Source organism: Oncorhynchus tshawytscha, linkage group LG31 (genome assembly GCF_018296145.1).
Source record: "Oncorhynchus tshawytscha isolate Ot180627B linkage group LG31, Otsh_v2.0, whole genome shotgun sequence".
Taxonomy (NCBI): domain Eukaryota; kingdom Metazoa; phylum Chordata; class Actinopteri; order Salmoniformes; family Salmonidae; genus Oncorhynchus; species Oncorhynchus tshawytscha.
In genome coordinates, this window is record NC_056459.1 from 7,236,573 (window position 1) to 7,380,232 (window position 143,660).

At 42.4% G+C, this 143,660-nt stretch overlaps 6 protein-coding genes across 13 annotated transcripts in view; 4 read left to right on the plus strand and 2 right to left on the minus strand.

Moving 5' to 3' along the window:
* The window catches only part of LOC112233263 (solute carrier family 2, facilitated glucose transporter member 1-like), a 13,598-nt gene extending 377 nt beyond the window's left edge, over positions 1-13,221 (plus strand). Inside the window, exons 1-11 of one of the 2 annotated variants that reach the window (XM_024400772.2) lie at positions 1-217; positions 683-823; positions 7,669-7,770; positions 8,040-8,200; positions 8,978-9,218; positions 9,912-10,074; positions 10,898-11,085; positions 11,541-11,645; positions 11,749-11,847; positions 12,011-12,214; positions 12,358-13,221. The exon at positions 1-217 is cut by the window's left edge and continues 377 nt beyond it. In XM_024400772.2, coding sequence (XP_024256540.1) covers positions 809-823; positions 7,669-7,770; positions 8,040-8,200; positions 8,978-9,218; positions 9,912-10,074; positions 10,898-11,085; positions 11,541-11,645; positions 11,749-11,847; positions 12,011-12,214; positions 12,358-12,636 — 1,557 coding nt within the window. In that variant the 5' untranslated portion in view covers positions 1-217; positions 683-808 and the 3' untranslated portion in view covers positions 12,637-13,221. The remainder of the gene's footprint in view (positions 218-682; positions 824-7,668; positions 7,771-8,039; positions 8,201-8,977; positions 9,219-9,911; positions 10,075-10,897; positions 11,086-11,540; positions 11,646-11,748; positions 11,848-12,010; positions 12,215-12,357) is intronic. The other variant, XM_024400773.2, reaches the window with a different exon arrangement.
* Positions 13,222-15,254: 2,033 nt separating this feature from the next.
* LOC112229848 (polyhomeotic-like protein 1) lies at positions 15,255-29,078 on the plus strand. 2 transcript variants are annotated; one of them, XM_024395938.2, is made up of 16 exons: positions 15,295-15,362; positions 15,711-15,912; positions 16,436-16,554; positions 16,805-16,915; positions 19,143-19,220; positions 19,979-20,116; positions 20,361-20,525; positions 20,821-20,902; positions 20,991-22,015; positions 22,123-22,246; positions 22,524-22,699; positions 24,935-25,025; positions 25,138-25,225; positions 26,598-26,751; positions 28,065-28,275; positions 28,638-29,078. In XM_024395938.2, exons 3-16 carry the CDS (start codon positions 16,438-16,440, stop codon positions 28,787-28,789), a joined length of 2,712 nt encoding a protein of 903 aa, XP_024251706.1. In that variant the 5' UTR covers positions 15,295-15,362; positions 15,711-15,912; positions 16,436-16,437; the 3' UTR covers positions 28,790-29,078. The 2 variants fall into 2 exon arrangements, with proteins under 2 accessions (XP_024251705.1, XP_024251706.1); XM_024395937.2 differs by lacking the exon at positions 15,711-15,912 and having other exon boundaries at positions 15,255-15,362.
* Positions 29,079-32,629: 3,551 nt separating this feature from the next.
* On the minus strand, positions 32,630-49,621 carry styk1a (serine/threonine/tyrosine kinase 1a). Its single transcript, XM_024400774.2, has 10 exons — positions 49,311-49,621; positions 47,233-47,288; positions 38,867-39,079; positions 35,508-35,741; positions 34,909-35,090; positions 34,251-34,328; positions 33,696-33,910; positions 33,548-33,588; positions 33,305-33,401; positions 32,630-33,132 (listed from the first exon to the last, which is right to left on the minus strand). Exons 2-10 carry the CDS (start codon positions 47,285-47,287, stop codon positions 32,937-32,939), a joined length of 1,311 nt encoding a protein of 436 aa, XP_024256542.1. The 5' UTR covers position 47,288; positions 49,311-49,621; the 3' UTR covers positions 32,630-32,936.
* A 1,973-nt stretch (positions 49,622-51,594) lies between these two features.
* Positions 51,595-88,109, plus strand: LOC112229846 (chloride channel protein 1-like). Its single transcript, XM_042310530.1, has 23 exons — positions 51,595-51,806; positions 65,360-65,669; positions 65,943-66,074; positions 69,344-69,472; positions 70,119-70,252; positions 70,358-70,435; positions 70,664-70,742; positions 71,012-71,137; positions 71,362-71,446; positions 71,811-71,912; positions 74,789-74,873; positions 78,059-78,214; positions 78,698-78,767; positions 79,138-79,248; positions 79,853-80,066; positions 80,266-80,399; positions 80,491-80,675; positions 81,373-81,454; positions 81,763-81,845; positions 85,617-85,664; positions 86,169-86,273; positions 86,435-86,521; positions 86,742-88,109. The coding sequence occupies exons 1-23, from the start codon at positions 51,756-51,758 to the stop codon at positions 87,219-87,221; spliced, it is 3,066 nt and encodes a 1,021-aa protein (XP_042166464.1). The 5' UTR covers positions 51,595-51,755; the 3' UTR covers positions 87,222-88,109.
* Positions 88,110-94,426: 6,317 nt separating this feature from the next.
* Positions 94,427-115,740, minus strand: LOC112233267 (protein FAM131B). 4 transcript variants are annotated; one of them, XM_024400778.2, is made up of 9 exons: positions 115,575-115,740; positions 107,157-107,204; positions 106,686-106,723; positions 103,218-103,311; positions 101,795-102,019; positions 99,610-99,750; positions 98,020-98,336; positions 97,400-97,648; positions 94,427-95,131 (listed from the first exon to the last, which is right to left on the minus strand). In XM_024400778.2, the coding sequence occupies exons 1-9, from the start codon at positions 115,600-115,602 to the stop codon at positions 94,916-94,918; spliced, it is 1,356 nt and encodes a 451-aa protein (XP_024256546.1). In that variant the 5' UTR covers positions 115,603-115,740; the 3' UTR covers positions 94,427-94,915. The 4 variants fall into 4 exon arrangements, with proteins under 4 accessions (XP_024256546.1, XP_024256544.1, XP_024256547.1 ...); XM_024400776.2 differs by having other exon boundaries at positions 103,209-103,311; XM_024400779.2 differs by lacking the exon at positions 107,157-107,204 and having other exon boundaries at positions 103,209-103,311.
* A 15,981-nt stretch (positions 115,741-131,721) lies between these two features.
* LOC112229844 (inhibitor of growth protein 4) lies at positions 131,722-137,680 on the plus strand. Of its 3 annotated transcripts, none has more exons than XR_002950223.2 (8): positions 131,722-131,860; positions 132,408-132,479; positions 132,650-132,816; positions 133,118-133,232; positions 133,540-133,651; positions 135,580-135,724; positions 135,847-136,269; positions 136,423-137,680. XR_002950223.2 is itself a non-coding variant. In XM_024395928.2 (8 exons), the coding sequence occupies exons 1-8, from the start codon at positions 131,824-131,826 to the stop codon at positions 136,460-136,462; spliced, it is 750 nt and encodes a 249-aa protein (XP_024251696.1). In that variant the 5' UTR covers positions 131,722-131,823; the 3' UTR covers positions 136,463-137,680. The 3 variants fall into 3 exon arrangements, 2 of the variants coding, with proteins under 2 accessions (XP_024251696.1, XP_024251697.1); XM_024395928.2 differs by having other exon boundaries at positions 136,208-136,269; XM_024395929.2 differs by lacking the exon at positions 131,722-131,860 and having other exon boundaries at positions 132,408-132,531; positions 136,208-136,269.
* Positions 137,681-143,660: the final 5,980 nt, after the last annotated feature.

The following is a 143,660-nucleotide window of genomic DNA, read 5'->3' on the forward strand; positions in this document are numbered from 1 at the left end:
ATCTCGTTTTTCATAGGTTGTTAGGAGCTGGACTAACTCCTCAAAGGGAAACGTGCGGATTGTCGCGCATCCACTCCACAAACCTGAGCTATATGAAACGAATAACGAAGACATTTGCAAGGGACTTTGTTTTAATAGTATTCTACCGCATTGGTGCCAGTTGAATCGTGGAGGGCGGGAGAGGAATAGCACGACTGGTCACGACAGGTGAATTGCGGTAAATTGCTTGTTTTATACTATTATATGACATATCTAGGGCATTGCTGACAAACCGTTTGTTTAAAATATTGATTAGTAGGACAAGAATTAGTGCCTCTATAGTAGCTTTTGGCCGTTTAAGAAGTGTGGGAATCACTCTATTTGACCGCAAAGTCTACGTTTTGCATTTCATAGAACAGTGATTTTTATAGCGAAGTATAAATATATTGTTTTTGCTGCCATCGGATTCCTCTATTAGCTCAATACGCATAAAACAAATCAATTGAATAGAATCGTAAACAAATGAAGACAATTGTAATCTATTAAGACGTTAGAAAGTAGGCTATCAGGATATAAAATTATTCAACTTGTTATTTTAGGGCTACTTCAGTTCAATTCATAAAAGCAACAGGGCAACGTTTGTTTACAACTGTGATCAGATTCAGCACCAAGGACAACGTCTTATCAGTTCCTTATTTTGCAGGCTGCAGCTTTCAAGACTGTGCGTGCTTTTCCACCTGAAGATCTTTTCTCTTGTCCTCCTGTCCTGTTTGTCATCTTCTCATCAAGAGCTGCTATTTGTTAGTGAATATCTATCTATTCACTGAAGATGGTGGAGGAGGAGGTACGTTCTGCCCCCTAATTCAACCCTGTAGAGACAGAGTAGCAATCTATGCTGCTGTTATTATATGCTGACCATGCACTACTCACAAGTACTATACTTTTGACCATACAATGTGTGGCCCCTCAAAAGGTCCCTAAACCTTTGCATTCCTACAATCCATTAAAAAAAATCAAATTCTGTTGCATGCGGTCAGAATGTCATATGACTGTTCAAAACCTACTTCATGGTGGTGGGCGTTGTGCTGTATGATGCTGTATATCAGTGAGTCATGTTCTACGCTGAGCTTACCCCTTGACTTTTTCCACATGTTGTTGTGTTAACAGCCTGAATTTAAAATTGATTCAATTGAGATTTTGTGTCACTGGCCTACACAAAATACCCTATCATTTACAAATGAATAAAACATGAAAAGCTGAAATGTCTTGAGTGAATAAGTATTCAACCCCTTTATTATGGCAAGCCTAATTAAGTTCAATGTGCTTAACTAGACACATAATACGTGGCATGGACTCGCTCTGTGTGCAATAATAGTGTTTAGCATGATTTTTGAATGACCACCTCGATCTCTGTACACCACACATACAATTATCTGCAAGGTCCCTCAGTCAAGCAGTGCATTTCAAACACTGATTCGACCACAAAGACCAGGGAGGTTTTCCAATGCCTCGCAAAGAAGGGCACCTATTGGTAGATGGGTAAAAATAAAAAGCAGACATTGAATATCCCAGAATATTCTAAACGTGCATCCTGTTTGCAACAAAGCACTAGTGAAACAACAACCAACTTGACAAAGCTTGAACAATTGGTAAATATTGTACAATCCAGGTGTGCAAGGCTCTTAGAGACGTATGCAGAAAGACTCCAAGCTGTAATCGCTGCCAAAGGGGATTCTAAAATGTATTGTGTCAGGGGTGTGAACACTTATGTCAGTTAGATATTTGTGTGTTTAAATGTTCAAAACATTTGCAATAGACTATGGCATACACTTCTAATCATTCATCTCTGCTATTGACATAATGAACTAACCCAAGGCCTTTTGGAGCTCAACCTATGTTGTGGTATTAGATATACAGCCAAAGCTAATCAACTCATCAATACAATTTGGACCCAGCATCTTTCAGTACATGAGTGGGTTTGATTGGTTCTCTTACAGTAGGTTAATGAGATAAGAGTGAACGGTTCAGTGAATGGCTCAAAAATAATTAGGCCAGAATCGTTGTTGTATATGTGTATATATATATATATATATAGAGAGAGAGAGAGAGAGAGAGAGAGATAGATAGTCTTTTTCCTCCCACAATGCATTGGTGCAAGGAGCAGCAATGCCATGTTTTATCGCTGTGTGTTTTGGTCTATTTTAGCGAGTGTCAATTTAACGGTCACCTTCAGGCAGTTGTTATGAAAATGAGGAAGAGACAGAAATAGTCTTGGAGCGAGAGGGCTATGGAAGAAGTCGTTTGTCTGTCATGAGAAACAGGGAGGGGGGAGGGGAGAGGAGGAAATAGATGCGGTCTGGGATGGGGTTATGAAATAAGTCGTGTGTTGCATCATTAGAAAAGAGAGCGATGGGAACACAAAGAGGAAAAGAGAGATGGAGCCCTGAGACAGAATCGGAGTGTACAGTTCACTAAGGTCAGATGAATAAGTTCCACTTCTGTGACTCTGAAAAGGACTACTACCCTGTTGAATTCTTATTTTTATCTGAGTGTTGCTCACTTTGCAAACAACCCCATTACTAGGCTACTAGCACAAAGTGATATTGTACACATACCTGAGGTATGACCGTGTGTAATCGTGATAAAAAATTTAAAAATCAAGTTCAGCATTTGGCTGGGCTGAAAAGGAAGACCTCTTTTAACACAGTCCTATTTTACGACTTATCTCTTATCCCGACTCTTTCAATATTGATACAATTATTGTACAAATCATGAGAATTTTACACATTTTGAATGCATCTCAAGGCTGCTTATTTCTACTGAGTCATTGTGACTTTACAGGCGGCGAAGGGTGGTAGAGAGGAGAGAGAGGGGGAGTGGTGGAAGGTGAACTTCAGGATATAAACAGAGTGAGAGGAGGGAGGGAAGAGAGAGAGAGAGGGATAGAGGGAGGGACTGGGTTTGGCGGAGGCCATAGTGTTTAGCTCGTTTGTTTACAGTGTGTTAAAATAGCACAGACTGTCACATTGTACGTTTTTGCAGACACATGCTTTGTCTTGTGACACATCCCTGCCTACTTCAGTTTCTATTTTTCGTTGGGATTTCCGGATAGTTCCTCTATTGAATTGCCACCATCACTTTGGGAGACCTTCCCGTCCAAACACACACATACAAAACACAGAGAATAAATGCCATCTAAATATGTTTGGAAATCTGTCATATGGTGGAAGAGAAAAAGTAATTCAGTAGGAGAAGAGGTGAAAGGACAATGTTTATAATGGACCAGAATTGCATCATTCAACTATAGTTAGATGTAAGGTGATGTAAAGATCAAATAAATGACACTGATGCCAAGAACATTTTTGATCTTATATTTCATTGCATTCAAAATTTGGGGGTGTCATTAGCGTTTCCTACACAAGTCCCTCACGTTTCTGTCATCTCTTCTCGCACAAACTGAGGCTCACATACGGACTCAACACCGCCTCAACCGCGAGCTCTAGAGGTGGACCAAAGGGCACCTAAGCCGCGAGGAAAGGTCGACCCAGTATCATATAACCTCTAACAATATGCCTTCTCAGCAGTGTCTCTGCATAGTGTTCCATATTACTGGATTCAGCAGAAAAGACCCAGAGCTTGATTTATGTGGCCTTCAACGAGTTTCATTTGAGATCTGGCTACAGGGTCAATTAAGGATACAGTCAAATGTAAATAGCCTACATTTTGGTACCCAGCATATTAGCCATATTTATATGCATACGACTATAAAGTGGTCTGCTAATGTTATAATGTATCTAGCAGATCTCAGCATGTCTTTAAAGACTGGGGAAATACCTTTTGTATGGAAATGTGCCCCACCCCTCTCCATGAAGGTGGGAACTCCTTAGACCCAAATAACTATAGACCTATATCAGTAACCTGTTCAATAGCAAAATTCTATGAGAAATGAATATATTCCCAAATGTATTAGTACCCTGATGACTTTAATTTGACACTTTTTTTAAATCTGTCTTTAGACCCACCCAATTCCACTACTACAGCATTAGTGAATCATACAAATGATATACCTTCTTAATCTGACCAAGGCAAACTAACTGGTGCCATCTTTCTGGTTTATCCAAAGCATTGGATTTAGTCGATCATCTTACAAGGAAAACTTCAAAACCTTGGTTTCACCAACAGATCACTAAACTGGTTCCATGCGTATCTCAGCCATGGAAAACAATGTGTTTTCATGGACGGACACAAAACGCAACTTTTTGTACTCAGTATAGGTGTACTTCAAGGCTCCTTCTTTTCTCTGTTTTCATAAATGAATGGCATCTAATTGTTTTGAAGAGACATGTTCACTTACACGGGGACGATGAAGTGCTCTATATAACCAGGTTCAAATATTTTGCGGATACAAGCAACTCTCCCAAGATGATTTTAACACTTTCCAAAAATGATTTCTAGCAAATCATTTAGTGGTTGCATTGAAGACAAGTCCCATATCATACTTTTTGGTACACGGGCAAAGAATAAACTCCACAGCTAGCCATTTCAAAACTCATGCAAGTGATGGAACAATGCTTGAAAATGTGGATGGTTTAAAATATCTAGGTTTGAGGATAGATTCTGAATGATCTTTTGGAAAGCGTATTGATGATTTTTGAAAAAGAATGAACTCTTAATAAGCTTCGGGTTACTCTACAGATCGAATAATTGTTTTACTGTATCTGTTAGAAAGACCTTAGTAACCCAATTGCTGCATCCTATCCTAGACTCTGGGGACATTATCCATCGGAAAACACAACCAAAACCTGACTTTGCAAATTAGAATTCATGTATCACAATCTTTGCAGATTCTTTCTTGGATGCTAATTGTAAGACATCATTGCACAATGTATGAATCACTAAATTGGCTCTGACTCCGAAACAGAAGACAATTGCATTGGTACCGATTGTTTTATTAAACGTATCATCTTAAATGTCCGTGTATATATTAAGGAACACCTAACTTTACAAGACTCACACTACGTTTTTTGACAACAGCAGCAATTGCAAATTCCAAGGGTACATCATGGGGTTAGAGTAAGGTCTTTCAGAGACAAAGACCCAACTGACTGACTGGAGTCATTTACCTAGAGAAATCAGGGCATTAAAATAACACAGTGAATTTAAGAAAAGCCCTTTTTCAAATGTTAAGAACAAACTGTTTGGGGTTTTTAACTAATGTGAAGAAATGTGTAAATATGTACAGTACCGTTCATAGGTTTGGACACACCGACTCATTCCAGGGTTTTTCTTTATTTTTTAACCTTTTTATACATTGTTGAATAATAGTGAAGACATCAAACTATGAAATAACACATATGGAATCATGTAGTAACCAAAAAAGTGTTAAACAAATCAAAATATATTTTATATTTGAGATTCTTCAAAGTAGCCACCCTTTGCCTTGATGAAAGCTTTGCACACTCTTGGCATTCTCAACCAGCTTCATGAGGTAGTCACATGGAATGCATTTCAATTCACAGGTGTGCCTGTGGAATTTCTTTCCTTCTTAATGCGTTTGAGCCAATCAGTTGTGTTGTGACGAGGTATGGTTGGTATACAGAAGATAGCCCTATTTGGCAAAAGACCAAGTCCATATTACGGCAAGAACAGCTCAAATAAGAAAAGAGAACGACAGTCCATTGTTACTTTAAGACATGAAGGTCAGTCAATGCGTAAAATGCCAGCGCAGTCGCAAAACCATCAAGCGCTATGATGAAACTGGCTCTCATGAGGAGCACCACAGGAATGGAAGAAGTTCATTAGAGTTACCAGTCTCATAAATTGCAGCCCAAATAAATGCTTCACAGAGTTCAAGTAAAAGACACATCTCAACATCAACTGTTCAGAGGAGACTACGAGAATCAGGCCTTCATGGTCTAATTGCTGCAAAGAAACCACTACTAAAGGACACCAATAATAAGAAGAGACTTGCTTGGGCCAAGAAACACGAGCAATGTTTCAAATTTGCACTGTGTCTTTGTGAGACGCAGAGTAGGTGAATGGGTGATCTCTGCATGTGTGGTTTTCACCGTGAAGCATGGAGGTAGAGGTGTGATGGTGTGGGGGTGCTTTGCTGCTGACACTGTCAGTGATTTATTTCGAATTCAAGGCACACTTAACTAGCATGGCTACCACAGCATTCTGCAGCGATACGCCATCCCATCTGTTTTGCGTTTATTGGGACAATCATTTGTTTTTCAAGAGGACAATGACCCAACACACCTCCAGGCTGTGTAAAATCTATTTGACCAAGAAGGAGGGTGATGGAGTGCTGCATCAGATGACCTGTCCTCCACAATCACCCAACCTCAACCCAATTGAGATGGTTTTGGATGAGTTGGATCGCAGAGTGAAGGAAAAGGAGCCAACATGTGCTCAGCATATGTGGGAACTCCTTCAAGACTGTTGGAAAAGCATTCCAGATGAAGCTGTTTGAGAGAATGCCAAGATTGTGCAAAGCTGTCATCAAGGCAAAGGGTGGCTACTTTGAAGGATCTCAAATATAAAATATGTTTTGATTTGTTTATCACTTTTTTGATTACTACATGTGTTATTTCATAGTTTTGATGTCTTCGTTATTATTCTACAATGTAGAAAATATTAAAAATAAAGAAAAACCCTGGAATGAGTAGGTGTGTCCAAACGTTTCACTGGGACTGTTGAAGAGGTTAATGCTGGCCAACACTGATTATTGTTGCATTAACTCTATACTGGTGCCAGTTTCTTTTGCCAAGTACACATTTTGCACAGGAATGAAAAAGCCCCATTGATGGAGGAGGGTAAAATCCTTGGCATTGGCAACAGTCACACAGTCTCATCCAACCTATAAGATCACAACGAAGCACATTTCATAACCCTGATCTGGGCTCTTTACTATTTGTGGCTCGATGGTGCTAAACATAGGCCTTTCCTTCTAGCCTGACCCTAATTATTGTCGTTATGGTACCACAATAATAGACCTAACAGCTTTGGGATCTTTTTGGAACGCCAGATAAGTGTTGTGCTGCCATCTGAACATTTCTCTGGAGACACCAGTTGAGGGGGAGCGTGGTTCTACCTCTGTCTGTCTGTATGACTCATCCTCCTTCTATCGTATTTGTTTAACAAAATATTTTAGGTTACTACCTGATTCCATATGCGTTATTTCATAGTTTTGATGTCTTCACTATTATTTTACAATGTAGAAAATTGTAAAAATAAAGAAAACCCTTGAATGAGGTGTGTCCAAACTTTTGACTGGGGCTGTATGTATGTGCAGTGTATATTATAGGGACTGAATTGTGTTAGTTGTATTAGTAGTTGTAGCAGTTGTCTTTATTAGTTCTAAGCCTATTAGTAGTTGTATGCTGTTTTTTATGCTGTTAATGCACGTTTTAGTTTTGTATTACTATTTAATTGTTATTGTTATTAGACAGCAGTTGCCATATTATTCTGTCTACTATGTATTGTTAATTTTTTTTGTTTTTTGGGGGGTTGGGGACACTTGAAAACAAGATGGTGCATCTCAAGAGATTTCATCCTGCAAACATTTTTAATGAATAAGTAAATATGCAGTGGTGGTAGAGGTTGAGAGTAGAGTAAAAATGCCATTTCAATTTCCCCTGCATAAATCCATAATAACACACACTCTCCCCATTCTGTCTCTAACAGAAAAAGCAGGTGACAGGATACCTCCTGTTCTCCCTGGCCACTGCAGTCATTGGCTCGCTGCAGTTTGGCTACAACACAGGGGTCATTAATGCACCTGAACAGGTTTGTAGGCTTATTTAGTGTTTTCTTATAACAGTGAAAGCATGTGTGGGATTTGGTTTTGTTAAACTTTACATTGTTTAATAACTTTCCATTATGCTTGTCGATATTGTACTAATGATTTGTTTTTCACAGTGCTTCATCAAGCACTAAATCAATACGTTTTATCTTGGTAATGCTTCATCTCTGATCTTTCTCTCTCTCTCTCCCTCCCTCTCATTTTATTTATTCTCTATCTCTCTGTCTCTCTGTCTCTCTCTCTTTCTGTTCAGAAACTGCGGGCCTTCTTCAATAACACATGGATGGAGAGGTATGCCGAGCCCATCAAACCAGGAACGTGCACCATTGTGTGGAGCTTGTCGGTGGCCATCTTTAGTGTGGGCGGCATGGTGGGCTCCTTCAGCGTCGGAGTGATGGCAGACAGATTTGGGAGGTGAGTGGTGACCCCAGTATTCACCTATTTCAACCCGATACCATTTTTCACTAACTATCGATAGTTTTCTAATGTTCACATTTTGGAACAGGGTAGGAAGTGAAGTTTTCAATGCAAAAACCAAAAGGTTTGACATGTAAATTAAAAACCACTGCACCTTCACACACTGTAACAAAATGATTTGAGCCAGCATACTTAGAATAACATTTCTAGCCCATTGTCAATCATCTTCCCTGATGAGAAAAAAAACACACAAGCCTTTATTAGCTACCCACACGTATTGTCTATGGCAGAACAATCTGCTGTGAATAACGTTTCTTGAGCGGGGCAGCAGGTAGCCAGGGCAGCAGAGCGTTGGACTTGTAACCGAAAGGTTGCAAGATGAATCTCCGAGCTGACAAGGTAAAAATCTGTCATTCTGCCCCTGAACAGGGCAGTTAACCCACTGTTCCTAGGCCGTCATTTATAATAAGAATTTGTTCTTAACTGACTTGCCTAGTTAAACAAAGGTATAAAATAAAACTGACAGTATTGGGATTTTTATTCTAGGAGTGAATTTGGTCACTCTTCAGTTCTGGTTCTCTGCCTTCTGTTTCTGCCTCTGCTACGCTGCAGGAACCAATGAGGCTCCAAGGAATCAGTGGAGAGTGGTTAGAACGGTTGCTCTGTTTCCTCCTCCCTCTACATCTTAACCTCTCTCTGTCTATCTCTTACTCTGTGCAACACTTTGTCTCTGAAGCCTCCAATCTGTGTGTGTCTCTGGGTATTGGGATAAAGGAAATTGTCCATGTTCCTGGTCAACATCCTGGCTGTGTTCGGAGGCCTCCTCATGGGTTTCTCCACCATTTGCTCCTCCTATGAGATGGTCATCGCTGGACGCCTCGTCATTGGCCTCTTCTGCGGCCTCTTTACCGGCCTTACGCCCATGTATGTGGGGGAGCTGTCCCCCACCCCTCTCCGAGGCGCCTTTGGCACCTTGCACCAGCTGGGCGTGGTGATTGGCATCCTGGTGGCTCAGGTCGGTCCTCGATGGCAGCCATCTTGATTTTCTGTCCTTTAACATAGGAATAGTCTTAACACGTACCTTACCATACCATGTCTTTGCTTATGATACTGGGAATAAAGTTCCCATGTAAGAATATTCCGTTTAATGTGTGGAAGTATTATTTTATGCAGTGATGTAGTTAAAAAGAATTGGTGGGTAAACAACCATGATTGCCGTTCGGGGAGAATAAAGTTACGCTCCCTAATGCTTGTGTAAAATAAAAAAAAGGTGCCTAAACGGCGTTTACTCCCGTTTACCCTCCACTACACCACTGCTTATATGATTAAGTCGTAACCGGCAGACATTCTGATTTACTTGTCTCTTAACATTGGAGTAATATCTTTCTCTAATTATTTTCTCATTATTCAAATAATTTAATGAGTATTAAATTAGTTTTTAACGAGCGACTACATCTTGCTCTAGGAATACAATTAGTAATATTCCTCCCCTTCATTTTCTCCCACACGCTGTCATGAAACCTTCTCCATTTGAATCCCTTTATAGAACTGCCATAGTTGAATCCTATCTACCATAGTGTATATCCATCCCATCAGTGCTTCCAATCCCATCAATGTCCAGCATATTCCATTAATGTTTGCATGTAAACTGTGAATGTAACATTACTGGTAGTAAAGTTAATCCTACTTAAACCTCTCTGTGTTGTAGATCTTTGGCTTGGAGTCTCTACTGGGGTCGGACAAGCTGTGGCCTCTGCTGCTGGCACTGACGGTCATCCCGGCCGTGCTGCAGTGTATCCTGCTGCCCTTCTGTCCTGAGAGCCCCCGCTTCCTCCTCATCAACCAGAACAAGGAGGAGCAGGCCCGCAAAGGTGGGTGCTCCAAACCATAGACACCATCAAATTGTTGCTTTGCACATTCTAGTAATTATATTTCTATGCTCGAAATGCAGTCATTTACTCTGGTTCGTCAGGAACTCTGATTTGTCAGGAAGATAAATGGAAAGGCTTCATTTTACACTCCTATTTTAGCTTGTATGTACCTGGTATGGTATCTATTTGCAGAGAAATTATGTAGTGAGCTTTTCATGCATAACAGTGTCTAGGGTATACTGAGAATGGTGCGACAAACAAAACATCCGGTCTGCGGCAGACCTGTGGGCAAAAACATTTCAATAAAAAAGGGGGAAAAAAGAAACAAAAAATAGCTTCTTATCAAAGAGCAATTTCTCAGCAATAATTTTGTTACGACTGTCTGGGTGTGGTCTGCGTGGGGAGGGGAAACTTGTATTGGCATAGAGGTTTGGAGCTCTCTTTCTTATTAGTCTATTAACTAATTGACCGCATGGTGATGTCACCAGGCAGACCAAAACTCAATCCCACCAAAACAGCCTGAAATTCCAGGCGTTTTTTTCTAGCTCTTACACTAAAAGGGCATTATCATCAGCAACCTTTATAGTGTGGAAATATATATAGAACACAGGAAAATCACATATTTGACTGCACTGGGCCTTTATAAATGTCTTACGCACCTAACATATTTAAATATTTTCTTGAACATATTGTCAATGGTTGACTTTCTAGTTACCTAATGATTTCCCAAATACATTCTCTACTTTTACAACTTGTATGTCCTTTACTCTCCATCGTGGTGTCACTTATCTGTCCCTCTCACTCCACCGTTTTCTCCCCCCAGCCCTGGTGCGTCTGCGTGGCACAGAGGATGTGAGTAAAGACATGCAGGAGATGAAGGAGGAGAGTTCCAAGATGGCCATGGAGAAGAAAGTGACCATCCTCGAGCTGTTCCGCACCGCAGCCTATCGGCAGCCGCTCCTCATCGCCGTCATGCTCCACCTCTCCCAGCAGCTCTCCGGAATCAATGCTGTGAGTGAACTATGACTCCCAGGGGGCCACAGTACAAACACATTCTAATTAGTTTAAGTGCCACCAAGGATATGTCAGAGGACAGCCTAACAATACAGGGTCGTATTCACTAGGCACGAAACAGCGGAAAAAAGCAGAGACAGAGACTATCTGCTACGGTGTGCCCTTATGAAGATGACCCGACCTTCATACAGAGAGAAACTGCAGCTGCCTATGCATAGTTGAATGGCAGGTGCATTCAACCTGCCTTATATTCTCAATGATTGCATGTTTGGGAGATTTGTTTGTATTGTTCAATGGATTAAACATGATTTAACGGGCATACGGCAACTCCATAGTGTAACAGTGTGATAAAAAGACCACTTTGATAAGATGTGGCTACCTATTCATAGATCATGGCTTTGCTGCAGATCAAGAACATAATCCTATTGTCTCCCTCCCCCAACCCTGTTCAGGTGTTCTACTATTCAACTGGTATCTTTGAGTCAGCCGGTGTCACCCAACCCATTTACGCCACTATTGGAGCAGGAGCTGTTAACACTGTCTTTACAGTGGTATCTGTAAGTATAACATGCTGCATGTATTACAGTAGTGTTTATTGAGTTTTTATGTGAATGTAATGTATGTTTACTGTAAGGTAACTTCTTTCTCTGTTTTTGTCAGCTCTTCCTGGTCGAGAGGGTGGGACGAAGGACTTTGCATCTCGTCGGATTGGCCGGAATGGCCATCAGTGCCCTGCTCATGACTATTGCCCTCCTGTTGGTGGGTGTCAGTTTCTATTGGTTGTCATTCAACATAACAGATATGTCATTAATTACAGTAATTCAGTTTCATTGCTATTATTGATGACAATCTCCATCTCCTTTCTCCCTCCCTCCCTCCCTTTCTTCCTTCCTTCCTTACCTCCTTCCCTCCCTCTGAGTAGAAGGGCTACTCGTCTCTGAGCTACCTGAGCATCGGGGCAGTGTTTCTGTTCGTGGCCATGTTTGAGATGGGGCCTGGACCTATCCCATGGTTCATAGTGGCAGAGCTCTTCTCCCAGGGTCCGCGGCCGGCCGCCATAGCCGTGGCCGGCTGCTGCAACTGGACCGCCAACTTCCTGGTGGGAGTCAGCTTCCCCAAACTGGAGGTGTGAGAGGTTTCTCTAGGTTCCCCATTAGGGGCGAATCCTAACTTTCACTTAAGTAAACACTTCACATAGTCATACAGTGAATCATTAGAATAATTAGACTTCCACTCTTTTTCTCTCTCTCTTTGTTTGTAATTCTGTAGGAGCTGTGCGGGCCATACGTCTTTATCATCTTCATGATCTTACTCATCTTCTTCTTCATCTTCACCTTCATCAAAGTCCCAGAAACAAAGGGCAAGACCTTTGACGAGATCGCCCGCGAGTTTGGCGGGGCCCCCCCGCCCCCCACCACCTCTGTGGAAGCTCCTCCCACTAGTAGCAGCGTGACACTTCCTGCCTCGCCCATCAAGGAGAAGGTCCCATTGGTGGGAGCGGCAGCAGCAGAGGATAAGTCCATCTCAACTGTACAGGCGAGCTTGTAGAACCCTGTGTCAGGTCGAGGGTTAAATGTCAGGTGTTTGGGTTCAGCAGGTTCAAAAACAGATACAAGCTTAATTCTTTGGGAGTTCAGGTACATGGGGATGAGTGATTGACGTGACGGGAAATATACTTTTCGTGTACATGGAAAACCACAACGCACACTTATTTTGGTGGAATACGGTAGCTAGGATTTCTTTCTTTCATGTGTAATATCTTTTTGGAAGTGTTCTCAATTTATAGGTCAAAACTATTATTTAATTGTTTTGCTTTTTACTGAGTGCATCATAATTTGAAGAGCAAAGTGGGCCTAGTCAAAACAAACAACCTCAATAGTGTTTCTGGTTTGCTTTCTTGGTTTAGAAATAGCTTTTTTAAATAACCCAATAATCCCAGAATGATCATACTTGGCATTTTCTTTCAACAGATACATTCGTGATCAAAATGATATGCTTTTACCCTATATTCAATGTAAGAATCCACTGATAAAGAATCACATTTGGATGGTTGATGAAGTAAGAGAGTACATCTTTCACTTTAACTTAAGCTTCACCGTATTAATCAAATAGAAATCAATTAAAACGCCACAATAGCTAATATACTCTTTAAAAAGCACTTTAAGGCAAATTAATTAACATAAGTAATCATTTGATAAATATTTACCTGAGGGAGTGCTTTTACAGCTAGCCTATTAGAAAAACACTTTAGGATAGCGTAGAATTGCATTTAACTATATTGACTAAGGCGACTGCAATAGAGGTTTCAAATGAAAAGGATGAAACTTTATATAAAGGATGAGTAACATTAATAAAGATAGTTATTTTGGATATTAGATTATAATAGATTATGATATGTGTTGTGATGTTATGAACTTGGATTCGATTAGAATCAACCATAGAGAACAAAGGACTCTATTGTATTGACTGAAATTTTGAATTTTTTCTGCAGTGAGAGCATTCAGTAAAAAATTTTTAAAAAAAGAATATAATTGTGACGGTTGTCTATTCAATGTGGATTTGAAATACCACAATAGTTGTGACCAAATGTGAGGATTTGTGCAAAATTGCTTTATAATTACTCTACTTTGTGACCATTTGTCTGACAATTACCATGTGGAACATTTTTTAAAAATAGTAATTTGTTTAAAGATTTCATTGTATAGATAGAGTCGATAAATGTTTATTTTTTTGTGGTTGTGTAAATGATATGTAGTAAATTTTGCTCCAAGCGCAATCACTATTTATTTTGCCCAGAAAGATGACACAGGGTCATGGCTTTGTTCTGTATTAATATAATATATGGTGGATATATGATATGTGTTGCACTGGGGAAAATACATTCCTTTGATGGTAGTGTTCAGTATTTGACCTCTACTCTTAGGAGAAAACGTTATTCAGTGGCTGCACTCCCTTACTACTGTTAACAAGACTGCAATACTGTATAACTGAACCATACCCAGCTACCATATGCACATTCACTTACTGTACACAGTTAGGAGAGTATTTATTTGTAAATATGTATTTCAGAAATAATATTTATATGTTGAATGTGTGCTTGTTCTGACTCATGGGGTGCCCATTGTCCAATGAGTGAACAACTATTTAGATTGTTTCCTAGTAATACGCTGAAGCATTGAGACACAATCGCTCTATTAACTTTGTGGTTAAAGTATTATTTATGTCAAAATATACACTGGAAATAAAACCAGTTTCCTTACCACTGCTCCACAACAGTGCTTCCCTTACATCCTTCCCCTCTTCCACTTTCCACTTGCCATCCACTTGCTTAGTATACACCTTATGGTGTCCTCAGTGTGTGTCTAAAAAAAAGTGTTTATTTGTATTTTTTAGGATTGTATCCTGTATTGTCACAGAGATCTATTCCAATTGACTTCAGAAAACCATGTTGTTTTGAAATGGGGTTTTACCCATGCTGTTGGTATTGCTATTATGTCGATGTTGTCCATGGCCTTTGTTTCATGGCCTTCCGTTTGCTTTGAGTGATCGTGTTTATGAGGTCCATGTTTCGGCTGTTTATTTGCGCCTCTTCTTCAGCACCTTTCAGCTAATGTGTACCATATGTGTCTGTGAACACATTCTTCCTGCTTCTAAAGTCTTGTACTCTTATTCTACATTAGGCACCAAACAAAGGGCATTTAAGCAATGTCTATAGTCTCTGCCATAAACAATTGAAATGAAAATGTATGAAATAATCCATGTTGGTATTGAATTTAAAAAATATGGTCAAATTAATATTTCAAGATCATGCGAAGTGCAGAAAAGCACACTTTTGAATCCATTTGATAATTGTCCTGTATTGGGAAAATGTATCACACAAACAGTATAAATCTGGCTATGCAATAGCTTTTGAGAAAATGAAGCATTACAACAAACTAACAGCAATCATGCACCCTCATATGTTACATGTATTCGTTTCACTTATGTTTGTATATATGAATACAATGTTAAATAAAATATCCCACATCTAACAAACACACAGCCTTTGATACCTTCTGATACTATCGTTGGCAAGTACAAAGTCAGCGTTTTGCTTTATTAACCTAATTTACATCCACCAGGTGGCATTACAAACAGCAATTCCTGGTTGTTTGTTTGTGTACTTCATCTGGACATAGTCTTTCAACATGATTTGGGATTAGGAGATGTTGACAGAGACCATTTTGAGTGACAGGTTTAGAGCTTGAAGCTTCGAAGGAAAGAAAGTGGCCAAAGTAAGTACATTGTTTAACCTCGTTTTAAAATAAAATAAAAATGTAATGGTAGCTTTACTTATAAACGCATCTAAGTTAACTAGAAGGTAAAACGGTTTCGCTCATTTTACATACGTGAAACAATGATTTCTGGAAAATGTTTGTATGGTCACACAATTGGGGTAATCAAATTCATTGTAGCGGATGCACAAGGCTGCTCGAATTATTATTTCATGATGCAGCTACAATGTAACAGGAAGCACATACATTGTACACATACATTGTCTCAATGAATTACATATTAACCGTGTTCTATGGCAGGTAGATATTACGTTGTAATAACTATGTTGTTGTTACACATTTTGGCAGGCGACCTACGTGCGCCGTCATTCCATTGCGCCGGAAAACGACAAAACATCAGAAGGAGGCGTTGTCCTCCACCCAAATTTATGCAAACTGTCAACAACCCAATTGAATGTACTGTAATATCGTCGTGCAAAAGGAATTGTTGCATACTGCTACGCATTGAAGTCGAGATAGAAACATAGGTGGCAATACACCAACGTCCACGGTGAGCAAGGGATTTGCAGCATACGGTGCTCATGGGTAGCTAGCTAGTTACAGTAGCTAGCTTTTGTGCTAGCACTGTCTGCAACTAGTTACTGTAGCTAGCTAGTTAACTACTGTACTAGCTAGCAGCATTCAACTTGCTTTTAATTATAGTGAAACAAGTGAGCTGCATGACATGTGGACAGCTAGCTATCTTATAATGTTTTACCTTGCAAGCGACTAATAATGCATGTATTACTAGTTTAGGATGTATTGAATGTATGTTGCATGACAATCAAATGTTTGCAAGCAGTCACGTGAAGGAGTGAACGGAGGAATGGCATTCTTGATTGATAGATACAATCTTGTCAACATGTAAATACAGATGTTAGTTATCCAGGCATGACAGATATATTCCACACCTTAAAGCTCCACAAAGCTGTAGTGTGAATAATATTTTACCTTCCACCAGTGACTGATAGCTAGGTCTTTTGACATTGTTTTCTTGGCAGCATTTGATTGAAAGCTTCTCTTCTTTTCCTCAGTGATGGAGACAGATGGGGACCAAAATCAGGGCTCTACCAATGGAACCACTCCATCAGGAGTGAACTCCCGCCCCTCTCCAATGAACTCCATGTCCCTGTACGAGAGACAGGCTGTGCAGGTCAGTACGTGTGGGTGTGCGTGTGCACAGGTGTGTATGCATATGAAGTGAATATTATGTATAGTCTATGCCTTTTTCTGACATGGCAATCACAAATTGTACTCATAGTCACACAGGATCATCTGTAGTACTTGCCTGTAGCGTAGTTGTCTCATTATCACTGTGCATGCCATCGTATATAAACCTGCAGGTTATTGACAGTGCAATGTCATTACTCCCTCTCCCTGTTTTCTATCTTGTGCAACTGAAGGCCCTTCAGGCGCTGCAGAGGCAGCCCAACGCAGCGCAGTACTTCCAGCAGCTAATGCTGCAGCAACAGATCAACAGTGCCCAGCTACAAAACCTGGCTGCAGTACAACAGGTAAAGAACCATCTTTATGAACCACACCTACAGTTGAAGTCGAAAGTTTACATGCACTAGGTTGGAGTCATTAAAACTCTTTTTTCAACCACTCCACAAATTTCTTGTTAATAACAAACTATAGTTTTGGCAAATCGATGACACAAGTAATTTTTCCAACAATTGTTTACAGTTTATTTCACTTATAATTCACTGTATCACAATTCCAATTCCATTTACATACACTAAGTTGATTGTGCCTTTAAACAGCTTGGAAAATTCCAGAAAATTATGTCATGGCTTTAGAAGCTTCTGATAAGCTAATTGACATCATTTGAGTCACTTGGAGGTGTAGCTGTGGATGTATTTCAAGGACTACTGTCACGTTCACTGTCTTCAAACTCCCTGTCATAGATGAGTCAAGGTGCAGCGTGCATGTAATTCCACATTTTTTAAATAAAGTGAAACCTTCACAAAAAAACAGGTAAACAGCAACCGTACGTGACGCAACCGTGGCGCACACAAACACACACAGAAAATAAATAATTACCCACAACATTAGGTGGGAAAAAGGCTGTCTAAGTATGATTCCCAATCAGAGACAACGATAGACAGCTGCCTCTGATTGGGAACCACATGCGGCCAAAAACAAAGAAATAGAAAACATAGAATGACCACTCAAATCACACCCTGACCTAACCAAATAGAGAAATAAAACTGCTCTCTAAGGTCAGGGCGTGACAGCCTACCTTCAAACTCAGTGCCTCTTTGCTTGACATCATGGGAAAATCAAAAGAAATCAGCCAAGACCTCAGAAAAATAATTGTAGACCTCCACAAGTCTGGTTCATCCTTGAGAGCAATTTCCAAACGCCTGAAGGTACCACATTCATCTGTACAAACAATAGTGCGCAAGTATAAACACCATGGGACCACGCAGCCGTCATACCGCTCAGGAAGGAGAAGCGTTCTGTCTCCTAGAGATGAATGTACTTTGGTGCGAAAAGTGCAAATCAATCCCAGAACAACAGCACCTTGTGAACAGGACCTTGTGAAGATGCTGGAGGAAACGGGTACAAAAGTATCTATATCCACAGTGAAACGAGTCCTATATAGACATAACCTGAAAAGCCGCTCAGCAAGGAAGAAGCCACTGCTCCAAAACTGCCATAAAAAAGCTAGACTACAGTTTGCAACTGCACATGGGGACAAAGATCATACTTTTTGGAGAAATGTCCTCTGGTCTGATGAAACAAAAATGTAACTGTTTGGCCATAATGACCATCGTTATGTTTGGAGGAAAAAGGGGGAGGCTTGTAAGCCGAAGAACATCATCCCAACCGTGAAGCATGGGGGTGGCAGCATCAAGTTGTGGGGGGGCTTTGCTGCAGGAGGGACTGGTGCACTTCACAAAATAGATGGCTTCATGAGGAAAGAAAATGATGTGGATATATTGAAGCAACATCTTAAGACATCAGTCAGGAAGTTAATTTAAAGCTTGGTCGCAAATGGGTCTTCCAAATGGACAATGACCCCAAGCATACTTCCAAAGTTGTGGCAAAATGGCTTAAGGACAACAAAGTCAAGGTATTGGAATGGCCATCACAAAGCCCTGACCTCAATCCCATAGAAAATGTGTGGGCAGAATTGAAGAAGCATGTGCGAGCAAGGAGGCCTACAAACCTGACTCAGTTACACCAGCTCTCTCAGGAGGAATGGGCCAAAATTTACCCAACTTATTGTGGGAAGCTTGTGGGAGGCTACCTGAAACGTTTGACCCAAGTTAAACAATTTAAAGGCAATGCTACCAAATACTAATTGAGTGTATGTAAACTTCTGACCCACTGGGAATGTGATGAAAGAAATTAAAGCTGAAATAAATAATTATCTCTACTATTATTCTGACATTTCACATTCTTCAAATAAAGTTTTGATCCTAACTGGCCTAATTTTTCCTAGGATTAAATGTCAGGAATTGTGAAAAACTGAGTTTAAATGTATTTGGCTAAGGTGTATGTAAATTTCCAACTTCAACTGTACCAATAATGCATGCTCAGAATAGGGGACATTGGTGCTGTTTTGACATGGTCAGGTTACATGGTTTGCTATTTTAAAAGGCAGAATGTTCAGGCTAGGGGGGCAGTACAATATGTTGAAACATCGTCATGAGGTTTGGTACATAGTCTGTTTTTTCTGCTCTAAACTATGGCAATGGCTTTTTACATTATTCCCTGTTGTCCCTGTTCTAGGCCACCTTTGCTGCCAGTCGCCAGTCCAGCCCTGCCACCAACAGCACCTCTCAGACCACCAGCACAACAGTCACATCTGTACGTTTACACATACATGCCTCTTTCAGAACTAGCACAGCACACAATCATTTTTCTTAGATTTTATTTAACCTTTATTTAACTAGGCAAGTCAGTTAAGAACAAATGATTATTTACAGTGACGGCCTACCCAAAGGCAGAAGGCCTCCTGCGGGGACGGGTGATTACAAATAAATATATAGGACAACACACATCCCAACAAGAGACAACATTACATAAAGAGAGACCTAAGACAACAACATAGCATGGTAGCAACACCACATGACAACAACATGGTAGAAACACATCACGGCAGCAGCATAACATGGTACAAGCATTATTGGGCACGGTCAACAGCACAAGGGCAAGAAGATAGAGACAACAATACATCACTCGAAGCAGCCGCAACTGTCAGTGAGAGTGTCCATGATGGAGTCTTTGAATGAAGAGATTGGGATAAAACTGTCCAGTTTGAGTGTTTGTTGCAGCTCGTTCCAGCCGCTAGCTGCAGGGAACTGAAAAGAGGAGCGACCCAGGGATGTGTGTGCTTTGTGGACATTTAACAGAATGTAACTGGCAGAATGGGTGTCATTGACACAAATACATCTTCAAATAGGGAACTCCAGCGATATTTGCGTGAAACCATCATTTTCAGTTTGAACATCTGTGACATTTTATATGTTTGAGTTACTGGCACTTCCATTGATTCATTGTCTCCAAACTAGTCAATACAGTTTGCTTTGGTTGTTGTCAAATCCCCTTTATTCTTTCCCCTTCAGGTGAACGTAACCACTTCTGGGGGAGGGGCCATAACCAGCACCCGCGCTATAGGCCCAGGCTCTTCCGGGACATCCACCATAAGCCAATCAGTGCTGCTGGGTGGGAGTGCAGCAGGACAGGGACAGATGTATCTGAGAGTGAGAACACATGCACCATTGCCTGATTCACACTATATGGCCGACCCGAACAAAACTTTGCTGGCTCAGATATTTTCAGCACAGTTCCAATTCCACTACAGTGGATTCATAACCAGGTCAGCACAGTACAGCTTAGCTTGGTGTGGTTCGGGCTTGGCTCAGGAGTGTGAGTATTGTATCTGCTTTTGTCATTTGTCTCCATGAAGGGACTGTTTGATTGACTGTCTCTTTTGTTGTACTGTAGGTGAACCGGTCTCTGAGGGCTCCCCTCTCCTCACAACTCATCTTTATGCCTGGTAGCACGGCAACCGCTGCCATGGCAACGGTCACCCAGCAGCCACAGACTCAGCAGCAGCAACAACAGGAAGTTACACCTACTTCCTCCAGCAACCAATCAGACAATGACCAGGTATGGATCAACTTTGTATTTGTGACAGAGAGCATTGGAGTGAGTCCTGCTTTAGTGATGTAATCTAGAATAGCTTCTTCCCAGATCTGTTGTTGCTGTCTTGCCAGTTCCTGTGGTCATTACAGCACAAACAGATCTGGGACCAGTAAAAATCTAGAATTTTTGTGCAGTAAAACTACAGTGTTATACTCTGAAATTGGTGAAACTCTTGCTTGTACTTCTCTTGCATCCCTCTCTCTGGCCTCTTCTTTCCATCAATCCTCATAAACTCATCTCTCCTTTCTCTCTGGGCCAGGTGCAGAACCTGGCTTTGCGATGTGTCGGCAGTCCCAAGGGGGTCGGGGTCAAGACTGAAACCCCAGAGAGGGGTGAAATAGGTGGGGAGTGAAATCGCAGCATACTTAGCTCTACATACTTACTTACTTACTTACCTCTTAGTTATTCATTTCCCTAATTCTTTTCCAGCAACCTACTCCCTTATACAGTCATCTCACCAGCAGTTCAACCAGTCCACTCAGCAGTCTCCCACTAAACCAACCCAACTGCAACAGTCCCACATCAAGATCCCCACCTACATCCAGAGCTCCAACGCCAACCTCTCCTCTCTCAACCTCAAGACGGGCAACCACCACTCTAACACCCCCTCCTCACCCTCCACCTCTGTCCCACTCTCACAGCTCCTCCTTTCCGGACCCAACTTTGGCCGGGGCGGGGCTATCACCACGGTGAACTCGGCCGCCGCGGCGACGCACATTCTGGTGCCCACCTCCAGTGCACCCACTCAGTCCCACAGTTACCAGATGGGTGCTGCCACCATCAAGCCCAATGTTAGTACTCAAACGCTGGTGGTTCAGCCTCTGCAGAAAAGCACTATTAACGACAAGGGAGGCCATGGGAACGGTCCCATTCCAATCCAGCCCAAAACTCAACAGGGTCTCCGTATGCCACTGCAACTGCCCTCCCGCAACCCACCTCCCATCCTCCCCGCGCCCCCCGCCAACAACCAGACTAGTGCCGCCCAGCCTCCGCCGCACATCCCAGTCCAGATAGTAGGGGCCAGGCCAAGCTCCATAGGAAACCCCCAGGCTTTGGCCTTGGTCCAGGCCCGGAACGCCTGTTCCCAGGATGGAGCTACCCTTCTAAATAGCTCCAGCAGCGCCAGCCTCCTCACCATGGTGGCCTCCATCGCATCCAGAGAGAGAGGGGGTTTAGGCAAAGGGGTGGGTCTAAAGAGCCTTCAATCAGCCCAGGAAGCCCTCTCATTGGCCCACGTTTCTCACGTGCATGCACAAGCCAATCAGAGTCCTAGGCTGAATCAAAATCAAAATTGCACCTTGGCCACCAGCATCTCCTCTCAGTCCCAGGCCACCATCTCTCCTCCCACCCTCTCCCGTTCCTCCCTCACTCTACCCCTGCCGTTGGTTGAGGCGAGCAGTGCATCCACTGTAGTGGCTGCCAATGGAGAGTCTGTGTGTCCTCAGCCTCCCCAGGTGAGTTGTTCCTTAATGATAGCACTGATGACACTATCAATTACTGATGTTTCTAAACTACGTAGTAGTTGTCGATTCCATTTGTGAAATAATGACATTCCTCAAAGGGTAAGTCGATGAAGAGGAAATCCGAGTCAGACGCAGCCAATGAGGAAGATGGTCCCCCCCCTCCCCACCTTGTTCCTATGAGTGAACACTCCCCTGCTCTCTCCTCCTCCGCCATGGAAGCAGGTAAGGAGTCAGCTACGAATGTGCCCACTTGTCTTAAATACTTTGCCTTTCTCATTCCTCTATTTTATGACCACTGGAAGGATAAGAGTGCAGGGAGACCATTTTCCACCATAGCCCAGCCACCAACATGTCAAATTCCCTTTCATCCATACCTATACATGATTCCAAAAACCTCACATTTGCATAGATTTAGACACTGTGGCTAGTCAGCCTTGCTCAAATTGTTCAAAAATAAATGATAAAATCCTTTCTCTCCCCTCAACCGTCTTTTTTTAAGGCACTGGTCCACCTTCTCCCTCTCCCGTTCCCTCTCCTTCCCCTGCCCTCTCAGTGTCCCGTGTGGGGGGTGGCCAGGGGGAGAGAGCCCCCCCCCCACAGGCTGTGGTCAAACCCCACGTCCTCACCCACCTCATAGAGGGCTTCGTCATCCAGGAGGGAGCTGAACCCTTCCCTGTATGTACAGTTCACCTTAGAGTAGTTGTCGTTCTCATATACAATACAACATCCATTCAGACCCTTTGGGGATATACAGTGCATTCGGAAAGTATTCAGACCCCTTGACTTTTTCTAAAAGGTATAACATTTAAAAAATGGCCTCATCAATCTACACAGAATACCCCATAATGACAAAGCGGAAACAGGTTTTTAGATTTTTTTGCAAATGTATAAACAATGAAAAACAGAAATACCTTATTTACATAAGTATTCAGACCCTTTGCTATGAGACTCCAAACTGAGCTCAGCTGCATCCTGTTTCCATTGGTCATCCTTGAGATGTTTCTACAACTTGATTGGAGTCCACCTGTGGTAAATTCAATTGATTGGACATGATTTGGAAAGGCACACACCTGTCTATATAAGGTCCCACAGTTTACAGTGCATGTCAGAGCAAAAAAATAAGCTATGAGGTCGAAGGAATTGTCTGTAGATCTCGGAGACAGGATTGTGTCGAGGCACAGATCTGGGGAAGGGTATCAAAACATTTCTGCAGCATTGAAGGTCCCCAAGAACACAGTGGACTCTTCCTAGAGCTGGCCACCCAGCCAGTCGGGGGAGAAGGGCCTTGGTCAGGAGGTAACCAAGAACCCGATGGTCACTGACAGAGCTCCAGAGTTCCTCTGTGGCGATGGGAGAACCTTCCAGAAGGACAATCATCTAGAGTGGCCAGGCTGAAGCCACTCCTCAGTAAAAGGCACATGACAGCCCGCTTGGAGTTTGTCAAAAGGCACCTGAAGGACTCTGGTCTGATGAAACCAAGATTGAACTCTTTGGCCTGAATGCCAAGCGTCACGTCTAGAGGAAACCTAGCACCATCCCTACGGTAAAGCATGGTGGTGGCAGCATCATGCTTTGGGGATCTTTTTCAGCGGCAGGGACTGGGAAACTAGTCAGGGTCGAGGGAAAGATGAACAAAGCAAAGTACTGAGAGATGGTTGATGAAAACCTTCTCCAGAGCGTGCAGGACCTCAGACTGGGGAAATAGTTCACCTTTGAGAAGAATGGAAGAAACTCCCCAAATACAGGTTTGCCAAGCTTGTAGCGTCATACCCAAGAGGACGAAAGGCTGTAATTGCTGCCAAAGGTGCTTCAACAAAGTACTGAGTAAAGGGTCTGAATACTTATGTAAATGTAATATTTCCGTTTTGTATTTTTTTTTAGAAATTTGCCTTTACTTTACTATTTATATTTTTGACAACTTTTACTTTTACTTCACTACATTCCTAAATGAAATCATGTACTTTTTACTCCATTCATTTCACCTGACACCCAAAAGTACTCGTTACATTTTGAATGCGTAGCGAGACAGGAAAATGGTCCAATTCACCCACTTTGTCACGACTCCCACTGAAGGTGGCTCCCCTGCCTGTTCGGGCGGCACTCGGCGGTCGTCGTCGCCGGTCTACTAGCCGCCATCGATCCCTTTTTCCTTTTCTGTTCGTTTGGTCTTATTGGTTGCACCCGTCTCTTATTTTGTTTCTTGATGTATGTCTATTTAAGCCTGTTAGGCCCGCCTAGGTTTGTGCGGGATTGTTCCTCTGTCGGTTTGTGGGATGTGCATTTGTATTTTATTTACTCCAGACTGTTTGGGTCCTGTGTTTGGGCCGGTCAGTTTTATGCGCCTAGTGTTTTGGCGTGACCGGAATAAAATACGATTGTCCGAACCCTCTGCTCTCTGCGCCTGACTCCAAACCCACTACTCCTAGAAGATGTGACACACTTATCAAGACAACACATGGTCATCCCTTTTGCCTCTGATCTGGCGGGCTCACTTAACACAAATGCATCTTTTGTAAATAATGTCTGAGTGTTGGAGTGTGCCCCTGGCTATCCATACATTTATTAAACAAGAACATGGAGCCACCTGCTTTACTTAATAGAAGGAATAGGAAATGATTTATACATTTACTTTTGATACTTAAGTATATTTATAACCAAATATGACAATTGGGTACTTTTTCCACCACTCGTGTAGATTGACGAGGAAAAAACTTTTGAATCCATTTTAGAATAAGGCTGTAATGTAACAAAATGTCGAAAAATTCAAGGGGTCTGAATACTTTCTGAATGCGCCGTACAACATCGGATGTAAATAATGACATGTACTGTAGATCAAAACAATATTATCAATAATTCCCTAATCAGTAATGTTGTACACAACACATTTTGTTCCTGTATATTGATTGACAGGTGAGTGGGCCAGTGAAAGAGCCAGCTGGAGAAGATTTGGCAATGGACAATCCAGACGCCAGTCAGCCTGAGACTGTGAATACAGCTACAGGTTAGGCTCAGACCATAGTCCAAGTCACGTTTCCATCAAAGAAAGTGGTTTGACTACGAACTATAATTCATATAGTTCTTTAAACCCCTCTTTTCCTGTTCTCTCTTCCCAGTGCTGAAGTGTGAGTACTGCAAAAGCTTCGCCCCAGCCAGACAGTTTAGAGGGACCAAGCGCTTCTGCTCCTTGACCTGTTCCAAGAGGTACAGTCATAATATAGTACAAAGTCACTGCAGTGTTCTGTGTCTACTATACTGAAGAAAAAAAATATACGCAACATGTAATGTGTTGTTCCCATGTTTCATGAGCTGAAATAAAAGATCCCAGAAATGTTCCATACTCACAAAAAGCTTATTTCTCTCAAATGTTGTGCACAAATTTGTTTACATCCCTGTTAGTGAGCATTTCTCCTTTGCCAAGATAAATCCATCTACCTGACAGGGGTGGCATATCAAGATGCTGGTTAAACAGCATGATCATTACACAGGTGCATCTTGTGCTGTGAACAATTAAAAGCCACCCTTTAATGTGGAGTTTTGTCACACACCACAATGCCACAGATGTCAAAATGTTGAGGGAGCTGCGTAATTGGCATGCAGACTGCAGGAATGTCCACCAGAGCTGTTGCCAGAGAATTGAATGTTAATTTCTTTACCATAAGCCGCCTCCAACGTCGTTTTAGAGAATTTGACAATACCTCCAACCGGCCTCACAACCGAAGACCACGTGTAACGAAGCCAGCCCAGGACCTCCACATCCGTCTTCTTCACCCGCGGGATCATCTTGATGATGATGAAACTGAGGAGTATTTCTGTCTGTAATAATGCCCTTTTGTGGGGGGAAACTCGTTCTGATTGGCTGGGCCTGGCTCCAAAGTGGGTGGGCCTATGTGCTCCCAGACCCACCCATGGCTGCTCCCCTGCCCATTCATGTGAAATCCATAGATTAGGGCCTAATGAATGTATTTCAATTGACTGATTTCCTTATATGAATTGTAACTCAGTAAAATTGTTGCATGTTGTGTTTATATTTTTGTTCAGTATATATGGCAGTATACATTGAGTGTACAAAACATTAGGAACACTTTCCTATTATTGAGTTGCACCCCCTTTTGCCCTCAGAACAGTGTCAATTCGCCGGGGCATGGACTCTACAAGGTGTCGGAAGTGTCCCACAGGGACACTGGCCCGTGTTCACTCCAATGCTTCCCACAGTTGTGTCAAGTTGTCTGGATGTCGTTTGGTTGGTGGACCATTCTTGATACACACGGGAAACTGTTGAGCGTGAGAAACCCAGCAGCGTTACAGTTCTTGACACACTCAAACCGGTGCGCCTGGCAGCTACTACCATACCCTGTTCAAAGACACTTAAATCTTTTGTCTTGTCAATTCACCTTCTGAATGGCACACATACACAATTCATGTCTCACTTGTCTCAAGGCTTCAAAAGCATTCGATAAGGGATCATAGCTTTCACCTGGATTCACCTGGTCAGTCTGTGTCATGGAAAGAGCAGGTGTTCCTAATGTTTTGTACACTCAGTGCATGCCTGCTATATGTCTCCCTGTTGCTCCAGGTATAACGTGAGCTGCAGCCAGCACTTCCGCCTGCGACAGGGGCTTCACCTCACCCACTCTGACGAGGACGGAGTCCTGAGGAGGAGGGTTCCCCACAGGACCAGCTCCGAGATCGCCAGTGCCAAAATAGCCGGGAGACCCTTACCAGTCAAGGTAATGGTCCGTTCATCATTGATAGTTGTACACTTGTTTTTGAGCTGGCATGGATGACTGAAGAGCAATATTCCTTCAAAACAAATTCCGGGACTGAGCCAATTTCAGGTCTGCTGAGCGCAGAACGTTGTGACCATTCTGTGCATTTTCCTGCTCGCGTTTACTGTGAGCACTGAGGCTGTACCCGCTTTAAGTTAGTTTTAACAGTGGCCATGTAGTTTACAATGGACAAAATGCATCCCATAACATTTTAACATGGCAATAGCTGTTCTTTCATTCAGCCTATAGTAGCAGCCAATGTGTATTGTTCAATGTAGGCCTTCAATCCATGAGACTTGCAAGGCTTGACATTAACCTGTGTATCCACTTGTCCTTGAGACAAGAAGGTGACTGAAAATGCTGTTGTGGTGTTTGATGCAAAACCACTTTACAAAATAAAATGCATTATTATTATCATACCATTATTAGAGAGAATCAGACAAATGATACTACCCTCTGCTACTTAGCTTATTCAAGCCTGTCTCAAAATACAACACTGCCCCTTTAATACAAAACTAATGCTCTTTACCTGACTTGTTTTTAAAAGATGTGTAGAAATGTACATGTTTTGTGCCCTTGTAGGAAGCAGTCACTCCCCTATTGCTGACTACAAATGATCTATAACTGGGCTATCAACTCACTAACTAGCAAAGGATATGAACATGCATGGCTACATGCAGCTTCAGCTCTGATCTCAAAACAAGCTCATCTACTCACGACCTTCTCATGCTGTAAACACAGTCCAGTTCAAAGTAAATGGCACAGGTCCATATATGGCAATGGTCTATTTGCATATAGGCCTACTGCAGCTCTGATTGTTTATGCCTCACCTCTCTGTGTACAGTACGGCCTGAGTAGTGCGTGTCAATGCGGCGGGACTCGTACTCCTACTTTTTTTTTTTACGGACGACTCCGTTCTAGTTCTATTTCCGCTCGTCGATGCGTTATGTTCGTCAGATGCGTTATGCCCACAACAAAATATATAGCGTAATTGGTGTTGTTTTTCTGTATGTTTTATTGAAAGTGACTAATATTGCATTGATTTGATCACAGTTGTCACAGTAACGGGAAACGTTGATAGTTTTAACAGAGAAAACTCTAGAAACGGTGGTCACCAACCTTTTCTGAGTCAAGATCACTTTCTGAGTCAAAGTGCAAGCCAAGATCTACCACTCAGAATTTTAGTTTAGGGACAGTGCTGAAGAGACATGGCCATTCAGTGACTACCTTGTTGCACAAACACCTCTCATACAGTCCTGGTTCATTGTCTACAGTGCCGCTCCGAGTCCAGCCGTTCGGACGACATCTCCAGTTGCGAGGAGGAAGAGGACGACCCGATGTCCTTCTCCCCGGCCTCCTCCTCTTCCTGTCATCAGCCTCCCCCCACACTCCGATTGGAGGGCTCACCGGCGCCCCACTTCCTGCCCGGCAGCCCTGCCCAGTGGAGTGTGGAGGAAGTGTCTCAGTTCATATCATCTCTGCAAGGTCGGTACCACAGATGAGCTATATACTGTAGACACCATTGGTTGATACAGTTCAGAAGGACATGTGTTGTCATGCAACAACACACAAATGCTACTCTTTTTGTGACTTTTGAAATCTTTAAAATAGTTATCGTACTTGTTTTTTTTTTGTTTTTTTTAATCCCAGTATTATTCTATGATAATACGATTGCTATTGTATTTTCACCATTGTAAATGCTATTCATGTTATTGTCTTGCTTACCATCTCCCTCCCTCCCCCTCTCTCTCTCTCTCTCTCTCTCTCTCTCTCTCTCTCTCTCTCGCCCTCTCTTACTCCCAACTTCCCTCTTTCTCTCCATCTCTCCTCCTTTTCTCCTCTCGCAGACTGTGAGGAGCTGGCGGCCCATTTCCTGTCCCAGGAGATTGATGGACAGGCCCTGCTGCTGCTCAGAGAGGAGCATCTCATGTCCACCATGAACATCAAGCTCGGTCCCGCCCTCAAGATCTGTGCCCACATCAACAACCTGAAAGACTGAGAGGAAGGATGAAAGGAGCAAAGGAGGGTTTCTGAAATACTACCCCAAAATAAAAGGAGAGAAAGAAGGGCTGGAGAGAGAGAGAGAAGAGGTGACAATATGGCCATTGAAATACTTTTTAGCTGTGTTAAGTGGGGTCCCTGTTGATTTTATTATACACCATATGTACAAAAGTATGTGGACATCACTTCAAATTAGTTGATTTGGCTATTTCAGCCACACCCGTTGCTGACAGGTGTATAAAATCGAGTACACAGCCATGCAATCTCCATAGCCTAACATTGTCAGTAGAATGGCCTTACTGAAGAGCTCAGTGACTTTCAACATGGCACCGTCATAGGATGCCACCTTTCCAACAAGTCAGTTTGTCAAATTTCTGCCCTGCTAGAGCTGCCCATGTTTCAGCATGACAATGCCCCCTTGCACAAAGCAAGGTCCACACAGAAATGGTTTGTCGAGATCGATGTGGAAGAACTTGACTGGCCTGCAAATAGCTCTGACCTCAACCCCATCGAAAACCTTTGGGATGAATTGGGACGCCCACTGCGAGCCAGGCCTAATCGCCCAAACGTCAGTGCCCGACCTCACTAATGCTCTTGTAGCTGAATGGAAGCAAGTCCCTGCAGCAATTTTCCAACATCTAGTGGAAATTCTTCCCTGAAGAGTTGAAGTTGTTATAGCAGCAGAGGGGGGGACCAACTCCATATTAATGCCATTGATTTTGGAATGAGATGTTCGACGAGCAGGTGTCCACATACTTTTGTCTGTGTAGTGTATTTAGTCAAAACAAACATAGAATGAAAGTGGAAAAGATGAGGCTTCTACCCACAAGACCTGGACCTTCAATGTAGAGTATTATGTTACATTATGTGAGTGAGTGAGCAAACCCTATATATGTGTGTAATGTTTGCCTATATATTTAAATATACCTTTGTTGGCTGGACTGCCTTTGTTTACGCTGTAGAGAATCATTGCGTTATCTCTCTGTGGAAATTGTGGCCTTTTTAAGTAGTTTCGACGAGCGAAAATAGAACTAGAACGGAGTCGTCCGTAAAAAAAAAATAATAACATGTTTCATATCATTCCTTATTTTATGTTATGTATGGTAAGGTCATGTAAACCAATGGACCATTGCCTTTACCAACCATTACTGGGGAGTAGCAAATATATTGGCCTAAGGATCCTTGACAAATAGAGGGTGACATTTTCTGTCCGCTGAAATGAGAAAAAAATGTACAATTGGTGCACAGGATTTATATTTTAAAAAACCTTCCTTTTTACAGTGTACGTGAGGTGGCAGCAATAATCTATGAGGATCTGAAGTACTGGTACACCTGATCCAAGTTATACCGTCCCATTGGCTACTGTAGTTTTCCAAACGTGTTTCAGATTATATGCCCTCCTGTCTATTTGAAATGTTTGTGTTTTTTGTCAAATTTTTGCAGTTTTACACACAGCATGAGCTATTTACAGTAGTGGACAGAACATGTCACCAAGGTCGTGATCATTAGGCATCACACGGACGAAAACTGACTGAAACAGGGAGGGACTACCTGGACTTGTCCAATAAGAAACACACATTTTCTCGATGCATGCCCTAATGAACATGACCCTGGATTGTGGTCTTCCTCATAGCTTTCCTCATAACTTCTACCTATCCAAGGCTTTTGTTACAGAAGCAGTGACTGTGGCTATTATGAATAATCAATCATCTTATGATTAGGTGCTCTGCTAATTGTGTGTTTACGTTTTAAGCTTGGAGAAGGCGAGGTCAATTATCATGCAAAAAAATAAACAAACTACTAGGACAAAATGGAGGAGTGGTCGTACTTTTATTTTGAATCCGATTTGATGAGTGTTGTGTAGACTGAACGTTTATTGGGTGTAATAGCTAGTTGTGCTCTTTACTTTACAGTCCTTTGACTGGTTAAGACTTACGAGGGTTTTTTTAAGGCATATTTGTTAGGCAGGGATCCCAGCTCAAATAAAGATCACTTTTCTTTGTTGAACAACAGATCCCTTAAAGGGAAATATCAAATGATGTATGATATACATGTATGGTGCATTTTTCATCATCATGATGATGTGGCCGGGTGACAATTTGCTTCTTAAAAGTCCAATACTGCATCTTGGAAACTGCTGACATGCAGAACATTTCTATTTGATGGCACTGTGGTTGTTTACAGGGTTAAAGTGCGAGTGACCATAGTTTGCATGTACAGTAGAAATATAGAGCTAGCGTAGGATAGAGACCCAGGTAGGACCTTGGAAGTCACTGGCATTAGAACCTGCAGTGAATCAGGGAATCTTCATTTTGTTGTCCTTCGGAGCCACATAGATATTCAGTGGGACAGTGGACAAATATAGAAATATACATATATTATTCTTTAAATACACAATATAAGTATGTACAGTGCCTTCGGAAAGTATTCGGACCCCTTGACTTTTTTCTATATTTTGTTAGGTTACATAGAGCCTTGTTCGAGAAATTTATGAAATAGTTTTTTCCCCCTCATCAATCTACACACGATACCCCTTAATGACAAAGCAATAACAGGTTGTTAGACATTTTTTGCAGATTCATAAAAAATTAAAAAACAGAAATATTACATTTACATAAGTTTTCAGACCCTTTACTCAGTACTTTGTTGAAGCACCTTTGGCATAGTCTACAGCCTCGAGTCTTCTAGTGTATGATGATACAAGCTTGTTGGCACACCTGTATTTGGGAGTTTCTCCCATTCTTCTCTGCAGATCCTCTCAAGCTATTTCAGGTTGGATGGGGAGCGTCGCTGCACAGCTATTTTCAGGTCTCTCCAGAGATGCTCGATCAAGTCTGGGCTCTGGCTGGGCCACTCAAGGACATTCAGAGATTTGTCCCAAAGCCACTCCTGCGTTGGCCTGGCTGTGTGCTTAGGGTCGTGGTCCTGTTGGAAGGTGATCCTTCGCCCCAGTCTGAGGTCCTAAGCGCTCTTGAGCAGGTTTTCAGTACTTTGCTCCGTTCATCTTTGCCTCGATCATGACTAGTCTCTCAGTCCCTGCCGCTGAAAAGCATCCCCACAGCATGATGCTGCCACCACCATGCTTCACCGTAGGGATGGTGACAGGTTTCTTCTAGATGCGACGCTTGGCATTCAGGCCAAAGAGTTCAATCTTGGTTTCATCAGACCAGATAATCTTGTCTCACATGGTACGAGAGTCTTTAAGTGACCTTTGTCACACTCCAAGCGGGCTGTCATATGTGCCTTCTACTGAGGAGTGGCTTCATAAAGGCCTGATTGGTGGAGTGCTGCAAAGACGGTTTTCCATCTGGAAGGTTCTCCCATCTCCACAGAGGAACTCTAGAGCTCTGTCAGAGTGACCATCGGGTTCTTGGTTACCTCCCTGACGAAGACCCTTCTCCCCCGATTGCTCAGTTTGGCTGGGCGGCCAACTCTAGGAAGAGTCTTGGTGGTCCCAAACTTCTTACATTTAAGAATGATGGAAGCCACTGTGTTCTTGGGGACCTTCAATGCTGCAGAAATGTTTTGGTACCCTTCCCCAGATCTGTGCCTCGACCCAATCCTGTCTCGGAGCTCTACGGACAATTCCTTCGAACCTCATGGCTTGGTTTTTGCTCTGACATTCACTGTCAACTGTGGGACCTTATATAAACCGGTGTGTGCCTTTCCAAATCATGTCCAATCAATTGAATTTACCACAGGTGGACTCCAATGAAGTTGTAGAAACAGCTCAAGGATGATCTTTTTGAGTCTCATAGCAAAGGGTTTGAATACTTATGTAAATAATGTATTTCTGTTTTTTGCAAAAATTATTAAAAACCTGTTTTCTCTTTGTCATTATGGGGTATTGTGCGTAGATTGCTGAGGATTTTAAAAAATGTAATGCATTTTAGAATAAGGCTGTAACGTAACAAAATGTGGAAAAAGTCAAGGGGTCTGAATACATTCTGAATGCTGTATGTGTTAATACCTGAGTGTTTCATCAGTCTCTTACGTTGTATTGAGCATAGTAAGGGACCTAAAGATAAACTAGTCGTGCTGTTTTGACAGTAAAAACGCTCTCCCAACAGTCTTCATGATAATGTGAGAAAAGCAACACTGAACGTAATGTAGACCTTGATTTAAACGACCATCGCAGGAGCCAATCAGAGAACAACGTAATTGTAGGCCTCTCCATATCCCGCCTCCCGCAGGTACTTCTCAATGTCCAGTGGCTCAGGCACTCGAAGAACTGTCCTATTGTTGGCACTCTTCTCTCCTGATTGGAGCTTCTGGATCACCTCAGCCAATGTAGGGCGCTCATGTGGAGCGAACTGGCCGCAGGACTTGATTATGGAATACCTGAAAAAAGGTACAGTAGTTTTTGTAACCAATGTAACTTGTTTTGTGGTAATCATTGTGGCCACTTCTACCAACGTCGAAGAGAAGTATTACAGCATTGTTATAATCATATGTGTTTTCTGTCATATATCAGGTCATTATTCATGTATTATTACTTAATGGGGTCTCTTACAGTGAGTTAGAACAATTAGCTGGTCTCTTCTGAGTCTTTCCTCTCTGGAGGTATTGAAGAAGATCACCGGCCATGACTTTAGGGAATGGTGGGTCACCTACAAAGTGGAGGAATAAATTATGAATTAGGGTGTGTATACAAGATAAACATTATCATAATGAGATACATATTTTTCAATTTGTGATGGTTATAGCAGTTCAGCAGACCAGTAATGATGCATTATTTATTTAGGAAAGCATTTACCTAGTGTCACTATTTCATGGAGCAGGATACCAAAAGACCAGCTGGAAAGAAGGATGGTCGGAGAGTTCATTGTTGAAGTAAAAAAAAAAATCACATGTATTTTTGATCATTTGTGTAATGGATGTGTCCGATCAGGTTGGCGACTTACACGTCACTGCTTTGACTGACAGGTCTCCTTGCCAATACTTCTGGAGCCTGCCACTTCCTCATCTCAACGTTCTGCAGCTCTCCTGGAGTTCCTGCTTGTGTTTTCTTACAGTATGCTGGACCCAATCCCCACAGTTTAGCCGTTAGGTCTAGACCAACCAGCACGCTCCGAGCTCCAACGTTGCCATGGATACAGCTCTGACCGTGCAGGTATGCCTGAATACACAATTAGAGAGAATGTTGTGTTTTAATATGGCTATGTGACATTCAAGCGTATGAAAGCCATTCATACAGACGAATCAAGTAGGTATGGCCAGGAGTTTTTCTAAACATAGGTAAAACTCTTGGCCCCTACCAACAGGTTCAAATCAAATGATAATTTACATCAGCAGTTGTCACCGTGCTTATACAGTTCTGAATAAGTATGATGTAATCATCCAATTGACATTTTATAACATACGCACTCAACTTGAACTATAATTTTAAATTGTAGACAAAATGACAGAGATGGATGGATCACTTGATGTGTGGGAAGGTGAGGGAGAGAGAGACCAACCAGAGCAGAAGCCACTTGTCCTCCCATGGTGAAGATGCGCTGCTCTGTGATATCGCACGGGGACTCCACACCCGTGTCCTGCCAAGAAAGAGAGTTGAGTTTCCACTCACACTATCACTAAGGATCATGTCCATATTCACTGTAGTCTACATGAGTTACAGAGTGTTTGCTCAGCGTCTTGAGACCCACATACAACTAGAATTTTCAGGCAAACTGACGACAATTTACGTAAAAGTTGTGCGGGCAGATCTCTAGTTTGGGCCGTTTCCTAACATATCAGGGTAGTGTTCAGTATACTCCAGTCCGTAGCAAAACGTTTTGGTGAAACAATCATCTCTCTTTGGACAATTTCAAGCCGGCTACCTCTCCATTTCACTCTGTTTAAAACAGTGTTCTCCCTACTGAACACCCCCAGCTATTTGGTAACTTACAGTAGGAATACCCACAGAGATAGATAGAGGACTCATTGTGGATTTAAGCCGTTTTAGCATGGACATTGCTATTGAGGGCTTCTATCGTGCTTCGCCCATTTTCAAGTAGTAAATTGGGTGGGGATTCCTATGGGTTGCAGCCTCAATGATGCTGCCCATGTCACAGACGCTATAATGGCACAGATATAATGATGAGTCCTCTATCTAACTCTATGGGAGTACCATACCTGTCGACACCTCCATAGGAACCCCAGCAGGTCCCTGTGCACCAGTTCCTCCATCACGGTGATGAGGGGGGTACGTAGGGAGACCACGCCCATCAGACCAGGCAGAAAGGGGTGAGGCCCCAGCTCAGACAGGAAGGAAGCAAAGCCCAGGAAGGACTGCCGCTCGCTGTCATCGGCTTTTTCTGGGGTGAGAAAAGGTACATGTTGAGATTAACTACATTGCAGTCGGACTGCGTAGAATCACTGATCTGCAAATCACCTTACATCCAAATAACTACTCCTTATACTATCAAGATTAGAGATTCTACACCTTGCCTTGCTTAAACTGATCTTAAACTGTTGTATGTTTTTGTCCTTTATCTGGCAGTAGGCTACTCATGGGAAAGTTAGTCCATTTTGTTATGGGTTGGACTAGGTCTTTCGATTTGAATATTGAGTTAAAGATCACAAGATTTCATAGTAACACAAAGACAAGATAACATCCCCAAGATTTCAGGTTTTATACTCTTATAAGCCTCAAGGTCTTACAATGCACTGAGTGTCAGTCTCTGGAATGGAGCGTCGATTTTACCATTCCAATGAATATCAAAGCGTGTTACCTTTAAGTGTCCGTAGAACCACTTCTCTGTTGTCCATCCTTGCCCTGTAGAGGGTGACAGAGTCGTCTGGTTTGACGGGGAAGGAGAGGGGCAGCGGAGTGACCAGGTTGAAAGAGCCATGCTGTCTCTCTTTGGGTGTCTCCGGTACGGCAGACAACGTGGCAAGGGCGTCACGCCGGGTCGGAGTGCCCATAGGTAACTCCTCATGCTCCAGAGGGTTCAACTCAGGAGGAGCTGCAGGTAATGAGATGGGACGCACATGCACATATATCAAAGCAAGTACTACTTAAGTCGTTTTTTGGGGTATCTGTACTTTACTATTTATATTTTTTCAACTTTTCTTTTACTTCGCTACATTCCTAAAGAAAATAAGGTACTGTTTACTCCATACATTTTCCCCGACACCCAAAAGTAACAAGAAAGTGGTCCAATTCACACACTCAACAGAAAATCCCTACTACCTCTGATCTGGTGGACTCACTAAACACACATGCTTGGTTTGTAAATTATGTCTGAGTGTTGGAGTGTGCCCCCTATGTGCCCCCTATCCGTAAATAAATAAAAAACAAGAAAATGGTGCGGGCTGGTTTGCTTAATATAAGGATTTTTTTTTAAATTATTTATACTTTTACTTTTGATACCTAAGTATATTTAAGCAATTACATGTACTTTCAATACTTAAGTACAGTATATTTAAAACCAAAGACTTTCAGACTTTTACTCAAGCAGTATTTTACTGGGTGACTTTTACTTGAGTCATTTTCTATTAAGGTATCTTTACTTTTACTCAAGTATGACAATTGGGTACTTTTTCCACCACTGCGTAGAAGAGACCTGGAGATGCAACTCATGCATTACAAAACAAACATCAGTTTCTGCCAATGCAGGCTTTTTAAAGTAGATAAATACACCATATGCCAGTAGATGCATATATGGCAGGAGTTTGTCTAGTTTTGGAAAACATTTACAGTAAACGTTTGAAATAAACCATATGGCAATCATTGTGCTTAAGCAATTGACCAAGTATGTGTTTTACACAGTTTGTAAATGCTTACTACTGTACTGTAATTCTAGTACAGAGTTAGTTTTGGATATCTCAGACCTTGGAGCATTGTAACCCACTGGGCACAAACTTGTGCTTCAGTGTTTCAATGTACATTGTCAAAGTACTGTGATGTGGAATCTAACTTGAAAATGAACTGGATTTGAAAAAAGCAACTGTTGTTTTGAGGAAAGACATTTCAACCACAGGATTATGTCATCATTGTAACCAATTTTCAACATAGACAAACCTAAAATATGTTGAATTTGTACCTTTGAAACAATGTCAGATCTTCAACGTTATATCCACTATCAGAATTTAAAAAACAATAGACTGGGCGGCACGTCCTACTGGAGAGTTGATTTACAACTATTAATTTGGTCTCCCGTCCAGGGTTTTAACCAAGCCCAGTTTTTATATTTGTCACAGTCTCCTATCAATGTGCTATTGTGAGAATGATTATTGAGAGACCTCTACGTAACTAAATATATTCACTGTTGCTATTAAAGTCATTCCAAAGGGTAGTTTTAACAGAGCAAATGAAATGTCATCAACAGCTATTGTTTCAATTCAACCCAGGGTTCAACAAAACATAGACAATACATACAGGACTAAGGTTTCAAGCTTCGGTTGAATTCAAATGTAACCTTTTAAGTTCATCATTAATATGTTGGATTCGCGTCTCTATCTCAACCTAAAAATCAATGTTAAAAATAGTGCATTTCAAGTTTGATTAGATTTAATCATATTCTTTAACTTTGGTTGAGATGGAGACCCAACATATCAATCATTCATTGGTCGACAAACTGGATATTGAATTGTGTTTGGTTGTCAACGCAACCAAATATCAATATTTGAAGGAGATCTTCTGCTTGAATAGTTCCATCTGTGCCACTGACTTGATCAGCCTTTAGTCACAGTTTGTCTACAAATTAATAATTGATATGTTGGATTCATGTCTCCGTCTCAACCAAAAATACAAGTTAAAGAATAGAATAGGAAAGTAAATCAAATTAAACTTTAAATACACTTTAAATAAAGTTTGATGTGATTTAGTTATATTCTTCATCTTTGATTCTTGGTTGAGTGGTAGACGTTAATGCAGTATATCAACTATTAATTTGTAGAGAAGCTGGAGTTAAAGTCAGACTAAGTCAGTGGCACAAAAGATACATCTCCTTCAAATGTGGATATTTGGTTGTGTGGACAACCAAACTTTCGCAATACAGTAAACAGCCAATTAACTTGTCGACAAAGTTAACCAATTATATGTTGGATTTAGGTCTTCAACTAAACCAAAAAAGTTAAAGAATAGGATTATGCCAGTGGCTCAGATGAACCTATCCAAGCATTAGATATCCTTTAAACGTTGATATTTGGCTGCACTGTCAACCAAACACAAGTCAATATTACTTTTGTAAAACACTAAATAGCCTAAAGTTAAGGCTATTGTACAAACTAATGAAACAGTATTTATTCAACCCTAAAATGAGTAATGCATCCATGGCCACATTTTGAGGTTAGCCTCTTGTAACTACACGGAGTATACCACACGTTAGGAACTCCTTCCTAATATTGAGTTAGCATGCAAAGGTCGCAGGTCTGTGGAGATCTTTACAATTGCTATAATAATCTGTACAGAATCTCGAACAGCGTGTATCACTTGCACTATGTACTTTTAATGTAAACTCAACCGCACAGTAACGACATATTAAATTGTTGTATAATTACAAAATATCTGACATTGTATTTCCAATGGAATTTGGTTGTGCTTTTAGATAGTTGAAAGCATAGTGAACACATTGGGAATTCAACACACTTCTTGCTTTCTTTTTGAGTGAGTGAATAAAGGCTGAAATCTCATTGATCAACGTCCCAACCAAATATTACCCTCATATCCACATTGAAATGATGTGGTTTGCCCAGTGGGAAGCTAGGCAGCAACAGCACAAGGTCTGGGGAGGATGTCGGCTTCTATATGACAATTTGAAAAGGGGGAGAAAAAAATATTCAGGGGAGGGTCCTCATCAGACAAACAACTCTCCCAACAAATCACTTGTTTAGGTAGGCAGGGATTAAAATGCAGGCGGGTACTGTGCTCATCTTTAGCTAGGGCAGTAACGCGACCGGTGACGCGCTTCCCCTTTCCGACTCGTCCTCTCTGTCCCAACTGACAACACAACTTGTAAAGATGTGTTAAGCTGGAGCATTGACACATTGCCATTTGTCTAGAGAGACTTGCACATAGTGGTAAGATACTTGTGCTGGCTCATCAGTCAAGCTCATTGGCATTACCTCGATGTGCACACCAACTTACCCTCAATGCCCTGTGTGTTCCGTCTGGTACTTTTCCTCTGTGTGTGTCTGCTCGTGCTGGTGCTGTGTGGTCGGGCTAGGGTTACTGTGGGTCGTCTGCGGTTTTCCTTTCCAGTGCAGTACCTCAGCAGGAGAACGATTAGCAGACTGACCAGGAAGCTTGCCAGGAGCAGGACGGGCACGATGATCACTTCCTGTTCATATACTGTGATCTCTGAGAGAGAGAGAGAGACAGAGACAGAGAGAGAGACAGAGAGAGAGAGACTAAACTCTGGTGCCCAAACACTAGGTATGCCCTGGAGCTGTTGTCATAGGACAGACTTGGGTCCCCCAGCCACATTATAATTCACAAAAACAACCTGATGAGCTAGGTAGACATTAGGTAGCAGAGCAACACATCCAAACCCTACCTAATGTCTACCTGGCCCACCACTCCACCCTGGACCTGAACAGCCTTTTACGACCAGGTCCACCTCTACAAGGCAGCAATCCCAACTTTTGCCAGGACACTGAAGGACATCACCCTCAACCGCAAGCCACAGCACCTCACACAGGAGCAACAGAACAACGGACACCTCACCCAGACCAGCGAGAAACCCTCCCAGACCTGCAAGACTCCCTCCCGAAGGACTTGCACACAGAAAACCCACGCCAAGAGGACCTACACCCAAACCACATCCTCACCAGCCACACCTCAACCAGCTGAGACCACCCCAAACAATCTCTGGCCACACCCTATATAGGCCCCGCCCATTTCGGACCTATGCTCACACTGACTGTAATGGTCCGGTCCTAAACCGGAAACAACATTACACACTATGGAACATAAAGCTGAAAACAAAACAAAGAAACAAAGAACAGAGAAAAATGTCCTCATGTGTACTACCTATATACTCCCATTAGAAAACTCATACTTTAACAATGACAGCTTCTCCGTCCTAAAGGGGGACTAGTCTGTGGTGACCTAAATGCCAGAACTGGACAAGAACCTGACACGCTCAGCACACACGGGGACAAACACCTACCTGGAGCTGACAGTAATTCCCTTCCAAATATGCCCCCATAGACATAACTATGACAAAACAATGGGTCACACCTGCAGCCCTGTCGCACACTGGGTTTGTACATAGTCAATGGTAGGCTTCGAGGAGACTTTTATGGTAGGTACACCTACAGCTCATCCCTTGGCAGTAGTACTTTAGATTACTTTATCACTGACCTCAACCCAGAGTCTCTCAGAGCATTCACAGTCAGCCCACTTACACCCCTATCAGATCAGAGCAAAATCACAGTCTACCTGAACGGAGCAATACTCAATCATGAGGCATCAAAGCCAAAGGAACTGCACAATATTAAGAAATGCTATAGATGGAATGAAAGTAGTGCAGAAACCTACCAAAAATCAATTAGGCAACAACACATTCAATCCCTTTTAGACAACTTCCTGGACAAAACAGTTCACTTTAATAGTCAAGGTGTAAACCTGGCAGTAGAAAGCCTAAGCACTATATTTGACCTTTCAGCTTCCCTATCGAATCTAAAAATGTCAGGCAGACAACCTAAGAAAATTAACAACAATGACAAATGATTTGATGAGGAATGCAAAAACCTAAGAAAGAAATTGAAAAACCAATCCAACCAAAAACATAGAGAACCAGAAAACCTGAGTCTATGGTGAATCACTAAAACAATACAGAAATACACTACGGAAAAAGAAGGAACAGCATGTCAGAAATCAGCTCAAGGTGTGTGGATAAACCATTTCTCTAATATTTTTGGCTCTATAACAAAGAACAAACAGCAAAAACATATACATGATCAATTACACATTTTAGAATCAGATATTAATGACTACCAGAACCCACTGGATTCTCCAATTACATTGAATTAACTAAAATACAAACCCTCCAACCCAAAAAACGCCTGTGGTGTTGATGGTATCCTACATGAAATTATAAAATATACAGACCACAAATTCCAATTGGCTATACTAGTAGTCTTTAACATCACCCTCAGCTCTGGCATCTTCCCCAATATTTGGAACCAAGAACTGATCATCTCAATCCACAAAAATTGAGACAAATTTGACCCCAATAACCTCTGTGGGATATGCGTCAACAGCAACCTTGGGAAAATCCTCTGCATTATCATTAACATCAGACTTGTACATTTCCTCTGTGAAAACAATGCACTGAGCAAATGTCAAATTGGCTTTTTACCAAATTACTGTATGACAGACCACATATTCACCCTGCACACCCTAATAGACAAACAAATAAACCAAAACAAAGTCCAAATCTTATCATGCTTCGTTGACTTCAAACAAAGCTTTTGACTCAATTTGGCATGAGGGTCTGCCATACAAATTGATGGAAAGTGGTGCTGGGTGAAAACATACAACAATATAAAATCCATGTACACAAAACAACAAGTGTGCGGTTAAAATTGGCAAAAAACACACATTTCTTTTCACAGGGCTGGGGGGTGAGACAGGGATACAACTTAAGCCCCACCCTCTTCAACATATATATCAACAAATTGGTGAGGGGACTAAAATAGTCTGCAGCACCCAGCCTCACCCTACTCGAATCAGAAGTCAAATGTCTACTGTTTGCTGATGATCTGGTGCTTTAGTCCCCAACCAAGGACGGCCTACAGCAGCACCTAGACCTTCTGCACAGATTCTGTCAGACCTGGGCCCTGACAGTAAATCTCAGTAAGACAAAAATAATGGTTTTCCAAAAAAGGTCCAGTTGCCAGGACCACAAATACAAATTCCATCCAAACACTGCTGCCCTAGAGCACACAAAACACGCCACAGGTAACTTCCACAAAGCTGTGAATGGTCTGAGAGACAAGACAAGAAGGGCCTTCTATGCCATCAAATGGAACATAACATTTGACATACCAATTGGATCTGGCTAAAAAAATACTTGAATCAGTTATCGAAGCCGATGCCCTTTATGGTTGTGAGGTCTGGGGTCCGCTCACCAACCAAGAATTCACAAAATGGGACAAACACCAAATTGAGACACTGCATGCAGAATTCTGCAAAAATATCCTCTGTGTAAAATGTAAAACACCAAATAATGCATGTACAGCAGAATTAGGTTGATACCCGCTAATTATCAAAATCCAGAAAAGAGACTTTGAATTCTACAACCACCTTAAGGCAGTGATTCCCAAAACGTCCACAATAAAGCCATCACCTGCAGAGAGAAGAGAACCCTAATCAAGCTGGTCCTGGGGCTCTGTTCACAAACACAAACAGACCCCACAGAGCCCCAGGACAGCAACACAATTAAACTCACCCAAATCATGAGAAAACAAAATGATAATTACCTGACACATTGGAAAGAAATATTAAAAAACCAGAGCAAACTAGAATGCTATTTGGCCCTAAACAGTGAGTACACAGTGGCAGAACACCTGACCACTGTGACTGACCCAAAATTAAGGACATCTCTGGCTATGTACAGACTCGATGAGCATAGCCTTGCTATTGAGAAAGGCAGACCTGGCTCTCAAGAGAAGACCGGCTATGTGCACACTGCCCACAAAATGAGGTGGAAACTGAGCTGCACTTTCTAACATTTCTAACATCCTGCCAAATGTATAACCATATTAGAGACACATATTTCCCTCATATTGCACAGACACACAAAGAATTCGAAAACAAATACAATTGCCGTGTCTATTTGGTGGAATACCAGAGTGTGCCATCACAGCAGCAAGATTTGTGACCTGTTGCCACAAGAAAAGGGCAACCAGTGAAGAACAAACACCATTGTAAACACAACCTATATTTATGTTTATTTATTTCCCTTTTGCACTTTAACTATTTGCATGTCATTACAACACTGTATATACAGTACATAATATGACATTTGAAATGTCATATTTGGAACATTTGTAAATATAATGTTTACAGTTAATTTTTTATTGTTTATTATCTATTTCACTTGCTTTGGCAATGTAAACATATGTTTCCCATGCCAATAAAGCCCTTAAATTTGATTTAATTGAATTGAGAGAGTAAACTCTGGTGCATCTTTCTCTTAACCTCTAACCTGCGACAGCTGACCCTGGGCTGCAAAAAGACAACATTTCTGAATCACATTGGGCAACAATAAAGTGAAAAAGAACCAAAGAAGTATAGAATGGAAATGGTTAATCTACACAAGCAGTGTAGATGAAGGGGAGGAGACAGGTTAAAGAAGGATTTTTAAGCCTTGAGACAATTGAGACATGGATTGTGTATGTGTACCATTCAGAGGGTGAATGGGCAAGACAAAGTGCCTTTGAACAGGGTATGGTAGTAAGTGCCAGGCGCACCGTTTTGAGTGTGTCAAGAACTGCAACGCTGCTGGGGTTTTCATGATCAACAGTTTCCCATGTGTATCAAGAATGGTCCACCACCCAAAGGACATCTAGCCGACTTGACACAACTGTGGGAAGCATTGGAGCCAGCATCCCTGTGGAACACTTTCGACACTTTGTAGAGTCCATTCCCCCGGCTGTTCTGAGGGCAAAAGGTAGTGTAACTCAATATTAGGAAGGTGTTCCTAATGTTTTGTCCACCCAGTGTGGTAGAAGACACTTAAAAGCAGGTGTGGTCTAGGATTTGTTTTGAGTAGGATAGACTTGAAGTAGCAAGAACACTACATGCCAATAGGAATGTGTTTCAGACTGTTTGTCAGGGGTGATTTAGTGCTCGTCATTCCTATCATATTTCACAAGTTACTTATTTACACTCCTTTCATTTAAAGGTCCAATGCAGCCGTTTTTATCTCAATTTCAAATCATTTCTGGGTAACAATTAAGTACCTTACTGTGATTGTTGTCAATTAAAATGTAAAATAAAATAAAAAATAGCTTCTTAGCAAAGAGACATTTCTCAAGCAAGAATTTTGCTATGACTGTTTGGGAGTGGTCTGAGTGGGGAGGGAAAACATTGAAAACTAGCTATTTTTATTTATGTATCCGTTATTTTACCAGGTAAGTTGACTGAGAACACGTTCTCATTTGCAGCAACGACCTGGGGAATAGTTACAGGGGAGAGGAGGGGGATGAATGAGCCAATTGTAAACTGGGGTTATTAGGTGACCGTGATGGTTTGAGGGCCAGATTAGGAATTTAGCCAGGACACCGGGGTTAACACCCCTACTCTTACAATAAGTGCCATGGGATCTTTAATGACCTCAGAGAGTCAGGACACCCGTTTAATGTCCCATCCAAAAGACGGCACCCTACACAGGGCAGTTTCCCCAATCACTGCCCTGGGGCATTCAGATATATTTTTTTAGACCAGAGGAAAGAGTGCCTCCTACTGGCCCTCCAACACCACTTCCAGCAGCATCTGGTCTCCCATCCAGGAACTGACCAGGACCAACCCTGCTTAGCTTCAGAAGCAGTGGTATGCAGGGTGGTATGCTGTTGGCAGAGAAATGTGGAACACTTATTGGTCTATTAACTCATTTACCGCATGGTGATGTTACCAGGCAGGCCAAAACTCCATCCCAAAAAAAACTGTCTGCCGATCTTTTCAAACAGGTCTTACACTAAAAGGGTATTCTCATAATTTTATTACAACCTCATAGTCTGGAAATATATTCAAATATATTCAAAACACAGGAAAATCACATGACTGCACTGGGCCTTTAAGTGCTCCTTAAATAGCATACTGAAAAAGGTGTGGGTGGTGGTGCAGTATGCTTGCACCACACCTTGATTGTTTGGCTAAGTCAAGCTGCTCTGTGCCGTACAACGTCACTAGAATGTTTAAAGCCAATTGATAAGAATTTAACAATCTGGTTTGGATTCCTTTTCAGGTGATCCATGATGCATCATCAATCAGCTGTTCTTGTTCCTTTTAGAAGCTTCTGGGGAGTCTGAACTCTCTTTCTCCTAGCCTCCCCTGCTCTGCGGCTGGCATTGCGGCTGACAATGCGGGGGACAATGTGGCTGACCCTGTTCTGCTCCCAGCCTGTCTTATGTGCCTGGTGGATCTGAGTACTGTGACAGCAAACACAACACACGTCTCTTATCTTTGTATAACGGACCAGAAAAGGTTGTATTGTATAGTATTGTATTAGGACACGCAGCGGAAACAGTGTTTCTCACTGGACAAGTCTAGGTCTTTTTTCCCCCCTTTCGTTTGGTACCTACTAAAACCAGCCCCCTCCTAACTATATTTCACATGTATCTATATTTATTTCACAGTTTCCATCCTTTCTATGATGTGTATCCAAGGTGTTGTTCTAGACGTTTGAAGTGGCTTTATTGTGTTGGTTGCAACACCTTTGTTACAGCTCTGTTTGGTAAAGGCTGGGCAAGGTAACAACCCTCTCCACCCAGAGAGATAGCCATATTTATCAAATGTATTTACTGTGATGGTGATCATGTGTCAGCACAAATACACGTCGCACTTTTTACACTGATGGGAAGAATCGCAAAAAAACTCACCTCACCAGAAATATATCAGTGGACAGCTAACTGCCACATGGTTAAACGTTTCCTTGCGATTTCCGTAATATTGTCTATCGATTTCGAAAAGACTCCAAATGTATGGAGTGTTTTCAATCAAGGCCTTTGGCTTGGAGTCCCAACAGCTTGCGTACATGCAGTAAGATGTAGAAGGGGAAGGACAAGGGGACACGGGAGAAAACGACAGAGGAGTGGAGAGAGGAGTGGAGAGAGGAGTGGAGAGAGGAGTGTAGAGAGGAGGGAGAGAGGAGGAGAGAGGAGTAGAGAGGAGGAGAGAGGAGTGTAGAGAGGAGTGGAGAGAGGAGTGTAGAGAGGAGTGTAGAGAGGAGTGGAGAGAGGAGAGAGGAGTGAGAGAGGAGGAGAGAGGAGTAGAGAGGAGTGTAGAGAGGAGTAGAGAGGAGAGAGGAGTGTGGAGAGAGGAGTGGAGAGAGGAGGAGAGAGGAGTGAGAGAGAGAGGAGTGTAGAGAGGAGTGGAGAGAGGAGTGTAGAGAGGAGTAGAGAGGAGAGAGAGGAGTAGAGAGGAGAGAGAGGAGTGGAGAGAGGAGTGTAGAGAGGAGTGGAGAGAGGAGTGGAGAGAGGAGTGGAGAGAGGAGTGTAGAGAGGAGTGGAGAGAGGAGTGGAGAGAGGAGTGTAGAGAGGAGTGAGAGAGGAGAGGAGTGGAGAGAGGAGTGTAGAGAGGAGTGGAGAGAGGAGTGTAGAGAGGAGTGGAGAGAGGAGTGGAGAGAGGAGAGAGAGGAGTGTAGAGAGGGTGGAGAGAGGAGGAGAGAGGAGTGTAGAGAGGAGTGTAGAGAGAGGAGTGGAGAGAGGAGTGGAGAGAGGAGTGTAGAGAGGAGTGGAGAGAGGAGTAGAGAGGAGTGGAGAGAGGAGTGGAGAGAGGAGTGTAGAGAGGAGTGGAGAGAGGAGGGAGAGAGGAGTGTAGAGAGGAGTGTAGAGAGGAGTGGAGAGAGGAGTGGAGAGAGGAGTGTAGAGAGGAGTGGAGAGAGGAGTGTAGAGAGGAGAGAGAGGAGTGGAGAGAGAGAGAGAGGAGTGTGGAGAGAGGAGTGTAGAGAGGAGTGGAGAGAGGGAGAGAGGAGTGTAGAGAGGAGTGGAGAGAGGAGTGGAGAGAGGAGTGTAGAGAGGAGTGGAGAGAGGAGTGTGGAGAGAGGAGTGTAGAGAGGAGTGTAGAGAGGAGTGTAGAGAGGAGTGGAGAGAGGAGTGTCGAGAGGAGTGGAGAGAGGAGTGTAGAGAGGAGTGAGAGAGGAGTGGAGAGAGGAGTGTAGAGAGGAGTGTAGAGAGGTGGAGAGAGGAGAGTAGAGGAGAGAGGAGTGGTAGAGAGAGAGGAGTGGAGAGAGGAGTGTAGAGAGGAGAGAGGAGGTAGAGAGAGAGGAGAGAGGAGTGGAGAGAGGAGTAGAGAGAGGAGTGGAGAGAGGAGTGGAGAGAGGAGTGTAGAGAGGAGTGGAGAGAGAGGGAGAGAGGAGGAGTGTAGAGAGGAGTGTAGAGAGGAGTGGAGAGAGGAGGTAGAGAGGAGTGGAGAGAGGGAGAGAGGAGAGGAGAGAGAGAGAGGAGTGGAGAGAGGAGTGGAGAGAGGAGTGTAGAGAGGAATGGAGAGAGGAGGAGGTAGAAAGGGTGGAGAGAGGAGTGTAGAGAGAGGAGTGTAGAGAGGAGTGTAGAGAGGGTGGAGAGAGGAGAGGAGAGAGAGAGAGTGTAGAGAGGAGTGTAGAGAGGAGTGTAGAGAGGAGTGTAGAGAGGAGTGTAGAGAGGAGTGTAGAGAGGAGTGTAGAGAGGAGTGGAGAGAGGAGTGTAGAGAGGAGTGTAGAGAGGAGTGTAGAGAGGAGTAGAGAGAGGAGTGGAGAGAGGAGTGGAGAGAGGAGTGTAGAAAGGAGTGGAGAGAGGAGCGCTCACCACAGATGGTGTTCCCCGGTTGACACTGATTATCGGCATCAGAGTAGGATGACATCCTGAGGAGGAACACACACACAGAGATATCATCATTAGATTACCATCGGTCAGCAGCCTCATAAAGCCTTCGGCTGTAATGACACATGGCATGGAGTGTCCAACACCACTGTCACACAAGACACATGTAAGAACGTCTGGAGTCTGTTAGCTCCATCTAGGCTAATCAATGGCTGCTTCAGAGAACGGAAAAAGACTGTACAGTTTGTATACTTGACAAACAATTTCCATTTCGCTCCATGTTGCATGTCTTGCACCCCCCCCCACTTGATAACAATGACAATGCGAGTATTTTTAACATGTTTTTGTTATGCTGTGTACATACGTTTTTGACTGCTAGTATCTCTTATCATATCATCTCAATTGTTGAGTGCAGAGCTTAGATTAACCCTAGATTAACCCTAGATTAACCCTAGTAACTATGGTATCTGGGTAGTCCTGATAGTGTCTGAATGGTGAGGCAACTTAAGGTGCAGTATCGTGACTATGACTATAGTACAATCACACAACGACTGCATAAGAAGGCAATATAGATAGCTCAGCAAGGGGCGTCCAGTATGACACCAACTTGGCAAGGTTAGAGCGTTGGTATTTGGGATGTGTGTCCTAAAGACGTTAAAACCCTAGATGGGTTGGGCGTGCTGGTGCGTTGGTACCGCAGCATTGTTTGCCCAATAGGCCTGGCCCGTCTGGGCACAGTACAATATGTCACACTCAACTTCACAATTTAGAGGCCTCATTATCAAACACAGTCTGACTTTTATTGTTAAGTCTCGGATGACACCCGCTATTTGAAGTTATTTTGATATGATTTGGGCATGACGTTTGGAAAATGCTAAGACAGATGGGCTGGCTTACTGGCTGACTAGTATTCAGTGAAAGTGGACAGGATATCATTATTGAAATTAAGTTGGCAGGGTCAGGGCAGGTCAATGTGAGAAGTAATTACTAGGGGCTAGACAGTAGGAAGAGACTGTGTTGTGTCTGAAATTGCACCCTACTCCTTATGCAGTGGACCACTTTTGACCAGGGCCCTACGGTTCCCACTACATAGTGGACAGGTTGCCATTTCAGACTCAGCCCCCGTTTTCATTTTATCACCACAGAGATAAAACAACAACGGGTTGTATGGAACAATTAGAGGCCCAGTCACAGCTCTCTGGACGTTTGTTTTTCAAATGGAACTACAATTTGAATCAACTTGAGAGGGCAGAGAGTGGGCCATGGTAAATGTTCAAAATGGCAAATGGGATCAAATACACCTCAAGAACCAGTTCAGTTACGCAGGTTGTGTTGTTTATATATTCATATTGAGGATTTGAATACTATAATCACATCCTTAGAAACAGATTGGCACACATGCTATGTCCATCTTACCTTACTTTAACACATTTCAGTCATTTAACAGATGCTCTTATCCAGAGTGACATACAGGAGCAATTAGGGTTAAGTGCCTTGCTCAAAGGCACATCAGCAGGTTTTTCAGCTAGTCTGCTCAGGGATTCAAACCAGCAACTTTTCGGTTACTGGCCCAAACGCTCGTAACTGCTAGGCTATCTGCATGTCTACATAAACACAACCAAAATCAATCCCAACCTGTCTAAATAAAGGATTCATCAAACTCAACACGTCGAAAGTCACCTGTTCCCCTCTCAACCACAGGATCCTATTTCATAATCGATCGTGAAACTCGTTCGTGAAACTTTGGGTGTGTTTTGTCACCTACTTCCGCCACTGTTCTCAGTTGACAATAATGAGTCACGGTCACAGCACACTCCTCCACTTAGTGTTGTTAGGAAGCACATTCGGACAGCATTTCTGCGTTTTCCCTCCCTCACCTCTTTCCAAGTACGTTTGTGTCACTCAACCAGTCTGGCTGCATTGCTCTTTGACATGCATTTCTCACACACAACACAACACGACACACACATACACACCCCGCACATGCTACTAAACATGTATTCTACCCTTTATTTGAACCAAAACTGTACATTTTATTCACTCATTTTATTGTGTCAACTCACGTGGCATGCTCCCTGTGTAAGGCTGAGTCTCAATGATGTGTAATGGTATTAGGTCCTCAGCATCCAACGCTTCTGTAGTGCCCCTCCTCACGAGAAGCAGTACTAGAATCACACTTTTGATATTAACGATCGTCTACCACCCTCCATTGTATTATAACCCCAGCGTGTGACAATTGGCCTCTCCCACTTTCCCAACTTCTCTATCTGTCAATCTCTCTCTTCTGTTGCGTCTCTTTCCTTGTGTCTGCTTTGTCACTCTCCCAGGTTAGCCCTGCCCTCTCCTGCACCTTTTCCTCCTCACCCTTATCACCTGCTCACAGTGAGTTCTGATTTGGGCTTTTAGTGTGTCCCTTATTGTGTAAAGTGCTACAGCGTGTGGGTTTGCGATGCCCTCACAACTATCTCAAACTCATTTTGTCTCCTCCTTATCACCTGTCTCCATCAAAGGTCAAAGGTGTGGTCGATTCACAGTGCCTCCGCGTGGCTAGTCTTGAATGCCAACACCTCCCATCTCCATTACTTTTCCCAAAGTGAAACTGGTCTCTCCACTCCTATCAACAATCACAGGCACTGAGGGCATTGGGGAAGTACTGTGACGTAGGTAGTATCAGTCTTCTGGTGCACACTCTGGCTCATGAATGAGGGGCAATGGAATTATTCCCCACCTTTGCAGTTGTTTGGTACTGTATACAGCAGTGGAGGCTGCTGTGGGGAGGACGGCTCATTATAATGGCTGGAATGGAGTCAATGGGATGGTATCAAATATGGTTTCCGTGTGGTTGCTACCATTCCATTGACTCCATTCCAGCTGTTACTATGAGCCGTCCTCCCCTCAGCAGCCTCCTACGGGTATACAGGATGTGTGGCATTGCAATGTCATGTTGGGGTTTCCTTTTAAAAAAAATAAATACTCAACAGTTTTCCAACACCATCGGACAAACATTCATGGGAACTTCTTTTTGTCCATCTGTTAACTGTTAAAGTAACCGTCCAGTGTTTCCAGATTTCTACGAAATATGACTTGCAATATGAGTGAAAAAAATCAAATCAAATCAAATCAAATTTTATTTGTCACATACACATGGTTAGCAGATGTTAATGCGAGTGTAGCGAAATGCTTGTGCTTCTAGTTCCGACAATGCAGTAATAACCAACAAGTAATCTAACTAACAATTCCAAAACTACTGTCTTATACACAGTGTAAGGGGATAAAGAATATGTACATAAGGATATATGAATGAGTGATGGTACAGAGCAGCATAGGCAAGAGATAGAAATAGTTATCCTTCCAAAAACTGGTTATTAAGTATGTTAAAAAACAGCTTTTCTGTGTTGGAATTGTGTGGGCGTACTTCAACAACAGAATTGTGTGGGCGTACCCCAACAACAGAATTGTGTGGGCGTACCCCAACAACAGAATTGTGTGGGCGTAAGATGGTAATTAAAAATATTCACGCAAGTAGACCACTGATTGGCCAACTCATCCTCCTGTAGACCACTGATTGGTGAGCTCATTCTCCTCAGGAGTATGACATCATAGGGAGATATTCAGTTAACACTTACTTTAAATGCCTAAAACATAAAGAGTCTGCTTTAAAGGGCTCTGAAAACATCTTGTGATATGAAAACCTCTATGCTTTCCGTACATCTACCATATTATGTAATTGTCTCCTTTCTGTGCATTTTAATTAATTTATCTTTAATGAAGTTCAGTCGTATCTTGAACTCCTTGGATATTTTTCTGAGTTCCAAATGTTTTTTCTTTTTTGACGGGCATTGCATATCAACATCTGTTTTCTCGACTCTCATAGTTGCTGGATCAGACAGTCGCAGTTGCTAGACCCTGAAACTTGCTATATCCTGGCATCTCCAAACCCAACAAGCCAAAAGAACATCCTGTGCCATAGCCATACCCTCAACAAAGTGCAGTGCCAACTCCAACGAGGAACATCCCTCACAGCAGGCCATGCCCAATGAACTATCTCTCTCGCTCTCTCATTCCCTGTCTCCACCCCCCCTCCCCTTCTGTCTCCCCCTTCCCTGCTGTACCTCTATTCAAATTAACAGGTTCTCAAAGTCTTAGGGGGTCGCCCCAGGCAACAGGATGGGTACGCCATTAGCCACTGCTACAGTCTGTGCTGCCTATCTGATAGAGGGAGTGATAGAGGGAGAGATGGGTTAGTGAGGCATGGGGCGTCTGCTCATTGACACGCACTGCTCACCAGGACAGGGGTGGGCAATCCGAGTGGTGGAGGGAAGAAGGGGGGATCTACTGCAAAGGCTCGTTTACACTGTGTCAGAATGTGTGTGTGTGGGAGAGTATCTATCTCTCTGTGTGTGTTTCCTGTGTGCATGTGTGTCTGCGCGTACTCTCCGGCGCGAACGCAGAGCTGGAAATGCTGAGACCGACAGCTGGTTTATTTTTGGGTCAGTGACAGTGTGTCAATGGCCGCAGATGCGTCGGAAAGGAAGGCTCTGAGATACCAACAGACCCTGGTCAGTTCTCTTTCTCCCACGCTCTCTTCCTCTCTCTCTCTCTGTCTCTCTCCTCTCACGTCCTATCCCTCCGTAACTCTGTCAGTAACTTCTCCTCTGATCTCATTCCATTCGCTCTCAGCGTACCACTGTGTAACGCTACCTATCTCTGCCGCTTCATCTCTAACTCGGAAATGAATCTTGCGCAATCTCTTGCATGACATATCGGGTCGTCCCTGCTCTTGCATAGGGAGCATGGGGAGGGACACAGTATTGTCACGGTGGTCACAGAGACCTCTTAGCAGGCCTGTTACTGTGGCAACAGGCTCATGGCAACAGGTGTCTTGTGTGTCTGAGGACCACACACCTTCAGTCTCCGTCTCAACTCTCTCTCACCGTCTTGCTCTTTCTCTCTCTCCCTTTCTCGACCACCTGTTCATTAGCCTCTCCACCTTTCAGTCCTTTCGTTGCTTACCCACAAACATAATGCATTTTTAAGAGGAGATAGATGTTTGTTTGTTCAACTACCTCCTTGGTTTTGTATGGTGGTAAGTGCCTCTACATGCTCTCAGATAGACCTGGGAGAAATGTGTTTGCATGAAAAGTGTGATTTCCTCCGTGGTGATAAATCTAGGTTTAAAGCAGTGTGGTGTGGTGTGGTGTGGGAAGGGGTAAACCCAATTGTGCACGTGGAATATGCTTGCTTGCGCGTCACGTAGTCTAAGACCCCGGGGAACAGATTGTTCCAAAACATCCAGAGGGACATAAACCATTGGACGTTCAGAATGTTTTTTGGATTCTTAAGAAACACGCAGGATGTCAATTGGTGTGGCGTATTGTATTTAACAGGGAAACAGTATACCGTGGGGCTTTGGCTAAGGCCATAGGCTGTTAGACTGTGTCCACATGGTGATGTGTGTGTGTGTGTGTGTGTGTCTACACCTGCGTATCTGTGTGTGGGTGTGGGTGTGGTGTGTGTGTGTGTGTGTGTGTGTGTGTGTGTGTGTGTGTGTGTGTGTGTGTGTGTGTGTGTGTGTGTGTGCACATGTGTGTGTGCACATGTGTGTGTGCACATGTGTGTGTGCACATGTGTGTGTGTTTGTGCAGGCCATGTGGACTGTGATAACCGTATGTTTACACTGTCACCCGGGGAGCCGGGCTATATTGAGAAGTGTCACTTTTTTGGAGCGGGAGTTTGTTTCTGTTCTCCTTGTCATTCTGCTGGGGAGGATCAAGAAATGATATCACCTGGGGGCCTCCCATTTCATTTCAACAAGATGCCATTGCCAGGCACAATAGAGAGTTATGTGGAGAGTTGTTGACAGACATGCGGAGAATGTATGTGGTTAATACTCTGGAAGACTTTGACTTTACATTCCCGTCATGTGGCCCATTGCTATAGATGTCTATAGTTCGATCCGAACAGCAGATGAATGGACCTGCAGACAGACAGACAGACAGACAGACAGACAGACAGACAGACAGACAGACAGACAGACAGACAGACAGACAGACAGACAGACAGACAGACAGACAGACAGACAGACAGACAGACAGACAGACAGACAGACAGACAGACAGACAGACAGACAGACAGACAGACAGACAGACAGACAGACAGACAGACAGACAGACAGACAGACAGACAGACAGACAGACAGACAGACAGACAGACAGACAGACAGACAGACAGACAGACAGACAGACAGACAACCAGAGAGGTTTCAAACTCTTTGGCTTAACAAACTAATTGGGAATTCAGGAATGTGTCAATTATAAAGCCATTAACCATTTTTAAATACTGAATAGGAACCTAGATACATTTGATTGAGGTCAGGGACAGACAGACAGACAGAAGATAGATTCCTATTTGTTACTACTACTACTCTTATTACTGCAATAACTTCTTATATTTTGGTGTCCCTGAATACAGTTAAGGGTGTTGTCAGGCCCAACGTGCAGGCGAAGGCCCTGCAACCGCTAACAGTGATTATTCATTGTCACGTTGGTATAATTTATTGGGAGACAGACGCAGGAATGCATAATAGGATTTTTTATTGTACAAAATTACGGCGTGCTGTGTAAAGGCACGGGGACGAAGACCAAACAAACACGTCTACAACACACAGGGTTGAGACCCAAACAAAAGAGCGAGGAGTACCTCTAATAATAACACAAGCGCACAATAATTAACACACGGGACGAGAACCGTAATCATCTGCGCAATCCACAAGGGCACGATAACCCAAAACACCCCACAGGTACTCACACGCACCTGCAGACTTTGGAACACTAATGGACAGCCCAATGGAAACCAAAGGGCACACTTACTAATCAGTGGGAACAGGAGACAGGTGTGTGTAAAAGTTCCGGAGGTTTCCGTGACATTCATAACATGACCGTTATGTATTTTATCCATCCGAGTTATCAGTAACAGCTTGACGGCGTAATAAATGTAATTCTTCACATTACATTGTCAAGCTGTTACTAAAAAAGAAACGCACGGATAGAATCCGTAACGGTCATAGCAGAGCTCATGAATCATAATCTATTCTCATGTTGTTTTCTCTGATTTGAATCCACCCTGACTATCTCACGGGTGTGTCCAGGTATGTGCCTTCATTGTGAAAACTACAAAAAAAGAGCCGTTATGATGTTCATTGAGATTATATCTATTTTGCAGTGTTGATCAAATCCACACGGAGTGATTTGATGTCTCTCTGTACACTTTATGATAAACGTGCTTGCTTTCCGCTTTCCGAACATGCCCAAATGCCGTGGTCCATTCACACCTACCTCTCCCTTACAGAAATCCTTGAGGGTCAGCGGGACGACAGACAAGCAGACAGATAGTGAGAGATTGGGAGATACACCCAGAGGGCGAGAGATAGCGAGAGTGAGAGGTGTGGAGAAGTGTGTAGCGGTGAACGTTGGGTCACACCGGTGCTAAATATAACTCCCAGAGTAGAGTTACACCCGGTGAGAAAGGGGGGAGAGAGGGAAAGTGTTCGAGGAGCATGAGGTGTAGATGCAGAAGAGAGCGAGGGGCTCAGAGGGGAGGAGAAATATGGAGAAAGAGGGGGATTACATGTACTGACAGAGGTAGGGAAAGGCAGAGGATGACTGAAATAGACTGATGGGAGTTGTGAGCGAGCAGCGACGTGATGGTATGGGATAAAACACGTGTATCAGTCACACAGGTGTCATTTCTCATTTGAAAATGTTTAAATTAACCAGCTTGTTGATAAGGTGTTCATACAGGCACTTTACAAGACTGATCTGAATGTATCAACAAGCAAACTGATGGGGACGTTACTATTACAATGGTCACAAAACCTTTAGCATATGACCTACTGTGACCTACTGTGACCTACTGTGTAGTATATTAGTAGTTGTAGTATATTATAGTGTGTAGAATAGCCAATAGCCATATGATAGTGATGCATTACAGTCATGGACTAGTTAGTTGACTGTCCTAAGTTAGATCCAGTTAGATGCTAGTTAAGTAAATGCCTAATAAATGTTTGTGAAAACATCTGTGTGTTACTAGACATATATATTGGTGAAATCTTTAAGATTCCAACTCGCCCATGGCCTTTGAGGAGTGAGCATCAAAGAGATTTGCCTTCCTGTCACAGGAGTTTGCCAAGATGTTATGTTACCACAGTGTATTCTGAAGGTGAAAGAGTTTGTACAGAAACCACTAGGAAACACAAGGACCCTGATAAAAAAAACAGGGCAAATAAAAATGGAGTGAGGATTAAGTCTTGAGGTAGACCTCTCGCTAATAAGGGAATCTGTAGGGGGAGAATTTCTTTAAGTTCCCCAAACAAGTTAAATCAAACTTAAACAGTATGGAATCATTTAGAATGAAACCAAATGTTTCTATAAAACATGATTAGACATGATATTTTGTCATTATTAAAAACATAATTATCTTTTGAGTATCTTTTGGTGTGTAGAGGATCGTCACTCAATTGCAGGTGGGGTTACGGCTAACCCCACCTTGCACTATTTTCCAGGGGTGAGTCGGTTGAGAGCGGTTTCTGTTTCCTTGGTATAGTATAACAAGTGGCATAACCAAGGCTTTACTGCTGCACTTCAGGGGACTGAAAGTATTTCTGACTCCTTTTCTGGAGGCTAGTATTTCCCAGTAAATCCATGACTACAGCCAAATGGATTTTGTGTACACATAATATCCGTAAGTCTGCTACTGACACCTGTGTTGAATTCAGTCATTCAAATCCAACAACACACTGTTATAAAAGATTCATTGTTACTAAATCCTGTCCACAGATTCCGCAGACGGCAGCTGGGAAAGTTCCCGCATGTAAAATACTACCGTTTACAGTATTTACTATAGAATTATGTATTAAACTGTAGAATACTATACTACACACTGTAGTATCCCTCGATTGTGTAGTGCTTACTGTAGCATTTTGTAGTATACTGTAGAATACTACATTACACACTGTAATATCCTTTGGTCGTGTAATGCTTACTATAGATGTTGTAGAAAACTGTAGAATACTATAGTAAATACTACATTATTATCCGCAAAAACACTGTAAATACTATTTCTGCAAAAATACAACACTTGTTTAACTATAGTAAATACTACAGTATTTAAATTGTAAATACTCTGTCCATTCCCCTCCCCCATATCGCAGTTTGTGCCACCCATGAATGAGAAACCTACATGCCAAGTATAGACCATACTATTGTGTTCCCTACAGGTTATAGAAAAGAGTAGAAGCTCTGAACTATCAGTTCAGACCCCAGTCCTACATACCTACAGGTTATGGAAAATTGACTCTTTTTCTATTTCTCCAGTAGGTTTCCTCAAGGAGAAAGCCTCCACTTCTATGTCAAAGACAATAAAACATAGTAAATACTACAGTAATGTCCACAAAAACACTACAGTAAATACTACAGTGTACTACAATCCGCAAAAACACTACATTAATTACTATAGTATATACTACAGTTTTCTTTCACTACAGCATTTATACTATAGTTAACTATAAATAATACAGTATACTACAGTGAATACTACAGTAGAGTCAGAAAAAACACTACAGTGAATACTATAGTATTAATACCAATGTATACAATAGTATATATTTTTTTAAAGACATCCCCATATATTCTGTCTTGTTTAATTCCTAATTATAACCCCTTAGTGCCTATTTTTGAAATTATACAACTTCCCCAACATATTGTTATAGTAAGAGGTTTGTTGGACAGTTACCCGATACAGGTATAATACAGTCTGATACTTTGCTAAGGCATCCCATGGTAAGCCTGACAGTGATAGGTCTGGTCCAATGGAAGTCATGTCGAGTGTGCAGCTCAGTTTCGTCTCATGTTACGTTGGGGATTTATGTGCTATACATTTCCGTGTGTATGACCATGACTGACGTACAGCACTCTTTCTAGGACCCACAGAGACAGACCTGTACGTGTACACTAAATTAAGAGGTGTTGAAAGGTTATTGAAAGGCCGGCCCAAAGCGTCAACGCTAGGCACCACTTGTGACTACTTGTCGCAATGTTGACCAGCGATCAACTGCACTATGCAGATGTTGTTCGTATCTGAGCGCTCATAGTATACATTACATGCTTTTCAGACTCCACACAACAGATTGTTGGTTTCCCACAAAAGATTTTGTTTCACTAATTCAATGATGTCTGATGTATGATGTCTATGTGCTTGTGGTGTACCATGGTAAATTACGTGAGAAAGATCCGCTTATCAGATCAAAATGTTCACTAAACAAAGGTACAGTATTTGTATGGATGTATGGGTTCTACTCAATATTGCATATTGTCCCAAGCAGCCCAGCACCCCATTGACATTGATCTGTGTCTGATTTCAGGAGGATGTTTTGTGTCAACATGCCCTATCCACTGTGTCATAGGCCTTTTCTAATTTTGGCAAAAGTCCATCCTCCACCCTCTCTCCTCCGTCTTCTCTACTCCGTGGCCTGGAAACCGATGAGTGGTTTGAGGAGACCTTTTTCAAAAGGAAGCGAGGAAGGACGTAGGAGAGAGGACGCAGGAGTTCAGCAAATCCAACTGAGAAAAGGCCATAGCATGGAGTTGCAATTTTTTCACTATTTTTGCAATGTAGGCCTTCACTTTGTGGAACAGATACACTACATGGCCAAAAGTATGGACACCCCTTCAAATGAGTGTATTCGGATATTTCAGACACACCCGTTGCTGACAGGTGTGTTTAATCGATCACACAGCCATGCAATCTCCATAGACAAACATTGTCAGTAGAATGGCCCGTACTGACGAGCTCAGTGACTTTCATCGTGGCAGCGTCATAGGATGTCACCTTTCCAATAAGTCAGTACATCAAATTTATGCCCTGATAGAGCTGCTCCGGTCAACTGTACGTGCTGTTGTTGTGAAGTGGAAAGGTCTAGGAGCAACAACGGCTCAGCAGCGAAGCGGAAGCCGCACAAGCTCACAGAACGGGACCACCAAGTGCTGTAGCGCGTAAAAATCCTCTGTTCTCCGTTGCAACACTGACTACCGATTTCCTACCTGCCTCTGGAAGCAACGTCAGCACAAGAACTGTTCATCGGGATCTTCGCACAAGCTTAAGATCACCATGCGCAATGCCAAGGGTCAGCTGGAGTGGTGTAAAGCTCGCCGCCATTGGAGCAGTGGAAACACATTCTCTGGAGTGATGAATCAGGCTTCACCATCTGACAATCCGACGAACTAATCTGGGATTGGTGGATGCCAGGAGAACGCTACCTGCCCGAATGCATACTGCCAACTGTAAAGTTTGGTGGAGGAGCAATAATGGTCTGGGGCTGTTTTTCATGGTTCGGGCTAGGCCCCTTAGTTCCAGTGAAAGGAAATATTAACGCTACAGCTTACAATGACATTCTAGACGATTCTGTGCTTTCAACTTTGTGGCAACAGTTTGGGGAAGGCCCTTTACTGTTTCAGTATGACAATGCCCCCGTGCACAAAGTGAGGTCCATACAGAAATGGTTTGTCAAGATCGGTGTGGAAGAACTAGACTGGCCTGCACAGAGCCCTGACCTCAACCCTATCGAACACCTTTGGGATTAATTGGAACGCCGAGTGCGAGCCAGGCCTAATCACCCAACATCAGTTCCAGACCTCAATAATGCTCTTGTGGCTGAATTGGAAGCAAGTCCCCGCAGCAATGTTCCAATGTCTAGTGGAAAGCCTTCACAGAAGAGTGGAGCAAAGGGGGGACCAACTCCATATTAATGACCATGATTTTGGAATGAGATGTTTGATGAGCAGATGTCCACATATTTTTGGCAATGTTGTGTATAACAATTTCTTTAAAAGACATAAATGTAGACTACAACAATGGAGGCTGCACATAGTGTCTCGGTAATAAAACATGAATCATTGGATTATTTGTGTTTTACATGGAACCTCACATGAACTGAACTGTATTATGACCAGTGGTGGAAAAAGTAACCAATTGTCATACTTGAGTAAAAGTATAGATACCTTAATAGAAAGTTACTCAAGTAAAAGTGAAAGTCACTCAGTAAAATACTACTTGAGTAAAAGTATAGATACCTTAATAGAAAGTTACTCAAGTAAAAGTGAAAGTCACTCAGTAAAATACTACTTGAGTAAAAGTATAGATACCTTAATAGAAAGTTACTCAAGTAAAAGTGAAAGTCACCCAGTAAAATACTACTTGCGTAAAAGTCTAAAAGTATTTGGTTTTAAATATACTTACGTATCAAAAGTAAATGTAATTGCTAAAATATACTTAAGTATCAAAAGTATAAGTAAAAGTATAAATCATCTCAAATTCCTTATATTAAGCAAAGCAGATGGCTCCATGTTCTTTTTAAAATGCATGGATAGGCAGGGGCACACTCCAACACTCAGACGTTATTTACAAAAGATCCATCTGTGTTTAGTGAGTCTGCCAGACCAGAGGCAGTAGGGATGACCACGTGTTCTCTTGATGAGTGTCACGTGTGCTCCCTCTCTGACCTCTAGGTCACCAGGCTGCTCGGTATGGCGCACCTGCGCGTCATCAGACTCACCTGGACTCCTTCACCTCCCAGATTACCTTCCCTATATATGTCACTCCCTTTGGTTCCTTCCCCAGGTGTTATTGCTTCTGTTCCTGTGTCATGTCTGTTCGTTGTTCATGTCTCTTATTTTGTGTTATGTTGTGTTTGTTTATTAAAACACTCACTCCCTGAACTTGCTTCCCGACTCTCAGTGCACATTGTTACAATAAGTGCGTGAATTTCACAATTTTCCTGTTCTGGTAAGCATACAGAATGTAAATAATGCTTTTGGTCGTCAGGGAAAACGTATGGAGTAAAAAGTATTAATGTTTCTTTAGGAATGTAGTGAAGTAAAAGTTGTCAAAAATATAAATAGTAAAGTAAAGTACATATACCCCAAGAAACTACTTAAGTAGTACTTTAAAGTATTTTTACTTAGGTACTTTACACCACTGATTATGACATTATTCAGGTCTGAAACGTCATTATGTAATTCCATCAGTGTGTACATAGATAAAGGTTCATCTGTTTAAATTGAGGATGAGGGTTGTGTATTGCAATTGTTGCTACCCCCATTACTAGCCTGTTCAACCTCTATTTCATATCGTCTGAGATCCCCAAAGATTGGAAAACTAACATGGTCATCCCCCTCTTCAAAGGGGGAGACGCTCTAGACCCAAACTGTAACAGACATATATCTATCCTACCCTGCCTTTCTAAGGTCTTCGAAAGCCTAGTTAACAAACAGACCACCGACCATTTCGAATCCCACCATACCTTCTCCGCTATGCAATCTGGTTTCCGAGCTGGTCATAGGTGCACCTCAGCCACGCTCAAGGTCCTAAACGATATCATAACCGCCATCGATAAAAGACAATACCGTCCAGCCGTATTCCTCGACCTGGCCAAGGCTTTCGACTTTGTCAAACACCACATTCTTATCGACAGACTCAACAGCCTTGGTTTCTCAAATGACTGCCTCGCCTGGTTCACCAACTACTTCTCAGACAGAGTTCAGTGTGTCAAATCGGAGAGCCTGTTTTCCGGACCTCTGGCAGTCTCTATGGGGGTGCCACAGGGTTCAATTCTCAGGCCGACTCTTTTCTCTGTATACATCAATGATGTCGCTCTTGCTACTGGTGATTCTCTCATCCACCTCTACGTAGATGACACCATTCTGTATACTTCTGGCCCTTCTTTGGACACTGTGTTAACTAACCTCCAGACGAGCTTCAATGCCATACAACCCTCCTTCCGTGGCCTCCAACTGCTCTTACATGCAAGTAAAACTAAATGCATGCTCTTCAACCGATCGCTGCCCGCACCTGCCTGCCCGTCCAGCATCACTACTCTGGACGGTTCTGACTTAGAATATGTGGATAATTACAAATACCTAGGTGTCTAGTTAGACTGTAACATCTCCGTCCAGACTCACATTAGGCATCTCCAATCCAAAATTAAATCTAGAATCGGCTTCTTATTTCACAACAAAGCATCCTTCACTCATGCTGCCAAACATACCCTCGTAAAATTGACTATCCTACCAATCATTGACTTCGGCGATGTTATTTACAAAATAGCCTCCAACACTCTACTCAGCAAATTGGATGCAGTCTATCACATTGCCATCTGTTTTGTCACCAAAGCCCCATATACTACCCACCACTGCGACCTATATGCTCTCGTTGACTGGCCCTCGCCTCATATTCGTCACCAAACCCACTGGCTCCAGGTCATCTATAAGTCTTTGCTAGGTAAAGCCCCGCCTTATCTCAGCTCACTGGTCACCATAGCAGCACCCACCCGTAGCACGCGCTCCAGCAGGTATATTTTTCTGGTCACCCCCAAAGCCTATTCCTCCTTTGGCTGCCTTTCCTTCCAGTTCTCTGTTGCCAATGACTGGAACGAATTGCAAAAATCACTGAAGCTGGAGACTCATATCTCCCTCGCTAACTTTAAGCATCAACTGTCAGAGCAGCTCACAGATCATTGCACCTGTACATAGCCCATCTGTAAATAGCCCATCCAACTACCTCATCCCCATATTGTTATTATTATTTATTTATTTTTGCTCCTTTGCAACTCAGTATCTCTACTTGCACATTCATCTTCTGCACATCTATCACTCCAGTGTTTAATTGCTAAATTGTAATCACTTCGCCACTAAAGCCTATTTATTGCCTTACCTCCCTGATCTTACCTCATTTGCACACACAGTATATATATATTTTTCTATTGTGTTATTGACTGTACGTTTGTTTATCCCATGTGTTGTTGTCTGTGTCAAACTGCTTTGCTTTATCTTGGCCAGTTCGCAGTTGTAAATGAGAACGTGCTCTCAACTGGCCTACCTGGTAAAATAAAGGTGAAATAAAAATATAAATAACTAAATTGAGCCACTAAAACAATATCATGCAAATGAAACAATAACAGTGTAGGTTTGAAGACCATTGAACTGTTAGTTTGGAAAATATTGGCGTTGACATGTTCCTTACAAGATGTTCTGCTGTTTGATAGTTTTTTTATCATAGTAATTAGGAGACTTGATTGACTGTTTATGCAAGTGAATTAGAATATGTCTTCTTCCGTTTAGAATTGGAATGTTATATTTCCAACCTCTCCAGGTTGATTGTGAAAGGTGTCTGTCATGATTACAAAGTGGGTGAAATACTTACCCACAACCCACTGCTGGTCTTGTCTGATACAGGATCAAATACCTTGAATCTTGGCTTGATCTTTGGTTGGTGTAGTAGCTTACCAACCACCTGCTCCCCCCACCCTGGTCAGAAACGAATGTAATAGCTATCACTCAAAAAGATACATTCCATGCATTGTAATTACACTATGATAAAAGCCAAGTAATGTAGTATTAGATGTATTAGACAATAGGACATTATTTTAGTGTGTCATGTATGTGTTTATGAAAGTATGTCCATGTTTCTGTGTGTGAGAGAGTTGCGAGGTGGAGTTATCTCTTTGCCAGATGTCTGGATGCGGTCCAGAGGGAATTCATCCAAATGTAGACCCACGCTTCCTCTCTACGAGATTTAAAGTCAACATGTCGAGGAGTTTTGTCTTTCTGTATGACCCGTCCGCCAGAATGCGGTGAGCTCCAAAAGTATTGGGACAGTGACAATTTTTGATTTGTTTTGGCTCTGTACTCCAGCACTTTGGATTAACGTGGATGCTACTATTACTTTGTGCCCAATAGAAATGAATGGTAAATCATTTATTGTATCATTTTGGAGTCAATTTTACTGTAAATAAGAATAGAATATGTTTCTTAACACTTCTACATTGTGTATTTTTTTATAATTTTTTTATTTCACCTTTATTTAACCAGGTAGGCTAGTTGAGAACAAGTTCTCATTTGCAACTGCGACCAGGCCAAGATAAAGCAAAGCAGTTCGACACAGACAACAACACAGAGTTACACATGGAATAAACAAACATACAATCAATAATACAGTCATACAATATGTCTTGGGGGGGTATGAAATTTGTGGCTACAGAGCCAAAACAACAAAAAATGTGTGACTGTCCCAATACTTTTGGAGCTTACTGTACATTATGACACTTGAACTCTCCCACATTCTGAAACAATCAATATATGTTTATTTATTTGAAGTTCTTCTTTGATACATGACCATTCACATTATATTTATATATTTTCATAACATACAGTACCAAGTCAAAAGTTTGGACACACCTACTAATTCAAGGCTTTTTCTTTATTTTTACTATGTTCCACATTGTAGAATAACAGTGAAGACATCAGAACTATGAATTAACATATGGAATCATGTAGAAAGCAAAAAAAGTGTTTAAAAAAAATCTAAATATATTTTAGATTTTAGATTCTTCAAAGTAGCCACCGTTTGACTTGATGACAGGTTTGCACATGCTTGGCATTCTCTCAACCAAAATAATTATTTTCTCAATGGTCTTGGAGTGCCCACATATTCTGAGCATTTGTTGGCTGCTTTTCCTTCACTCTGCGGACCAACTCATCCCAAACCCTCCCAATTGGGTTGAGGTTGGGTGATTGTGGAGGCCAAGTCATCTGATGCAGCACTTCATCACCCTCCTTCTTGGTCAAATAGCCCTTACACAGCCTGGATGTGTGTTGGGCCATTGTCCTGATGAAGAACAAATGATAGTCCCACTAAGCACAAACCAGATGGGATGACGTATCGCTGCAGAATGCTGTGGTAGCCATGCTGATTAAGTGTGCCTTGAATTCTAAATAGATCACTGACAGTCTCACCAGCAAAGCACCCCCACACCATCCCACCTCCTCCATGCTTCATGGTGCCAACCACACATGCATAGATCACCTGTTCACCTACTCTGTGTCTCATAAAGACACGGCGGTTGGAACCAAAAATCTCAAATTTGGACTCATCAGACCAAAGGACAAATTTTCACCAGTCTAATGTCCATTGCTCGTGGTTCTTGGCTCAAGCAAGTCTCTTCTTATAGGTGTCTTTTAGAAGTGGTTTCTCTGCAGCAATTTGACCATGAAGGTCTGATTCACGTCTCCTCTGAACAGTTGATGTTGAGATGTGTCTGTTACTTGTTCTCTGTGAAGCATTTATTTGGGCTGCAATTTCTGAGGCTGGTAACTCTAATGAACTTATTCTCTGCAGCAGAGGTAACTCTGGGTCTTCCTTTCCTGTGGCGGTCCTCATGAGAGCCAATTTCATCATGGCCCTTGATGGTTTTTGCAACTGCACTTGAAAAAAACTAAAGGTTTTTGAAATTTTTCCAGATTGACTGACCTTCATATCATAGACACGCATAATAGGTTTAGATTTTTTTTAACACTTTTTTGGTTACTGCATAATTCCACATGTGTTATTTCATAATTTTGATGTCTTCACTATTATTCTACTGTTATGAATACTCAGGGAGAAAAAGGTCTAGAGTCACACACAGAGCGCGGCAGGTGTTTATTTCACCCTCACAGAAGGCAGGAATCGTGGTCACAGGCAGGCAATGGTCATACACAGGTAGGAAAACAGGCAGGTGAATCCAAACTGGGACTGAAGTTTATAACTGGTTCTCACAAACAAGCCAGGAAAAGGCTAAGGAGAGTCAAACGAACAATACCTCACAAAGTCACAAACAGAATGAACTGAACTAAATAAGGAGCTGATGAGACCAGGTGCGTAAAATGACAGACAGGGCTACGTTCAAGAACATAACGAAACAGAACACAAGGTTGACTAAGAAAATAAATGCAGAACCTTACATCTACAATGTAGGAAATATGAACTGTTACGTGCACATATACTGTATGTAATAATAGTATAGTATATATATATATATATAATAGTATATATACTGCATGATATATATTTTCTTTAAAATATACACATTCAGAGCAAATTAAAATATCTTAAACTGTTGTTTTTTATTTTCCCAAAATAGAATGTTGTCATCCTAACCTTACCTGAACTACATTTTCAGCGGGTCTTCACTGTAGTCCTTTGTTCATGAACATATGGGTCATGTTCCTCCTGTCACTTTCAGCTGTATGGGGAATACCATGAGCACCCGGGTGGGTCTGGCCGGAGAGAGGCCACCCGACTTCTAACAGAGAGACAATGGAAGAAACACCACCATCATCACCATCACCATGGCCACCATCCACAGCATCACCGTGGCCACCATCACCACGGGCACCACCATGGCCACCACCATGGTCACACACATGGATACGGGCACCACAGCAGGCACAGGGGTCGGCATCACTCAGACGAGGTGGGACATGCACAAATGGCTACAGAGCAAGGCAACCCTTTGTCTATAAAGAAACGTCGCTCCTACTCAAAGTGCAGAGGTGAGAAGTCAGTGCTCATTAAAGTCACTGACGGTAAAAGTGTCTTTATTGCCCCACAATACTCAGAGTTAATACTCAGAGTTAATGTTGCACTTTCAAAATTGTTAGCTTGTGATCAATAGTTGAACATGAACATTGATAAAAACTGGTTATTGTTGTATTAAAATCAAATCTGATTTTAGAATTGATGACCTTTTAACACTGTATAGTTACAAAGTATACATGTAGTTGAAGCTTTATTGTGAATTATCGTCTTTCATGGTGTTTTCTCAGACTGTGTAGCACGGGTACAGAGGTTCCTGGTCGCCAAGCTGGGAGAGGACTGGATCTTTCTGGTGCTGCTGGGCATCTCAATGGCACTGGTCAGCTGGACCATGGACTACACCAGTGCCAAAAGTCTACAATGTACTACAATACCCACAATGCAACACACACGAAACCATCTTGTTTTATGTTGATGAGATATGTTTTTACAATGCTTGCATTCAAGCCACTGAACCGGCAATTCATACAGTTGCATGAATGCTTTTACAGCATAAATAGTTATCTAACGAGACACCTGGTTGCTTATTGTTGAGGGTTAGGCTAAGTGATTATCAAAAAGTGTTGCAAAACAGTTCAGCGGTAACCTGATTTGAAAAATGAATCTTGCAAAACAAACATTGCAAAACGTTATACTTGAAATTATAAATTATGTTTATAGTCATTACCCAAATTAGGGGGTTGAGTGAAGTTTGTGCAGTGGAATCCCTCAAGGCTCTGTTCTTGGACCGCTACTGTGCAAATGTTATATAATACCTTTCAGTGATGTTATTCATAAACACAGAGTAAATTTTCTCTGATACGTGGACGATACACATCTGTACACTGTATAGCTTACAAAAGTTTGTTACCAAGCTGCCTTAAAATTTGATTTCAAGTCCAATCTGGATTTTGTGTGGAGTTTACTTATTCTAATGTTACTTTAACCTAGTAAAGTAAGTGGAACTCACAAATTAGTATTTAATAACTTGTTGTATAAGTTGTTTTAAATTTGCAACCAGGCTGCCTTAAAATGTAAAGTTGTGTCAACTTCCTATACAGTTGAAACAACTACTTTGAAAATGACTGACTAAATCTTTGAAATTATATAATAGAGATTTCAGTAAGGAACATTACCCTCCCATCTGTCTCTTCACCATGTGTGAGTTTTTCAGTGTACTGAGTAATGTCAACAAATCAACAGATCACTTCAACTGCAATGGCATTCTCAGCAACAGTGACAGAAACGTTTACCTTGTTATTTTTTAAAAATCTACCTTCAACTGAAGTCGCTCTGGATAAAAGCGTCTGCTAAATGTAAAAAAATGTAAATATAAAAATTAACGGTTGTAAAGCATGCTGGATGTTATTGTAATGAGCTCGGCCCCCCCAAAATATATTGAAGTCATCTGAACTTGACACTTTCAGTCAGCACTACTGTGTTACAGTGCATTCGGAAAGTATTCAGACCCCTTCACTTTTTTCACATTTTGTTACTTTACAGCCTTATTCTAAAATGGATTAAATCAAATAAAAAATCCCAGCAATCTACACACAGTATCCCATAATGACAAAGTGAAAAAGGGTTTTTAGACATTTTTGCACATTTATACAAAATTTAAAAAACAGATAAAACTTATTTACATATTCAGACCCTTTGCCAGGAGATTCGAAATTGAGCTCAGGTGCATCCTGTTACCATTGATCATCCTTGAGATGTTTCTACAACTTTAATTCAATTGATTAGACATAACTTGGAAAGAGACACACCTGTCTATATATGGTCCCACAGTTGACAGTGCAAATCAGAGCAGAAACCAAGCCATGAGGTCGAAGGAATTGACCGTTGAGTTTCATTGTGTTGAGGCACAGATCCGGAGAAGGGTACCAAAACATTTCTACAGCATTGAAGATCACCAAGAACACAGTGGCTTCCATCATTCTTAAATGGAAGAAGTTTGGAACCACCAAGACTCTTCCTAGAGCTGGCCGCCCAGCCAAACTGAGCAAACGGGGGAGAAGGGCCTTGGTCAGGGAGGTAACCAAGAACCTGATGGTCACTCTGACAGAGCTCCAGAGTTCCTCTGTGGAGATGTGAGAACCTTCCAGAAGGACAACCATCTCTGCAGCACTACACCAATCAGGCCTTTGTGGTACAGTGGCCAGATGGAAGCCACTCCTCAGTAAAATGCACATGACCACACGATTGTCGTTTGCCAAAAGGCACCTAAAGGACTCTCAGACCATGAGAAACAACATACTCTGGTCTGATGAGTCCAAGATTGATGTCTTTGTGCCAAGCATCACATCTAGAGGAATCCTGGCACCATCCCTATGGTGAAGCATGGTGGTGGCAGCATCATGCTGTGGGGATGTTTTTTCAGCGGCACTGACTGGTAGACTAGTCAGCATCAAGGGAAAGATGAATGGAGCAAAGTACAGAGAGATCATTGATGGAAAGCTGCTGCATATGCGCTCAGGACCTCAGACTGGGGCAACAATTCATCTTCCGAAAGGACAACAACAATAAGCGCACAGCCAAGACAACCCAGGAATGGCTTGGGAACAAGTGTCTGAATGTCCTTGAGTGGCACGGCCAGAGCCCGGACTTGAACCTGATCGAACATCTCTGGAGAGACCTGACAATAGCTGTGCAGAGACGCTCTGCATCAGACTTCACAGAGCTTGAGAGCATCTGCAGAGAATAATGGGAGAAACTCCCCAAATACAGGTGTGCCAAGCTTGTAGCGTCATACCCAAGACGACTCAATGCTGTAATTGCTGCCAAAGGTGCATGCTTGAACAAAGTACTGAGTAAAGGGTCTCAATATTTATGTAAATGTAATATTTCATTATTATAATTTTTTATAAATGTGTATACATTTATAAACACCTGTTTTTGCTTTGTTCATTATGGGGTATTGTGTGTAGATTGAGGAGGGGGGGGGGAAACGATTTAATCCATTTTAGAATAAGGCTGTAAAGTAACAAAATGTGGAAAAGGTCAAGGGGTCTGTTGCTTCAGTTGATTTGACTTCATCGTTGTGAATTTCTAAGTTGAGTAAACATTGTCTTTTGCTAACTCGATTTGATAAGCTTTGACATTTTAAAGTGAACTCAACTTAATATTTTGTCAACTCAACAAATGTAACAAATTAAGTTGACTTGGCTAGATAAAACTAGTCATTTTGACTGAATCTCAATATCTTTTTTTACAGTGTACATTTCGATGAAACACGGGTGAAACTAAGCAAGTCAGTGCCTCTCTCACAGAATATTACTAATGGCAAGAGAAACATCTACAAAGGGAAAGGACATCTGTCAGTCCAGATGGATTGACAGTTCATCCAAGAAATAGGGCATCTTAGTGTATTTTCTTTGTAACTGTCTGTGTCAGTGTCTGCCCTGTCATAACCAACTTCCCTTTCTCCTCTCTTCTCACCCCCTTACCTTATCCTCCATCCTCTTCCCTCATCTTCACCCCTTGTTCTGTGTCTTCCCCTCATTTCCTCCTCCCCCTCCTCCCTATTTCCCTTCATCCTTCCTTCCCCTTTCTGTTTTGCCCACCTGCTCCTCTACCTTCCTGCTTTTTCTCACATCCCTTCACATGCCTCACTTTCACCCCTCCCCTCAATCCCACTCCCCCCTGTCAGTGTATAAGTGGATTCACTGGGAGCTGAGGGGTAATGTCCTGCTCCAGTACCTGGCTTGGGTCAGCTATCCCATGGCGCTCATCATGTTCGCCTCCTTCTTCTGCCACCTGGTCGCCCCACAAGCCATCGGTGTGTACTCACTCACTCAATGCTTACTGCTTACTTTCCCCATCACCCGCCACCCCTAATGACCTGTTACCCACAGTCCGTTATCCATTGATCTTCTCCCCTCTCTGCTTGTGTACCTACCTAGCCCTGTCCTCACACACTGATGACCTCACTGTCTATCTAGAGCTATGACCTTTCCTTGTCGTTCTGAGACAAACATATATTTGGTTTTCCTGTAAAACAACAATTTTGTAATTCTACCTCTTCCCTGACCTCTTTTCACCTCCCCACCCTGTCTGTCTGTCTGTCTGTCTGTCTGTCTCGCTATCTCTTGCTCTCTCTCTGTCTCTCTCTCTCTCTCTCTCTCTCTGTCTCTCTCTCTCTCTCTCTCTCTGTCTCTCTCTGTCTCTCTCTCTCTCTCTCTCTCTCTCTCTCTCTCTCTCTCTCTCTCTCTCTCTCTCTCTCTCTCTCTCTCTCTCTCTCTCTCTCTCTCTCTCTCTCTCTCTGTCTCTCTCTCTCTCTCTCTCTGTCTCTCTCTGTATCTCTCTCTCTCTCTATATATATATATATATATATATATCTCTCTCTCTCTGTCTCTCTCTCTCTATCTCTCTCTCTCTCTCTCTCTCTCTCTCTCTCTCTCTCTCTCTCTGTCTTTCTCTCTCAGGCTCTGGTATTCCTGAGCTGAAGACCATTCTCAGAGGGGTCGTGTTGAAGGAGTATCTGACTGTCAGGGCTTTTACTGCCAAGGTCATTGGTCTGACTGCAGGTCTGGGCAGTGGGATGCCAGTAGGGAAAGAGGTGGGTTACACACACTCACATCTGATTCCCTGATTACAGCTATCTAAAAAGCCACTACAAGTTTCCTTGTTTCTGCCCCCTTGTCTTCCACTTTTTCTTCCCAAGGGCCCATTTGTTCATATCGCCAGCATCTGTGCTGCTGTGCTGAGCAAGTGTATGACGTTCTTCTCGGGAGTCCATCAGGTGAGCAGTTACTTGACCAACACTGAGAACACGGACATTACAGTTTTGTCAGATCACTTCGCATTATACTTTTAGATGTTTTTCCAATGAGGTTCTCTTTTCCTCCCTCGGTTCCTTGTCTACTTGTATGGGATCCCCTTGCCCCTTTCCCTCTATCTGTCTGTCTGTCCCTTCCGCTCTACATCTCTGCTGCCCTCTCTCTGTCACCGTCTCTCTGTGTGTCAGTAGAGCCCATACTGCTACACAGACATCCTTACAGTTGGCTGTGCGGTTGGGGTGGGTTGCTGTTTCGGTACCCCTCTTGGAGGTACAACACTGTTTTCCTTTTCGATTCACCTTCCATTTATCTAGTATAAAGCAAGCTACAAAATCAGCTCAAGCAATTGTCATGTGTCTGACAATCAATATAGGCACGGTGTTGAAATGGCCTCGGTTATGTGTATTTGTGACAGGTCGTCATGGCAAGTCTTCAAAATGCAATATGCGATCTGGAGTTGAACTATGTGCCACATCTTCTGATATGACGTCTGACTGATATTTGACCTCTCTCTTGCTTTGATCCTTCCGCTCCACCAGGGGTGCTGTTCAGTATCGAGGTGACGTCCACTTACTTTGCTGTGAGGAACTACTGGAGAGGCTATTTCGCCGCCACCTTCAGTGCCTTCATATTCAGAGTGCTCTCCGTGTTCAACAAAGATGCAGGTGGGTCCATGAACTACATGCACGAGGAGGTATTGCGTGTGGGCCAGTGACAAGAAATCTATATTCAGTCCGTTTAAAAATGCAGGCTGTGACACAACAAAATGTGGAAAATGTGAAGGGATGTGAATTTCTGTGGAACTATACATGATAAATAGTATAATGTTCGTGTATAAGTTCTAAGACTCTCTATTTCCCTGCACCCCCTGTCTTTTCGTCCTCCATAGTCACCATCACTGCTCTCTTCCGCACCAAGTTCCGCATGGACTTCCCCTTTGACCTCCAGGAGCTGCCTGCATTTGCCATCATCGGGTGAGAGAAAGGGTCGAGAGCCCCCAGGAGCGTGGTGAGGGCACGGTGACCACACTGTGTGTAGTTCGTTGTCATAACCCAACATGAATGCCTAACCTCATTCTATGTGCCATAAAGCTCTTACATTGGTAGTTATTTTAAGAATGGAGATGGCGTGTATGGTTTTGCTTGCCAGTGTGCTTGCTTCAGCTTCCTAGATTACAGATCTAGAAAAAAACGATATTACAGGCTAGATCGACACCAACTAAACTTACATCTGAAGCAGACACACATACTGTATATTATTCAGAAAAGGTACCGTCTCGTGTTCTTATTTGAACCTTGAGAGTGAGTGAGGTAAAGGTGCTGGTGGTTGTCACTGCAGGATCTCCTGCGGCTTCCTGGGGGCCTTCTTCGTCTGGCTGAACCGCCAGGTGGTGCTGTTCATGAGGAAACCCAACGCCATGACACGCTTCCTCACCAGACAGTGAGTTAAAGGGACGGGGGTGATGTATTTTGATGAGACACATGAGGAAAATGCAAACCTGAATTGGGGAGGATCAAGCTAGGAAGCTTAGTAGAATGGAATAGAATAGAATAGAATCATCCATTGTCTTTCTCCAAACAAATTAGTGTTGCCGACTGGTGCGTTTTACAAGAACAGACAATCAAACCATCATCCAGACATTGATCGATCCATCTATAAGCAATTAGTGGTCTCTGAAAAATAAACTAGTTACACTCTCGCTCCAATAGAAATGAATGATTTAGCAGCAACCAGTGCAGCTGCTTTTGTCAGAGCTGAACATAGTTACACTGTGGGGAAGATGATGGATGGGAGCACTGGAATTAGACCAACAGAGACCAGGAGGATGTAATTATATTGTCAGCTTTGAGAGTGTTAAATTGGTGCTTGTTCTTAGGCCTGTCCTACTGGGAGAAAGAGGGAAGTTATCTTATAGCAGGAGAAACAGGACATTTGTGAAGAGGGTATTATGGCAAAGTGTGCAGTTATGTTGAGAGGATTATATAGTGCCATCGTAAAGTATTCACACCCCGTGTCTTATTCGCCATTTTGTTGTGTAGCAAAGTGGGATTAAAATTGATTTAATTGTCTTTTTTTGTCAACAATCTACACAAACTACTCAAAGTGGAAGAAAAATGCTTAGAAAGTAAAGCACTAATATATAGTTTGGTTAGATAAGTATTCAACCCCCTCAGTTAATACATGTTAGAATCACAGTTAGCAGCGATTATAGTCTCTCTAAGAGCTTTGCAAAGCTGGATTGTACAATATTGGCCCATTATTTATTTTTTTAAACTCCAAGCTCTGGTCTAGTTGGTTGTTGATCAGTGCTAGACATCCATTTTCAAGTCTTGCCATAGATTTTCAAGCCAATTTATGTCCACACTGTAACTAGGCCACTCAGGAACATTTGATGCCGTCTTGGTAAGTAACTCCAGTGTACATTTAGCCTTGTGTTTTAGATTATTGTCCTGCTGAAAGGAGGATTTGTCTCCCAGTGTCTTTTGGGGAAAAAAGCATACCGAACCAGGTTTTCCTCTAGGACCTTGCCTGTGCTTAGCTCTATTCTTTTTCTTTTTATCCTAAAAAACTCACTAGTGCTTGCTGATGACAAGCATACCCATAACATGATGCAGCCACCACCATGCTTGAACTTATGAAGAGTGGTACTCAGTGATGTGTTGTGTTGGATTTGCCCCCAACATAACTCTTTGTATTCAGGACAGAAAGTGAATTGCTTTGCCACATTTTTTGCAATATTACTTTAGTGCCTTATTGCAAACAGGATGCATGTTTTGCAATATTTTTATTATGTACAGTCTTCCTTCGATTCCTTCAGTCATTTAGGTTAGCATTGTGGAGTAACTATCATGTTGTTGATACATCCTCAGTTTTCTCCTATCACAGTCATTAAACTCTGTAACTGGTTTAAAATCCCCATTTGGCTTCATGGTGAAATCCCGGAGCGGTTTCCTTCCTCTCCATCAATTGAGTTAGGAAGGACGCCTGTATCTTTCAGTGGCCGTCAGTGCCATTTAAGATGAGGGAGGACAAAGAAAAATGTTCTTCTCATGAGCATGGCCTTATTTTCTATTACAGCGTATTGGATGACTGTCATTGATATTCTATTCACCCAGTTCCATGTAACAGTGATAGGTTTAGGCTACTACATGATACTCAAATTTCCCCTGTACCCATCATGAGGTTGCTGCAACCTAGTCTATGAATGAAAGTTTTCAACGTAAGTGCACACAGGTCGAGAGAGACGTTTGAGGTGATAGACAGTGACACATGGACAGACAGTGACACAGTCAATACCACCTACCACTCTTGCCTGCATCTAGCTGGTATAGGGTGTAATCATTAGTCCAACAGTTGCAAATATGAGTTTCTATTGGACAAATTCCGGTATGTTTATACCTGTTTTCTTTTAGCGGCGTGTGATTAAATTTAGCATTAGTTTTATCTAAAAAGGATATAACGTTTTTAAAGGTTTTAAAATGTTTGTTTTTTATGAAATTCACTGAGGAGGAGGGTCCTCCTCTTCCCCCTCTGAGGAGCCTCCACCTGTATCTTTGTAGTGACTGGGTGTATTGATACACCATCCAAAAGTGTAAATAATCATTTCTCCATGCTCAAAGGGATACTCAGTGTCTGTTTTTTTTTGTGTTATCTTCCAATAGGTGTCCTTCTTTGCGAGGCATTGGAAAACCTCCCTGGTCTTTTGTCGTAGAATCTGTGCTTGAAATTCATTGCTCGACTAAGGGACATTACAGATGATTGTATGTGTAGGGTACAGAGATGAGGTAGTCATAAAACAATTTTGTTAAACACCATTATTGCACAGAGAATTAGTCCATGCAACTTATTTTTTGACTTGTTAAGCAAATTTTTACTCCTAACGTTATTTAGGCTTGCCAAAACAAAGGGGTTGAATATTTACTGTCTTAAGACATTTCAGCTTTTCATGTTTTATTAATTTGTAAAAAATTCTAAAAACAGAATTCCACTTTTACACTGCTGGGTATTGTGTGTAGATCAGTGGCACAAAATCTAAATGAAATCCATTTTAAATTCAGGCTGTAACACGACAAAATGTGGAAAAAGTAACAGGGTGTGAATACTTTTTGAAGGCACTGTATGCCACTTGGCAGACATTTTTATCCAAAGCTATTTACAGTCATGTGTGCATACATTTTACGCAAGGGTGGTCCCAGGAATCGAACCCACTATCCTGGCGTTGCAAGTGCCGAAGCGTGCTCTACTAGCAGAGCTACAGAGAACCACAGGGACATAGGGTTGGAACATAGAGTTTTTAATCCCTTTTCTTTCCCCAGCCGACTGATTTTCCCCGGTGTTGTGACCTTAGTGATAGCCAGCTTGACCTTTCCCCCTGGATTTGGACAGTTCATGGCTGGAGAGGTCAGAGTTCAAATATAATTGTATTTGCCAATTTTTGTTTCATCTCTCACTATGAATATGCTCTGTAGAAGTCCCTGTTTATTGGGACTTGAAAACATGTTAGTAACACTTCATAACACTTTGATGAATAAGCATAAGTTATTATAAAGTGTTACCAATATTGTTTTGTTTAGCTTAAATGCGACTGTTATCTACTTTTCTCAATCATGAAAAGCGTCACTGCAGAACAACATTCATAGGATCATCTAACGAGTATAACTATTTACCAAAACATGTAAATTGGGAATTTTGTGGCTTTCTCATAACTAAAAATACCCACTAGGCACAAATATATTTGACTCAACATGGTTTCCACGTCATTTCAACCCAAACATTCTATGTGATGACATTGAATCAACGTGGAAAACAAATCAACGTGGAAAACTGATTGGATTTGAAAGAAAGTAATTCACGTCGTTTTTGTCACCCAACTTTTAACATACATTTTTTTTGTTGAATTCACGTTAGTTGACAACTCAACCAAATGTAAATCAAAACTAGACTCTGCACTCACGTCTGTGCCCAGTGGGCTGGCCGCTAGTAGCAGTCTGTTTCTGGTCTCAAGAGAATTCTACAAGGAGTTGGCACCCAGGTTAAACCTGGACTGTGTAATCTAGATGTTCAGTATTAGCTGGATATTAATTGAAGAAGCCTCTTTGCCCAGCCATTCAGAAAAATGCCCTAGGTTAATCTTGTGTTTTGAGACCCCTTAAAATAGCCTGCATAGTTAGTGCGAATTAGGTGTTTAAAAAACACCTGTGTGCAGTGGGATCTTCACCCTCAAGCTACAATGTTTAGCACCTTTTAAAGATGGAACTTGTGCCCCATTTCTACCATGTTAAAATGCAGAGGTGGTTCCAAAACAGACCATTATGCTCACAGTACAGTATTGGCAATTATTTCAAAACCTCTCTTTTGGAACTATATTGAATAGGCCTACAGGTTGACATATTTCCACACAAAGCAATCTTCATCTGCAGTATTTTGAACGAGTTCTGACTACAGTACAGTTGGTTTTGTCAAAATATGATTTGATATTTATATATACAGTACCAGTCAAAAGTTTAGACACACCTATTCATTCCAGGGTTTTTCTTTATTTTTACTATTTTTCTACATTGTAGAATAATAGTGAAGACATAAACTATGAAATAACACATATGTAGTAACCAAAAAACTGTTAAACAAATCAAAATATATTTGAGATTCTTCAAAGTAGCCACCCTATGCCTTGATGACAGATTTAAACACTCTTGGCATTCTCTCAACCAGCTTCGCAAGGAATACTTTTCCAACAGTCTTGAAGTAGTTCCCACATACTTGTTGTCTGCTTTTCCTTCACACTGCGGTCCAACTCATCCCAAACCATCTCAATTGGGTTGATGTCGGGTGATGCAGCACTCCATCACTCTCCTTCTTGGTCAAATAACGCTTACACTGCCTTGAGGTGTGTTTAGGTCATTGTCCTGTTGAAAAACAAATGATAGTCCCACTAAGTGCAAACCAGATGGGATGGCGTATCGCTACAGAATGCTGTGGTAGCCATGCTGGTTAAGTGTGCCTTGAATTCTAAATCAATCACAGACAGTGTCACCAGCAAAGCACACCCCACACCATCACACATTTTCCTCCATGCCTCACGGGGGGAACCACACATGCGGAGGTCATCCATTCACCTACTCTGCGTCTCACAAAGACATGGCGGTTGGAACCAAAAATCTCAAAGTTGGACTCATCAGACCAAAGGACAGATTTACACCGGTCTAATGTCCATTGCTCGTGTTTCTTGGCGCAAGAAAGTCTCCTCTTCTTATTGGAGTCCTTGACTAATGGTTTCTTTGCAGCAATTCAACTATGATGGCTTGCTTCACGCAGTCTCCTCTAAACAGTTGATGTTGAGATGTGTCTGCTACTTTGTGGCGCTCTGTGCAATGTGTGACTATACTGACAAACGCTACGGGGTGGAAAAGAAATTGGGTTGCAATTTCTGAGGCTGGTAGCTCCAATGAACTTATCCTCTGCAGCAGAGGTAAATCTGGGTCTTCCTTTCCTGTGGCGGTCCTCACGAGAGCCAGTTTCGTCATAGCCCTTGATGGTTTTTGCGACCGCACTTGAAGAAACTTTAAACGTTTTAGAAATTTTCCGGATTGACTGACCTTCATGTTTTAAAGTATCTCTTTGCTTATTTTGAGCTTTTCTTTCAATAAAATGGACTTGGTCTTTTACCAAACAGAGCTATCTTCTGTGTACCACCCCTACCTTGTCACAACACAACTGATTGGCTCAAACGCATTAAGAAGGAAAGAAATGCCACAAATGAACTTTTAACAAGGCACACCTGTTAATTGAAATACATTCCAGGTGACTACCTCATGAAGCTGGTTGAGAAAATGCCAAGAGTGTCATCAAGGAAAATGGTGTCTACTATGAAGAATCTCAAATATAAAATATATTTTGATTTGTTTAACACTTTAATTACGACATGATTCCATAGTTTTGATGTCTTCACTATTATTCTACAATGTAAAAAATAGTAAAAATAAAGACAAACCTTGGAATGAGTAGGTGTGTCCAAACTTATGACTGGTACTGTATATGTTAAACTATTCATTACACATTTTAACACAATTGAACCTTTACTGTTTTTAACACTTTTTCATTAACACTTTTTAACCCTATTTTTCATAAACACTTTTTAACACTATTTTTCATTAACACTATTTTTATTTTATTTTAATTTGTACCCCCCTTTTCTCCACAATTTCGTAGTATCCAATTATTAGTAGTTACTATCTTGTCTCATCGCTGCAACTCCCGTACGGGCTCGGGAGAGACGAAGGTCGAAAGTCATGCGTCCTCCGAAACACAACCCAACCAAGCCGCACTGCTTCTTAACACAGTGCGCATCCAACCCGGAAGCCAGCCGCACCAATGTGTCGGAGGAAACACCGTGCACCTGGCGACCTTGGTTAGTGTGCACTGCGCCCGGCCCGCCACAGGAGTCGCTGGTGCGCGATGAGACAAGGATATCCCTACCGGCCAAACCCTCCCTAACCTGGACGACGCTAGGCCAATTGTGCATCCGTGGGGTGAGTTCTTGCCATTACTTTTCCATCTTCCTTTCCCTTCTTTCATGCCACCGCCAGCTGATGCCAAGAGAATGCATCAACTCCCTGTTTGACAACTTCACCTGGACCAAAATCTGGGGCTCCCCCCCTCCCCCCAGCCTGGGGCGCTCCTCTGCCTGGCTGCACCCCGACGTCAGCGTCTTTGTCATCCTCCTCCTCTTCTTCGTCATGAAGGTACCCTTCCTCATTCCCCTGCTCCCTCCTCCCTGTTTCTTTTCCACCCCGTAGGGCTTGTCAGTATGGTCACACGTTGCACATAGCGCCACTCAGTACAATGGCAGACTCCTGGTTGAGTCACTCATCTCAGTAGAATCTCCTTCAGAGAGACTGTGGTGGAGATGTAATCCTTAGCACTCCATCAGTATCAAACTCGACATAGTTGCCTAGAGATTTCCACTGAATGTACTGGAGGATAAGAGTGCAATACTGTGAGTGTTAGCATCAGTAGGATTAGTATTTCCCATCGAGGAGATAGTGATGTGTATCTTGTCACAATGGTATTATTGGATTGGAGAAATGTCACCGAATTAGACTAGTCGGGAATGTAGTCTAGTATTTGAAAAAAAAACTTTAGAGCCAAATCCTCTATACTTTTGTAGAAGTGCTAAGATGCATTAACTCTCCTCAGTTACTAATTGAATTCCATCCATGTCCCAGTTTTGGATGTCTGCTGTTTCGACCACGATGCCCATCCCTTCTGGAGCCTTCATGCCTGTCTTCATACTCGGTAAACAGAAGCACAAGATTATCATATGTTATTAGTTGTAATATGAACACAAATTCCATATCCATTTTTTATATTTCTTTGTTCATATAAATTGACAGAGAGAGTGACCCAAAAGCTTACAGTACATGACTATTGTATAAAGCTTCATGAGTAATCATGAAGTAAAGCATTCTGGGTTGTTTTTAATCAGTGTACCTTCAAGGATGCGATGTCGTGTATTACCAAAGAGTGGAAAATTACTAGTGAGCCACATAGATAGATGGGTGCTTAGGAGGGTGGCGGAGGAGGCCGGGGGGGGGGTCTAAACATCATATAGCCAACATGCAAAGTAAACATGACATTCCGCCTCCCATATCCACCGTCCCCCCAGGAGCCTCTTTTGGCCGGCTCGTGGGGGAGATCATGGCTGCCCTCTTCCCCGATGGGATTCTGTTTGATGGAATCTTGTATCGCATCATCCCAGGAGGGTACGCAGTCATTGGTTAGTCTCCCTTTCCACCTCCTCCTCTCCCTGTCTCAGTCAGTGCCTGCCCGTCATCCCCCTTTGGTGTGACAGTGAAATGTCACTGTCTGTTCCCCCTCTCCTGTCCTCTGCTGTCTCGGTGACCATAAACCTATACGCTACCATTAATCTCCTTCATCTTCCCTCTCTCACCCTACAAACCCCCCTCTTTTCCTCTGCTCCTTTCATTCCATCCCTTTTACTCTTTCTTCCTTTGCTATTCCCACATGCCGTCCTGTACATCATTACCAACCCTGGGTCCCTGATATAATGTTTCTCTTCCTCACCCCTCATCCCTTGTTCTTCACCCCATTCCTCATCCCTTCTTTCCCTCCTGCCATCCCTCCTGTACTTGTCCACAAACTATGAGTAGTGTGTTGCCTCTTCCCATTAATCCCTCCCATCTTTTGCCATCCACCCATCACCCCCCATTTTTTTAAATATCCCCCTCTCTTATGGATCATCCATCTACACATCCCTTCCACCTGCAAATGCCTGTTTTCTCTCCTTTTCTCTTTCTGCCCATCCCTCTCTCCCTTCCTCTGTCTTCTATTTCCTTCCTCTTCTCCCTCCTCACTCCCAGGAGCGGCGGCACTGACCGGGGCGGTGACCCACACGGTGTCCACGGCGGTTATCTGCTTTGAGCTGACGGGCCAGATCTCCCACATCCTGCCCATGATGGTGGCCGTGATCCTGGCTAACATGGTGGCCCAGGGCCTGCAGCCCTCGCTCTACGACTCCATCATCCAGATCAAGAAACTGCCTTACCTCCCTGAGCTGGGCTTTGGACACATCAGGTGTGCAAAGAGAAGCTGCAACCAAGGTGACATGTTGGCTCTAAGGGGGCCCAGTTGCATTGAGGGTCTCATGCTAAAAGAATGAGTTGTTTGAGTCAATATGGCCGCCTCAGCATGCTTGATTCTTCAACATAAACACACCCGTAGTACACAAGTGTTGAGCATGAATTAATGATTGGCATTTCCTTCTGACTTACAGCCAGTATAACATCTTTGTGGAGGACATCATGGTTAGGAAAGTGAAGTTTCTCTCATTACAGTCCACCTACAGGGAGTTGATACACCTCCTGGATTCCACTTCTCTCAAAACGATACCACTAGTGGATTCAACAGGTAAAAATGTATGCATTTTTTGTGAACGTGAGGATACATTTCAGTGTCTTCATTTCTTGAGTGGTTCATCATCATGTGACTCTTCCTGTAGACTCTATGATCCTTTTGGGCTCCATCGAGCGGTCAGAGCTCCACGCTCTCTGTGATTGGTGGCTCTCTGCAGAGAGGCGGATCCTCAGGCAGGAACAGCGTTTGCAGGAACAGAACCAGTATGCCAAAGACAGCTGGGAATCCTTTGCCTTTGTGGATGAAGATGATGAGGAGAGTGGAGATAAGGTGTGTCAGAGAGACCAAGGGGAAATGTTCATAAGGAATCAAAAACACACTCTTAGAAAATCAATCAAATCAAAGTTTATTGGTCGCCTATAGGGTTGTTATGGTGACCGTATTACCGCCACACTCGCGGTTACGAGTCATGAAGGCAGTCAACAGCTAAATATGACACAGCCAGATCAGGACCGAACATAAGGACAACTCAGAGTATGTTATTTTGTTCTTCTGAAATAGACTACATTTTCTTCATATCATGTTTCTTTAGACCAGTCTAAAATAAATAATGGATTTATTGTGAAGGTGTAGGCTATATTACATGGATTTATTAGACTTTTTAAAATGTAGATGTTCCAAAGGTCTGCATCAGTGACTTGTAGTCTGGGTGGAAGCCAGGAGATGCTGAATGCGTTTATGTTGATTAACGGTCAATTACTGTGAGACCGGGCAGTCATTTTCTTGACAATCACCCGGCTGAATTTTGTGACCGCCACAGCCCTAGTCGCATACACAGATAGGTTTTTCGAAGGGTACTAAAAGGATTCCTTGTTCGGTGACAAGGTTCTACCTGGAACCAGAAAGTGTTCATCTACAGGAACAAGCTGGAAAACACTTACTGAAGCGCCTTGCTGCAAGGAACTTGTATTGTGCAATTATTTAAGCTGTCAACGTGATGAATTTACTGTTTTGTTAAATTTCCCAGAGTACCCCAGTTCAGGAAGAGAGCAATGGCCCCCTGCCATCTCCTAAACCACAGGAGCCCTTGTCCAATCACACAGCTCCTGGTGAGTTGAACCATCTGCGTGGAACAATGCTTCTATGGGTGCCTGGCAACAGTGTCATCTATTATTATACAGCTTATTGTATATTCATATTATTATACAGCTTATTGTATATTCATATTATTATGCAGCTTATTGTATATTCATATTATTATGCAGCTTATTGTATATTCATATTATTATGCATCTTATTGTATATTCATATTATTATACAGCTTAGAATTATTTTGTTATCAATCTTAACATCAAGACACCTTTGTAGAGGACTTTGACCTTCGTCCATCACAACTTCTATCATCTGTCCTTTTCAGAAAAGGGCCATCTTCAGTCTGTTAGGAGAACTCTACGGAATATCTTCACCTCTCGAGACAGACAGGCAGAGGGACAGTCACAGGTAGTCTAAAACTGTGTGTGTACAGAATGTCTGTGTCTGTTCCTGTGACTCAACGTTAGTGCTGGGCAATTAACCAACATGTCAGTTTTCTTGTTTGTTTTTTTAAACAACTAATTGACCAACGTCGGTTCAATTATTTGATTTCCATTTTCTTTTTACTTTCGTGAGCTCAATGCACATTTTCTCTGGAGATAAATCAGATCAAGCCCGGAACTGTGCGATGTAGTAGGGAGTTGTAGTTTCCAACAGGCGAATATTCTACTTAGTCTGGCACATTAAACATGATAATTGACTACAATGATCATAATCCGTTGTGCACCTACTTGTCCAGTCTGTGTGGTGCAGACACAAAGAGGGAGAGAAGAGACAGAAGAACTCGCTATCGAGAGGGATAGAGAGCAGGTACTTTGTGAGGTATCTCGACCTGAAAATACATAATCTAAGTGATTCATAGTTTGTATTCAGCAGTCATAAAAATATGCCTTATTTACTTTGAAGAACTAGGCTACTAAAATTGTGATTTTGTCAGACGGCATAGGCAGCAGCTCTATAGAGATGAGATGGTGGCTTGGAATGAAATAAAGTAATCAAATAGTACAAATGTAATATACACTGTGTACAAGGCATTCTCTTTCCATGACATAGACTGACCATACTGAGACAGGTTTAAAGGAGTATTTTGAGACATGGATTGTGTATGTGTGAATGGGCAAGACAAAGGATTGAAGTGCCTTTGAACTGGGTATGGCAGTAGCAGTCAGACGCACCAGTTTGAGTGTGTCAAGAACTGCAACGCTGCTGGGGTTTTTCACAGTCTCCCGTGTGTATCAAGAATGGTCCACCACCCAAAGGACATCCAGCCAACACAACTGACACAACTGTGGGAAGCATTGGGGTCAATATGGGCCAGCATCCCTGTGGAATGCTTGTGACACCTTGTAGAGTCCATACCCCCAACGAATTGAGGCTGTTCTGAGGGCAAAAGGAGGTGCAACCATTGACACAGGAAGTAAGGGTGCTGAAGGTGCTGCACCGCACTGTGAAAAATCTGAATTAAAACAGTTCTAATAATAATAATAAATACAAAAAATGTATTTAAAAAAAAACTTAACCAAAGTAGCGCTCTTGGCCTTTACTCGTCATGTATTAGTGGACTGGTATTGTCGCCTGTAGCACGGACAAAAAACCCAACCAACCTCAAAGCACTAATCGCTCAGCACTGCCGTGTACACACCAATATCTTCCTAATGATCACTAAAGTATTTCTGGTGCAGCAAATAAAGAGAATTGAGCAGCAAATAAATGACGGGGTAATGAGCTGTTGAGATGTAGATACAGTTGAAGTTGGACGTTTACATACAACTTTGACAAATACATTTAAACTCAGTTTTTCACAATTGCTGACATTTAATCCCAGTAAAAAGTCCCTGTCTTAGGTCAGTTAGGATCACCACTTTATTTTAAGAATGTGAAATGTCAGAATAATAGTAGAGAGAATGATTTATTTCAGCTTTAATTTCTTTCATCGCATTCCCAGTGGGTCAGAAGTTTACATACACTCAATTAGTATTTGGTAGCATTGCCTTTAAATGGTTTAACTTGGATAAACGTTTCAGGTTGCCTTCCACAAGCTTCCCACAATAAGTTGGGTGAATTTTGGCCCATTCCTCCTGACAGAGCTGGAGTAACTGAGTCAGGTTTGTAGGCCTCCTTGCTCACACACGCTTTTTCAGTTCTGCCCACAAATTTTCTATGGGATTGAGGTCAAGGCTTTGTGATGGCCACTCCAATACCTTGACTTTGTTGTCCTTAAGCCATTTTGCCACAACTTTGGAAGTATGCTTGGGGTCATTGTCCATTTGGAAGACCCATTTGCGACCAAACTCTAACTTCCTTACTGATGTCTTGAGATGTTGCTTCAATATATCCACATAATTTTCTTTCCTCATGATGCCATCTATTTTGTGAAGTGCACCAGTCCCTCCTGCAGCAAAGCACCCCCACTACATGATGCTGCCACCCCCGTGCTTCACGGTTGGGATGGTGTTCTTTGGCTTGCAAGCCTCCCCCTTTTTCCTCCAAACATAACGATGGTCATTATGGCCAAACGGTTCTATTTTTGTTTCATCAGACCACAGGACTTTTCTCCAGAAAGTACAATCTTTGTCCCCGTGTGCAGTTGCAAACCGTAGTGTGGCTTTTTCATGGCGGTTTTGGAGCAGGGGCTTCTTCCTTGCTGAGTGGCCTTTCAGGTTATGTCGATATAGGACTCGTTTTACTGTGGATATATATACTTTTGTACCTGTTTCCTCCAGCATCTTCACAAGGTCCTTTGCTGTTGTTCTGGGATTGATTTGCACTTTTCACACCAAAGTACGTTCATCCACAGAAAGTGTCTCCTTCCTGAGCAGTATGACGGCTGCATGGTCCCATAGTGTTTATACTTGCGTACAATTGATTGTCCAGATAAACGTGGTACCTTCATGCGTTTGGAAATTGCTCCCAAGGATGAACCAGACTGTCCCATGACGTCAAGCAAAGAGGCACTGTGTTTGAAGGTAGGCCTTGAAATACATCCACAGGTACACCTCCAATTGACTCAAATGATGTCAATTAGCCTATCAGAAGCTTCTAAAGCCATGACATCATCATGATAGAGCTTTCCAAGCTTTTTAAAGGCAATGTCAACTTAGTTTATGTAAACTTCTGACCCACTGGAATTGTGATACAGTGAACTATAAGTGAAATAATCTGTCTGTAATCAATTGTTGGAAAAATGACTGTGACTGTGTCATGGACAAAGTAGATGTCCTAAATGACTTGCCAAAACTATAGTTTGTTGACAAGACATTTGTGGAGTGGTTGAAAAATGAGTTTTAATGACTCCAACCTAAGTGTATGTAAACTTCCAACTTCAACTGTATCTTCTATCCTTGGCGGTTTGATTGTAAAACCATATTTCAAGATGGGAAATATAAATATTTAGCCATTACATTTGCGTGGGATGAATCTCATTACTGAGCTCTGGTCTCTACGTACACACACTCCCTTATCTAATTGCGTGCGACATGAATTCACATGAATTGCAAATGGAGATTGTTCCGAGTGTGTGCATAGTCAAACATATTCCCTCCCTTAGTTCTTTATGTTAATCAACATATGACTTATGGTTATTATTTCCCTGGTATGGCTGGTTGGCTTTTCATATTACCATTTTATACTGCAAATATGAAAAACAATGCATGTTAATGATACTCAAGGATGTACTTGTAAGTACAGGGTTTGAATGTGCACCTTTTGGTCAACCTACTGTATCTCCCTATTCAATGAGGATTTGAATATGTTGTCACCTGTCGTAGTTGTGCAGTTTTCTACTGGGTAGGCCAGCCTTTGGTTTGCATTGCGCACCCCAAACTCATGACTATTTCATAATGAAAAGTTATTGTTATATTTCACACAAACGCCTGGCTTCAGAAATCAACAAGAGTACATCGATGAACATGCAGCCCACACAAAACATGTTATTCTTGACACTGCATTCAACCAAATCATTCTATATATTTTGAGGAGACAAATATGAGTTATTGGTTTCAAGAACAGCCGCCATCAGCTATGTTATGGAAAGCAGAAGTGTAGAGACTCTCGTCACCTCATCTTGAAACTCTTCAAAGATAGTGGGGGCAACTAAAAATGTGTGCATGACGTTACTCGGGAAGTGTCTTATTTTATTTGATCTTATCTTACCTCTATTTTCTCTCTCTCTCTCATCAGGAGCCTTGCGCCAACCCTCTCCTGTCCGATACGATGACACCAGAAGAGGTAACTGATCTCATTCAGGTCCACTTCAGTTGAGCCCCAAGAACTTTACTTCCCCTGATGCCATGCCAAATGATTAGAGTAGGCTGCCTTGTACATTTTCCAACACTTTTGTACTTTTATTTTTTTTATTTTTTTACCTTTATTTAACTAGGCAAGTCAGTTAAGAACAAATTCTTATTTTCAATGCCTAGGAACAGTGGGTTAACTGCCTGTTCAGGGGCAGAACGACAGATTTGTACCTTGTCAGCTCGGGGATTTGAACTTGCAACCTTCCGGTTACTAGTCCAATGCTCTAACCACTAGGCTACCCTTGTCAAAAGCCATCCCCCTCGCCGCCTTCAAAAGGGTCTGGGTTAACATGTTGAAACACATAAGAGGGTTAAAAAGTGTCAACATCCATACATCTCTTATGGAGGCAGTTGACATTGAAGGTTGCGTTTCAGAGTGTTTTTAGCCAATTACAGTGTTGCGTTTCTTGACATTGTGTTTGATTGGCTGGAGCAGATCAAAGAATGGGAGGAGGCTGAGATGGACAAGCCAATGGAAATTGATCAGATCCGAATAGATCCCTCCCCTTTCCAGCTAGTGGAGAGGACATCATTACACAAGGTTGGTTCAAGTGCTGCCAATTCATACCAATTTGGAGATATAGTATCTGACATCATGTCTAGACACATGGAAATACGAACGATAGTGGATTTGCTTAGAACAGAAGCCATACCAAAATGTTGCGGCCTAATTTGACGTCTGACCTTTTCTGCCTGTCCCAGACCCACACTCTCTTCTCATTACTGGGCCTGAGTCATGCCTATGTCACCAGTATCGGAAAACTGGTGGGTGTTGTTGCACTTAAAGAGGTAAGAAAACGTCCTTTTCTCTTTCTTTTATCTCTTTCTCTATTGCTGTTTCACAGTATTTCATTATCTTTTGCTTGTGACGGAACCTGACAGTTTAGTAAGAGTTGAGTCAAATTGCCTTATGAGTCTACTCATCATGCTATTTTCACGTAATTCAATGTTGTGTTCTTCTAATGTATCCCCTCCCTTTCCTTGTTCCCACTACCCCATTCTCTCCCAGCTGCAAAAGGCCATCGAGGGCTCCACCCGTAGCGGGGTCCGGCTACGTCCCCCTCTGGCCAGCTTCAGCAACACCAGCCGAAAGTCATCCAAACCCCAGGCAACCTCCGCTCCCTCCTCCCCGACCACCCCCTCCTCCCCTCTCTCCCAGGCTCCCATCTTCCCCCATGCCACTGCCCCGCCACCTCCCCCGACACAGGAGGAGATGGAGGTGTGGATCGAGGGCACGAGGCGGGAGGTGGCAGAGGTGAACAGCAGCAGTAGTAGTAGCAGCAGCGGAACGGGGAGCAGCAGTAGCAACAGTAGCCCCTCACTACCCCACTCCTTGCCCCTCTCCATCCCCCTCACCTCGCCCCTCTCCATGCCCCTCACCGTTGCTCTCTCCATCCCCCTCGCCGCCTTCTCCTCTCCCCTCACCGCCCTCCGGCCTGTCGCAAAGCAGCAAGTGGAGGAGGAGAGTGAAGATGAGCAGCCCATCTAGCCTTATAGACGAGTGATGTTTTTTTATAACGTTTTTTTTTATGGTGTGAATTTCTCTTTTAGTCTTTCTCTATCCCTCCATCTTCTCTCTCTCCCTATTGCCCTTTCCCTCTTTCGCTCTCTCGCTGTTCCTTCTCGCACCCTCTTTCTTCACTCGATGAATGATGTCTGTGAATCCACGAGGAGAAATAATCTGGGCTCGATAGTAGTACTTGACCTTTTAAGATTAGAATTGATGTCATTGGTTTTTAAACAGGAGACAATGGCTACCAGTGGTGCTCCAAGAGCTAAAAAATCAACAAGGCCCCAAAACGACCTTTACTAAACCCATCCTCACCTTGGGAGGGAGTTTTATGATCACCATGCTGGGTTGATAGATGACAGTGTTAAATCAGACTGACGACAGCCAACTCAGATGTAATGATGCTAGAGGTTTTTTACTTAATGATGCCATGACTCCAGCTGAACAACCGCCATCCCCCTCTGTAATTTAGATTAATCGCTCACTTGATGATAACGCAAAACAAACACATACTTGATGACATTATTATGAAACTTGGTGACTTTTACGTTGGTGACTTTTCCTACCTCCACAAAAAAAGCTGGGTTGTGTTCATTAGGCACCAGATGGAGATAAACGGACTGAAACAAGGGGGAGTACCTCGACCTTGGCCAATAAGAAAGGCGCATTTTAGTTTTACACTGCGAAACATTGTAAAACATTACCCTTTGCATGCCCTAATAAACTAAACCCTAATGTTCTTCTGACACAAATCAAATAATATTTTATTGGCCGCATAGACATATTTAGCAGTTGGTATTGCGGGTGTAGCGAATTGTGTGTTCGTAGCTCAACAGTGCAGTAATATCTAACAATTCACAACAATACACACAACAAATCTAAAAGTAAAAGAATGGAATTAAGAAATATATAAATAGTAGATTGAGCAATGTTGGAGTGGCATTGACTAAAATACAGTAGAATAGAATACAGTATATACATATGAGATGAGTAAAGCAGGATGTAAACATTATTAAAGTGACTAGTGTTTCCGTTATTAGAGTGGCCAGTGATTCCAAGTCTATGTACTGAGCACAGAAGAAAAAAATCTACGGTATGACGCAATGCTTTATCTGAAAAGTAGTTGGATGATGAATGAAGTTCTGTCATTCTACCACAACCACCTTTTTCTTTCTCCCACTCTCTCTCTTCTTTAAACAGTTTCTCAGGTTGTTCCCTATGTCTTTAAACCTGCAGATGTTGGACAGAGGAATCTTCCTGTCTGTTATATGAAAAGGATTTTGATTGTATGATGTCGATATGTTTTTTAATGTATGTATGTACAGTTGAAGTCGAAAGTTTACGTACACTTAGGTTGGAGTCATTAAAACTCATTTTTCAAACACTCCACAAATTTCTTGTTAACAAACTATAGTTTTGGCAAGTCGGTTAGGACATCTACTTTGTGCAAGTAATTTTTGCAACAATTGTTTACAGACAGATTATTTCACTTATAATTCAATGTGTCACAATTCCAGTGGGTCAGAAGTTTACATACATGAAGTTGACTGTGGCTTTAAACATCTTGGAAAATTCCAGAAAATGATGTCATGGCTTTAGACGCTTCTGATAGGCTAATTGATATCATTTGAGTCATTTGGAGGTGTACCTGTGGATGTATTTCAAGGCCTACCTTCAAACTCAGGGCCTCTTTGTTTGACATCATGGGACAATCAAAATAAATCAGCCAAGACCTCAGAAAAATAATTATAGACCTCCACAAGCCTGGTTCATCCTTGGGAGCAATTTCCAAACGCCTGAAAGTACCACGTTTATCTGTACAAACAATAGTACACAAGTATAAACACCATGGGACCACGCAGCCGTCATACCGCTCAGGAAGGAGACTCAGTGCCTCTTTGTCTCCTAGAGATTAACGTACTTTGGTGTAAAAAGGGCAAATCAATTCCAGAACAACAGCAATGGACCTTGTGAAGATGCTGGAGGAAACAGGTACAAAAGTATCTATATCCACAGTAAAACGTGTCCTATATCGACATAACCTGAAAGGCCACTCAGCAAGGAAGAAGCCACTGCTCCAAAACCGCCATGAAAAAGCCAGACTATGGGTTGCAACTGCACATGGGGACAAAGATCGTACTTTTTGGAGAAAAGTCCTGTGGTCTGATGAAACAAAAATAGAACTGTTTGGCCATAATGACCATCGTTATGTTTGGAGGAAAACGGGGGAGGCTTGCAAGCCGAAGAACACCATCACAACCGTGAATCCCGGGGGTGTCAGCATCATGTTGTGGGGGTGCTTTGCTGCAGGAGGGACTGGTGCACTGCACAAAATAGATGGCATCATAAGGAAAGAAAATTATGTGGATATATTGAAGCAACATGTCAAGACATCAGTAAGGAAGTTAGGGCTTGGTCGCAAATGGTTCTTCCAAATGGACAATGACCCCAAGCATACTTCCAAAGTTGTGGCAAAATGGCTTAAGGACAACAAAGTCAAGGTATTGGAGTGGCCATCACAAAACCCTGACCTCAATCCCATTGTGGGCAGAACTGAAAAAGCGTGTGCAAGCAAGGAGGCCTACAAACCTGACTCAGTTACACCAGCTCTGTCAGGAAGAATGGCCAAAATTCACCCAACTTATTGTGGGAAGCTTGTGGAAGGCAACCTGAAACGTTTGACCCAACTTAACCAATTTAAAGGCAATGCTACCAAATACTAATTGAGTGTATGTAAACTTCTGACCCACTGGGAATGCAATGAAAGAAATAAAAGCTGAAATAAATCATTCTCTCTACTATTATTCTGACATTTCTCATTCTTAAAATAAAGTGGTGATCCAAACTGACCTAAGACAGGGATTTTTTACTCGGGTTAAATGTCAGCAATTGTGGGAAAATGGAGTTTAAATGCATTTGGCTAAGGCGTATGTAAACGTCCGACTTCAACTGTATTTACAGTACACTAGAATGTGTGAGCACACATGTTTTACGATTCTTTGTCTGTCTTTAGTCGTGTATTTATTTATTTATCTTTTCGTAGAGCCGATTTGTCTCTGAATGTATTAACAATGTGTAATGTAGTTAATAAATGTTAATAACTTATCTGCCAAATTCTTTATTATTGTGAGTATTCAAGGCATATGGATTTGGAACAGCATAATGAATCATATAAAATGATTAACTGAAAACGAATGCAACTTTTATGAAACTATTACTAGGAAATGTGTTGCTACTTACACTATATTAAATGAACATGGGCTTTTGGAATTCACTTTTGTACTTAGCAACATGCCTGTTCGTTTATAGCAGTAGAGGCATCTTTGTCATATTGACGAATTGGTGAACAAATGAGTGGTTCTCAGCTCCACTCCCACACTTCAGTCTTTCTGTCTCTCACTTCTATTGTCGTCAACGTTACAGGCAGTAAAACAATCTCCTCCGACAGAAGAAATAGTCCGTTATGAAGAGACAGGCAGAGGGTAGTGAAGCCTACAGTAAGACGGCAGTATCAGAACCAGACCAGCTGTATTGTTGACAGGACTAGAACACTCCAGATTTCATAGCATTGTCGGAGGAAATAACGGCTTCCAAAAAAATATATGAGTAAATGTTTTGTCTTTTTAATACTTTTCAGCTGTGTCCGAATGAATGGAATATTTTAGTTGTCCTTTATTCATAATGGGTGTGAGTGACCCAGTCTACTCTCTGAATCCTAATCCAGCCAGCAAGCATATAGCAGTTTAGGCTCAATTCAGAATTTAATTGAGAATTGCCTAATAAATTCCAATGAAATTATTTTAATTGAATTTCATTTGAATTGAAGTAGATAACAGGGTACAGAATTGCAATTCGAATTAGAATTAAAGGAAATGTAATTGAAATTAAATGAAGATGCCTCTTCTAGTATATATTCGGTGTAGTCTATCCAAAAATACATTGTGTACATTTAGTTATTTTTCTATTTTCTACATAGTAAAAAACTTGTGAAGACATCAAAACTGTGAAATAACACAAATGGAATCATGTAGTAACACAAAAAGTTTTAAACAAATCAAAATATATTTTAGATTTTTGATTCTTCAAAGTAGCCACCATTTGCCTTGATGACAGCTTTGCACACTCTTGGCATTCTCTCATCTAGCTTCACCTGGAATGCTTTTCCAACAGTCTTGAAGGAGTTCCCACATATGCTGAGCACTTGTTGAATGCTTTTCCTTCACTCTGTGGTCCAACTCATCCCAAACCATCTCAATTTGATTGAGGTCGGTTGATTGTGGAAGCCAGGTTATCTGATGCAGCACTCCATCACTCTCCTTCTTGGTCAAATAGCCCTTACACGGCCTAGAGGTGTGTTTTGGGTGATTGTCCTGTTAAAAAACAAATTATAGTACCAATAAGCGCAAACCAGATGGGATGGCGTATCGCTGCAGTATACTGTGCTAGCCATGCTGGTTAAGTGTGCCTTGAATTCTAAATAAATCACTGACAGTGTCACCAGCAAAGCACCCCCACACACCATCACTCCTCCTCCTCCATGCTTCACAGTGGGAACCACACATATAGAGATCATCCATTCACCTGCTCTGCATCTCACAAAGACACGGCGGTTGGAACCAAAAATCTCAAATTGAGACTCATCAGACCAAAGAACAGACTTCCACTGGTCTAATGTCCATTGCTCAAGTTTCATGGCCCAAGCAAGTCTCTTCTTCTTATTGGTGTCCTTTAGTAGTGGTTTCTTTGCAGCAATTCAACCATGAAGGCCTGATTCACACAGTCTCATCTGAACAGTTGATGTTGAAATGCGTCTGTTACTTGAACTCTGTGAGGCATTTATTTGGGCTGCAATTTCTGTGGCTGGGAACTTTAATGAACTTATCCTCTGCAGCATAGGTAACTCTGGGTCTTCCTTTCCTGTGGCGGTCCTCATGAGAGCCAGTTTTATCATAACGCTTGATGGTTTTTGCGACTGCACATGAAGAAACGACCAAAGTTCTTAGCATTTTCTGGACTGACTGACGTGGCTCTTTGCTTGTTTGAGCTGTTCTTGCCATAATATGGACTTGGTCTTTTACCAAATAGGGCTATCTTCTGTATAATACTCATACCATGTGACAACACAACTAATTGGCTCAAACACATTAAGAAGGAAAGAAATGCCACAGATTAACTTCTGACAAGGCACACCTGTTAATTGAAATGCATTCCAGGTGACTACCTCATGAAGCTGGTTGAGAGAATGCGGAGAGTGTGCAAAGTTGTCATCAAGGCAAAGGGTGGCTACTTTGAAGAATCTCAAATATAAAATATATTTTGATTGGTTTAACACTTTAATAATTACTACATGATTCCATATGTGTTATTTCATAGTATTGATGTTGTCACTATTATTCTACAATGTAGAAAATAGTAAAAATAAAGAAAAACCCTGGAATGAGTTGGTGTGTCCAAACGTTTGACTGGTACTGTATATAAAGTATTGTTGAAACAATTGATTTTCAGGACAAACTCTTAAAATGTATGATCAAGGAAAGCATAACCTGTATGCAAATTTTATTATACTGTACATAATGGAAAAAATATGAACACAAAATTTTCACAGATTTTACTGAGTTAGAGTTCATATATAGAAATCAGTAATTTTAAATTAATTAATTAGGCCCTGATCTATGGATTTTACATGACTGGGAATACAGATGGTCAGACACCTTAAAAAAAGTTAGGTTGTGGATCAGAAAACCAGTCTGTATCAGGTGTGACCACTATTTGCATCATGCAGAGTAGAGTTGATCAGTCTATTGTTTGTGGCCTATGGAATGTTGTCGCACTCTGCTTCAATGGCTGTGCGAAGTTTCTGGATATTGGCGGGAACTGGAACACGTTGATCCAGAGCATCCAAACATGGTCAATTGGTGACACGTCTGGTGAGTATACAGGCCATGGAAGAACTGGGACATTTTCAACGTCCAGGAAATGTGTACAGATCGTTTCGACATGGGGCCGTGCATTATCATGCTAAAACATGAGGTGATGGCGGTGGATGAACGGCACGACATTGGGCCTCAGGATCTCGTCACGGTATCTCTGTGCATTCCAATTACCATCGATAAAATGCAATTGTGTACGTCGTCCGTAGCTTATGCCTGCCCATACCATAACCCCACCGCCACCATGGGGCACTCTGTTCACAACGTTGACATCAGCAAACCGCTTGCCCACACAACGCCATACACGTGGTCGGCGGTCGTAAAGCCGGTTGGACGTTTTGCTAAATTCATTAAAACATAATTGGAGGCAGCTTATGGTAGAGACATTAACATTAAATGATCTGGCAACAGCTCTGGTGGACATTCCTGCAGTCAGCATGTCCATTGCACCCTCAAACCTTGAGACATCAGCATTGTGTTTCTTTGAATTGCACTGAATTCAATTCTACTTGCTGTCACTCAAACTCAAGTTCAAATTCTACATCCTGTGGGGTGTGGCCAATACAATTTTAGTTTCAACTCGTGTGTTGAAGGAGCAAAATTCTGAATTGAGCTCAACCCTGCGATACAGTGGCCAACAAGAAGCCTACCAGCACTATAAATGGTATATGATCCATATTTTGTGTGTGTGTGTGTGTGTGTGTAATCTCGGAAACCCAGAAATAAAATCTTGCGGAATTGCGTCAGATATTCAATTAAGTTCTGGGCGAGAGGTGTTAGAAAATATTCTAGAACGAGGAGCAGAGGCAGGGCAGTAGCTCCACCCCTTCTCTCTGAAAGCTTTGGGCAAGTCAATGGGCCAAATGTCCCCTCCCCTTCCAAAATCCAAAGATGTGAGCACCTGCAAAATGGTGATTTGTCCAATATGATCAGTGACGAAAAATCTGGGCACTGGAATAAAGCTGCTTGTTAGTCAGTTTGTTGAAAGACGATACCATTTATGTTATGTGCGCCTGTCCACGAGAAATTAGTTTGTGTGTAAAACTATTGAACACCACACAAAATACCACTACCAACAATAATGTTTTTCGAGAATATATATATATATTTTTACATACATACATACATACATACATACATACATACATACATTTGAACACTCTCACATACATACATGCAAGCGCACGCACACACACTGTACATACACACACACTGTACATACACACACACTGTACATACACACACACTGTACATACACACACACTGTACATACACACACAAACACTGATACATATCACTTTATTTCCTTTTTTGTTTTTATAAAAATCATTATTATATATTATTACTTTGTATACGGTTTACTATTATCGTTAGATTCCTTTCAAAAGCATGCACTTCCTTTTGGTTGTCTCGTGATTCTCTATACTGCACTGAACTTTATCGCAGTGTCCTTTGTCTTTCTTTCTACTCTTGAACTCCATTCTTTCAACTTCCTTTCCTCAGTTCAATATCACGGCAAAACAAATCCTTACGTTTCAGCAAACCCACAGATTTGAGCAGTCAATGAACTGTCTTTAAAGTCGCCTGTGGCTCTTTCATCATTGTCATTTCCAGCACTTGGTCTTTCAGGTTTTTTCTCAGTCTCAGAGTGGGTAAATAGCTGGAAGGGGTGTGGAATAGCTTGCTTGGTTGATTATTGATAAGTGTATCATGTTTGTCAATCTCTCTTTCTGACTGTCCCTCTCAATTGATTGCCACGGCAACAATATGTCCCTCCGCCACCTCTTCATCCTTGTCCTCCAACGATTGGACTATGCAGGGTGTGACCACAAAGGGTATGCGCTCTCCCATTGATTCTGGGCGTGCTAGTTGTGGACTGGTGCCTCCAATCGGGGTGGCGTCTTCTCTAAGCGGCGACGGGGTCAAAGTTGGCTCCAAGGTTAACGTAATCTCATCTTCCTGTGAAAACAGTAAATGGATGGTTTACTAACTATACTGTACTTACCAAACCGTGAGGATCAGTCAACAGTCTCTACCTGTGGGTACAGCATAACCCATTTATTAGCATTGCACGCCATCGTGTGGCTGGAGGACTGACTTTGACGTAAAACACTTGTAGTAGGCAGGACAAACATATTTTCTCGATTTCACTAATATCATCACAATCAATAAATCATAGCACTTTTTTTGTGGCTCATTCAGTAGTTTTTATCTGATAAAGTAAAATCATGTTGAGAAATAATGTTAAAAGTACCATTTATATGGCTAAAACATACATTGGCCAAGTGTCAAAACACCGGTTTTAGATCAATATGCTTAAATAAGTTGTGATATTTTGAAGACCAATACATACATAAGTTACTCCTTACACATTTCACGTTCTGTCCACCATACGGAATTTAGCGTAATATAACGTAATTAAATATGTCAAAGTAATTCAATATCTGAACATATTACAATAGTAAATGTATTAGACTGACAAATTCTTACAACAGTGACATATATTTCTTCCTACTTTAACTACGGAGAGAGTTTAAAAATACACAATTTAACCTGGAGCTCTAGACTATAGCGTCCACAGGGTCTGTGCAGCAGGCTGAACGTTTAACTTGGCTTCTTGTAGGGCCTGCTGTTAATAGTGGCAATATCAGTTTGGCTCAATCTGTTTAGGCAACAATGTGTGTGATAATATGGATTATATCTAAAGCAATACAAAAACTGGCTGATTTTAAGGGTTTACTGGTAACCTACAAAGCATTACATGGGCTTGCTCCTACCTATCTTTCCGATTTGGTCCTGCCGTACATACCTACATGTATGCTACGGTCACAAGATGCAGGCCTCCTTATTTTCCCTAGAATTTCTAAGCAAACAGCTGGAGGAAGGGCTTTCTCCTATAGAGCTCCATTTTTATGGAATGGTCTGCCTACCCATGTGAGAGACACAGACTCGGTCTCAACCTTTAAGATTTTATTGAAGACTCAGCTCTTCAGTAGGTCCTATGATTGAGTGTAGTCTGGCCCAGTAGTGTGAAGGTGAACGGAAAGGCACTGGAGCAACGAACCACCCTTGCTGTCTCTGCCTGGCCGGTTCCCTTCTCTCCACTGGGATTCTCTGCCTCAAACCCTATTACAGGGGCTGAGTCACTGGCTTACTCGTGCTCTTCCATGCCATCCCTAGGAGGGGTGTGTCACTTGAGTGGGTTGAGTCACTGACATGGTCTTCCTGTCTGGGTTGGCACCCCTCCTTGGGTTGTGCCGTGGGGGAGATCTTCGTGGGCTATACTCGGCCTTGTCTCAGGATGGTAAATTGGTGGTTGGAGATATCCCTCTAGTGGTGTGGGGACTGTGCTTTGGCAAAGTGGGTGGGGTTATATCCTGACTGTTTGGCACTGTCCGGGGGTATCGTTGGACGGGGCCACAGTGTCTCCCGACCCCTCCTGTCTCAGCCTCCAGTTTTTATGCTGCAATCGTTTATGTGTTGGGGGGCTAAGGTCAGTCTGTTATATCTGGAGTATTTCTCCTGTCTTATCCGGTGTCCTGTGTGAATTTTAAGTATTCTCTCTCTAATTATCTATTTCTTTCTCTTTCTTTCTTTCCTACTCTCTCTCGGGGGACCTGAGCCCTGGGACCATGCCTCAGGACTACCTGGCCTGATGACTCCTTGCTGTCCCCAGTCCACCTGGTTGTGATGCTGCTCCAGTTTCAACTGTTCTGCCTGCGGCTATTGAACCCTGACCTGTTCACCGGATGTGCTACCTGTCCCAGACCTGCTGTTTTCAACTCTCTGGAGACAGCAGGAGCAGTAGAGATACTCTGAATGATCGGCTATGAAAAGCCAACTGACATTTACTCTTGAGGTGCTGACCTGTTGCACCCTCTACAACCACTGTGATTATTATTATTTGACCCTGCTGGTCATCTAAGAACATTTGAACATCTTGGCCATGTTCTGTTATAATCTCCACCCGGCACAGCCAGAAGAGGACTAGCCACCCCTCATAGCCTGGTTCCTCTCTAGGTTTCTTCCTAGGTTCTGGCCTTTCCTTGGAGTTTTTCCTAGCCACCGTGCTTCTACACCTGAATTGCTTGCTGTTTGGGGTTTTAGGCTGGTTTCTGTACAACACTTTGTGACATAAGCTGATGTAAGAAAGGCTTTATAAATACATTTGATTGATTGATTGATCGTCTGAAAATCAACACGTTTTTCTTCAATCACATGGCTCACCTTAGTCTCCTCCTCTTCCTGTTGCTCTGAAATGCATTCGCTCTCCTCCTCTGGCTCCTCCCCCAAGGTCTCAACCACACCCCCAACCATGTCACCCATTGGCCCACTCATCTGTCCAACAATCTCCACCTGCGCGGATCCCCATAGGTCAGCCAGGCGAGGGTGAGTGGGCAGGCCCAGACTGTGGATGGTGCTGTTGGGCGTGGCTTGGAGGGAGTGGTTTGCACTGTGTAGTCTGTGTTCCATTGTCTGTAGATAAGGCAACACAGTTCCTTAAAATATTCTCATGACACAAAAAATTGCATTATCAAGAAACATCCCCATGAGTCTATAGCTCATGGCTAGTGGGAGGAAATGAGTCATCTGTTGCTCTTGGCAACAAGTATTTCTGTATGTAATTAGTAGGTCTCATGTGTTGTTATTAACACTAAAGCGTTGGTAGCATTACATTAACAGTAAGAAGGACAAAAAAAATTGGATACATTTTCTGCTAATAACACTAGCAAACTGCTAGTATATTGCTGTCTTACAATGGTTGTCAGTTAGACACTTCCATGTTTTATTGAAACACTAAGTCCACCTGGTGACAGTACTCTATGAGGCAGTCCAGTCTGTCTCACCTGTTGCTGTTGGTAGAGCATTAGCTGCTGGTGCTGGTACAGCTGGATCTGCTGCAGCTGCTGGAGCTGCAGCTGGCTCTGCTGCTGCAGGGTGAGCTGTTGGGACTGCTGCTGCTGCCCCACGTTGTCCCCCTCGCCGTAGCCCTCACCGGGCGTCCCTCCGCCCCCACCCGCCATGATGTAGGCGGCCGGCGAGGCCACGCCCGATGGATCGTTGCTGATTGGCTCCCAGGCGTCGGAGGAGGAGAGGCAATAGAGGCCCTGGGCGACGTAGGTGTTGGGCCACACGTCGGCCGAGGAGTGATGCGTCGCCTGATCTGTTGTGTTAGGGAGGGATGAAGGGAGAAGTACATATGTTTTATTAGACACAAGTAATAAACTGTAATCTCAGAGCACAAAGCAAAGATTTTTGATGTGTCACAGAAGGCAGTGGATATAGGTAAACGTGGCCTTCAGTTTCCATAACAGTGGTTTACATTAGTTGGGTTCCATGGGCCTTGAAGCAGCAGTATCACCAGATATCAGAAGTATTTACAGCAGCGTCACCATTTTGACAATAAATACACTGGAAACTTATATAAAGCTCAACATATCTAAGGAGAAAATGAAAGTTCACTTGACGATGGGCAAACCGTGCCTTAGTTATTATAATGCCTATAATAATCTGATTTTAATTGGTCTCTGGGTTGATAATAGCAGAGAATAGGCCCATATGGTGCTGTTAATGAGAGTCAGGCTAAGTCCTTGTGTTAACCTACAAGCTCCCCCAGGGTTTTCTGCTACAACACAACACTACCCAACCAAACACCCCAGGGCCACAGCTACCATTTTGAGTTTCTCCACAACATTTCTTCATAAAGCCCTGATGCACCTCTAGTCGACCTGTCAAATGGAGTGGAAATGACATCAATCAAATCGAAGTAAACAACGTCAATCACAGTGGCTGGAAGCCTTCTACAGTAAAATATGGAGCAGTACAGTCCAATGCAGAGTGGATGTGGAGCTCACAAGTCAATTATGATCTCTCTTCAGAACGACATATATATTAACTCAATGATGTGTTTTTGCATTTGGCACTAATATTGTTGTGGAAAAGTAAATGCTTAATTTAGTATAAATAAACATTTTGTATTCATTGGTTGAATCTGGAATTCATTCATTAAAGCTGAAACTGCCACGTCCGTTTGCGATATCACAACAACAAAGAAGCTCATTTAAACAACGAAGACTCTTTCTTCCCTTTGGACATCAATTGCACGCAAGATAGAACAGCACAGTATGTACTACGATTTCTTTTGACCACGATGCTGGATGCCCATTCCCCCCCCAAAAAAAAAAGACAATAACAAATGCTCCTGGGGCGACCAGTGGCGCTGTTGCGACTATCGCGAATCTCAGCTTTAAATGCTATATGCGATCAAATGTTATTTGTACATCCTTCTCAATTTCACAATATAGCACTGTGGCATTGGATGAACAGATTCAGTGAGTGCTGTTCATTCAAATGTAGTTTGTACATTAAAAACAAAAGTTATAATAAAATTATTGCCCTAATTCTAGTGTGTGGTGGCCATGTTTCTAGTCCTTTACCTCTGCTGGTGATGCTCTCCTGGTTGGTCTCACTGAGGTGTGGCACACTGCCTTGGTTGGAGCCAGCACAAAGGCTGTCTTCCTCCATAGATCTCCAGCCCAGCAGAGTAGCCTCCGATAAGGCAAATTGTGCCATTAATCCTGGATGAAACAAGGGGATAGACTTTGTAAACAATGTAAAATACATGGTTCTAAATCTCATTTATTTACAGTGCATTTGGAAAGTATTCAGATCCCTTGACTTTTTCAACATTTTGTTACATTACAGCCTTAATCCAAAATTGATTAAATATGTTTTCCCCTCAGCAATCTACACACAATAACCCATAATGACAAAGCCAGAACTGGTTTTTAGACATTTTAGAAAATGTATAAAACAGAAAAACAGAAATACCTGATTTATATAAGTATTCAGACCCTTTGCTCTGAGACTCGAAATTGATCTCAGGTGTGTCCTGTTTCCATTGATCATCCTCAAGATGTTTCTACAACTTGATTGGAGTCCACCTGTGGTAAATTCAATTGATTGGACATGATTTGGAAAGGCACACACCGGTTTATATAAGGTCCCACAGTTGACAGTGAATGTCAGAGCAAAAACCAAGCCATGAGGTCGAAGGAATTGTCCATAGAGCTCCGAGACAGGGTTGTTTCAAGGCACAGATCTGGGGAAGGGTACCAAAACATTTGTGCAGCATTAAAGGTCCCCAAGAACACAGTGGCCACCATCATTCTTAAATGAGCTGGCCACCCAGCTAAACTGAGAAATCGAGGGAGAAGGGTCTTGGTCAGGGAGGTGACCAACAACTTGATGGTCACTCTGACAGAGCTCTGGAGTTCCTCTGTGGAGATGGAAGAACCTTCCAGAAGGACAACCATCTCTGCAGCACTCCACTAATTAGGCCGTTATGGTAGAGTGGCCAGACCGCTTGGCATTTGCCAAAAGGTACTCAAAGGACTCTGGGACCATGAGAAACAAGATTCACTGGTCTGATGAATCCAAGATTGAACTTTTTGGATGCCAAGCGTCATGTCTGGTGGAAACCTGCCACCATCCCTGCCACCCTTTTCAGGGACTGAGAGACTAGTCACGATTGAGGGAAAGCAAAGTGCAGGGAGATCCTTGATGAAAGCCTGCTCCAGAGCGCTCAGGACCTCAGACTGTGGAAAAGGTTCTCCTTCCAACAGGACAACAACCCTAAGCACACAGCCAAGACAACTCAGGAGTGGCTTTGGGACACGTCTCTGAATGTCCTTGAGTGGCCCAGCCAGAGCCCAGAACTGAAAATAGCTGTGCAGCGACGCTCCCCATCCAACCTGACAGAGCTTGAGAGAATCTGCAGAGAATTATTTTTACCAGGTAAGTTGACTGAGAACACATTCTCATTTACAGCAACAACCTGGGGAATAGTTACAGGCGAGAGGAGGGGGGATGAATGAGCCAATTGTAAACTGGGAATGATTAGGTGACCGTGATGGTTCGAGGGCCAGATTGGGAAATTAGCCAGGACACCGGGGTTAACACCCCTACTCTTACGATAGGTGCCACAAGATTTTTTGTGACCACAGAGAATCAGGACACCCGTTTAAAGTCGCATCTGAAAGATGGCACCCGACACAGGGCAATGTCCCCAATCACTGCCTTGGGATATATTTTTTTAGGCCAGGTGAAAGAGTGCCTCCTACTGGCCCTCCAACACCACTTCCAGCATTATCTGGTCTCTCATCTAGGGACTGACGAGGACCAACCCTGCTTAGCTTCAGAAACAAGACAGCCGTGGGATGCAGGGTGGTATGCTACTGGCTAATAATGGCTAATAATGGGGAAAACTCCCCAAATATAGGTGTGCCAAGCTTGAGGCGTCATACCCAAGATTCATACCCAAGACTCAAGACTGTAATCGCTGCCAAAGGTGCTTCAACAAAGTACTGGTAAAGGGTCTGAATACTTATGTAAATGTTATATTTCAGTTTTTTATTTGTAAGAAATGTGCAAAAATGTTTTTGCTTTGTCATTATGAGGTGTTGTGTGTAGATTGATGAGGACATTTTTTTATTTAATCCATTTTAGAATAAGTCTGTAATGTAACAAAATGTGGAAAAAGTCAAGATCGCTGAATACTTTCCAAATGCACTGTACATAATGATTTGTTTAATTTTCACTGGTTCTTATGTTCACTCTTACCTGCGGTGAAGCGGGCTTCCTTTTCTCCTTCACTGAGTTCACTGTACATTTCACTCTCCCTCCTCCTATCCTTTTCGCGTTGCGAGGTTGGGATTTTGGCGACCACAGTCCCTTCAGTCCCAGTGGATGGTGTGTTCCAGCTCTGCCATTCGATCATGTGAGCCACCTTGCCCGAGGCCATGGCAGTGGGCTTTGTCACTTTATCCTTCATGGAACGGGACACGCCTAAATAAAGAATAGAGGGGCGGGGGGGGATATTGCTTCACAACACATTCAATTTCTGAATATGGCACCTCCCACGACGGATTTGGACTCAGGAAGTGAAATGGGCTAGGAAGCTTGGGAAAATGCTTAATGGGTTATGCGTTCTTTCTGGAAGGCATAGAATTCAGTACAAAATGGCTTCTTCCTCTTTCATGGATGTCTCTCAGCAATTCTGGGTGGTTGGAGATTGAAGTGGATGTAGATGGGGCTTACTGCATTATTAAAAGCTGTCTGTTTATTCCTCATGGCTTGTTGACTTGATCGATCTCTCAGTCACCTGTCGTGAGCAATCAGGGTGAACTAGAGAACTCTATGAACCATATTAATATTCAGTCTTCACTTTTGAAATTCATCAAGAAGACGAGACTCATTAGACTTGAAGCATTTGTTTGTAATTCAAGATGTGGAAAAAAGTTACCTTCGCTGTAAACATCATTCTGAAAAAGCACCACTGCAAATCCTTAATTAAAGTGCAAATATCTGACGATAACGAGGGATGTACTATTCCTTCGGTGTAAATGTTTGGGGGAACAATACAAATCAAATTAAATAAACTGAGTGTGAACTAAATACATTGGGCAAAAGCAGATAGGCTGGGCTGAAGCTTTGTTGATTTGACAAATGTTGTTCTCATAAAAATGCTAATTTCCTTCATAAAATAATATCCATTGTCGATTTATATTCAGTGTTATGCAAAGTTATTTTAGGAGTAAGGAAAGTAGTGCTTTTGAGGTCTTTATCATTCCAAGGTCGATATAGTCTGACTGTTAAGTACACACGATATCAAATCAAATGTACTTCAACCGCAACAGACACGACCACAACACTAACAATACACTAAAAGCACAGACAAGCACAGAGCCATAAAACTGCCTTGCCAACACAATAAAAACACACCACCACCACCACGCTACATTTCCCAACACGCCTGTGGAGATTTTTATTTCGATTAATTTTTTTAAACAAATTTAAAAAAAAAATTCTGATTGGATTCCATCAATTGCCCATAAGTGGTAAATTGACGTGTGCATTAGATATCAATGGGGAGGAAGGGAGTGAAACAGGAAGGGCACCCATGTTGGCTCCATCTCCCCCTCCTGTCTGGAGCCAACATGGCATTGGTTTACCATCTACCAGGACAGACACACACCTGACACACCTGTCAGTGAGGACTTAGCCAGAGCACCGATCCCGTAGGCGCTGGAGTTCCTCTTCAGACGAGGCAGGATGGAGGAAGTGTCCTCCATAGAGAGCTGTAGAAAGGGATGAGGCGAGGAAAGATAGAAAGAATTGTGGAGGAGAAAGGGGAGAGGAATGGCCGATCGTTGAGAGGGGGGGGAAAAACAATATTATTGGCTGAGGATTAGATATGTAATACAATTTAATTGAGAAAATAGGGGAAAATTCTACTTAACAATCAAATACAACTACCATCATATTAAGCAAAATTGACATTACATTATCCAACACATCCCAAATTATATCGGCACTTTGGTCAAACCAGCAATAGTCAGCACAGTGGTGTAGTAGTTCAATGTGCAGACACTGGACTGTACCTGTAGGGCCTGTGATTCATATGCTTGATAAATAAAGGAGCATCACACTAGCAGCTAGCGTTATTAGCTACCGTAGATTATGGTAAGGTTGTTACAGCTTCGTGTCCCCCAGCCGGAGATACTATGTAACACAGGCAGCACAGTAGATTAGCAGCAACGCTCTACAGACAGAGTGAGCCAAACCACGCGGCGGGACGGAGGAGGAAGAGGGCGAGATTAGCAAAGGATTTACATGGATTCCCTCGCAGGAAAACTCGGCACGCCCATGCTGAGAGGGAGAGGGAGGTGGAGGAAGAAAGCCGGGAGAGATATACAGTAGGTATGTGTGTAGAGGAGGCGGGAAAGGGAACCCAACAGAGAGGAGAATTAAAAGAAGAACAGCTACAGCGACAATGACAGAAACAACAAAAAAGACAAATAAGGTGTGCAAAGGATTTGCAGGACGAAACCAGTGGTAGTAAAGTACTAAAGCTTTGGGTGGAGGGAGGAAGAGAAAGAATGTGAGTGATGGAATATCAAAAGAGGAAGAGAGATTTGAACGAAGTGGGCGGGAGGGGGGGTTAAATATTGATACATTTTGGATAGATTAGATATGAGAATTCACTGTCTGTGAAGGAATAGATTCTCTCATATCAGCTTGACCATCTGCTTTGGAAATCGGAAAACAAAACAAAAAATGGTTGTATTGCCATTGAAGTCAGTGTTGGTGTTTGTCGTGCTTCCCTCCCAATAATAGCATAGAACTAATTATTCATAATTGAATGATATCTTATATTATCATAACACATACTGTACTTAGAAATAGGACGAAACTGTGCCCCTTGTGAGGAAAACCCATACATAAAATGGTGCCCCGTGTGAGGTCATTCTCCTACTATACTCCAAGTCGATATTCACGTCATAAGTAATTCCCCTCAACCACACCCACAAATTAGCAACAACAAACATTATTTTCCATTGACCCCCATTGTAAAAAAAGCCAACTCCATCATACATTTGTAGTTATACAGAAATAACAAAACGTGCCAAAAGCTAGTGTGTTGTTCAGTGTAAATGTAACCAGGTCAAACATCCCGACATGCAGTTCAGAATGCTCCCGCGTAGGGAAATAGAGCCTGCAAGAACAGGCCTGTGGCTGCAGGCGATACGGTATGGGAGAGTAGGAAATTGTGGGGACCCAGAGTCCAAGTATGTTATGTGTGTGGAAAACATTTCATCCCAGGTAAGACGTTTAACTTGTTTAGTATAGTCTGTATGTTTGTGTTGTTGGTCTTGGTTAGCTTCATGTTCTGGTCGGTAGCTAGCTGGAACTCACGCGGCTGCTAGCGCCACCATAAAAAGAGGCATGAGGGAAGCCCTTACAATATGATGTTTTTCTAAGTAGTGAGAACTCTCAGGAGCAGGCAATGTCGAAAAGTACTTTTCTTAAATGTAGATTTGTAATTGGCTAAAACAAGAATACTGCAAGAAAATTGCGTTTGAAAAAGGTCAAGTGTTTTCTGTGAGCCAATAGGATCAACAAGGTAAAAATGGGTTGTTTTCCCCCAAGGCGGCACGGGTCGCGACACTCTGTCTAATACCGACTGATAGCATACACTAGTCATAGAATTGTGGAATCTGACTCATCATCAGGCCTATCATACTCCAATGTTATGATAACAAGGAAAGGCTTGAGGTCAAATCTGACCTAGTTGCCAGGGCCAACAGCAGGCTTCTGCAGGCAGTTAAGTGGCCCTACTGGAGTATGCCCTTTGGCCCATGTATTTTGTCATAAAGAATTAGGCTGGCCTTAGACAGGTGTTGGAAGTTGGTTGGATATAATGAGTATTGCTCAGTCCAACCTAGTTGAACAGACTAGATTTGAGATTCACAGATACATTTTAGATTCCATTCCCACATACTCAGGGGCCTGGTGTAAATTATTGCTAGGAATATGTATTAAGGAGACTGGTCTTGAGAAAGGCCTGAAATGTCCAAATTAAACATTCTCGACTGTATTGCCATTTCTTGTTGTTTCTATAGGAGTATGTATTGCAACTGCAAGTGATTTTTTTTTTCACCTTGTAATACCTTCTTATAAAACACCTCATGAGTTGTCAGACTGATTTAGCAATCCCCGTGAAGTCCAAGCTAGCCGCCCAGAGGATTTCTGCTTTAGTTGGGATGGTGATAAACGAATGCCACAAAATGCTGAATTATTCACTGAAAAAAAGTGACCGGGGTCAGTGCTTACTCTTTATTTATGAGGGCTTGCGGTGTGGGGTGTCACTAGAAAGGATTTATAATGGTTCGAATGTGCATTAACAGAAAGGGCGAGCAAGGAGCAGCAGGGCGTCAGCGTCCTTGGAACTTCTTCTTCCTAGCAACAGGCCCAGTGATTTCTGGGAACAGGTTTCCCCCGGTGAAGCACTTTTGTGTCAATCGGCCAATCAGACATCAGTGGCCGTGTTGTTGCCATTTTTTTTTTTTTTATCACAACGTCTAAATTGAACTGTGTTTTGTTACTTGTCGGATGGGGGATGGGGTCCCATAAAATATCAAATAGCATATTAAGTGTAGTAGAATATGCTTTCCTTGTATTTAAAACATCTGTGGTGGTCTTGCTGGTTGTCATTGTGTAGTGTGTTTTTTCTGTTTAAATAGACCCCACATTCAGCCTTGTAGCCTCTTTCAAGTGACAAAAACAGCAACAGTGGTAAAGGAGTGAGATGGATCGTATGCTATGTCCCTGGAGTGGGAGATTATATATAGCACCGTAATGGTTTTGGCTCTCGAGACCAGCTCCGGTGACCTCTGTGAGAAATTCAATACAAACCATCTCTGAGCAACATTATGTCATGGCACTCTCAGTATAGGAAGCAGCGTGAACGAGTCAAGCTCAGTTTCACTACTAGATATGAGAAACCATGAAATGACCCTTTTCCTCGATGGCCATCTTGGCTCAAGGATCCATTTGACATAAATATGAAATACACTCGAGAGTAGAGGCGGAGTGGTATAAAATCCAGACAAATGATATTTCACTTTGGGGGGGATAAAATGTACTGTACATATCGAAATGTCCTTCATACCTGCTCCCCATCTTTCCGTACGGGAACAGCGTCCGCTGCTAGAAAAAAAAGATAGAGAAAGCAGATAGAAGAAGATGAAGCCAGTCTTATGCAACCTTTACTGAGTAGAGCTGACAGCACTCTCCAACATTTATGCTAACATTCACACAAAGCACTAAAATGTGATTATTATTTGCACCGACTGTTAGCACATTAGGAAAAACTAGTATGTGTCATCATGGGCCAAGATCATTAGATTCCTATTCTTGATTATGTTTAAAATGGCCTCGAATGACAGTTCAGTATGTCCTATTTCAACTGCGTGATCATTAGGATGCATTGGACAGTAGGCCTAGTAAATCATGCATTCAAATACATATTAAATGCTAATCTGTTATGTTTTCATTATTATTCAACTGTTAGTAAGGCATATTGTATTATTATACCCAAAATACAGAAAATATAGTAAAGTAATATTATATTGTCACATACTGTAAATTGACACTGCATTGCGTGCCCTCTTCTCCACACAGATATAAGCTGAAAAAAGTCATTCATTGAATTCAAAATCCTTAAAACACTTGTCTGTATTGTTTTATATCCTAACATCTCACTTGAACACATATACAGTTAAAAGGGGAGTCGAACAGAGTTCTTAATTGAAACACATCTTCATGACTATCTAAGGGCCTCCATCTAAATCTGAACACTTGAACGTGTCCTTTAAAACAGGCAAAAAATATATACAGATAGAAATAGAAATAGATCCAACATAAAAGAAAGTCAAATTGAGTTCTAAAATCTGATTTGAAACACTTTAACTACAGCTGAGTTGACACACAGGGGAAGCTGGAGGCCATTTTCCTCCATCAGACACTCACACACCAGAGACCTCTAAAGCTGATGGAACTCCAAGATAACCGAGGAGAAAGAGGGCGAGTAAGAGGTAGTAGCACTCAATGAAAAAAAGAGAAAGGAGGGCAGGGAGGGTTGGGAAATGTGGACAAGAAAACCAAGGGTATACCAAGATGGGGCAGAGAAAACAGGACAAAACTACGAGGTGGAGGAGGAGGAGGGGGAGCGTTCCAGTAGGCCAATATTTTAATGGTATCAATTGGTGTCTATGGTGTGTTATCAAGCCTGCATCTTAACCAATGGAATGAGAAGGTGGTGAATATTTTTTGTTGTTGGTGTTAAAACAATCATCACAATATTTCAGTGAATTGTGTCCACAGTTGATCACCACCTCATGTGTGAGGTCCACCCATCTGTAAAACATGCACAAAAAGAGCAGGCCCAAACACACTCATCTTTTCCCACACTTGTCACTCTGGCCTGTCAAGAGGTTTTCAATCTTCATAGGCATCACTGTCATCTAACAGCTTGTAATAAACTAGACAGGCAGACCTCTTGATCTCATAGAGAACTAAGCCTCCTCCACTTTGCTGTAGAATTTGCCTCGTGGTAGAGAATTTCTTCTTCTTTCCCTCGTTCATTGATGATTCAAAACATCTGAGTCAGATAATGAACCGTTTGAGAGGAGAGGTCAGGTCTCAACCGTCACAGCAGTCTTATGATACAACTGTACAATTACAAAGGTGGGGGGAAAGCTTTGTTCCGAGCAATTGTGTGAGCTGGGGAAGGGTAGGACTAGGTTCACACAGTGGGCGAAATAGCAGGGGCTCGCCACTCACGCTGAACTGAGCGAATTCCTTACGGGTGCATTAGCCTGCTGTGACCAACCGAGCGGAAGCCAGAAGCCGCGCGGGTCATCAAAGCAAACGGCAGGGGGAAGGGAGAATCGTCGGCCACTGCCGCAATCGCTCCTGACAGATCTCGTGGTTCGGAATGTTGGGCACCACCATCATCTGTCTTTTGCGATCACTTGGGGCCGAGTAGGGCGTCTCGGCTGTCACACGGTGGGTGACGTGCGCCCTGACGCTGATTCCGGGTGAAGGCCAAAGTCTGACTCATTTCAGCTCCAGTACCAGTACCGAATGGAGTTCTAGCAGGACATAGTACTGAAAAAAATGTTATTCTGAGCGCATATGCAGCGACTATCATGGTAAGGAATGGTCACGGTAAGAGCAGGGCTTAAACCAAAGTGACAACCTGGGGAAATGGCACCTCGACATTTCAGCATCGATTTCCGTAGCCTGTATGAGGGGACTTTATTTGTGATTAAAAAAAACTGTTGGAGCTACCACAAATACGGTCAACCTAATATACAAAAGCATTGGACCCGAAATACATACCCACTGGGCACAGACATCAATTCAATGCCTATTCCACATTGGTTCAACGCAATTTCATTGAAATGAAATGGGAACAACGTTTATTCAACCAGTGTGTTCCCAGTGGGTAACTACTGTGTAAAAAAAAAAAAAAGAGTTGGATAGCTGTTCCAAACTACTATTGGCAGAAAAATCACCAAAACAACATGCTACTAATTCAAATGATATGTCTCAGAGATTAAGTTACAACCAATGCTTCTCTCGGTCTTCTTTTCTCCATTCCTCCTTTACTCTCACCCTTCCAAATTCCTTCCTTCCTCCTCCCCCCTCTTCTCCTATGACCACTAGCAGTCTTCCACTCTAACGGTCAGTAGCAGCTCAACCATGACCACCTGTCACGTAAACTCCATCGACTAGTCACCTTGGCCCCATGTCCGTCACCTTGGCCCAATGTCCGTCACCTTGGCCCAATGTCCGTCACCTTGGCCCAATGTCCGTCACCTTGGCCCAATGTCCGTCACCTTGGCCCAATGTCCGTCACCTTGGCCCCATGTCCGTCACCTTGGCCCCATGTCCGTCACCTTGGCCCAATGTCCGTCACCTTGCGAGTTGTCCGTCAACTCGCGTCATCAGCCGTACGGTGTATGTGACGCAGTGAGCATGCTCCACTCAATACCGAGCATCCGTCAGTCAGTCTGTCAGCACTTTTAATGAAATCAATATTGGGGGGGATTCCTGTGTAATGCAATATCTCAAAGACACTCAATAGAACTGAATAACAAACAAGATGAGCGGTGCAAAATAGGACACAACAAGCTACAGCAGGTCTCTGGCCAGGTCAAGGCTTCAACAGATTGTTTAGCAGTGTGTTTTCATATGGGAAATTGAAGGCCTACAGTGCCTTGCAAAAATATTCATCCCCTTGGCGTTTTTCTATTTTGTTGCAGTACAACCTGTAATTTCAATGGATTTTTAATTTGGATTTCATGTAATGGACATACACAAAATAGTCCAAATTGGCAAAGTGAAATGAAAAAAAAGTAACTTTTTTCAAAAGAATTTAAGAAAACAAAAATGGAAAAGTGGTGCGTGCATACCTATTCACCCCCTTTGCTATGAAGCCCCTAAATAAGATCTGGTGCAACCAATTACCTTCAGAAGTCACATAAAGTCCACCTGTGTGCAATCTCAATGTCACATGATCTCAGTATACAGTCGTGGCCAAAAGTTTGAGAATGGCACAAATATTAATTTTCACAAAGTCTGCTGCCTCAGTTTGTATGATGGCAATTTGCATACACTCCAGAATGTTATGAAGAGTAATCAGATGAATTGCAATTAATTGCAAAGTCCCTCTTTGCCATGCAAATTAACTGAATCAAAAAAACACATTTCCACTGCATTTCAGCCCTGCCACAAAAGGACCAGCTGACATCATGTCATTGATTTTCTCGTTAACACAGGTGTGAGTGTTGACGAGGACAAGGCTGGAGATCACTCGGTCATGCTGATTGAGTTCGAAATAACAGACTGGAAGCTTCAAAAGGAGGGTGGTGCTTGGAATCATTGTCTTCCTCTGTCAACCATGGTTACCTGTATGGAAACACATGCCGTCATCATTGCTTTGCACAAAAATGGATTCACAGGCAAGGATATTGCTGCCAGTAAGATTGCATCTAAATCAACCATTTACCGGATCATCAAGAACTTCAAGGAGAGGGGTTCAATTGTTGTGAAGAAGGCTTCAGGGCGCCAAAGAAAGTCCAGCAAGCACCAGGACCGTCTCTTAAAGTTGATTCAGCTGCGGGATCGGGGCAGCACCAGTACAGAGCTTGCTCAGGAATAGCAGCAGGCAGGTGTGAGTGCATCTGCACACACAGTGAGGTGAAGACTTTTGGAGGATGGCCTGGTGACAAGAAGGGCAGCAAAGAAGCCACTTATCTCCAGGAAAAACATCAGGGACTGATTGATATTCTGCAAAAGGTACAGGGATTGGACTGCTGAGGACTGGGGTAAAGTCATTTTCTCTGATGATTCCCCTTTCCGCTTGTTTGGGGCATCTGGGGAAAAAAGCTTGTCAAGAAGACAAGGTGAGCGCTACCATCAGACCTGTGTCATGCCAACAGTAAAGCATCCTGAGACCATTCATGTGTGGGGTTGCTTCTCAGCCAAGGGAGTGGGCTCACTCACAATTTTGCCTAAGAACACAGCCATGAATAAAGAATGGTACAAACACATCCTCAGAGGGCAACTTCTCCCAAACATCCAGGAACAGTTTGGTGACGAGCAATTCCTTTTCCTGCATGATGGAGCACCTTGCCATAAGGCAAAAGTGATAACTAAGTGGCTCAGGGAACAAAACATCGATATTTTGGGTCCATGGCCAGGAAACTCCCGAGACCTTAATCCCATTGAGAACTTGTGGTCAATCCTCAAGAGGTGGGTGGACAAACAAAAACCCACAAATTCTGACAAACTCCAAGCATTGATTACGCACGGATGGGTTGCCATCAGTCAGGATGTGGCCCAGAAGTTAATTGACAGCATGCCAGGGTGGATTGCAGAGGTCTTGAAAAAGAAGGGTCAACACTGCAAATATTGACTCTGCATCAACTTCATGTAATTGTCAATAAAAGCCTTTGACACTTGTTAAATGCTTGTAATTATACTCCAGTATCCCATAACAAAAATATCTAAAGACACTGAAGCAGCAAACAGAAATGAATATTTGTGTCATTCTGAAAACTTTTGGCCACAACTGTATATACACACACACCTGTTCTGAAAGGACCCAGAGTCTGCAACCCCACGAAACAAGGAGTACCACCATGCATGCGGCACCATGAAGACCAAGGAGCTTTCCAAACAGGTCAGGGACAAAGTTGTGGAGAAGTACGGATCAGGATTGTGTTATAAAAAAATATCAGAAACTTTGAACATCACACGGAGCACCATTAAATCATTATTAAAAACAATTGAAAGAATATGGCACCACAACAAACCTGCCAAGAGAGGGCCGCCCACCAGAACTCACAGACCAGGCAAGGAGGGCATTAATCAGAGAGGTGAATAGTTATGCACGCTCAAGTTCTGTTTTTTTTGGTCTTATTTCTTGTTTGTTTCACAATAAAAAAATATTTTGCATCTTCAAAGTGGTAGCCCCCCACCCCAGGTTGTAAGGCAAAAAAATAGGAAAAATGCCAAGGAAGGGTGAATACTTTCACAAGCCACTGTACTTTGCTAAATGTCTCACCACCCATGAAAGACAAGAAATTAAGTCAATGACAGATATGTGATTGATTGATGAAGGCCTATAACATCTGCAAAATACTCTTGAGTATAAAAACATCAAGAGCACCTGTTTGTCGAGCTGATATAAAGGATCGGGAGACAGGTGCAGAGTTGCAGTAATGCACCTAGTAGGGTTTTTTATTTACCCAAATTACAGCGTGCCATGTAAAGGCACGGGGATGAAGACCAAACAAACACGTCTACAACACACAGGGTTGAGACCCAAACAAAAGAGCGAGGAGTACCTCGAATAAATAACACAAGCGAACAATAATTAACACACCGGACGAGACCCGTAATCATCTGCGCAATCCACAAGGGCACGAAAACCCAAAACGCACAGCACAGGTACTCACACGCACCAACAGACATTGTAACAATAATCGACAAGACCATGGAAACCAAAGGGCACATACAAATACTAATCAGTGGGAACGAGGGACAGGTGTGCATTATGAACGTTCCGGAGGGATCCGTGACACTGTTCTTTCCATGACATAAACTGACCAGGTGAAAGCTATAATTCCTTATTGATGTCACTTGCTAAATCCACTTCATTTATTGTAGATGAAAGGGAGGAGACAAGTTAATGAAGGATTTTTAAGCCTTGAGACATTTGAGACATGGGTTGTGTATGCGTGCCATTCAGAGGGTGAATGGGCAAGACAAAATATTTAAGTGCCTTTGAACGGGGTATGGTAGTAGGTACCAGATGCACCGGTTTGAGTGTGTCAAGAACTGCAATGCTGCTGGGTTTTACATGCTCAACAGCTTCCCGTGTGTATCAAGAATGGTCCACCACTCAAAGGACATCCAGCCAATTTAACAACACTGTGGGAAGCATTGGAGTCAACATTGGCCAGCATCTCTGTGGAACGCTTTCGATACCTTGTAGAGTCCATACCCGGTGAATTGAGTCTGATCTGAGGGCAGAATTGGATGCAACTCAATATCAGGAAGGTGTTCCTAATGTTTTGTACACTCAGTGTATGTGTACGCCGCCAATCAAATTTGACGTGCCCATTTGAAATCGAATAACCTCTTGCCATAATCTGCCTCATAAACCCTCTGACGAACCACTACAGTAAGCACGCTAAACTGCTGAGATTGACATTGCTATGCTAATCTTCCTTGATGTATAACCACAGAACAAACAAAGGCCATACTGAGTGAGCACGGTTATTAAAGAGCTCTGTTGTCTCCCAGAGTCTAGGAATAAACACAGCTGCCAACCATTCATCGTGAACGACATCCGTTATGAACATAATAGAATACACTGTAAGAACTAGGTTCGGCAGGCTACGCAATTCACCGGAATAACAGTAGGACACAGTAGAATCAGATCATGCTCTCTTGTTGACATGGCACGGTTCCTCTGAATGTTTCCCAGAGGATCTCAACACCGTGTGGGGGTGCGCTGTTGACCCATATTTACTGTAAGTATCTCCCCTCCATTCCGCATCCACCGACCTCACTCCATACCCGATGCTATATATAGCAAGTTATGCTTATTATAACAATAGCGCTCGGGGCAATGGGCTGTTGTTGTTTATCACAAGACATCAACCTCAGTTCATATGTGATATCAAACGGCCCATGGCACGTGATAAGACACACTAACATGGGCATGTCTATTTAGTAGACGAAGCAAACCGTTTGTTTGTTTGTTTGGCAGTAAGTATTGGTAGGAGTAACATAGTGGTATTTTATACAAGTTACAGCATCTTTCTAAAACCCCATGTGTTAAATACTACGGACGCAAACCATGACGGAGAGAGAGATGAGGACAGAAATGAGAAACCCAGTCAGAGGGAAAACTCCCTTACAGCAAACAGGGAAAACCCTAGTGTCGTTTTCCTGCTACAAATTCCACATCCACTGACACCTTCCCTAGTTTGTTTTCACACACACATTTCGCACACTCATTTGTCTCTAAAACGCCAGGCTGGCTTTCATTTCCACGCTCAATACACATGCTACACATCCTCCACAGACTCAATGACAATCAAAGGTCATCTCCGGCGGCGAGCCTCCATTTGTTATCATAAAGGAACTGGCAAGTGTTTAAAAGAGGGCAACCCCCCTCTTATGTATCCCCCAAACAACGACACACCACTCTTTAATTCATCTGTTATACTATCTACAGTATAACACACTCGCGATAATATCTTATCCAATCGGAGAGAGATCGAGCGGACGGTAGGAGTTCAACAGACCATGTAATTCCATTCCGATAACAGTATGCTCCGTGAAACCAGTTTTAGCACTGAAACCATCCATACACCTCAATGTAGCTACACCGGCTGTATTAACAACTGGCACCGTTAACTTTCCTCAATTAACCTACATGTGCAGCGCACCCGGGCTCACACCTGGGTTTGACCGTTCATGACTCATCCAATGCGGGTCATAGTCCAGCCAAGTGAGTGTTTGTGTGTCTCAATTTTATACAGTACCTCTTAACCTGAAATGCGCTGCCGCACGTATGCTTCAATTTAGTACCCGCTGGCATGACGCACGGCGAGCGTTTATGAGTTTCTCAGGCACAGTGAATGGTTACCTTAGCTCTATGTCAAGGCAAGAGGGCAGCTAAACAAGAGGGAGTGCACACACACAAACACACAGTCAAACTAACAGTCCTTCTTCCATAATGAAATTCAGAGGTCTGCTCTCTTTCTCTCTGCTTCACTCTTTCCTTTTTCTTTCTCTCCATCACTATTTATACGTGCAACAGTACACCATGCAGACACTGCTAGCAGGATTTCTCATCATTCTTTTCTCTCTCTCCCTCCCTCCCACCCTCTCTCCTCTCTCTCGTTCTCTCCTTTCACCTGTCTCCCCTGAGATCATTGTAAACAGCCTCTAACGTCATCGTTCAGTCTCTCTGTCTCCTCAGAACCTTCTGCATCTCTCTCTCACACTCACACACACACACACACACACACACACACACACACACACACACACACACACACACACACACACACACACACACACACACACCAATCGCCATCCGCACATGGTCGTACAGCCCATCAGGCATATAAAGCTGAAATGTCAACCCGAGTCACCCCTTTTTCCAGTCCACTACAAATTGTCTCACGTCCTGCCTTCACTTCCACTGTCATGCTGGTGCCTTTCCATCTCTCCCTAGTCCACACTCACATTCAGCATTCACCATGATCAAACAAAAAAACTCTCCTGTATGTCTAGCCTCGGTCGGACGCTGCTGAGCCAGGTTAACCCAACACGTCTCCATAGAAACGTACATACAGTTTCAGAGGAGAAATTGAGAGCCCTCCTTACCTCCCCCACTCCCACCCTCTTCCATTTCTCTCGTCACTGGGGGAAAAGCAGAAGGGGGAAAAGATGGGGGTCTGCTTACTGATGGTCCGGGAGCCGATGCAGCCCATGGTGTCTCTCGCTCACAGAGGCCTTGGAAGCAGCAAGCGAGGAAGCGCCACCCTTTCACCAGGCATTCTCTCCACTCCTCTTCTCTCCTCCCGTCTCGCTCCGTATGTGTGTGTGCGTTTGTGCACGTCTCTCACTTGCTCTCTCTCTCTCTCTCTCTCTCTCTCTCCTCCTCTTGCTCTGCTTTTCTCTCGCGCGCTCCCTCTCTCTCTCATTACCTCCGTCAAACACACTGGCACACAGAGACACACAAAGTCCAGCGTAGCGATGCTGGAGCATCCCAGTTAGTCAGTCAGCAAGTCAATGTGTCTGAGAGCAGGGGAGGATGGAGGGAGGGAAAGATGACAAGCAAGTACTAGCTACTTCAATGCCATTAATATCCCAACTCTCTAAATGATTTAAGCATCACAAATTTAGCAGAGATATTGACCTATTCTATGAAATGGAAATGTCCTCTGTATCTTCTGACGGTGTGAAGAGTGAGTGTCCAGTGCATATCTTTTCCCCCACCTCCCTTTCTCTCTCGCTCTAACAATGCAGTACAGCTGTTTTCCTCTCCTTCTGCCCCTCCCTCTTTCTGTCTCTCTCCATCTCACTCACACAATATGCATATAAACACAGAATGGGATTCAATTGTGAGGAGGCGAGGCAGGAGGACAATGGAAGAGTCCTTAAGCTCTCTGACTCTCTCCTACTCCCTCTGCTTCTGATTTTATGCTCAGAGTCCAATCTCACACATTGAATACTGGCTTTTCCCCTAGGGAGCTCAATGCTTTGACAGCATTGGCTGTCCAAATTTTTTAAAAATGTGTTCAAACTGATTAAACATATGTTTAAAATACGCAAACATCTATTGGTTAACATAGACTAGAATAGCTCAAATAATAACTTATGGGTAAGTATTCATCTAACACCAAGAGAGAGAGAGACAGGTGGAGAGGAAGAGGGGGGGGGCTGAGGAGGATGGAGGACGGGCGCTGTGAGTCGTGTTAAAGAGCGACGGCCTTTAGAAAGCTACGAATCCCTTTGAAAATTGCCTATGTGGCCTCGATATGTGTTAGAAAGAGTTATTCTTGTGTCAAAATTGATTACAAACTGTAAACAGGAAGTCAGTCTCCTCTAAGACAAAGTGAGGAAAATCCGTGCATCACAACAGGTAAATGAAGGTTGGGTTTTGATTTGACAATGTACATTTGCATTTTTTTTTACTTGAGAAATACTGCACCAAACACCTTAGATGTAAAATTGTGCAGCTAAAACATCCTTGGAAAAATCATAAAACATTTATGACAGATTAATAGAGTTACTTTAGATTCATTCTGGGGATTTTGAGGAATTGAAATAGGCTTAATCGGTCAGGAAACACTCCTCCAATAGTGAAATCTAGTTTTTGTAATGAGCAACAGAAAAGCACTCTTGCCAATCGCCGTGTTCAGTGGCGCTTTAAGGAGTGGTGATACTGAGATGCACAAATTAGTATTGTAGGAGAGAGGGGGAGGGATGAGGAAAGGTGACAGAGGAGGAGAGGTGAAAGGGAGACAGAGGCAGGGATGGATGCTCGTGGGTTGCATACAGAAATAAACATACAGCCATGTTTCTATTTATAGCTGTGTGTGTGTGTGTGTGTGTGTGTGTGTGTGTGTGTGTGTGTGTGTGTGTGTGTGTGTGTGTGTGTGTGTGTGTGTGTGTGTGTGTGTGTGTGTGTGTGTGTGTGTGTGTGTTTTGTCTGTTGTGGTAAACCGTGGGGTGTTGGATTGAGTGTGCAGAGATGGACACAGGGACCGAGATCTAGTCAGAAAACACAACTTTACTATGCAACAAAAAATAAACATAAACAACAAAATAACATAGGGTTGGCTCAGTCCTTCTTCTCATATTTGGCTTCGTGCCTCCGGGGGCTTCGTTCCCCTCGATAGGCTCACTCCTTGCCTCTCTCTTTGTCTTCCTCACGGTGTGCCACGGTGCTCCTTTTATGTGGCTTGCACGGCTGGTTGGCACTCTCCCCTAATTACCTCTACTTGGGGCCAACAGCGTCGGGGGGTGCCCAGCCCGTGTACTCCCAGCAGAGTGACCCAGCGTCACGGAACGTACCTCCCCTCTATCACCAACCCCCGGGGTAGACCTTCCGGGATACCACGGTGTGTGTACGTGTATGTGTGCCTGTGTGCACATGCGTTTGTGTGGCTGGCTGGCTGGTTGGCTAGCTGGCTGGCTGATTGTCTGGCTGGTTGGCTACCTGGCTGGCTACCTGGCTGGCTGGCTGGCTCGCTGGCTGACTAGTTGGCTACCTGGCTGGCTGGCCAGCTGGCTGGTTGGCTCGCTGGCTGACTAGTTGGCTGGCTGGTTGTCTAGCTGGCTGGCTGGTTGGCTAGTTGGCTGGCTGGTTGTCAAGCTGGCTGGCTGGTTGGCTCGCTGGCTGACTAGTTGACTATGGGTCTTTCCGTGTATTTGTTATGTACTGTACTTGTGTGTCTGTATATGTCTGCATATTTATCTATGCACATCATGTCTGCATATTTATCTTTTCACATGCATGCGTCACACGTGTGTGTATTCATCACTTCCTCAATGAAGAGAGTTGTGGGTCATAGAGAGGTGATCACAAAGAGACATGCCAAGAGAAGGGGCTGATGGGTAATCCTATTCTTGGCAATGAGTTGGTCTATCACATGCTGAGTCTCATGGAAGGACACTACTTAGATATTCCCTTTTGAGAGAGAGAGAGAGAGAGAGAGAGAGGGGCACAGACAAACAGACAGACAGACAGACAGACAGACAGACAGACAGACAGACAGACAGACAGATAGACAGACAGGACTACTTCCTTATCAACCTTGAGTGATTTTGTCTTTGTCTGTGGGGACTTTTGTATTTAAAAAAATATTTGGCTTCACTGTAATATGTGGCCACAGTCTGGTGGCATTATCATCATTCCACACACACGCACACACACATACTGATATAAATCCCACAAAAGGCTTATCAGGTTCAAAAGCTTACAGCAAAGACAAATAACGATCCCTCCCACACTCGCAACTGCAGCTTAATCAATAGGTTCACTTCGCCTTCAAACAGCTGAAGGTAAAGCATCTGATCTCTGCTGCTCTCTCAGGGAAGAGGACTCCGAGGCTGTGTCCCAAATGGCAGCCTGTTCTCTACATAGTGCTTTACTTTTGACCAGTGCCCATAGGGAATAGGATGCCATTTGGGACTCAGCCTGAGACAAGTCGCTCTAAGGAACACTTTCTTAACCCTCCGACTCTGCTCCCGTGTTAAAAACCACGTCTCTCAGCATTATCCAATCCATATCCTAGATTGGAGTTTTCCAGATTCAGTCTTGTTATAAGGGCAGCTCTGCGTCAATGGCAAAAAAAAAATATCTGTGATTGGTTAAATTAAGGCAAGTAATGTGATTGGTTAAGTTTAGGCAAGGAATTTTAATTGGTTGAGATTAGGGTTAAGTATGGGTTTAGTATTTAGTATTTTATTAGGATCCCCATCCCCACAGCTGCTCTTCCTCGGGCCCAACCTGGAGTAAAATTTGATTAAGAAATTTGGTTTGGTTTAAAAAGTTAAGGGGAAACTCGACTGTGCTCATGGCCTTCCAAGCCTGTCCGAGGTCCAAAACTAATTTGAAGAATCTGTCATTGTTAAATGGTGGTAGCCTAATTAGGATTCTTCCATTTCCCTCAATGGCCATATGTTCATGTTTTCAGGCTTATCTACATTATTGTTTATTTCTCTCACACAGAGTCATGTTCTTCCCAGACCTAGGTTCAAATACTATTTGAAATCTTTCAAATACTTTGAATGTTTGCTTTGCCTGCCTGGAATGCCATTTGGGCGGGGTTTACACTTTTGGGACTTTTCTATTGGTTCCTTTGTTGCTGGCAAGCTCAATCAATCACAGCAAAAGTGTTTAAAATGATTTCAAGTAGTATTTGAGCCCAGGTCTGCTTCTTCCTCCAAATACATTTTTCTTACCCTTGTTTTACCATCTGGTTGCTCGAGCTGCCCTGAAGCATCAACAGAAATAAATAGCCTTTCCACATAGCATCAGCTCATCAGAAACCAACCGTATGCATGATCGCTCAAATCATATGGTACTATACATTTCACTACAAGACTGACTGCCATAGCTATAAAGAGCCAATCACACAGCATTCACAACTGCCACTCAAAACACACACTGTAATAGCCATAGTGACACTTTAGGTGTTGTGTTGAATGCAGGCCCGGTGGAACAGTGCCCAGCCAGAATGAATGTGGTGGCCTTGCCGCTGTTGACAGCCCACTAATCCAGACAGAGAGCCGCTACTTGGGGCCCCCACCTGTACCGATTGGTTGCCCTTGGCGACAATCAATTCTTTGGGTGGAATAGGAGCAATCAAGCAGGGTTTTATTTACTTGCCAGCTTATTGGTTCGGCAGACGCCATCACCCATGGCGACTGATGTAGACGACTCTGGTTTCATTAGGACTCTCATGGGGATGTAGAGTATTTCGCTGCGCTGAGATGGAGTCAGCCATAGAATTAGAATACTAGAATGGGCATGAACCTTCTTATGATGGGATAAAGGTCAGCCATTTTGGTTTGCCAGTGCTGTGATAAGATATTGTTTCAAATAATGAATTTGAAGAATTGATCTGCGCTGTATGTTTGTTAGCTAGCTACCCAGACAGATTTAGAGGAATGATTCAATTAATTTTTCAAACAAACTGCCAATATGCCAACATTCCATTCAAACAATACAGTTAATCAATCTCAAATCAGTTGATGATTTCACAAGTTGTAAATGCAACAAGCACTGATATTGTATCATATAAAAGCACACCGCTTTCAAAGAAAACAAAAATGTAGACATTTATATTTTAGAGGCTATTTATACAGAAAATGTGTATAACATTTGTATAAACTGTACTTATAATTACATGAAAATATTTTAGGTGGACAATAATTCTATTACACCATTTCTGATACATCACATGCCTTAGCTTTCATTTCCTGCATAAGTAAAAGGATTATGTCTCTACTGCCATTCATTCCAGTTAGGCTGGGTTCGGTTTCTCCCTGAACAATATGGCTGCCATTTTCACACCCTTCTGGAACTTTGAGGGTTTATGACATAGCCCCCCCCCCCTAATTTAATAGGATCTCTAATGGAGACAGCAACCTTCTGGTTTGAACAGGTTTTCTTCCGTTTGCAACATTTTGCAGCCAGTGAGCAATGTGCACTGCCACTTTAGTCTGACTATTGTGACTGTTTTCTGACTGTATCATATCCCCACTGCAGGCTTTTACCTTATCTTCAGCATTACGATGGTTTATAAGAAAACATGTATTTGTTTTCTAACTGTTGTGACATTTTAATGAGTAAATTGTATCTCTTCGCTGCCACTGATTCAAAAATAATGCTCCCAATTATAAAAGTAAAACCATTCTCTTTCTTTCCAGTAATGAAGTAAAAGATTGCTACTGTGTAACGTGTGAAACTGCAACAACGCCCCTGGTTTGGGTTTAGGTCAAGTTACTGTGGTAAGGAAAACCACATTCCAAAGGCATTTCCCAGCTAGCAAATAATGTTCTGAGAACCATATGTTTCTTAGAGCTTGGTGAGAGCATGGTTGTCCTATGGTTATTTTGCATATAACCTTCCCACAACATTCTGGGAATGGTGCAGGATACCCAGCTAGCACATAACATTTCGAGAACCATGTTTCTTAGGTAGGAATTTCACTGCATCAGCATAATGCTTTCTACATGTTTCCTCGTGGTTCTATTTGAATTCATGTTCTCGCAACGTTCAGGGAACTTTAAGAAAACGTTCCTTTCAAACGGCGAAGAAAACAACATTAGTAATGTTCAAAGAATAGAATCGTGGAGCAAAGAAAAACCACAGCAAGTTGAAAGTGGCGAGAGCCAGCTTCAGAATCTGTCAGGAGAATCATTACATTGGAGTCTCATGTGATGGGTGCGTCCAGTATTGTGGCAGTGGAGTCCTGGAGGACAAGTGTCTTTCAATTGGGGGCAGGACAACAGCACTTTGGACGACTGGCTACAAAACAAGAGAGGGCATCTGGCAAGTCATGTTCTTCTAAAAATCAATGGCTGCCATGTTATTTTGTAACGAATAGCCTAGGGCTTGTTACACCGCACGCTCTCACTCATTTAGACCCAAGCCAAGGTGGGGGAGCTCGGCTCCTGCCCAATTCATGGCCAGCTTTTCATCCTGTGTACACAACAGGCGAACACAACACAATTCACTATCTCTTAAGACAGGTCATGTAAGCTAGCTAATGGACTTTCAGGATGGCTTTCACTTTACCCTACTTGTTTATAACCGATTACATTGTTGAACTTGAGATAGCTAACGTTAGTAAGCTCCTTCGCTCGGGAGACCTGTACAGGTCGTGACGGTACCACAGATAGCATTACTTCCAGCTACAGTTGACTGAAAGCATATGGGAAAAGAGCTGGATAGCTCTCCTTGTTGTACACAAAAACACAAATTAACAGTATAACACACATCTACACGCTGTCTAATGTAAACAATAATGACTTTTGTAACCTGTAATGAAGGGTTTACCACGCACGTAGGTGTGTGACGAAGCCAGGGCCCTCAGGCATCCTCACGTCTGATGGACTGGAGCCACAGCAGTCGTCTGAGAGGCTCTTTTTGGGGATTTGGTGCAGCGAAAAACTTGACGTCTGTGTTTTTCCTCTTATTAGAGGTAGACCCTGCGACACAACAGCTTCTGGGCATTTTTGCGATATTTGAAAGCTTCAAAGGAACCACGGAAAAAAGGCAACTTCTGAATGGCGGACTATGAGATGAACCGGGACGCGCCCCGTCAAATGAGGGGCTTTGCGTGTTCTAATTTATAACGTGAAGCTGAGTATTAGGATGATAACATCCAAAGACGTTCAAATAATTTTTTTGATAACAAAATGTTTTATTTTTAAAGAAAATATCCTTGGAATCTTCTCCTAAAATTCACAAAAATGTTGTGGAACACACCAACTATAACAACCACCACAGAACGTTCCCCTACGGTAATTATTAGGTTCCCAGGTAATGTAATAACGACATTTGTTCTGGGAAACATTCTTGCAACATCAGGTGAATGTTTGATACAAACATTGTGTAAATGTTGTGCTCCCGAGTGGCGCAGCGGTTTAAGGCACTGCATCTTAGTGCTAGAGGCATCACTACAGACACCCTGGTTTGATTGCAGGCTGTATCCCAACCGGACGTGATAGGGCGTCGCAAAATTGGCCCAGCGTCGTCTGGGTTTGGCCGGTGTAGGCCGTCATTGTAAATAAGAATTTGTTCTTCACTGACTTGCCAAGTTAAATAAAGGTTCAATTCATCATCATCATCAGCAGCACAACTGGACAGTTTTTGGGTTTTTGCAGAACAGGAAGTTCTACACACATCTAGTTCATTTTAATTCCTTCACTAGCACTTATATTCTATTGACATTTATCACTATTTGCAGATGGAAATGTTACGTGTATGGCTTTCAACCAAAAACATAAAAGTTTGTGAAAGTTCATTTCTCACTTCACTCACGGTGTCTGTGCTCCAACGACAGCATTACAGCCATTCCAGAAAAGTGGGTATCGCTTCATTCGTGTCATAGTTGTTTAATACAAGGCCTCTTGATACAATGAAAAGACAGCTAAAGCAATCACACTAGTTCTATTTCAAATTCATTAGAAATCCATAAAACCAGTATTTTCAATCAAATGTGTTTATTTCTTATTGAAAACCAGGTTTCTTCTCGGGACGGAAGCCCTTCCATCTTGACGGATGACTGGCTAGCAGAGACGTTCGGCGCAGACAAAGGCGTGACTATAATTGCAATCTTGATCATTCCACCTTGGGTCAAAATGGTTAGTTATTACACAGTTTTGACTCTGTCCGCCATCAGGCTGGGATGGATGCCAGGGTATGAAGTCCACTTTGGACCCGTCAGACCACATCCACCTCCCCTCCACGTGGATGTCAGACAGACCCATCCAGGTTCCTCTCTCCGCAGGGTCGAATCTCTGGATCAGGATTTTGATGAACTGGTGTTCTGCCTCACTGTGCACAGAGACTAGGTTTGCTCCCTGAGTCAAACAGTAGGACTCAGCATCAGGCCAGTTCAGTGGTGTAGCGACATACTTATAGCAGCGTCCGTTAAAATCGTACCAGCCCATTGGGCAGGAGTTTTGGGATAGCTCTTCCCCCTGGTAAAGCACAGGAGCACCCAAAGCAAGGCTGTGGAGAAAGGCGACACAGAGTAACACGAACATGTTGCAGAGTGTTGGGCCGGTAGGCAGGCACTATAGGTGAGCTGTGCAGCAGTGGGCCCTGTCCTTTTATCTAATTCAGAGAGGGCAGGGAGGCCGGTAGGCTTGACATCATTGGTGGATCACCCCACCGATCCATATACGTGTACATTCACTGTCTTAGAGTGAATTTTAACCTCTGCCTTTACTAAACTGCTTAATTTTTAGATTTCACTCCAGATCCTAACAAAAAAAAAATGAACTCAAAAAGTTTAAAAAGAAAACAATAACATATTTAAGGAAATTAAAAATGATAAGAAAGTTATTTCTCAATTCCCTCACTAAGGGCTTGTGTGAATAAGCTATGCTGCAAAGGCATGACAACTGCCAGATAAGGGGCTATTGCCACGTAACCAAGTGGTCATATCAACTCTGCAGCTGTGTTCTTCTCATCATTTCTGTGCCAAGTTGTGGTACAGGACTATTTGACACTAACAAAGCACACCTAGATAGTATGTTTTACATCTTTGACTTAAGGTAAAAATCTGCCATATTTACTGCTGTTCAATAGTCCTTTCAAGTTTCAAGCTTTTTTTGCAAGCATTACCCCCAATAATTCAGTAGTCAATAATCATGTAAGGTAGAACAAAATCACAAAATATATAAAAATAAGAAATAAGAAAAACACGATAAACTACTGTAAGTAAGTAAGCATATACAGGGTCAGTTCCAGTACCATCATAACCCAAAATATAAGGATGGTGTACATCATTGTTTAGGTTTTGTTGTAATTTGAGTCCTTGTCAACAAACAATGTAGCCCATAGCTTCAAGCTGTCAGGTCTTGCATCCATAGATTTATCTAGAAATGTGAGAGTGCTTACATTTCTCTAGCCCTTTTCCTCAGCTTAGCAAATCAAGTGTCAAGGGGTGCCGTTTGCTGACACACAGATTCAGGGTTGTGGCTTTAGCAACAGTCGTGTTTTTCTACATGAAAGCTTTTCAGATTGACAAAATAACAGCATATTTTGGAACCATCTTAGACAGTGAGACATAAGACAGTCCCGAGAGAGGAAGTGAAATAAAGAGCTATTCTAGTTTAACCTCCCCACAAAAGTGGGTGGCCTGCTTGACATAGTGAGGCACAACTGATGAGGATAAAGAGTAGCAGTGTGTGTGTGTGTTCTCTATAATTCAGAGCTTTTCAATCTTGTCTGCATGTCGTGCGGTGCACATGTCTGTGTTCCTCCCTCCTCCGCCTGTTAGTCTGTCGACGCCTCTTCGTGTTCGCGTTTGTCTCTCTTAGTAATGCGTCTCTAGTTGGTCGAGTGCTTTTGCCCCGATAGGTTGGTCATTCCTTGCATCTCACCTTTGTTGCTACTTACTCAGTGCTTGTCATTTTCAAAGTCATTAGGAGACTGACAAATATCTGATTCTGGATCAGTGGTAGGGGAAACTACTTCCATTTCATCAGGTTCTTTACTGACAGTGAATTGTGATGGTGATAGAATATAGTACACTGCCACCTATTGGTGACAAACACTCAGAGAATCCTTTGTGATTTTGAAGTGTCCCATATAATAAATAAATGGATATTGCACGAATGAATGAAAGAATGAACGAATGAATGAATGAACAAATGAACGAATGGACAAACCAAGTGGTGTCTCCTCTGCATCCTCTGACCAAATTATTCCATTCACTCTGTCTGGTTTCCTACCAGCTGTTGAATGGCTCCGCTGAGTTGATTAGAATCCCATTCTAGCATAGAGGACAGCACAAGGAGAAATGACAGTTTGCCAGAGTTAAATGGCAGAAAGGAGGTCTATATGCATCAATTAGGATAGGCCTACTATTTATTTATATTTTTGCCAATTCCATATAAATATTTCTGTTCTATAACAAAAGGTATGTATTTCAGATAATATTGATGCATCTCGTTTGTAACATAGCTTACTGAAGGGAAAAAATAGGCCCACATAAAATAGTTTCACTTTTTAGATTTTTTAAAATGCATTAGAGAATCTTTATTAGGTATTAAATGTATGAAAACCTTATTTTGGTGGCAAAAAAAATGAAAAGGGGTGTCCCCTACTGGGTTCCCCCGAACTTCATTTCCTGTCTGAACACTGAACTATGGTAGTGTAGCGTATTGATCAGCAGCTCAGACATCTTTAAAAAAGCCTGATGTAATCCAGGCACAAGACCTAGATATGTTATGTTGTGATATGTTGTGGAGCAGTCAGGACCTCCCCGGTGGCAACGCTGCAGGTAGAGTTGGGAGAGATACCATTGAAGTTGAGATGACAACAACTAACCATGATATATTGGGTAAATCTTCAAGGATATAAGGTTACACGTCCTACACATAAGGTGCTCCTAGAGTGCTGGGAACATGAACGAGATCTGAATACAAGTTCTGGCTGGATGGGGAAGACATGGGAATGGGATTGTTTGGGAAGGAGTTCAGCCTCTTCCTGCTATTCCACCTTGGTTGCTCCCTCAGCCAAAGATATACCTAGGGTTGCCTGAGAGGGTAAGAGATGTTGAGGAAGGAGTAGATTCAGTTGTAAGTGAACATTTAAGAACACAGTACTATGCTTCTTGAATATATTCACTAATGGATCTAAGGACCCTAAAACAGGGAAGACCGTTGCCGCTTTTAGTGTTCCTGAGTTTAAGGTGGCACTGACAAAAACAGCAAAGGATAATTTATCTTTATACATCATGGAGTTCCTGGCCATACTGCACCTTAAAGTGGCAATCAGCAATTGAAACAAAAGCAAAGCAAACTCCCCACCCCTGTTTTGGTAAAAAGCTGAGGGATAGGGCTAGAGGAATGTAACCACTCTCAAATTCATAGACAGAGCTATGGATGCAAGGACTGACTATCCATGATATCAAAAGTGTAGTTTAACCATGTTTTGAGCCTATATTTACTTTTTTTTAAAACTAACTATGGAGTAAAAAAGCTTACATTTTAGGTTCTGATGATGTACGACAGTTGAATTAAGCTCCTGAGGCATGCATGCTGATTGCCCCTTTAAAGTTGGTTGCCAATCTCCATATAAAATCCACAGAATAACATTTTAGGGACTAAGTGTAATGAATTCATACTACAGAATAGTAGGCCGCCAATAAAGAAGGTGGCGGCTTGCACCTATAACATTTGTTTGCGGACCGCCATAATACCAAATAAGAAGAAGAAGAAGATTTCAGCATTTCCACAGTTATAATCTGTAAGGTTCAAGTCTCAAATGAAGTCTAAGGAACTGGACATTATTGTGGCTGCGGAATAAACGTTTTTGAGACTTAAGGACATCAGAAGACTTGCAAGGGGTACTAGTGCAGGAAGACGCTCCCCTTGGGCCTGCGTAGGGATCAGATCTGTTTATTTTTTACCAGTGAAGTTGTTTGATTTATTTGATTTTTGGTAGTTTGGTGGTTTTGTTTTTTAATGTTTTATATGTTTAATTTTGTGTTTGTATTTTATTTATATATATATATATATATATATATATATATATATATACACTGAACAAAAATATAAATGCAACATGCAACAATTTCAAAGATCTACTGAGTTACAGTTCATATAAGGAAACCAGTCAATTGAAAGAAATGAATTAAGCTCTAATCTATGGATTTCACATGACTGGGCAGGGGAGTAACCATGAGTGGGCCTGGGAGGGCATAGACCCTCCCATTTGGCAGTCAGGCCCACCCAGTGAGTTTTTCTTTATTTCAGACAGAAATACTCCTCAGCCTCCCACCTGCAACTGGATTCTGGACTTCCAGACGGGCTGCCCCCAGGTGGTAAGGGTAGGCAACAACACATCTGCCATGCTGATCCTCAACACTGGGGCCCCTCGGGTGCGTGCTTAGTCCCCTCCTGTAGTCCCTATTCACCCACGACTGCGTGGGCAAGCACAACTCCAACAACATCATTAAGTTTGCTGACGACACAACAGTGGTAGGCCTGATCACCGACAACGATGAGACCGCCAATAGGGAGGAGGTCAGAGACCTGGCAGTGTGGTGCCAGGACTTCAACCTCTCCCTCAATGTGAGCAAGATAAAGGAGCTGATCGTGGACTACAGGAAAAGGAGGGCGGAACAGGCCCCCATTAACATCAACGGGCTGTGGTGGAGCGGGTCGAAAATGTCAAGTTCCTTGGTGTCCACATCATCAACAAACTATCATGACCCAAACACACCAAGACAGTAGTGAAGAGGCAACGACAACACCTTTTCCCCCTCAGGAGACTGAAAAGATTTGGCATGGGTCCCCAGATCCTCAAAAGGTTCTGCAGCTGCACCATCGAGAGCATCCTGACCGGTTGCATCACCGCCTGGTATGGCAACTGCTCTGCATCCGACCATAAGGCGCTACAGAGAGTTGTGCGTACGGCCCAGTACATCACTGGGGCCAAGCTTCCTGCCTTCCAGGACCTATATACTAGGCGGTGTCAGAGGAAGGCCCAAAACATTGTCAAAGACTCCAGTCACCCAAGTCATAGACTATTCTCTCTGCTACTGCACTGCAAGCGGTACCGGAGCGCCAAGTCTAGGTCCAAAAGGCTCCTTCACAGCTTCTACCCCCAAGTCATAAGACTGCTGAACAATTGATCAAATGGCCACCCGGACTATGTACATTTACCCCTACATCTACAAATAACCTCGACTAACCTGTACCCCCGCACATTGAATTGGTACCGGTAGCCCCTGTATATAGCCTCTTTACTGTTATTTATTGTGTTACTTTAAAAAAAAAAAAAAACTTTTGTTTATTTTGTAAATATTTTCTTAACTCTATTTCTTTAATTGCATGGTTGGTTAAGGGCTTGTTGTATTGATCATACTGTTTAATCAGCTTCTTGATATGCCACACTTGTCAGGTGGATGGATTATCTTGGCAAAGGAGAAATGCTCACAAACAAGGTACTTTATTCCCCCACTGGTCATGATCCCCACCATAATTGTAGCAAGACTGTTCTTCACTCCGATCTTCTGTATACTCCACCTGTCTGCACACACTTGAAACATGGCCAAATTGTTATGTTATTTTACACTGTAGTGGTGTAGAGACAAAATATCTTTCTGCATACCTCATATACCCCAGCGAGCGTTACTACATGCATAGGGAGTTGCTCACCATAACAAAAAAAACAATAGAACCAACAAACCTTCTTCCTTTCTTCCATCCACCATGCAGGGATTCACGTCACAAGGTTTTCCTCTTTAATAGAAAAGGACTCAAGGAAATGTGTAAGTCACCCAGTGAAATACTACTTGAGCAAAAGTCTAAAGGTATTTTCTTTTAAATATACTTAAGTATCAAAAGTAAATGTAGTTGCTAAAATATACTTAAGTATCAAAAGTAAAAGTACAAACAATTTAAAATTCCTTATATTAAGCAAACCAGGCGGCACAATTTTACATTTTTATTTACAGATAGCCAGGGTCACACTCCAACACTCATAATTTACAAACAAAGCATTTGTATTTAGTGAGTCCGCCAGACCAGAGGAAATAGGGATGTTCTCTTGAGAAGTGTGTGAATTGGACCATTGTCTGTCCTGCTAAGCATTCAAAATGTAACAAGTACTTTTGGGTGTCAGGGAAAATGTATGGAGTTAAAAGTACATCATTTTCTTAAGAAATGTAGTGAAGTAAAAGTAAAAGTTGTCAAAAATCTAAATAGTAAAGCACAGATACCCCCCAAAAACTGCACAAGACAATAGTGAACTACTACTACTACTACTACTTAAGTAGTACTTTTAAAGTATTTTTCTTAAGTACTTTACACGACTGATCATGACCCAGAGGTCGTGGCATGTCCTGTAAGGGTGAAAGAGGTTGAGGTGGCATTTAGGTGCTCCATCAGATCTCCTAGGCGGAAGCGATCAAAAGAATTGAGAGAACAAGTGATGTTGAAGAAATGGTAGTGAATGGACCACAGACCATAGTGAATAGGCCTATTTGTCAACCAAGAGAACTGGACATACTGTAGGTAAAGGAAGTGGATTTAATGGTGTTCATTGCAACTGTGACTCAAGTAGCAAGGAAACCAAAGAAATTGGACATTGTGGCTTCAGCAGACTTCACAGTGGAAGATTTACAAGGGTTTTTGGCGTCGGAAGATGACGCCTTCCCAGGCTCCTGATTTTGTGGAGGGACTATACATGATTATTGTTTTAAACAGATGAAGTAGGGAGCGTTTTGAGGAGTGAGTTTCGGTAGTTAATTAGTATTTTTATCCATATTTATTTGTTTTTTTAATCTTTTATTTTCATTCCGCACAGTTGGTGGCGGCAATACAATTTTTAGGATGTAGTCCACCTTAAACCCAGAAGAAGGAGAATGAGAAAAATAATTTGATTTCATGTCTGACTGGAAGAACAAGGGCAGACGCCTCAATGGAAATGGAGTCCTTAGAGAAAGCAAGAACAAGATGGGTGTCAGGGGTAGTGCAGTATTATCATAAGGAGACGTATACTTGGAAAACGGAGGAGGAATGGAGGGAAAAAGAGAGGGAGAGGAGGTCTAAGAGAGAGAGGGAAGAAGAGGGTGAGCTTGAGTCAGATAAAAATGGTGGAAAAAGAGGAGATGGTTTGTTAAAGAAGAAAGTTAGAAAGTGTAAGCAGAGGGAGCTAAAGACAGGAGGAGAAATAGAAGTGAATGAGGGTGAAGTATCGGAGGTGGTAGGTGCAGTGAAGTTATATGAGACCGAGGTATGCACCGAGGATCAGGAGAAAGATGAGTCTGTGACAGTAGGAGTGAAGTTTATGGAAAATGTGGACTCTTGCCTTTTGGCTGATCCATTTGTGGTTTCACGGTGGGTGAAAAAAATTGTTGGGTAATGTGGAATCGGTGAGGGTAACCAGAAGTGGTCTAGTGATAATTGTTTGCGTTTCTGTTGGTCAGAGGGAGAATGAGCTCGGAATAAAATGAATGTGAGCAAGAAAAGTGAATTGTTTCGTTCTCAAGAAATGGGCACCAATGAAAGGAGTAGCAGTAAATAAAAAAGTTGACCAGCTGAGGGGAAAGATTCCCGGTGTATGTGATTCTCGTCATTTGATGAGACGCAGACAGGGTGGCGAGAGTGGGGAACAGAACCTTGTCTGTTCTTTTGAGTTTTGAAGTTGAGTCTTTGCCTGACAAAGTGAAGTTAGGATATATACGTTATCCTGTACAAGTGTATGTGTCGAATTCATTAAGATGTTACAGGTGTCAAGCTTATGGACATGTGGCAGCAGTGTGTAGGAGCGAGGGTCCAAGCTGTGAGAAATGTGCAGAAGGGCATGAAACAAAGGAATGTGTAGCATTGGGGAAAGTAGTGGAATGTGTTCATTGTAGGGGTGCCCATGGAGCTGGGGATCAGAAATGTCCCGTGCGAGAGAGGCAGGTTGAGGTTTCCAGGGTTAGCGTAGAGCAGACGTTGTCATATGCAGAGGCAGTGAAGAAAGTAGAGAAAGATGGGTTAAGGGGGAGGAGTGGTGAGAGTAGTAGAGATATACCAGTACAGAGGGAGAGGCCAAAAAGTGATATAAGTTTCAGTAATATTGGATATTTAGCATGTATAGCAATGGTTATCAACTGTACTGCAGGGATGGAATGGAAGTTGCAGAAAATTGAGGTTGTGGTGGCACCTGCAGAGAGGTATTTGGGTGTGTGAGACTTGACATCATACGAGTTACAGAGGTAGGAATAAATACATTTAATTAGTAGAGTAGGGTGGTGTTCATTTTATTTTATATCATTTTGAAATTAGTAAGTGTAGTGTTAGATGGTAGGGTATTTATTTAGTACATTTTTATTTTCCAAGCAAATTATAAGGGAGTTGTACTCCAGTCTCGTAGGTGGCGGTAATGCAACAAATTGGATGCCAACCGCCGTTAAACCTCATAAAAACCTCGGGAAAAACCTTTGTTTATTATTTTCAAGATGGCGGCGGGAATGTATTTAGAACATTACCTTGACAGTAAGATAGTTTCCTTTTTTCGTGTTTTATTCGTGAAATAATGTAGAATCCTACTAAAATATTGTGTAATGGAATTTGTTTGTGTATTTTTGTTTTACTTGCACGCATAGCTACTCCCAGAACCAGTACCAGGGCTTGAGGAGACAAGAAGCCCAGTTACTGGTTCAGCTAACGTCAACGTTACTACATAAAAAAGCCCAGGGCAAGGGACAAAGAGCACGCGAGAAAGCTAACTTACGTTAGCTAAGTTAGCGCGCCTGCAACCCAAGTTAGCTAGATGGCCAGCTAACAAAGCGGTGCATAATTATACCGTTCTTGATCGACTCTAAATGACTTTGTTGTATCGTAAGGTTCTATTCAGTGGTATCCCCACGTTTACGTAATACGAGTTATACATATTTATAAACCAGCATTGACAATTTTAGTAACGTTACCTAACACACACAAGAAGCTAGCAATGTTGCAGCCCACTGACGCTAATGATACATACTGGTGTATTTGGAACCCGGTATATAACGTGATATACTGTACAACCTTGTTTTTCTAGGTATAGAAAATCTGCCGTTTGAGCTACAGAGGAATTTCACTCTTATGAGAGACCTGGACACACGGACAGAGGGTGAGAGACTCACACAGATCTGATATTATGATTGTTGCTGCTATCATAACAGGTAAATAGAAAACACTTATCCAGAGTGTCTAGGCTAAAGTCAGAAGTCAGTGTGCATGTAGCCCATGTGATGGTTGTATCCACAATTGACTATAAATTAATTCATCTCTTTCTCTCAGATCTGAAAGGGCAGATAGACTCTTTGGCTCGTGAGTACACGTCAAACACACACACCCTCTCCTCTGAGCAGAAGCTCTCCCTGCTCCGGCAGATCCAGCAGTCATATGGCAAGTGTAAAGAGTTTGGAGATGATAAGGTCCAACTGGCCATGCAGACCTATGAGATGGTGAGTAGTACCTTAAGATGGATACAGTAGACTGGGAATAGAAGTGCTGCTTGGGGTCCATACTAGTAATGAGGAAAGGAAAGGTGCTCCTTGGAGAGAGGTTTACCTCAGGTTGCAGGTAAGCTTTACATAGTGAAATGTGTGTTATATTCTCAGTTAACATGTTTGATGCAGCTGGAAATGGAAATGTTGACTACTTTCTGCTTCGACTCTGATTAGTTAGCCTAGGCAAGTTGAGATGTCTGTCATTTCTACATGTAATGTCTCAGTCAGAGTCCTGTTATTCATTGTGACCCCTCAGGTGGACAAACACATTCGCAGGCTGGACACAGACCTGGCCCGCTTCGAGGCAGACCTGAAGGAGAAAAAGATTGAGAGCACAGACTATGACTCAACCTCTAGTAAGGGAATCAAGAGTAAGTTCTGTTCAGACACTTTGTGCTCATTTTCATTTAATTTTGTCCCTTCAACCCAAATGTGACTTTTTAGTGTTGTCTCATTGACGTTCAACCCTATAGATAGCTGTGAATTGGGCCATGTTCATTATTGCATGCAATGGAAAACAATTAGAAAAAACAAACATTTGCTTGTTCTTATTGGACAAGTCCAGGGAGTCCCTCCTTATTTATTTTATTAGTCTATTTTCTTCTGTTTGGTGCTTAATAAACAACCCAGGTAAGCGCCAAATGTGTCCATAGCCTAAAAAGTTTTGTCTTTTTTCAGGTGAGCTCAGGGGACCAAAAGAGAAGAAGGTGGCTCGCACAAGGTTAAAGGTGAAGTCAGATGACGACTGCAGCCCCAAAAGCGGACAGAAGAAAGTCAAACTAACACAAGCGTATGTACACTTAAAACATATGTTTCATAGGCTGATGCTTTGTATGAGGGATGCACGATATATCGGTGAACATATCGGAATCGGACGATATTAGCTTAAAAAAAATGCCAACATCGGTATCAGCCCGATGTTAATAACCGATGTCAAAGCTACCGTGCATACCTATATAACGTAAGTACATGATGTAATAACGCCGCGTAAAATGTAGCGCTACACGTGCAACACTGCATTCCTAACCTAGCCCACACAATGTCTGCTGTGTGGATCGAGCAGTCATTTGAAAGAGTAACAAAATTTCAGCGAGACAACTCAAAGGCGAAATCCATTAAAGCCAAGATAATGGAATTCATTGCCCTTGACAATCAACCGTTCTCTGTCGTGGTTGATGTTGACTTTCGCCGACTGGTCGAGCACCGGTACACAATACCAAGTGTGCTATTTTTCAGATGTTGCCCTACCGGAGTTACACAGTAATGGCGTCACTGCTATTAGCTTCACGACATACTATGGAATGCCGTTTGGGTCTTTGCGTGTCATAAAAGATACAGTAGCACTGTCAAAGCTGGACAAAAAAAGTCCGCAAACACTGGCCACAAACGATGTGTTTACAATACCGCGTTGGCAATAAAGCATTATTTGATCGACCGCAACTTCTGGGGTAGCTAACTTTAGCTTGGTACCTAGCTAGCACCAATACAACCAGCCTGAAAACAATGACCAGTAGAAACTGCAGTCATTTTCATTATTCTTCGCAATGATTTATGAATCCTTGTGACTAAGTGTTGTTGTTTGCCTATTGAAATTGAACTTCAGATCCATGAAAATAAATAGCTAGTTAGCTACTTAACCCTGTTGCCCAAAGCTAACATTATAAGCAGCCAGCTAGGTTCATCTGGCTAGTGAGGCTCGACCAGACCGGGTTATGTGTTGTGAAGCTAGCCACAATAAGGATTAGGCACAATAGTGGAATTTGTGGTTTGCCTTCAAAATAAAAGTATGTCGTTGACAGTGATGCAAATGAATACAAATAGTAGAATTATGCCATACTTTTATTTTTGAAGGCTAACCACAAATTCCACTCTTGTGGCTAATCCTTATTGTGGCTAGCTTTACATAGATGGGTCTGACCACCTTTAATCAATTAAGAACGGTCTTATAAATTAGGGTTATTTTAGATGATGACACCTAGCCAACTATAGCTACTGAAACAGATTGTCGTGTTATTTGACACTTGACGTATATCTTTTTTGACATGCAAAGACCCAAACAGCGTTCCATAGAAATCCTGGTAGAGAATGAAAGGACTGAACAAATGAACAACAAACCATGGGTGGCAGGTAGCCTAGTGGTTAGAGCGTAAGGTTGGAAGATCGAATCCCCGAGCTGACAAGGTAAAAATCTGTCCTTGTGCCCCTGAACAAGGCAGTTGACTAACTGTTCTTAGGCCGTCATTGAAAATAAGAATTTGTTCTTAACTGACTTGCCTAGTTAAATACAGGAAAAATAGATTAAAAAAAAAAAAAAAAAGGTCTTGATTATGTTTTTTACATTTACATATGTAAATCCCAACAATAACTTTTTGGTCAGTGTGTGTGTAACCTTTATTTAACTAGGCAAGTCGGTTAAGAACAAATTCTTATTTACAATGACGGCATGGACAACGCTGTACTAGAATGCTTTAAAGGCCGCTAAAACTTTTAAGTATTGGTTATCGGTATCGGGCCAAAAATGTCATATCAGTGCATCACTACTTTGTACCAGATATAAGCAAGACAGCTAATTTTCATCTCCACTCAAATAACTCCTGTGAACCTAACCGAAATGTGCTGTTCTGGTCTTCTCTCACTACGTATCTTGCAGCATCTTCTGATGCAGTACATCTCTTCCTCTCAGTATTCATCCCCATTGTCCTCCCTTGTTGTCCTTAGGCCTGAGTTCACAGCCCCTACAGTGAACTTTGGGAACGTCCACCCCTCGGACGTGCTGGACATGCCCGTGGACCCCAACGAGCCCACCTACTGCCTGTGTCACCAAGTGTCCTACGGAGAGATGATTGGCTGTGACAACACAGACGTGAGTCCACAGCTTTCTGCCAATGACGATCTAGTGGTACATGAGCACTAGGTCCAGAGTTGAGGTCAGTTCTTTCAATTCAGGAAGGAAACTGACATTCCAATTCCCTTTTTTTCTCATAGAGAGAAGCAATGACATCACGTCCTGAGATGACGGAATTGAAATGAACCCCAACCCTGATTGGGTCAACTATTCACTATGATCCAAATCCTAACCTGATATCTGGGCACTAGAATGTTCCTACAAAAAATACCACATTGACATGAATGTGTGATTTTACCTAAAAGTTAGATTTATAAAACAGTGTTTAGAAATGAGCGATGGCTTTGGAATTTTTGGCACTTAAATCAAAGATGAATTAAGTAAAACCTAAATAAAGGCTAGTTAATTTTGGCCCACTAGAGGGCAGTAAAAGCATTATAAAAGTCTCTCCCGGCACTAATGGAATACTAAGCAGAATGTATTGTGTTGGACTCATTGCAGTGCTCCATTGAGTGGTTCCACTTCGCCTGCGTGGGGCTGACAACAAAACCCAGAGGAAAATGGTAAGTCAAGGAAGAGATGGAAATCAGGAATTTAGGATTGGAAAATATGGATTTTTCACCTATAACGTGGAAGAGATCAAGACCCTGAACGTACCACCATATATCTCTCACCCTTTCTTTTCTCTTTTCCTCTCTATCATTTCTTACGCCCAGGTACTGTCCAAGGTGTACTCAGGAGAGGAAGAAAAAATGAACCCAGAGACAATCATAACCAACAATCATAACGCCAGAGTTTACAAAGGAGGGTTCAGTGTTTGTATTGGAACATGGGGAAACCCTCCATAAACACTAACATGGACCCCGCAGGGTCATGTTTAATAGGTCACACCGTCGCAAATTGTCAAAACCAAAATGAGCATTGGACAAGTCCAGAGTAGCCCCTTCCCTGTATCAGTCCATATTCTTCAGTTCAGTGTCTAATGAACATGACACCCACACACACACAGTATTAGGGTCCTGCTGGTCTGCCATCCTGTATAATTCTTTGTTAAACAGAAAGAAGCAATGATGGACATTTGACAGAGGTGTAGTTACAGACATTCCCCAATCATGACTATTATGTTGCATTTTATTTTTGAACTTTTTTTGACAGATGCTTTAATGTCTTTATATGCAGAGTAATACAGGGACGTATACCCTTATTTTACAGCCGGTGGTTCTATATGGCTCTCAGCCACTTGGTTGCTTCATGACAGACTAACAGCAACTCCTACTGGATGCTTTTATACTGAACACTATTCAGCCCTGATACACGCAGATCACATGTGTTAACTCTAATTTTCCAACTTCACCCCTGGTTATTTCCATATCAGACTTTTGGGGGACAGAACATTTATTGATTAAGCAGAGTCATTGATTTAGTTGATAGATTTGACTCAATGAGAATATACAGATCTAGATGTCCTAGTTCAGAATGCAGTCGGAAGCAATCAGAAGCAGACAGAATTTCTCTCGCACATTCGCTTAAACAGCAGTGACCTGAATTGCAGGTTGTTTGCACAAAATTAGTGCGCTGGAAATGGAATTGCTTAAAGGAATGTAGATGCTAACACTTTCAAATATATATGGATATTTTGATAGGCCCCAACTCTCATCATTCAACAATGTCCTGTATATTTCTATTATGGAGAGGCATATCTTTGACTGGCTATGTTTATGAAGAGCCTTATTGATCATTACTGTAAGAATAACAATTTAAATGTGCTTAAAAGTATCAGAGTTACCTGATACTTTGCCCAGTAGGTTTTGACTGGTGCCTCAAGAATATTATTTCAAGTTAAACTAATGAACATTTATTTTGTTGCCATTTACTTTTTGTATTCAAAGTGTAATTGAATACTGTACTGAAACATTGGGTGCTGTTTTTGGTGTTTTTCCATTATGCAATAAAGCTTTAAAAAAAGTAAAATGACATTTGTTTCTAGAAGTTGCTATATTCTCATTAGCTTAACATGTGTATTCCTGCTGTATTTCCTGCATGTATTATTTTTTGGGCCCAATGTGCGAGATGTCTAAGAAAGATAGACACATCTTTGCATGGATAGTATTGACAATATCAATCTGACGTCATCCAATAGTTTATCACTCTAAGATGTTCTTTCCTTTGACCCACTGTTATCTTGGTAGACGTCAAAAAAACTTCATAAGTCCAACATTGTACACAGCTGGCCCATTCCCTAAGTGTTAAATCCCTGTACTATTTCAAACCCCATCACCCCCATTCCAGTGCAGTGTTCAATCTGACTAAAAGTCTCATCACTGCTCTAATCATAGACCATAGCATGTCCTGTGCTTTCCAAAATTCCAGAAGGTGTCCGTCTTCCCTTTTTCATATGACACTAGTGAATCATATAAAATAAATGTGCATATGGAGGCATCTGCCAAAATAAAGGAAACACTTGTGTGAATGAGGAATACAAAGTATATTAAAAGCAGGTGCTTCCACACAGGTGTTGTTCCTGAGAAATTCCTAAGCAAGTAACGTTCCATGATGCTTAGGGTCATGTATAAAAACGCTGGGCAGGCCCAGTTGCCCATTATTTTGGCCACAATGGCTATACCCCCATCACTGGGCACGAGTGGTCACTGAATAGTTAGATGAGCATAGAAACAATGTAAACCATAAGCCATGGCGGTCTCGGTCACGACATCTCAACCCAATTGAACACTTTTATAGGACATTCTGGAGCAGTGCCTGACGTTTTCCACGCCATCAACAAAATTATTAAATTTCTTGTGGAAGAATTTTGGAAGGATGTGACACCAGAGTTCCAGATACTAATGCGAAGGTACATTGAAGCTTTTCTGGCTCATGATGGCAGAATGCCCTATTAAGACTGTGGGGCGGGAGGTAGCCTAGTGGTTAGAGCGTTGGGCCAGTAACTGAAAAGTTTCTAGATCGAATCCCCGAGCTGACAAGGTAAAAATCTGTCGTTCTGCCCCTGAACAAGGCAGTTAACCAACTGTTCCTAGGCCGTCATTGTAAATAAGAATTTGTTCTTAACTGACTTGCCTAGTTAAATAATACAAATATTGGTGTTAGTTTTATTTTGGCAGTTACCTGTATGTGGAAGGTGTTTATGGGTGGAGATTATTAGGAATTGTTTTGTTTATTATATATACAGTACCATTCAAAACTTTGGACACCTACTTATTCAAGGGGTTTTCTTTATTTGTACTATTTTCTACTTTGTAGCATAATAGTGAAGATATCAAAACTATGAAATAACACATGGAATCATGTAGTAACCAAAAAAGTGTTAAACATATCAAAATATTTTTTTTCTTTTAGATTCTTCAAAGTAGCCACCCTTTGCCTTGATGACATCTTTGCACACACTTGACATTCTCTCAACCAGCTTCACCTGGAATGGCTTTCCAACAGTCTTGAAGGAGTACACACATATGCTGAGCACTTTTTGGCTGCTTTTCCTTCACTCTGCGGTCCAACTCATCCCAAACCATCTCAATTGGGTTGAGGTCGGGTAATTGCAGAGGCCAAGTCATCTGATGCAGCACTCAATAACTCTCCTTCTTGGTGAAATAGCCCTTACACAGCCTGGCGGGGTGTTGGGTCATTGTCCTGTTGAAAAACAAATGATAGTCCCACTAAGCGCAAACCAGATGAGATGGCCTATTGCTGTGGTAGCCATGCTGGTTAAGTGTGCTTTGAATTCTAAATAAATCACAGAAAGTGTCACCAGCAAAGCACCCCCACACCTCCTCCATGCTTCACGGTGGGAACTACACATGCGGAGATCATCTGTTCACCTACTCTGCGTCTCACAAAGACACAGCGGTTGGAACAATCTCAAATTTGGACTCATCAGACCAAAGGACAGATTTTCACTGGTCTAATGTCCTTTGCATGTGTTTCTTGGCCCAAGCAAGTCTCTTCTTATTATTGGTGTCCTTTAGTAGTGGTTTCTTTGCAGCAATTCAACCATGGAGGTCTGATTCAAGCAGTCTCCTCTGAACAATTGATGTTGAGATGTGTCTGTTACTTGAACTCTGTGAAGCATTTATCTTGGCTGCAATTTCTGAGGCTGGTTACTCTAATGAACTTATCCTCTGCAGCAGAGGTAACTCTGCGTCTTCCTTTCCTGTGGTGGTCCTCATGAGAGCCAGTTTCATTATAGCGCTTGATGGTTTTTGCGACTGCACTTGAAGAAACTTTAAAAGTTCTTGAAATGTTCTGCATTGACTGACCTTCATGTCTTAAAGTAATGATGGACTGTTGTTTCTCTTTGCTTATTTGAGCTGTTCTTGCCATAATATTGACTTTTACCAAAGGCTATCTTCTGTATACTACCCCTACCTTGTCCCAAAACAACTGATTGGCTCAAACTCAATAAGAAGGAAAGAAATTCCACAAATTATCTTTTAAGAAGGCACACCTGTTAATTGAAATGCATTCCAGGTGACTACCTCATGAAGCTGGTTGAGAGAATGCCAAGAGTTTGCAAAGCTGTCATCACGTCAAAGGGTGGCTACTTTTAAGAATCTCAAACATAAACTATATTTTGATTTAACACTTTTTTTGGTTACTAATTCCATATGTGTTATTTCATAGTTTTGATGTCTTTACTATAATTCTACTATGTAGAAAATAGTCAAAGTAAAGAAAAACCCTTGAATGAGTAGGTGTGTCCAAACTTTTGACTGGTAGGATATGTCATCCCAGAGTGCAGTGTATTCAGTATCTTGGAAGACCATGAGAAGGTTATCAGCCATATTTTTAGGTTGACCTTTACTTCACCTATGTGACTTAACTACTGCAAGGGTTCAAATGTGGGGTGCTGGAGAGCTACTCTAGGCCTATGTGTTGTCATTTCAACTCATCTCCATTCAGTGATTCAGTGACCATTCAGTTGAAGTCGGAAGTTTACATACAGTTAGATTGGAGTCATTAAGACTCGTTTTTCAACCATTCCACAAATTTCTTGTTAAGAAACTATAGTTTTGGCAAGTCGGTTAGGACATCTACTTTGTGCATGACACAAGTAATTTTCCCAACAATTGTTTACAGACAGATTATTTAATTTATAATTCACTGTATCACAATTCCAGTGGGTCAGAAGTTTACATACACTAAGTTGACTGTGCCTTTAAACGGCTTGGAAAATTCCAGAATATTATGTCATGGCTTTAGAAGCTTCTGATAGGCTAATTGACATAATTGGGGGTCAATTGGAGCTGTACCTGTGGATGTATTTCAAGGCCTACCTTCAAACTCAGTGCCTCTTTGCTTGACATCATGGGGAAATCAAAAGAAATCGGATAAGACCTCAGAAAGAAAATTGTAGACCTTCACAAGTCTGGTTCATCCTTGGGAGCAATTTCCAAATGCCTGAAGGTACACATTCATCTGTACAAACAATAGTACGCAAGTATAAACACCATGGGATCACACAGCCGTCATACCACTCAGGAAGTAGACGCGTTCTGTCGCCTAGAGATGAACGTACTTTGGTGCGAAAAGTGCAACTCAATCCCAGAACAACAGCAAAAAACCTTGTGAAGATGCTGGAGGAAACAGCTACAAAAGTATATATATCCACAGTAAAACGAGTCCTATATTGACATAACCTGAAAGGCCGCTCAGCAAGGAAGAAGCCACTGCTCCAAAACCGCCATAAAAAAGCCACACTACGGTTTACAACTGCACATGAAGACAAAGATCGTACTTGTTTGAGAAATGTCCTCTGGTTTGATTAAACAAAAATAGAACTGTTTGGTCATAATGACCATTGTTTTGTGTGGAGGAAAAAGGGGGAGGCTTGCAAGCCGAAGAACACCATCCCAACCGTGAAGCACGGGGTAGCATCATGTTGTGGGGGTGCTTTGCTGCAGGAGGGACTGGTGCACTTCACAAACTAGATGGCTAAATGAGGAAGGAAAATTATGTGGATATATTGAATGTGCATCTCAAGACATCAGTCAGGAAGTTAAAGCTTGGTCACAAATTGGTCTTCCAAATGGACAATGACCCCAAGCATACTTCCAAAGTTGTGGCAAAATGGCTTAAGGACAACAAAGTCAAGGTATTGGAGTGACCATCACAAAGCCCTGACCTCAATCCTATAGAAAACTTGTGGGAGAACTGAAAGCGTGTGCGAGCAAGGAGGCCTACCAACCTGACTCAGTTACACCAGCTCTGTCAGGAGGAACGGGCCAAAATTCACCCAACTTACTGTGGGAAGCTTGTGGAAAGCTACCCGACACGTTTGACCCAAGTTAAACAATTTAAAGGCAATGCTTCCAAATAATAATTGAGTGTATGTAAACTTCTGACCCACTGGGAATGTGATGAAATAAATAAATCTCTACTACTATTCTGACATTTCACACTCTTAAAATAAAGTGGTGATCCTAACTGACCTAAGACAGGGGATTTTGTTACTAGGATTAAATGTCAGGATTTGTGAAAAACTGAGTTTAGTTTAAATGTATTTGGCGAAGGAGTATGTAAACTTCCGACTTCAACTGTATCTGCAGAGACATTGATTTGTATTGTGCCTGCAGCCATTTACGCTTTGTTACTTATCAATTTGTCAGCTGTAACACTCCACTTTCTCCAAAGTTCAGTCTGGTCAAGACATGTTGAAAAGCCCAAATAACATCCTAAAAATGTCATGTATTGGGAACCGGAAAGGACGGTGCCAATTTTATTTGGCATATGGGTTTATCAAACTTATATGACATGAATGATGATATCATGACAGAGTGGTGCTGGAGCAAAGACCAGCATTTGACTCTAAAGGAATGGAGTTGGAAGGCTTTGGTGTATAAGATATGAGCCTTAGGGTGTCAAACTCAATCAATCGCTACTCTGACTGAATTAAATACTCACTACTCTGACTGAATTAAATTAGCTTTTTGGTGACTTTGGGTTTGACATCCAAACTGTGCACGCAGATACTGCAGATGCCAAACAGCTGACAAATCTGACTCCACTTTTCAAAGGCACACTGGCGGTACCTTTGCCATTGGCCATGCTCTGGGCTGTGCACTCACAGATCTCCTCACTATTCAGACATCAGTGGGGCAGAGAGTCTTGTAAAATGTCAACCACCAGTGGAAACCAATTTCTTTCTCTCTCACCCACTTGTTTCCCCTCTGCAGGTCTCTTTATGATTGGTCACAAGAAGTTCACATTAATCAACTGTGAGCCTCATTAACTGTGGTATTTATTATTTAGTTCATTTGATTCAGACTGCAGTAAATTATCCCAGAGAATGCTTAACTCATACAGCATATGGGCAAGGATATTCAGGTAATAATACTGTAACGACCCTGGGTTTATAAGAGCGGAAATCGACTCTGCCGCATGAGCACGCGGACCTCGGGCTCGAAGGTCGAGGGTTCGAGACCTGCTCCCTTCCGTTTCATTACAATACATTGTGCTGACTATAAGCCTACAAGTATTGTCAAATTAGGTATATGAAAAGTCAACACATCCTAGAGGATGACTGTTGGATGTGTCAATGTTGAGAAAGGATATGATCAAAAATCATATAGGCCCATGCAATATTGTTTCTGAAAACATTCCTCAATGGTGTGCCTAGTTTACACTGTACATATGCAGATGTACACTAGCAACGTGCGCCACATAGTCACATGCCCCAAGTCTCAAAGCATCATATTCTGAATTTGAGAAGAGACCCCTTGACTCTAAACAAGTAGCCTAGTACAACAGAATTTGAGTCTTACCTTGGCAGGGTGCCAATTTAAAGGTAGAGCGATATGACGTAGATGCAGAAATTAAACAGCATAGTGGGTCAAATCCCACAACAACTGAGAGCGTTGAAGCGCGAGGCTCAACTTCTCCGCTGTTTAATGTCCCATGGCTACCACGCTGTGATTGCGTAAAGCGAACAAATCAAAATCAA

What these genes read in the sequence shown, in the direction of transcription:
- LOC112229848 (XM_024395937.2), top strand. An exon ending in AGGGACAGATGTATCTGAGA is followed by an intron (nt 20,117 to 20,360) that starts GTGAGAACACAT and finishes GTTGTACTGTAG; the next exon opens with GTGAACCGGTCTCTGAGGGC. An exon ending in TCCTTGACCTGTTCCAAGAG is followed by an intron (nt 25,226 to 26,597) that starts GTACAGTCATAA and finishes CTGTTGCTCCAG; the next exon opens with GTATAACGTGAGCTGCAGCC.
- styk1a (XM_024400774.2), bottom strand. Translation starts at nt 47,287, where the DNA reads ATGTCATCCTACTCTGATGCCGATAATCAGTGTCAACCGGGGAACACC. An exon ending in ACCGGGGAACACCATCTGTG is followed by an intron (nt 39,080 to 47,232) that starts GTGAGCGCTCCT and finishes TCTCTCTCTCAG; the next exon opens with AGATCACAGTATATGAACAG. An exon ending in GACAAGTGGCTTCTGCTCTG is followed by an intron (nt 33,911 to 34,250) that starts GTTGGTCTCTCT and finishes TTGTGTATTCAG; the next exon opens with GCATACCTGCACGGTCAGAG.
- LOC112229846 (XM_042310530.1), top strand. Translation starts at nt 51,756, where the DNA reads ATGGCCGCAGATGCGTCGGAAAGGAAGGCTCTGAGATACCAACAGACC. An exon ending in CTCCTACTCAAAGTGCAGAG is followed by an intron (nt 65,670 to 65,942) that starts GTGAGAAGTCAG and finishes GTGTTTTCTCAG; the next exon opens with ACTGTGTAGCACGGGTACAG. An exon ending in GACAGTTCATGGCTGGAGAG is followed by an intron (nt 74,874 to 78,058) that starts GTCAGAGTTCAA and finishes TGCCACCGCCAG; the next exon opens with CTGATGCCAAGAGAATGCAT.
- LOC112233267 (XM_024400776.2), bottom strand. Translation starts at nt 115,602, where the DNA reads ATGGGCTGCATCGGCTCCCGGACCATCA. An exon ending in CAATGCAGTGTCAATTTACA is followed by an intron (nt 106,724 to 107,156) that starts GTATGTGACAAT and finishes TTTTTTTTCTAG; the next exon opens with CAGCGGACGCTGTTCCCGTA. An exon ending in TGCTCTACCAACAGCAACAG is followed by an intron (nt 97,649 to 98,019) that starts GTGAGACAGACT and finishes CCTTATCTACAG; the next exon opens with ACAATGGAACACAGACTACA.
- LOC112229844 (XM_024395928.2), top strand. Translation starts at nt 131,824, where the DNA reads ATGGCGGCGGGAATGTATTTAGAACATTACCTTGACA. An exon ending in CTCTAGTAAGGGAATCAAGA is followed by an intron (nt 133,233 to 133,539) that starts GTAAGTTCTGTT and finishes GTCTTTTTTCAG; the next exon opens with GTGAGCTCAGGGGACCAAAA. An exon ending in TTGGCTGTGACAACACAGAC is followed by an intron (nt 135,725 to 136,207) that starts GTGAGTCCACAG and finishes GACTCATTGCAG; the next exon opens with TGCTCCATTGAGTGGTTCCA.